Source organism: Callorhinchus milii, unplaced genomic scaffold, assembly GCF_018977255.1.
Source record: "Callorhinchus milii isolate IMCB2004 unplaced genomic scaffold, IMCB_Cmil_1.0 Scaffold2, whole genome shotgun sequence".
NCBI classification, from domain to species: Eukaryota; Metazoa; Chordata; class Chondrichthyes; order Chimaeriformes; family Callorhinchidae; genus Callorhinchus; species Callorhinchus milii.
Window position 1 is genome coordinate 54,898,826 of NW_024704743.1, and position 121,896 is coordinate 55,020,721.

Below are 121,896 nucleotides of genomic sequence, written 5' to 3' on the forward strand. Positions count from 1 at the left end.
TGAAAAGTCATGTTGTTGCTTGTGTGAAATCATGTTTGTCCAATAATTCACTGCAGAAGTCTGAAGCCCATGTAAAAGCAATGGCTACTTGAAGTACAGCAAGACCTGCAGGTTGGCGCCACATTTTGAGTTTCTGGAACTAGAAAAGAAGTCACGTCAGAGAACAATTCAAACAGGTTCACAAGATTATTGTGGTAAAAGAAGGCCCTTCGGCCCATTCAATCCCGTCCTACCAGAACACCCACCTCACCCTGCCCCCAACACAGCATCGAGCTGCTTTTTAATGAGTCCAGTGTCCTGGCCTCTACCACCCTTCCTGGCAACCTGTTCCAGTTGGCGATAAGCAAAGAAAAACTCCCTGAGATTGTCCTTTACAACCTGAAACCTATGTCATCTTGTTCTGCTGCCTTGGTGTATCCTAAAGTATTAATCTGGGTTTACCTTTTCAATACCATATAAGATGTTATACACCTCTATGAGGCCCCTTCTGAGTTGTCTTCTCTCAAAACTGAAGAGTCCTAGCTTGTCTAATTGCAGCTTAGTTAGGTTGATATATCTCCGATTAACTAAAAGATTTCTCTTTTGTGTCTTGGAGTTGTGAATCAATAACAACACATTGTATTTATATAGTGCCTTTCATGGAGGTAGGTCTTGAGGTGGACCCTAAATGGCGTGAGGGAAGGAGCGAGTGAGAGGGACTCCAGGATGGAGTTCCAGAGAGTGAGGGCAGAAAGACTGAAAGTTGATCCGTCGATGGTGGGGTGGGTGATGCGGGGGACATGAAGCAGGCCAGTGCTCACTGAACAAAGAGTAAAGCTGACCCAATAGGGTTTGAGGCGGTGTTAGAGGTAGGGTGTGGCAAGTCTGTGAGGGTAATTAAAGCTGAGAACAAAGTATTTGAACTTGACCCACTGGGCGATGGGGTGGGATAGGTGGAAGCCATTGGAGCCAGACGACGATGGGAAACATAAGCTCTTGGAAACAATTTATGTGGATCATGTGACTATTCAAACCAAAGAGCAGCAATATGGAGAAGTGAATTTTTAAATATTTTGTGGGAGCAATTTTTTTTAAAAAATTCAAATTTTATATTAAATGTTAGAACATTTTGAGTTGTCTAATCTCACCTCTGGATCAGAGGTTTGTGGGGTCAAGCCCCATGTTGCAACTTACAGTCTAGGCTGACTGTAGTGCTGGGGGAGCACTAGATTGTCAGAGGTGTCATCCTTCAGATACATGTTAACTGAGGTGACATCTGCCTGTTCAGGTGGATGTTAAAGATCCAATTGCACTCTTCAAAAAGAGAAGGCAGTTTCTCTGTCCTAGCCAGATTTTTAAAAATCACGTCATGCCCCATTGTTGGACATTATTGTATACAAATTGGCTGCTATGTTCACCTACAAATAGACAATCATATTACTTTATAATAAAAACTCCATGAGATGCCTTGAGGCCTGTGATAGAGCACTATATAAAAGATGAAGCATTCTGAAGGGATTCTTGGTTGAGAACTGATTTGATATGTGATAATATTCCAGTCCATTCACCATAGACCAACACCCTGCTGATTCTGCAAGACTACCTTTATAAATGGCATTAACAATGTCTATCCCAATCTATCCTCTGTAGATTCCAGTAACTTTTTTTTCCCGAAGTAGTGTTGTGGCTCATCAGACGGAATGGCCTGAATGACACCTGTTTTGCCCATCAGAGCTTGTTTTCTTCCCACAGCATTTTACACCTCTTAATTTAATTTGTGGCTGTTCCCTGTGCTCCTCCCAGCTGTCCATGGAGAGTGAACATTCCAGCTGGTGTTATCAGCAGCTTAAGAGGGCTCAAGAGATAGAGCCAAGAGAATTACCAGTTTTATACAGAACACCAAACACTCTGCATACTCACTGTTATCTGCCTACACTTCGATTACTTGATTCTTGACATAAATAAATAATTTACTTTTAAAATCCTTCTATAAACCTTGCAAATTCAGAAATTGTTGCCCTTGTATTAACCCTTAGAAGACCAGATAAATAACTCTATACCTAAAATTACCCTTATGATCTCTCTTTTATGCAGGAAATCTTGTACATTAGAAATATAGTTAGATATTTTTCTAATTCTGCTTTATGTCTGTACAATATTAACTGGTAAAATAGAAGTTATATTTTTTATGCATTTGATGTCACAGCGAATCTGTGCTGAAGTTTCCTCCAAATTTCTGATAGAAATCAAACACGTCAGTACTATCTCTCACAGCGTGCCAAGTGGATTTATTTGCACTCACTGCTGAAGATGTTTTTATTTGTGTGCGTCACTAAGAGAGCCAATGAACCCATGCCCCTAGGACAGTGTGAGTCATGGCCTTACAAAGAACAGGGGAGTAAAAAATGTTTTACTCCAGAGAACAGAGGGAAAAAAGTATTTAGCACCCACAAACATTAAAAATAAATTGATTATATAAATACAACAAATGCAAATTTACAATTATATAGCACTTTTCATGTCGGGAGGACGTCCCAAGGTACTGAACAGTCCTGACTTGACACCCGTCAAGATATCTTGTATATCACAAATTGGCTAGATATTTGCAACATAACATGCCAGAGGGATAAATAGATCAAATGGTATGATATTAAGCTTCTATTTCCATTTTTCAACACTGACGAAATCTCAAGCATACAAATAACACTCATAATAAATTAGTAGTCATAGGGAATCTCCATATTACGAAAAATACTTTTCCAGCTATTTTGTGATAAAACAAGGTTGATATTGAATGCTGAAAATACTGCAACATTCGGTGCCAAGCTAAGGAAACTTCTTTATTTCCTTTGCCTTTTATTATTACTTTAACTCTATGAATATTTGCATTGAGTTTCAAGCTTAACGTTTCAAGATATTCTTTTACTGCTTTGTGTTGCCTAAAAAGCCTTTTTTAATTTTAAAACAATTTGTTAACTGCCAATATAAATATTGGGAGCCATCCTTACTTACTGACTGTACAAACATACAGCTCTTAAAAAGCTTTCTAAATCCTACTTAGCTGACCTTGTCGACAGGGTTAGGTTACACTACATCAAGTCTTGGTGCGCTTCTGCAAAATAATCTCAAAATATACAGAAATTTTGATTGACGTTTGCTGCTATTTTAGTCAAGTGTGTTTAGTTAATAATCATTAGCATCACAACTCAGGACTACATATCTATAATAAAAGTTAAGTGTATTCTTCAAAAGAAGGTTAATTTTTTACTTCCAACAAATAACATACTATATTGCTATCGCAGCACAATACTGTATTATCTAGTGTTGCATTCCAATTGGAATATTCTTTTTCCTTTAGAATGACACAGTGGTGTCTGGTGCTATTCATCTATTATTTTCTCATCAGAGGGACACAGTTTCCAGGGGCGTATTTGATTAATCTACATTTTATGTGGTTCATGAAAGAGAAATGGTTCCCGTAAAGCAGGTAGAAAGAAAATCTCATTCATTGCTGTCTGACTGCTGACTCATATATCATTCCATGTCAGGGAAACTTAAAAGGCAAGAAATTTAGAGGGAAGTGTTGTATTGCTTTAAATAATACATGAAAGGAACATTTAGGAATGCCCAAAAGATGGTCAATTTCTCTCAACACTATTTATTTGCAATTTTTAAGCACAATTTGGCACTGTTAAGTGCTTCGAGACACTACCCCCATGAAGGATGCTATATCAATGTAAGTTGTTGTTGTTGAAGTTGTTTAATGCGTTAAGTCCCAATCCAAAATAAATTGGGCACTATTCATATTCAAAGCAGGGAGTATAATACTCCTGTACTAGCAAATACAGTCAAACTTGTTAAAGCAACCAAATCTATTCAGCAACCAACTGCTGTCAACAATCTCACTGGAACAGTCCTGACCCGTTTTCCAAAATAAAGCATCTCTATTCAGCAACTATCTGTCTAACACAACCAGTGGCATTTAACTTTTAGCCCTGTCAGAGTACAGACAATTGCTGTTTTGGAACATATCTTAGAATAATAGACATTTAAAGCACAGAAGCTACTTCAGCTCTCTACACTACTCTCTGAAAAAGCTATTGATTTAATCCATTCTCTGGCTTTTTCTCTTTTATATTTCTCCTTTCCAAATCTTTTCTAATTCCTCTTAAAAATAGCACTGGTAAGAACTTAGTGGCCAAAAAATTTATTCGATATCTGATATCTACAAAGGAATATTTTAATTAAATAAGGCATCTTTCATAGCTCCAGATAATTACTTTACCAATCGATTGAGTGGCTTTCAGAACCAGGGACTTACGAGTAAAACTCCCAATGTCTTCCCATCATTGTAGACACTTTGTAATGCCTTCTCTCATCTTTACTCGCATCCAAGACATTGATTCGCCACCTTGGAAATTCCTCCTGCTTCCTCAGTGCTGTAACTGCTATCCAGTTCGGGTACAAATCCCTGACTGTTCAGCACTTTGGGATGTCTTCCTGACATGAAAAGCGCCTTACAAATGTAATGTTGTTGCTGTTGTAGTCTGCACTGGCCCAGTGTCCCAGGTCTGTCCACCCTGTTGCGAAGTTAGTATTTTCAGTAAATTCTGTAATTCTTTCTGAGATCCTCATCAATGCATTAAAGAAACAATGGACCATTTTGGCACTTAGAATATAGTCTTGCAAAACAATTTGCTCTATTTGTGAATGAAGATGCTATTGTGGAAGCATTTAATATTATATTGTAATGCCATATCCATTTTATAGCCACTTTGAAAATAGTGTTTGAGGCGATGCTTTAGCGGATAATCCAAACATAAAATTAACCGTTGGATTTTCACAAAGCAGCAAAAAAACGCACTTCACATTCCTATTCAGCTGAAGCTTCTGGTTGCCTTCAATAAGAAGGCTTCAGACGAACTATATGCAATTCATAGAAACATAGGAACATAGGAACAGGAGTAGGCCATTCAGCCCTTCTGCCATTTAATTAGATTATGGCTGATCTGTACCTCAACTAATCCTGTCAATTCCAATTTCCCACTTTCTGCCTATATTCCTTAATACCCTGACCTACCAAAAATCTATCAACCTCACTCTTGAAGGTGTGGATGGATTCAGCATCAACTGCCTTTTGGGGGGAGAATTCTAGATTTTTACCACGCTTTGAGTGAAAAAATGTTTCCTGATTTCACTCTTAAATGACCTGGTTCCAATTTTAAGACTATGTCTCTTTGTTTTGGATTTTTGGAGGAAATAGCAACATTTAAGCTCTGCCCCTGTGCCTTGTTAACTGACATGGCAAAGCACATTTGATCAGGGAATTGGAGCCTCTTGAACTTAAATGGGTAGTCACTTGGGAACAGTGGGATGCGAGGAATTAATACATCTTCCCCTTTGAACTGACCAGTCAGAATAGTTATATAACATGTGGTATCAACTGCTTTACCACCAACCTTGTGCCATTGTGTAGTTTTGATGCATTTAGATTCCTCAGCAGCATGATTATGCATCCAACCTTCAGTATGAGTTTGTGCGCTGGCATACTGGAAGGTTCTAAAGAGTTTAAAAATTCAGTTGGGTAGTTGACAAAATTTTCGATGTCAGGAACAGTATCCATGGACTTGTGCACAGTTTCTTGGCCAGGGATATCATTCAGTAGCTGGGAATTGATCTCACTGGCAGGCTCATTTTTTGGTGCAAGGATTGCTCATTGACACAACCACTTATAATTTGTGCAGTTATGGCTGAGGTTCGAGAAAACTTTGTTTTTAAGCTCTGCTTTAGCTTGTGCAATGGTCCCACAACCTTCGGGGATTGGAATTTGGCCATCTGTTGGATCCACTGGAATTTTCCATCCCCAATTTCCAGAAGGAAGTTGGCAAATGCCCAGCTGCAGAACTGCCACGAACATGAACTCGCATGTTTGACTTGAGGCTCATTTCTAAACGCATGCCCACAGCCTGGAAGCCTTAAGACTGGCATTCAGTTCATCAGCACGGATACCATGTTGTATAACAGATAGTATCTGGCGGAAGTCTCCCGACAAAATAAGTGTCGTCGTCTGGATGCTTTCCCTGATTCCCTGAATTGTCCTATCCAGAGCCTCAAAGGCATGCTTGTGTGACATGGTGCATTCATCCCAAACAATGCTGTTACAGTCCTTGATCAATGTGGCTGCACCTGTACCCTTCTTGATATTGCACATTGGATCCACTGTATGTGAGAGATTCAGTGGCAGCTTGAAAGCAGAATAGGCTGTTGTGCCACCCACAAGTAGAGTTGTTGCAATACCAGAGGACACAACAACAAGTGCAATTTGGCCCCTGGACCGAATCTTATAATAATAATAATCCTTGCATTTGAAACAGCACTTTTCACGTCTTCGAGACATCTCAAAGCGCTTCACAGAATATACCGCAACTTGAATTGGCTGCATATTTGTGGGTGAAAGGTGGCAGCCAATTGTGCACAGCAGTGTCCCATAAGCAGTTGTGGATTGAGTGACCAAATTATTATTGTTTTTTTGAAGGATTATTACCCCTGGAAAAGCGATCTGCCAATCAACTAACAACTGGGTTCCTACTTACTGCTAGGAAAACAGAGGCATGTGGAGTAGAAACCTGCCCAACAATTTCACCCTGCCAGGAATAGAACCCAGGTCTCCCGCTTGCGAGGCAAGTGCTCTAACCACTGAGCTACAGAACTCTGCAATTCTTGGCTGAGTTGAGATTGATGAGGTATGTTTTTTCCTGTACCACCAGGTGCATCAAGAAAGATAATGCCTCCTTCGTCATGGTCAACTTTGTGAAGGATACTCTGATACGCTGCAGCTTGATCTTCTGTCATGGTCGATTCTCTCTCCTGGGCAAAGTGCTGCATTTCATCTTGGTTATAGTTAATTTCCTGCACAATTTCTCTGACCAAGGTGACATCTTCTGTTCTGTGAGTACAGGGCAGACCATACTGTAGCAATGTCTTTCCACCAATGCCATTAGCTTGTGTTCTAAGTATATGAGGCCTGGTTGGAGATGCATCACTGTAGCCCAACTCAGTTTGTGGATTTGCACTACGTAGCTGATGGAAAACGTCTTCTGACATGTTTTCTTTGTGGTTATTCCACAGCTGTCTTGGATTAGACAGACCACAGGTGTGCAGTGTGATGGCAAAGAAATCCCTCAGTCTGATAGTAGACCGTGCCATGGCTGCTTCTTCTCATGTCTGGTTCCAGTGGGCATCATCTTCTAGGAGACCCCTCAGTGGCATGCTTCTGGGAATGTATCGCAAACCATCAATAGTTTTAAGATTCTTATAGCTTGTTGGGCCTCTCACATTGTCTAGCAAAAGCCTTAGGAAGAAGCATTCAAAGTTGTTTGGATGCACTGCGTACACTCTGCCGAGCACGTCAATGGACTTGACACATGGTTAGCCTTCAACAGGAGTAACTCAAGCTCTTCACTTCCACTTCTTGGTCTGGGATTTCCATGTGAAATACTCTGGGACCTCACAGTGGAGAAGGATTCTTGCAAACTCGTCCTGTTGGCGTAGTTCGAAGAATGCAATTAGCGTAGTTTTGGGAGGTTCAAGTGAACATTCCCGAACATTGGCCTTTGTAAAAAACATCCTTTGGCCGTTTTCAAGGTGAACCGGAAGGTATTGGATTACTGGATGTCGATCAGAAAATGCTGAACCCAGAAAATCAAATGGTAAGCACCTCCTGGGTGCACGAGTTGAGGATCTGGCGTCCCCGGTTGACAAAATGCACGAGTGAGCCAGTGGACGAACCAATTATGGTTGTCTATGTTGGAAGAAATAACATAGATAGAAGTAGACCAGAAGTCCTAATAAATAAAAAAAGCAGGAATCAGAGGAAGTATCTTGCTGGCTGACGATAGAACCCAGAAGCTGGTTATACAGGGAATGTCGTCAGGCTGGGAAGATTTTACCAGTGGAGCTCCACCGGGGTCTGTTTTGGGACCTCTTTTATTTAACAACTTCATAAGTGACCTGGAATTAGGAGTCACAAACACAGTGACTAAATTTGCAGATGACACAAAGCTAATCAAGATGGTAAACTGCAAAGATGAATAGGATAGGTTGCAGGAGGATTTGAGCATTCTTGGGAATTGGGCAGATCGATGGCAGATGAAATTTAATGTAGAAAAATGCAAAGTGCTCACATGGGAACAAAAAATCCAGAAAGGGACTATTATTTAAGTGATAAGAAAATAATCTGTAAGGAAAATGAAGAGGACCTGGGGATCCTGATTGATAATAAATTGAAGTTATCGCAATAGTGATCGGTAGCAGTAAGGCAAACCAGATGCTGAACTGTATTTAAAGAGCAATATTGAGCCGAAATAGTGGGGTAATCCTGCCAGTTTATAAATCACTGGTGCGACTGCACTAGGAATACTTTGTGCAGTTCTGGTCATTACAATATAAAAAGGATATTGTAGCGATTGAGAGGACACAGAGGAGGGCAACCCAAATGATTCAGGGAATGGAGGGACTGGACTACGAAGAGCAATTAGATAATCTGGGCATGTTCACACTGGAGAAGAGGTTGAGAGGCGATATGATTACAGTCTTTAAGATTCTGAAGGGAGTAGATAATGTAGATCAGCGTGGTCCAACAGATGGCACTTGGCCACTAGTGGCCCGGCGGGTGATTGTATGCGGCTCGCTCAGTCAGGATCTGCTCTATTCTTGCCTCATGTAATCTGGAAATCAAGGCCCAGCAGGATATAAGTCTCAGTAGGAAATGGAAGGTAGAAGTGGGGAAATTGATTACTTGTTCATTGAAAATGATAATAATAATCCTTGCATTTGATATGGTGCCTTATCATATCGTCGAGACATCTCAAAGCGCTTTATAGAATATATCGTAATATGGATTGACTGTAGATTTTGTGGGTAAAACAAGGCAGCCAATTGCACACAGCAGTGTTCCACAAAAGTCGTGGATTGAATGACCAAATTATTATTTTTTAAGGGATGTTTACCCCTGGAAAGCCAACCATGTGGGGAGGGAGAAGGTGGGGGAGGGGAGGATGGGGGAGAAACAGCAAAAGCTATGTGGGTGAATTCACATTGGGTAACTTTCAATCTCTCCAATGGAAAATCTCAGTGTTTTGTTTGCTTGCAAGTAATATCTGTGTTGAAGGAGTTCAACGTCAAAAGGCATCAACACACAAGGCAAAAATGTACTGGAAAAGCCTGCTGCAAAAGTACATTTTCACCAACACACAAACAGAAGTCGCTGGGAACACTCAGCAGGTCAGGCAGCATCTATGGAGAAGGAAAGTGAGTCAACATTTCGGGTCCACAACCTTTCGTCAGAATGTTCTGATAAAAGGTCATAGACACGAAACGTTGACTCACTTGTCTTTTCCATAGATACTGCCTGACCTGCTGAGTGATCCCAGTGACTTCTGTTTTTGTTTCAGATTTCCAACATTTGCAGTATTTTTCTTTTGTTTACATTTTCACCAAAGCAGCACCAGTCCAACTGCAAGTCTGACTTCATCTTATGAGGTTTGCCCTCAGCTAGCGAAGTTTAAGCAGTCATTTTGAGATGGTGAAATGGTAAAAAAATTGTGCAGCCAAAATGGCTCTTGCATTTGGTGACGTAAAATTCGGCAAAAAATTTGAAAGTGTAGCACTGTCTCACCACAATTTGATAAGGAAAATAAGTAACATGAATTTGCTACACTTTAAAACATCTTGGCCAATTTTACATCACCAAATGCACAAACCATTTCGGCTGCACTATTTTTCGGTCGGTGCTGAGGGCTGTCCCCACAGCTGTAGTGTGCACCTGCCTGTCTGGCCGGCTGCACAGCAAGCAAGGCTGTAAAGTTTATTTTATATAACAATTTCCTGGGTGTGTTTACAAATAGTTTAAGCAGAGTAAATCAACCAAATACAATCCTATGTAAATCAGAAAGCATTTTCCTTAAATTCGAGGGCAAGAGTCCCTTTATATGGTACTTTTTTCTCTCCTTTCGTTTCTTCTTGCTCTAATTTCCCCTCTTCTCCTGAAGGCTCTATATCTTGATAAGGTTTGGTTCCTCAGACACTGAGCACTTTCACTGATGACCATTCTTTATGCGTGAACCTGGCCAGTGGTGTTAACAGGCTATTTGACTATGGAGAACATCACAGCTAAGCATGATACCCACACCCTTGCATCCTCCAGCAGGAGTTACTGGAGAGCGATTAGCAGGAACCTTGGCTGTTTTCTCTCTCCCTAACCTGAGGTCAGAGGCTAATTGGCTATTTGTGGATTCCTGTAGCATAGTGATTGGGAAGCGAGAGGATCCTGGTTCGATTCTTGGGTGGGGAGAAACAGTAGGCAAGTTTTCTTACTTCACATGCCTCTATTTACCTAGCAGTAAGTAGGAACCCAGTCGTTAGTTAGTTGTTGGATCGCTTTCCAGGGGTAATAATCCCTCAATCGGTCATTCAATCCACGACTGTGAAACACTGCTGCGCACAATTGGCTGCTGCTCTTTGTCCACAGTCAATCCACTTTGCAATATATTCTGTGAAGTGGTTTGCAATGTCTCAATGACGAGATAAAGTGCTATATCAAATGCAAGGATTGTTATTATTATGCCCCCAAAACTGCCACAGCTGAGGAAAGTAAACTCAGCACAGCTGGAGATGAAATCTGAAGCATTCCCTTCTTGCCAGGATTGGCCTTGGTTCTTTAGCTCTTCAAGGTAGAAAAGCATGCCATGCATCTTCTGGGATCACATGTGAAGAATGACCGCTCAAGTGATGTGCAAGCCTGAGCTGATGCCTTCAGCGCCTTGGGACGTCCTCCTGACGTGAAAGGCGCTTTATAAATGGAATCTTGTTGTTGTTGTTGTTGTTCAGGAGAAGAGGAGGGCATAAAATTGCCCAATAAAAGTTAATAACAGCACATGGCATTGGCTGTACCATGTATAGTGGATCATGGTACTGACCATTGAATGTCTATCTATGAAGGGATGATAATATGGGTGATGTTTACCTCTCGTGAGCAGCCATCACAGTAATAATAATAATCCTTGCATTTGATATAGCGCTTTTCACATCTTCTAGATGTCTCAAAGCGCTTCACAGAATATGCTGTAAAGTGACAGTAAACATGAATATCATATGTTTCTCCAAAAACAATCGCATTGAACCATTCGGGTAAACTAACAACAATGACCCTGGAAAAATATGCAAATGCACATGAAACCTCATATTTGTGGTCTGTATTCACAACCGGCCCATTTAATAAAAACAGCAGGTTTAATCGCTCTCGTAAAGTTACTATTGTTTTTGTTCCTGTCTGTTTGTGATCTAGAATCAGATATTTCAAGACATGACTCTGCCAGGAGTGAGCCCAGTGGAACATGCTGCTCTGTACGTTGCCATGATCGAGATGCTTGCCAGACTGGAGAGCCTTGGGCCTGCAGGGTTATGGGAAGATCGTGGTTACTGCAACAGACAGGTTCAGTTTTCAGTGGAGATTGTTGTTTGGCTGTTAAATGTCCATCACTCTGAAGAGCTGCCCTTATACACTTTTGTTGATTTTGTAGCTCAGATTGTCTTCTGTAAAAGACTCCACAGGCCCATCAGCCCATCCTCACCAGGCTCCACTGGTTCCCTGCTCCCGAGTGTTCTAACCTTCAAATGCCCCCTTGGCCTTGCCCCATCTTAACTCTGTGATCTTCTGCAGTCTTTCATCCTAGCCATCCCCTCTCTCTTACGCCACACCACCGGGGAGGAGGGGTGCAAATGTTGCCCGCACTTCCTGTACCTCTCTCTCCATGTATCTCTCCATCTTGACTCATGCCCTCTCTGTTTTAAAAACATTTCTACAAACCTCTGACCAGCCCTCATCTGCTTGTCTCCCCACTACATCTTTAAATGGTTTTGAGACATTCCACTATGTGAAAGCTTGCTACATAAGTGCAAGTCATTGCTGTTGCAAAGGGGGAAGGAGATATTTCTTAATAATCAGTGAGTACTGATTTGGTGAACTGCCTGAGGGGTTGCTGGTACTGACAGTGTGATGAAGCTGCCCTGAGCGACTATGAAGAAACTTGAGATGAGGATTGCATTTCTGCTGCCTTTCATTCAACTTTCTTGCACCCTTGGTTGAAAGCTCTCTCTATTGAAGCCCCATTTGCCACTCAGCTGATCAGCGTTGCCTGCAACCTGTGTTAGGGTCAAGCCACTGGATGAGCGGTGCTGCAAACACAGGATTATCCCTCAAGTGACAGTTTCAAAACTTGTTTTGTTAAAAGGAAGAATACTGTAAAAGTGAGAACCCTTTGTAACGCTATATCACATTGAAATATATCAAAGCGCTTCATTAGTAATTATTGTCTCGTTGTGGCTTTTTTTGCACACAGATGTGGTGCCCATCTTGCATGCAGGAGGAAGTCATGAGTAGAATTACCCACAAAAATAAAATAATTAGTTCAGTGCAATTATTAATAATGTGAGTGCTCTTTCGGTCTTAGCTTGGACTGTTTTATCACAAAAACAAAACATATTTTGCAATCCCTATGCTCAGGTTCTGGCTGTCCTGGAGTGGGACCTCTCAACCATTGGACACCTCATGACAAATTTGGCCTACATCTGCTTGCCTTTCTATTGGCCCAAGGTAGTCCCCTTTATTGGACAGAACAGCAATTCAAATATTCAGGGGGTTGAGTTGTTAATGTTGTGGTTCTCCTGGCACTGGCTTGCCGAATGCTGGCTGAGTGATGAAAGAATATTATTATTATCTCAAATCGCTTCACAGATGTTTCTGTAAGGTGCAGTGATTGTTTATTTGTAGCTGAATTCAGCAGAAGATTTAAGCACAGCAATATCCCACAAACACCATGAAGTGAATGACCAATTGTTTTAAAAATCTGAGGTCTTGATAGCCAGGGTATTGGGAGAGACTCCCTTCTCTTTCTCCAATAGTGCCATAGAATCTTTAACATCCTCTTCAACAGGCAGACGGGACCTCGGTTTAACATCTCTTCTGAAGCATGTCACCTCGGATAGTGCAGTGCTCCCTTAGCACTGTACTGGAGTGTCCTAGATTGTGAGTTCACAATCTTGACATAAGGCTTGACACCACATGGGGTTTAAGTTACGGTCTCGAGGTCTAGAATGACTTATGCTGAATCTTCAATATGGGCTGGGCTAGGGGTGCTCGCAAACTGTCAGCCATAGTGAAAAACGATGTTAGCCGATCTGTCTGCACCCCTCCTGGAACTGAGAATTCATTATGTAGAGAATAACACGCTCGGCTGGTATGAAACAGTTGGAGACTATCCTGACTCTACTGTCCTGTCTTTGATGAAGATGACCATGTGCTACTTCTTTCAATCCAAATAAATGAGCTCTCTGATGACTCAGAAAGGTTATCCAGAGAGTGATTTTTTTGTTCTGCCGTGTGTGTGACACATGGAAATCCATCGCTATGCTTAAGAATGACAGAGGAAACATAGAAAATGGAAGCAGAAGGAGAAGATTCGGCTCATCGCGTCTGTTCCACAAGATCTGGGGAGATTTTTTAATCTCAATGCAATGTTTCATAACAGACAAGGTAGCAGATTCCTTAGTAATAAAATATGCTATAAAACATTGCATATGTAACCCAATTGACCAACAAAGTGATTTGGGAAAAAAGTCTTCTAGTATAACTTTCTGCAGAGCACTTGTGTGGCTCTAAAGGAACATTTACTAATGTTTCCCACCATCAACACCCCCTTGTCTTTATTTTCTAGGAATTCAATCTTGTGAAGAATTGCTCTCTATTTACTGCCGCTATAGAAGGTCTTCTTATCTTACTACCTAACTGGAAATTCTACCTGGGCTTGTCCTCCTTTAAGTTGGCCTCCATAATTCAGGTAATGTTTCATTTGTACAGTACAGCATTGCTGTGAGTCCACACTGAAGTATTCTTTACTGAATTTACTGCAAATGCGTTGGCAACAATGGAAAACCCTTTCAATTACAGTTACCCTACTGATGTGATTGTGAGTTGTATTACAACCAGCTGTTACCTGGTCTGTGCTTTGGAGATGGCAGTAAATTTGCTGTGCGAACATTTTGTCATAAGGTATTTTCTTCCCCTCCTCTCTGCTGCATTTCTGCTTAAGGGAATAGACAGCAAAGTGGGAGGACATTCGGCCCAGCTCATTGCGTGCTCCTCCAGTTTAATCCCTGCCTCTTTCCCATACACTTTTATGTTGTTTCTCTTTGAGGAATCTCAAGGGATCCAATTGGGAGTCTCTTCCTGGTAACAAATGATGTAACACTGCCCTGTGGGAATGCAGATTCTGAAGGTGGGCGAGACGTAAATCCTCAGTGAAGCAATACTGTAAAACAGCTGCATTAGGCCCCATTGCTTCATCAGGGCTTGTGGCCTGTTGGGAGATTGCTCTTGCATGAGGTAGTATTCTGTTTGGAGGAATATTGATACTTTAAGGTCCTCCATGGAGTGTATGCTTGATCCATACTTGGAAATGCCAGTGCTGACAATGCACACAAGTACAAGAACAGTGTGAAGCCTCTGGCACGGACTGGATTGCTGCTATCCAAAGGGTAAAAGTGTTACCCCTCTCTCCCTTTCACATTAAGAGAATCTTTATCCTACCAGATTATGCTCAAAAATTCATAGAACCCAGGAGGTAAGGGAAAAATTCTCGTGCACAAAAGGAAGTTTCCAGTTCTCCTATTTTATTTTTATTAGAAAATTATTTTTCTCTCCTTCCCCGTGTTGTGGACCATTCCTTGGCTGGATGACACCTATTGATGATCCTGAGGCTTTACCAATGCTATTCAAAACCTGGCCACAAGGGGGCCTGTGAGACAGCTGTTTCGGTGACAGAGTCCCATAATTCTTTTCCTCCTCCTTGCAGAGGAAGCTCCTGTTCTCCCCATAATCGCTCTGCCCAGTGATGCCAGGTAGTAATCCAATGCAATCTCAACGAGTGATCAGCCTGTCAGCTTGTCCTGGCTAACTAGTCCTATAAATAAAATTGGTCGCTCACTTCAATGTGTTGCTGTGTTCGTCTACAAATACACAGTGACTACACTTTACAGTAATTCCTGTGAATTGCTTTGAGACGCTTCGACAATGAATAAGGACAATACCATGTAAAATCCAATGGTTATTTATTATTATGATTATGATTATTATTATGTGAACAACCTGACTGGATTGCCATCTGATCACTCAGTGCTGTTACTCCACACATAAAGCTTGTTGAGCAGTGTAGGGACTGAGCCTGCAATGTTCAAAGCAAGTAATGTTCTGTGATGTGTTCACTATTGATTGCACAGTTACCAGAAAGTACTATGAATACCAAGAATCAAGCTTGAGCTGCATTAGCTGACATTACGTGACTCAGTTGGGAGTACTTTCATCTTTGGGCAGAAGTTTGTGCTTTGAATAAAACCCACGTCAGGACTTGAGTATATACAAAACGCAAAATACTGCAAATGCTGGAGATCTGAAACAAAAACAGAAGTTGCAGGGAACGCTCAGCAGCTCAGGCAGCATCTATTTAGAAAAGAAAGGGAGTCAACATTTCGGGTTCACGACCCAATTCTGATGAAGAGTCATGAACCTGAAACGTTGATTCACTTTCCTTTCTCCATAGATGCTGCCTGACCTGCTGAGTGTTCTCAGCGACTTCCGTTTTTGCTTGAGTTTATAGTCTGGGCTGATTCCCCAGTGTGGTCCTAGAGGAGCATTGTTATCTCAGTCTCCTGGCCCAAAAATATGTAATTGCTAATTCACCTCATGGCTATTTGTGTTTGCCTACGCAAACAGTCACTGCACTCAATAGTAATGTGATACACTTTGAGATGCTGTGAGGAAATCAATGGAACAGTCTCCCAATCTTTTTGATTAAAGGAAAGGGGAAAATCTAAAAAGGCACAAAATATTGGAAACATATCAATAAAATAATGTAAACATTATGCTTATAAGCTGCAGAACCCATCTATTGGAAGTATCTGGGATCTTTCAAAGGGTTTTGCAGCATTGAGAAAATCCTTTTAATTTGTTTCTTCTAATTTATTTCATGGGACACAGGTTTAACACAGTTTTAACACAGACTGTTGATTTATTTTAATAGTTTGTATTGAAGGCCAATCAACGGAAGTAAACTATCACAGCTTTGTTGTAGTAGCGTAACCACAGGCTCAAAGGAATGGAAATAATTCATGGTGTGCTTTAGCGTGAAGAAGCAGCATAATAGATTAGACAGTGTGAGGCAAACCTCAAGCCAACAGATTTGAAGCTTGCTGTCTAGGTGCTTAGCTGAGATTCTGCTGAAAGGTTGTTTGATCCATCACAGTTAACTACAAGGTTATACCATGCTCCTGATCTGCGTGACAGTGGCCATACGACCCTCCTGGGACTCTGTTCTCTGGTTCACACATTGATATGGTAACAGCAGTTTGAGAAAGAACAGATTGCAATGACCTCTGTCTCCTGACCTCCTTTGATCAGTCAGGCAATAATCTGAGAGTTGGTCACTTTGGCAAGTGTAGCGGACCACATTCCTGCAGTCAGCTAGTCCAGAGCCCTATCTATCCACACCTGTTCATTTTCAGATGTTTTCTTAAATTAACTAAAAAGCAAAGTCCTAATTGAAATAATATCCAGCCTCAGTGGACCTTGAATTGCTGAAAGCATTTCAATCCAGTTAATTTCTGTTCGTTAAATCTAATATTCAAATGTTTACATCTTTTAATATGCAAGCGTACTGAAATCTAATCAACTCTCCAAAATGTTTTATTTACTTGTTAAATAGGAATGGGTATTATTACATTGTAATGATGTCATCTTAGCTCAGTTGCTCTCACCTCTGAGTTAGAAGATGCGGGTTCAAGCCCCACATCAGGACTTGAAATCACAAAGTCTAAAATGCATTTCAATTCAGTGCTGGGTGTGTTGCACTATCGGAGGTGCCGTCCTTCAGATGAAATGTTAAACCAAGGTGGTGTCTGTCCATTCAGGTGGACATGACACTGCATGAAAAGAGAAGGGAATTGCTCCTGGTGTCCTGGCCAACAATCCCCAAAATAAAATTGGTCACTCACTTCATGACTGTGTGTAATCAAACTACTATGTTCACCTTTAAAACATACAGTCAATTGAATTCACAGTAAATCATGTGAAGCACTATCCTGCTCCATTCTCTGGAACTCCATCCCTGAATCCCTCCAACTTACTCCCTTTCTCCCCTCTTTCAAAGTCTGCCTAAAATATACCTGTTTGACAATGTTTTCAGTCATCTTTCTCCTCCGCAAACGCTTTAGTTCCCACCCCCCAGCTTTGACATGACATCTCAACATGAAAGGCTCAATAGAAAGGTAAATTGTATTGTATTTACGCTGCTATTTTCCTAACAAGTGTATGTTTTACCTCACCATTTAGCTCCCAAGATAGCACAAGCTATGATTTTCATTGAACGTTTTTATCTCCATATATGGGCAGCAAAAATACAGATGCTAAAGAATTTGCATGTTACAGAAAGCCACATGCTACAGAGCAAATGTTGCCTTGACAACCCAGTGAACATTATGCAGAAAAAACATGTAGCTCATGCAATGACATAATTGCATTCAAAATTACATCAATCTGGTAAGTCCACAATTTATTTAAACTTTAGGCTTATTTGCATTAAAGACCTCAAATCATAATGCCCCAGTACTGATGTCGTCTGGATTATTTTATTGGATAGAGTCAGTGAATAAATTGTCTACTCTCTATATGTACAATCAATAATTTGTATTTTCCTGTGCCACAACCCATCTGCAACTTTAGCGTCCTGTCAACACGCTGTTCTGTGTGGTATGTAAATTATCCCCAAGTAATCAGTATATCCCAGTAATTACTCTTTCTTAGATACCTTTCTCATTCCCCGTTGAAAGCTAATATCTGTGTAACTAAACATTTTCACCATTTGGACCATTCCTAGACGAAAAGACTTGTTTGTTTGGTGACTCTTTGCTCATCCATAATCGTCAACTTTTCTCTCTCCATTGCAACCTTTCTCAACTTTCTCTATTTTATTAATAACATGCACTATTCTTCAAAATGTTGCTCCCAAGCTTAAAATACACTCTCATTCTCCTCCTCCACTTTTGGAGTTTTCTCAGTCAACCTGCAACCAACAGGATTTTAATACCCCAAATTTGTGTTACCTAAAAATAGCTTCTTGGTAACAAGGTCACTTAGGTTTTTCAGTTTGAAACTAAGAGACCATTGTGCAAAGAAAGAACTGAGAGGAATGATTTCTAAAGGTCTTGAGATCTTCCTTCAGTTTATGACTACATTGATCTTCCTTTTAATAGTAAATTGGTCATTTCAATCACGACTCTTTGTGGGACACTGCTGTGCACAACTGGCTGCCGCATTTCGCCCACAAGTATACGATCAATTCACTTCACAGTCTATCCTCCCAACGTGAAAGGCGCTATACAAATGTTGTTGTTGTTGTGGCTGTTGTATTCTGTGAAGCTCTTTGAGACATCTAGAAGACATGAAAAGCACTATATTAAATGGATTATTATTACTATTATTTTCACTGGTGTGTCTGACTGATTGCAGCTATCCATCTAGTTACCTTTCATTGTCTCTCCTCTAATGTCAAGATGAATTTACTGTAATACAGCGACCAGAATTTCACTGATTACTCATAGCGGGTTGCACCAGTACAAGTTCATAATGATTTTACATCATGAACCCTAATCTATTTATTCTATATAATCTATCGAAACCCAAGGTGTGCATATCCACTGCTGTGGCGGTGGTGTGACTCTCATCTCCTGGTCCCTCCTTGGCCTTTCCCCTTACTCCTCCGGAACCTTCCCCTCTTTTGAACACCTTACCCTCTGCCACCCCTCCAGGCTTTCCCTCAAAATCCTCCTTGTTTACCATCCCCCCAAGCCTTCCCCCACCTTCCTCTCGGACATCTCCACCCTCCTATCTTCCCTCTCCCTCTACTCTGAACGCTTCCTAATCTTAGGCGATTTCAACCTCCACTTCATCCCCTCCTGCTCCACCTTTGCCGACTTCACCTCCCTCCTCTCTTCCCTTAACCTCTCCCTCCTCATCCACTCCCCCACCCACGACCGTGGCCATCCCCTTGACCTGGTGATCACCTGGGGCCTGACCGTCTCGGACATCACTATCATCAATAAAGCCATCTCGGACCACCACTTCATCTCCCTCAATACCTCCGTACCCCTTCCCCTTTCCTAACCCTCCACCAACACATACCATCCGTGGAAAAAAAATTCCTCCTTCTCCCTCTCCCTCTCCACTGCCCTGGAATCATCTGAACCCCTACATCTCTAGCCCTCATTGACCGACCTCCCCTCACCCTCTTTTCTCCACAACTCCCTCTCCTTCATTCTGGACTCCCTTGCCCCCCTCACCTCCCAAACTGCCTCATACTCCCGTAAATCCCCCTGGTACACCAGCCATCTCCGTTCTCTCAAGGCATAAGTGCGAGCTGCCGAACCCGCCTGGACCAAATCCAAACTAACATCGGCAAATTTGGCTTCACCACAACAAGACCTACTGCTGCGCTCTTGCCTCTGCCAAATCCTCCTTCTACTCCAAGATTATCTTGGAGGCAAAGGACAACCCCAGGCTTCTCTTTTCCACCACAAACCATCTCCTCCGTCCACCTTCCCATGCGTCGACCATCCTCTCCTCAAACTCCAACTGTGAGGAGATGCTGGACTTCCTCGAATCTAAAATCGAGGGAATACATCCAGCCACCTCAGCCCCATCTGCAGCCACCCCAAAGCACCTCTCCCTCATGACCCACCATCCACCCATCCCCCCCTATACTCCTTCGACCCTATCTTTCCCTCCTCCCTCACCACGACTGTGCGCAAACTCAAACCCACCACCTGCTCCCTCGATCCCATCCCCACCTCTCTCCTCATATCCCAACTCCACCTTCTGACCCCTTTCCTGCCGACGTCATCAACCTCTCATTGTCCACCGGTTCAATTCCCACCCCAACAATCGTCATCACCCCCATCTTGAAAAAATCTTCTCTGGACCCAGCTACCGACCCATCTCTAACCTTCCATTCCTCGCCAAGGTCCTGGAACAAGTCGTTGCGAAACAGCCCTGGTCAAAGTCACTGCCTCTCCTCTTTACTTAATCTTCGCGGACCTGCCCTTGCCTGGTTCGATTCCTATCTCTCTCACCATCTCCACTTTGTTGGCTCTAACGATTTCTCCTCTAGCCCCCGCACTGCCACGTCTGGCGTCCCCCAGGGCTCTGTCCTTGGCCCTCTCCTCTTTAATATCTACATGCTCCCCCTTGGTGACATCATCCGCAGACATGAGGTCAACTTCCATATGTATGCGGATGACACCCAACTCTATCTTTCTGCCTCCACCCTCAACTCCAGGACCACTGCTGTCCTCACAGACTGCCTGTCGGACATCAAGTCCTGGATGAAGGCAAATTTCCTACAGTTGAATGTGAACAGGACTGAGGCCCTCCTGATTGGCTCCCGCCAGCGCCTCAACACCTCAGGCTCTGGCAGCATCAACCTCCATGGTTGCACACTTCAACTCACCAAACCAGTCAGGAACCTAAGTGTCTTGTTCGACCCTCAACTATCTTTTCTTCCCCACATCCAAGCCATGACCCGCTCTGCCTTCGCTCACCTCCGTAACATCGCCCGACTCCACCACTACCTCACCCCTCAGGCCGCTGAAACTCTTGTTCATGCCTCTGGAATTCCATCCCCCAGTCCATCCACCTCACCCCCTCCTTAGCCTCCTTCAAGTCCCGCCTCAAGACCCTCCTCTTCAACCATGCCATCGGCCACTCCCCTTCTCCCCCCCTGACCCCAGCTCGGGTCTGAAATACTGTACATTATCCAGCACCTTGGGATGTCCTCCTGACGTGAAAGGCGCTATATAATTGTAATCTTGTTGTTTGAGGCAACAATGTAATTGCAGGTGCGATAGTGCAAATATCTGAATGCTACCTATAGATAATGGGGGCATTCTATCAAATGTTCCTATTAGATTTAGTTGTAAAGAATATGCCACTGGAAAAGCATGACAATAATAATCGTTGCATTTGATTTAGTGCCTTATTATGTCATCGAAAGGCTTAAAGCACTTCGCAGAAATTATTCTTGAATGCAGAAACTGTATATTTTTCAGGCTAACACAGCAGCCAATTTGCATACAGAAATACCCCAACATTCAGTCATGTAATGAATGACCAACTTTATCTGTGAGATTCTTGGCCAGACTCCAGGATAAACTATCAGCTGAGTCAGACGTATGATGAGCACTGGTGGGTGTCTCAACAACCTTGGTATTGGATATTTAGTGTACGGAGCTGGAAGTACAGTGGGCGAGTTCATGAATTGCAAATGGAGATGACGGATGACCAGAGATTGAAAGCTTAATTTCACGTGGCAGGTCAGCAGGCTTTCATGGGTGGCACTATGTCTTACAAGAAAGATCTGTTTGGGGCTCTGGATTCATTGTACCAGCCTGTAGGAAATCCTTCTGACGTCAAAGGCGCTATTCCAAATGTAAAGATATTATTATTATTAAAAATACACAGTGACTATACATTGAATTACATCCTGTGAAGTGCTATGAGACTTCCTCCCAAGGTGAAAGGCGCCATGTCAAATGTAAGGATTGTTATTCCAAGTATTCAAGTAACAAAAGGGGTGTAAATGATTATGGAAATCATCATCTCCTGACTAGAAGGTTAGTCAAGGAGGTAAGGAGAAGGTCACATGATATCAAGAGGATATCAAGAAGTTATATGATCAAAATTATAATATAAATTACAGTGAGTGTTTCAGGCCTCAAATTGTGGCATATATGCTGCTGATTAATCGTTCATTGGCAAACATTTCTACATCTTTTATGGTCTGTGAAGGTGATAAGGAAATGCTGGCAGTGTTTGGCCATATTATCGTTACAATTTTACAATTTCCCCCCATCTCATCCTGTTCAACCTGCTTATCAATGGCTGTGTTGATGCCTTTACGTGCCTTCACCTCCCCTCTCGACTCTCTACCCCCTCCTCGCTCCCTCCCTTCCCTCCCCCTGACCATTTCCCCCCTGCTCGAGTCCCAACCCAACTGTCCAGCGCCTTGGGACGTCCTCCTGACGTGAAAGGCGCTCTATAAATGCAATCTTGTTGTTGTTGTTGTAGCAATGTGCTATACGTGAGGATGAATGTATTGAATTTGGGATAATGCTATAAGGACTTACTGAGCATATCCTGCTGCTAACATAAGCTAAAACCATTTGTTTTGCGTGGGTTCTATACAATATATTGCTATGTGTGCTTACATTCTATACCAGCGACTCTGTAAAGGGGACAGTCTTCCTGTTTTTATTGCTGCCATTCAGATCTGAACAAGAACAACACAAGCCCCACTTAAGACCAAACCCCAAGGGGCAGTATGACTGAGTGTGACCAATATTCTGTCCTCTTTATCAGCAGTGAAATCTCTAAAGGGATTTGACAGATAATATGCCAGCTGTCAGCATTTATCATCTGCAGTAGCCTGTGTGCATTTTGTGTTGAAAAGCAACACGTCAGTTGTCAGCTTCTTCTGAGATCCTTCTTGTCTGTGAACAGTAAAAGTAAGCCTTTCCAATATGGAATTAGATACCAGATCTGTGGTAAGACTTTAGTGATAGATTTTAATACTGTTGTTATACTGTTCAATTTGTGTTGACATCAAGGCAATCTTTAGCATTGCTAAAGCATTGCTGGTGGGGGGAGGGAGGCTAAAGGCCAGCCTGCCAATGGTGGGGCGGGCGAGGTGGGGAATGTGAAGCAGGCCAGAGCCCGCTGAGCAGAGGGAGCGGACGGGTTGGTAGGGGGCTAGGAGGTCACAGAGGTAGGGAGGAGCAAGGCCATGGAGGGTTTTGAAGATGAGGATCAGGATCTTGAACTGTATCATCTGAGTGATGGGGAGCCAGTAGTCCTAGAGTTGAGTATGGAGGCGGAAAGGTAGAGTTGGGTGTCATCCGCAACAGTATTTTATCATTTGATTGTTGGTCTGTGACTGATGAACTGAGATTTGGGTATATATTTAGGCACTTGACTCCTCCCCCATCCTAGTTTGCTTTCCTCAAGTGAGAGACCTGGGTTCAATTCCGGGCAGGGCGAAACGTTGGGCAAGTTTCCTTACTCCACACGCCTCTTGTTCACCTAGCAGTAAGTAGCAACCCATTTGTTATCCGATTGGCAGATCACTTTTCCGGGGGTAATAATTCCATTAAAAAAATACATAATAATAATTTGGTCACTCAATCCACGACTGTTTTTGGGACATTGCTGTGCACCCACTGGCTGCCGTGATTCGCCCACAAAATATACACTTTACAGTGTAATTCTGTGAAGCGCTTTGAGATGCCTTGAAGACATGATAAGGCACTGTATCAAATGCAAGGATTATTATTATGATTATTATTTGAGACCAGTCCAGGCAACCAATACATCACCTGTAGCCCTATTCATATTACACCATCAGGGTTGACTTTCTATGCAATTTGGCCTTTTAAGTTAAAATAGTCTTACAATCTAAAACTAGATGGAATTTTCATCTTCTGAAGTCCTGTGTGCAATTCTGATCACCTAATCAATGGAGGGATAGTTTCTCCTTGAAAGAATATTCTTATTAAGCAGGATGATTTGGGGCAGCAGGAGTTGAACCAACTAAGAAACAGCATTTCGTGTCAGGTAATATCTCAGAGTGCTTCGAGAGATGGCTTAGATGGTGAGCAAGGGAGAGTGGCAGTGAGAGGTGACCATAGGCATCTTCGAAGAGGTAGGATTTGAGTAGGGCGGAAAGAAAAGGTGCAGGATGGAATGGTAGAAGGAGGGAGTTGCAGAGGATAGCGGAGTAGAAACTGAAGTTTTGGTCACCGATCATGACGCAGAGCAGGCGAGCAACCCAAAGCAAGGGAAATTGACTTTTTTCTTTGGTTAAAAAGGAGAGTTTCAGGTGAATTTATTGAAGATTGTGGGAATATGAGGGCATCAACTCACCTGGTGAGCCAGGCAAATTGTTCTCTCCAGAAAACCAAGGAACAGAATCAATATTTAAAAAAGTTAGGGAAGTTGAGCAGAATTTTGTTATGTCAAGACAAAGACATAGATATAGAAATGGCAGCAGGGAAGAAGGCTATGGTGAGTAGGTGGATATCTAATCAGAACAGGACAGATTTGTTAATGCTTAATGGCTTTTTCTTGTTGCTGAAAATTCTTCTGCTTCCTTGACTTGAGAGGAGTATGTGTTGACTTTGAGTGAAAAATGTGCAAATGTCATGCTTTTCTCAAGACTGACACATCAATTTTATGATCACAACTATTAACTAAAACAACACGTTTAAAAGAAAAAGAAAACTGTGTGACTCTTATTTACTGGTTTTATAAACCAACAATATATCCTGTATAGCAAAGCAAAATAATTATAAGTGTGTATTTTGTTATAAAAACTGTCTAATATCTTGTACCCCCTTACCTCTCTTATCCCCTTCTACCCCACTTCTCTGCATGCCCCTCTATGTAGCTGCATGCACCTGGTGCTCCTCTGTGCCACCAGTGGGACTGAGCCTTCATTTTCTTTGGCTCAAATCTCTAGAACTTCCTTCCTCTACCACTCTATCTCATCCTCGCTCTTCTGTCTTTATGTCCCGCAACAAATCTTAGCTTTTGAAGGGTTTTGATAGGGTAGACATAGGGAAGATGTTTCCTCTTGTGGGGAAGACCAAAACCAGGGGCCATCAATATAAGATAGTCACAAGTAGAACAAATAGGGAAGTTAGAAGAATTTTTTTCAAACAGAGAGTAGTGCAAATGCGGAACATGCTACCACAAGGAGTTATCGAAGCAAATAGCATAGACGTATTTAAGGGGAAGCTACATACGTACATGAGAAAGAAAGGAATAGAAGGTTATGCTTGAAGGCTTAATTGAGGAAGGGCAGGAGGAGGCTCATGTGGAGCTTAAACACCGGCATAGACCAGTTGGACCGAATGGCCTGTTTCTGTGCTATATATTCTAATGTAATGTATTCTAATGTATTTTTGGACATGCTTGTGGCCACCTCTCCCCTCCCCTCCCCCGTCCTTCGATAGTAGTCTGAAACTTTACCCTATATGAAGGGCCCAAAGAAATGGAAATTCATTTCCATTTCTTTGGGGTGTTATTCATTAAAAGGGATTTTCTAGGTCTTCAATGTTGCAGGTTGAATTGGTTGTAGTTAAGAAGATTTAGAAAAGGCCCTGTTCACTTGTGCGCACTCCAATAGTACATGATGGCAGCTTTCTAATTTGATATTACATTGGATCCAATCTTATTTACGTATGTATGCATTGGGATTAATAATAATAGATAACACTAATCCTTTCATTTGATATAGCGCCTGATCACATTGTCAAGAAGTCTAAAAGAGCTTCACAGTAAAGTTATAGGATTGTGTGTATTTTGTACACAAACACAGGAAGCTGTGCACAGCAATGTCCCACAAACAGCCATGGAGTGAGTGTCCAATTTTATTTGGGGGAATGTTGGCAAGAACACCAAGAGAAACCTCCATCTCTTATCAAATAGTGCCATGGGATCTTTAACATCCACCTGAATAGGGAGATGGGACCTCAGCTTAATGTCTCATACAACTGATATCTGATTGCTGTGACAACTTGTAACATATTTAAGAATCAGTCATATTATCCTTGAATATAATCAAGGATCTCAAATTACTCTTTCTTCTTCTTGTACATGGTACTACACAAATACTGTATGTGAGTCGTACAAACTTGTACCATAGTCTAAACCCACTCTCTGTACAGAGCCACAATCCAAAAAGCATTCCAACTCTCTCGTACCATAGACTGAGCCAAAGATCTGTTTAAGACGATAATGGTAACAAATACATTCACAGGCACTTCCCAATGACAGGGATAGAGTTTAACACAAAATCAACACATTAAATTCCCAAGGCTCTGAGATCTGCTGATTTGTAGAGCAACACTGCCCCCTGTTGAGGACTGGAATGGGACGATTCTTTTGCAGCAAGCAAAAGTTTTTATTACATTACATAGCTTGATAGCATTACACAGCAACACTCGACGGGTGTCGTGACCGACTGCCCGCTGCTCCGCACTCAGTCTTGCTGTCTACAATTGAACGTCAGCAAGAGCAAGGATCTCCTGATTGCCTCACACCAGCGCCTCCGCACCTCAGGCACTGGCAGCATCAGCATCTACACAGGCACATTCTACCCCACCAAGCCAGTCAGGAGCCTAGGCATCTTGTCTGACCCTCACCTGTCTTTTCTCCAACACATCCGTGTCATGACCCGCTCTGCCTTCCCCCACCTCCACAACATTGCCCGACTCCGCCACTGCCTCACACCTCAGGCCGCTGAAACATTCATACATGCCTTCATTACATCTAGGCTCGACTATGCCAACTCCCTGCTTGTCAGCCTTCTTAGCTCTTCTCTCCGAGCCTTCAAGGTGTAGCGGGAATGTGGAATTTGCTACCACAAGGAGTTGTTGAGGCAAATAGCATAGATGTATTTAAGGAAAAGCTAGATAGGTACATGAAGGAGAAAGGAATAGAAGGTTATGCTTGAAGACTTAATTGAGGAAGAGCAGGAGGAGGCTCATGTGGAGCATAAACACCGGCATAGACCAGTTGGGCCGAATGGCCTGTTTCTGTGCTGTATATTCTAATGTAATGTATTCTAATGTATTTTTGGACATGCTTGTGGCCACCTCTCCCCTCCCTCCCCCGTCCTTCGATAGTAGTCTGAAACTTTACCCTATATGAAGGGCCCAAAGAAATGGAAATTGTTGGTGTTATTCATTAAAAGGGATTTTCTAGGTCTTCAATGTTATAGGTTGAATTGGTTGTAGTTAAGAAGATTTAGAAAAGGCCCTGTTCACTTGTCGCACTCCAATAGTACATGATGGCAGCTTTCTAATTTGATGCTACATTGGATCCAATCTTATTTACGTGTGTATGCATTGGGATTAATAATAATAGATAACAATAATCCTTGCATTTGATATGGCGCCTGATCACATTGTCAAGAAGTCTAAAAGTGCTTCACAGTAAAGTTATAGGATTGTGTGTATTTTGTACACAAACACAGAAAGCTGTGCACAGCAATGTCCCACAAACAGCCATGGAGTGAGTGTCCAATTTTATTTGGGGGAATGTTGGCAAGAATACTAAGAGAAACGTCCGTCTCTTGTCGAATAGTGCAATGGGATCTTTAACAATCACCTGAATAGGGAGATGGGACCTCAGTTTAATGTCTCATACAACTGATATCTGATTGCTGTGACAACTTGTAACATATTTAAGAATCAGCCATATCATCCTTGAATATAATCAAGGATCTCAAATCATTCTTTCTTCTTGTTGTACATGGTACTACACAAATACTGTATGTGAGTCGTACATACTTGTACCATAGTCTAAACCCACTCTCTGTACAGAGCCACAATCCAAAAAGCACTCCAACCCTCATAGACCGAGCCAAAGATCTGTTTAAGACTATAATGGTAACAAATACATTCACAGGCACTTCCCAATGACAGGGATAGAGTTTAACACAAAATCAACACATTAAGTTCCCAAGGCTCTGAGATCTGCTGATTTGTAGAGCAACACTGCCCTCTGTTGAGGACTTGAATGGGAAGATGCTTTAACAGCAGGCAAAAGTTTTTATTACATTACATAGCTTGATAGCATTACACAGCAACACTCGCCGGGTGCCGCGACCGACTGCCTGCAGCTCCGCACTTGGTCTTGCTGTCTACAATTGAACTGGTACCAGACTGGGTCAGTGAGGTGGAGTGTGCATCCTTGTTATTATACGCTAAGAATAAGTGGAATTTCAGGCCTTCAGATTCGACACATTTCACATTGAACATCTCTTGTAAAAGCGATTGGCGCAATGAACCTTAAACCATCTTGCCATATATATGGGGGAGGCCCACATCATCCCTTGGGATTAATGGCCTCTTTATAATGCTGCAAGCAAAGTGCTATTGCTTCCAGAGACAGAGCACTGTGGAAAGGTGAGGCCTGATTTATGCACTCTGCCTCTCATAAAGTCAGCCCGGGGCTGACGAGACAATCAATAAAAGAATAGCACCCGATCGCAGAGTTCTGCGTACGCACAAGTTTAATAACATTAAAAAATGGTCACTTGAAAGCAGACCACACAAAAACTTTTAAGGGACTATTTGGAAGCAGAGCCAGATTCACAGCCTTGTGTTTACAGTGCTCGTGTGCCAATCAAAGTGCTACTAAAACCGCCTCCTCTGGATGGACTTGGCTCAGGGATCGGGATGATTCACTTGTGAACAGTGCTGCCCAACCCTACTTTATACTGCATGTTTTGTGAATTCATGCTGATTCATCGTGAAACTATAAACACACCATAAAACATTCAAACTATGGGTATCTCTGAAGGCAATAAATAAAACATCCGAAAGACGAAGCCAAATTCTCAGTGTGAATGGCTGTACTGACAACTGAAAATTGTGAGCTAATGTGGAAACTTCTAATTTTCCTAGCAGAAACTTTCTTCCTGCACATGCAATTGGTGATGGATGGTTAATAATCTACTGTAGGGTTACCTCAGGGTCAGGCCAGGGGCACACAGGAAGAAAGCTTCATCTACAGTGCGCTTGAACTCAAGGGAACCTAGACAGGGATGGAGAATGGAGTGGGAAAGGAACTGGATGGGGGAAGAGGAGAGGATATGAAGAAATTAGTGGGAGCCATCACTGATTGAGTGGGGAGAGATTTAATGGGGTTCAACATTCAAATGAAGGGAGAGAGAGAAAGAGAGAGGGAAAAGAATGAGGGACTAAGAGAGAGAGTGAGAACAACAATAAGAGAATGAGACATACAGAAAGAGAGCAAAGGAGCAAGAGTAGGAAAAAATGAAACAATGAGAGAGTGATTGAAAAAGTAAAAGACTAAAACGAAAGAGATATTGAGCTTTATGATTCCAATCATTGACAGACAGATTCCAATACATTGTATTCCCCATTATTCTCCTTCACTGTTACTTGCACATAAATGTTCCTCAGTGCAAGCTGAACAGTAAATAACTTATTTATTCCTCATTAGTACTTTCATCTGGCAAGTCAGGAATCAATATGAGGCATATTATTAGCCGCAGGACATTCTTATGGACCATCAGTCTCCCAATTTCTGGTTAATTATCCAAAGATAAATCAGCCTCTTGGCGTCCAATATGAGAAGTTACCTGGGTTACCACCAGTTTCTCTTCTCTTTCCCTCATTGCTCTGGTTACCAACTGAGCTACAGCACAGATATTTGTTTCCTTCAGCACAGGGTGACCATGCACTGGAAGAGAGAATAAAAAATAAAAATAAAGACAATGCAAATTTCTAATTCAACAACGGTAACAGGTTACATTTACATTTATTTATAAAATATGGCCAGTGTGTACTATACACTGTGGCCATAGTGTGTCCTATATGGAGTCCTGTAGCTCAGTGGTTAGAGCACTCGCTTTGCAAGTGAGAGACCTGAGTTCAATTCCAGGCAGGGCGAAACCTTGGGCAAGTTTCCTTACTCCACACGCCTAATAATAATCCCTCCAAAAAACAAAACAATAATAAATTGGTCATTTTCAATTTACGACTGTTTGTGGGACACTGCTGTGCGCAATTGGCTGCCGAGTTCGCCCACAAATATAGTCAATTCACTTTACAGTGTGTTCTGTGAAGCACTTTGGGACGTTCTCCCGACGTGAAAAGTGCTATATCAAATGCAAGGATTATTATTATTATTATTATTATATAGTGTGTTCCACCTGGGTACCGACAAACAGGATTTTGTTTTAACATCTCACATAATAATAATAATTTGGTCACTCAATCCACCACTGTTTGTGGGACACTGCTGTGTGCAATTGACTGCATTTTGCCTACAAAATATTCAGTTAATTCACTTTACAGTATATTCTGTGAAGCGCTTTGAGATATCTCGAAGATGTGATGAGGCGCTATATCAAATGCAATCATTATTATTATTATACGAAGGACAGCACAATGGAAATGCCAGTTAATCATAGCAGTGCCTCAGCTAACTCAGAACAAACTAGGCATCAAACAATGAATGTTCCTAAGTATATGGATAAACTATTCAATGAACAAGTCACCTTTGAGTCAGAAGGTTGAGGATTCAAGTCCACTGTTTGGACTTTGAACACAGATGTCTAGGCTGACACTCCAATGCAGTACAGGGGGTGTGCTACATTCATTCAAATGGGATGGTAAATGTAGGTTCTGTCTGCCTGTTTAGGTAAATGTTAAAGATCCCATAGCACTATTCAAAAAGAGAAGAGAGATTCTCCTGGTGAATTTTCCAAATATCCCTAAATGAAATTGTTCATTAGCTTGGCTGTTTGAGGAATATTACCATCTGCAAATTGGCTGCCACATTCACTGTCAAAATACAAACAGTCTACTGCTTTACAGTATTTGCATGAAGCACTCTAAGACATCTCAACAAAGTGATAAGGCACTATATCAAATGCAAGGCTAATTACGATTATGAACTAAGTGTTTGCAGAAATGTGATGATTTAATCATTAAGAAATCTGTTGAGAAATATTGGGATGATACTTGCAATTCATTATCAAATCTGCTAAAATACTGAAGACAACCCACCACTCCCCTCCCAATTTTGATATAGTAGTTTGATCTGAAGATTTTAGCATTATCATTGCAGCCTGTAGTGTTTCACAAGTTGCTGATTTAAGTTGTGTTGAGTGAAGTCAGTGTTCTGAGAAACTACAATGAAACTTACTCTACATCATAGAATTAATGGTAGCAGTTGTGGCAATAACATTGCCAGACTGCCTTCACACACTGCCATACAATTCAAGTCAGATGGGGCTGGATGATTCAGCCAGTCTAACATTGAGCTGGAAATTGCTGATTTTAAACAGATGATTTGAGAATGCTATTTAAAACTGTTAAAACTATTTTTATCCCAATGCAAATGAGAATATATATGATGAGTTAATTACTTGTCTTCAAAGCTCACCTTAAGATCAATCTTTTCCATCATGTTTTCAGTCACCTTCCTTGCCCTCCAGTTCCCCCCTTCTCCTTCAAACTTGGCTACCATTTAAGCAACAAAAGAAGACATGTGAGGTGTTACATAAATGTGAATTGTTGTCTGAAACAAAAAATCATTAAAAAATTTGTGAACCCTTAGTTCCCTTTCCCAGACTTCACTAACGTTTTCTGGTTCAAGCTAAGTTTTGTAATCATGCAGAATTCATTTTCACTGAAACAAGCACTAAAAAAAANCTTAGATTAAATAGGGAAGTTAGAAGAAATTTCTTCACACAGAGTAGTGGGAATGTGGAGCATGCTACCGCAAGGAGTTGTTGAGGCAAATAGCATAGACGTTATGTCCATTAAATGTATGAAATTGCATTGGAACACTTATTTTAAAACTGCATAATAGTAAAGTACCATTTGTTGAATTAAACTCATACCTCTAACAAGGTGATAATGACTCTTTTAAAATCCCCTAAAGCAATATCCTTTACCAAGTCATCTTTATACTATATAGAAAATATTTACAAAGAAAATGTGACTATTACTCCCAGTTAACAGGATTTTTTCAAAAAAATCACTTTGAAATTGTTAAAAATAGGAATTAAAGCTAAAAGAGAAGAGATCTTCAAAGGAAACACTGAAGTATTGGAAGAGGCGGGAAAAGGGAAAGAGGGCTTGGAATATTTCCTCCTTCAGTGCTGAAATTCATTTGGATCTATGTGAGATTGAAAATGTTTTTGACAGTACAGAAATAGACTATTCTAATCCTACTACCTACCCATAGTAACATCAAGCAATTTCTCAAATCAGTGACAGGATTCTGGCCTCAATCACTCTTCCTGGTAACCAATTCCAGTCATTAGGTAGCCTCTATATAAATAAATACTTGCTTGAATCCATTCTGAAATTGCATTTCACAAACTTGGGCCCTCAACTTATCAAATGTGTTGCAGTTTATCACAGTTGAGTTTCAAAACAAATGGAACTTGTTTTGGGTGAGGTCTGAAAGAGCATTGAAAGCAATATAAAAAGGTAAATATTCAAGAGGTATTGCTTGGTCTAATTTACCCAACAAGTGAATAAACCCATCTGAAGAAACAAAGCATTTTGAACACAAATAGAAGTTCTAAATGAATTTTCAAGTCCGAATGTCTTATATAGCTGTAGAAAAGTAGAACGGACTCGAACATTATATCTGGAGTATGACCCTCTGTAGAACAATGCACAGTACCTGCTTGGTAAGCTTCCTTTATTTCTCTTATTTGTTGGTTGTTTCTTGAAACAAGAATTCCAGTCAGCATATCTTCAACTGTACCAGGTCCATAAGAAGAAGAAAAAAATCGCTTTGGATTATTTTATCATTGAAATCTTTACCAGAAGTAAAGTTTAGTTTCAGCATCCTGGAGCAGGCAGAGGAGGAGAGAAAAGGCTGGGATGGATACTATCCCCCAAAGCGGCACAACTTCCAACATTATCTGTCAAAGTTCAAATATGAATAGTAGTCATTGGCAGTATAATCAAATGTATAGCACGTAACCTGTGCCTATTGAACTCTAGCCCTGGAGAAGGGGAGAGAAGGAAAAAAAACAAAAAAAACTTTTTATATTACAGGCCTCAAAGCAAATTCACTCCTGTTTTCAGTAACTAACCATTAAAAAAATACTAATCTACCTTGAGGTGCCTGCAATTGAACCTCTTCAGCCACTGGATACTTCATTGGCCACTGGTAGTCGCTGTTGCCATTCTCAGGTGATGCAAGCATAATTACATACATTCATAAAACCCCTGGGATTAAGTTTTTCTGAAAAGGAAAAGAATGCAAGCAAAGTTAGCTGAATTCAGATGCAGCCCTCAGCTTTCTCTAGCACCATTATAGAATAAGATAATGGGTGATCAGAATTTTTTCATAAGATTTCACCTATACATGTATGAAACAACCCCTGGATATCCCAGGGGTTTTGAATATAAAAATTACAGCTGGACTATGAGCAATGCTTAGTGTAACCAGTATATCCTGTGAAGCGCTTTGAAATGTCTCGACAACATGATAAGGCGTTATATCAAATACAAGCATTATTATTATTATCTATTTTGATGCTGGTTACACTAAGCATTGCTCCTAGTCCAGCTGCAATTTTTGTGTATTTTTGTAGGCAAAACGCAGCAGCCAATTGCAATTGCACACAGCAATGTTCCACAAACAGCCGTGGAGTGAGTGACCAATTTTATTTGGGGGAATTGTTGGCCAGGACATTCTTGCTAGGGGATGTCAGCACTCAGTAGTTTAAGGGTGCTTCAAGCCCCATGTCAGGACATTGTGTAAGTCTGCCGCAGAGGTTCTGTCCTTTAGATGATACAGAAGCTTTGGATTTGAAGCGCTAATACATGATCTTCAATTATAATAGGCTAACTTCATGAAAACTTTTACTTAACGGATGCATCACTTAACCAATGAGCCTTACATTTGACCTCTTTAGAAAACAAAATCCTCTTATAATTTTTTTAAAACTGTCAACATGAACAGGTTTTATTTTCCATAATTATTGCGCCTTGTCACTTAAGAAGTTTAAATATGCTCTTGTTTTTGCACAAATGTACTGTTTCTCCCCTCACAGCTAGTACAGGCTTATGTTTGTCATGAGATCTGTGTAATTGAATAGTAACACTACATACACCCAAGAAGATGAGAACTACATCATTTACTGGTTTTGAAAATAAATAATAATGACCATTATTCTATGCATGAATCCTATTGTAAGCACAAATAACCAAATCCTCATACATTTTCTAACAAGTATATTATCATCCTAGTGTGTCAGCAGGTTACTTTAGACTGGGTGGGGTAGGAGCGTTATTTTATTTTCAGGGGGTTCCCTAGTATGGGATCATTAAGGTCAATTATAGCACAACTGTTGCTGTTGGCCCAAATGAGATTAATTAACTTTGCAGTAACCTAGCATCAAATACTTTCAATATTCGAGTGAATGTAAAAGCCATAGCACATTGGACCTCAAACCATTACTGTGCATATTAGTATCAGTGACAGTGCAGAGGTTTGGAAGAAGGTCATATTCATAGAGAACAAAGGGAAATATTTTGACAAAGTTAGTGTATTGATTCATATACAACAGCGTGGTCCAACAGGTGGCCCGCGGGCAGCATGTGGCCCAGCGGATGATTTTATCTGGCCCCCAATTATTTTCAACATTCCAACTTCCATTCCCTCCCTCCCTCTCTCCCTCCCTCCCTGGTGAATGTCCTACCAGGGCAGTGGCAGGAGCTGGCAGTTTGGGAGACACAGCACGGAGGTGACAATAATACCAGCCGTTGCTGCAGTGCGTACCGGAGCCGAGAGGAAAACAAGCGTGTGTCCTTATCCAACCACTTTCTTAGTGAACCTCATGGCTGATTGGGAGAGAAAGAGAGATTGAGAGATGGGAAGAGGGAGTGAGGGGGGACAGAGAGTGAGAGGGACAGAGAGGGAGGAGAGATGGGGACTAAGTAGTAAAACATGTTTTCAATATGCTGTAATTTTTCTTTTGAATCCTGAGTAATATGGAGGTATCTGGACAGTACAGATAACTAAAATCATACTACCAAGTGACACAGCCTCCTACTCACTTGAATTGGGAGGTTGGGAGGCCGGGGTGAAGTGGGGGTTGGTTGGAAGGGAGGTCTGTCAGCTCTTGACAGGGCTACTAGGTAAAACGTTATGCCAGAAACAGGAGATGTCTCAGGGACATAATGAGGAAATAAAAATCCTTGCATTTGATTTCCAAGAGACATCTCAAGACGCTTCACAGGATACACTGTAAAGTGTGTATTTTGTGGGTGACATGACAGCTAATGAGTGTCACCACACTTTACAATACAATCCTGCACAATGCTTTGAGTTATAAATCTTTTCAACTTCAGGATAATGATTGGATGTATATCCACCTGGCTGGCTGTAGGAACTCTTCTCTTCATTCCACGGTTGTTTCAAATGTTTGCACTTAGGTAATTTGATCAAAGTATACATACTAGACTTAAGAGTTTGTCAAAACAGAGAATTCCTGGAAAACCTGTTGCCTTGTTTGGTGTGATCGTCACTTGCAGTATTGAGCATTCACCAAGTGAAACCCATCTACTTTTAAGAAGTGTAAATTACTACTTGGATGAGAAATTAATACAACTAACGGTTGAACATTTGTCTTTTAAACACAATTTTAGTTCCTGCTCTGAAAACAGAGGAAATTACTTTGACTCCTATCTGCACTGTTATGTGTAGACTACTTATTACTTACTGTTTAAACATATAACTTGTGAATAACAGAGCAGTACAAGATTAAGCAAATGACAAAAATGAATGAAGTTCAGCCCAATAAAATTGCTTACATGACAATTTATCAAAAATAAATATAATGTAAATCAAAAGTTGCAGTTTCCCCATATATATATGTGTATGCACTGAATGTTACTGAGATTTGCAAACTATCCTCCAAGTTAAATTCATCATTTAAATTCATCATTGTGGAGTCCTGTAGCTCAGTGGCTAGAGCACTCGCTTTGCAAGCGAGAGACCTGAGTTCAATTCCAGGCAGGGCGAAACCTTGGGCAAGTTTCCTCACTCCACACACCTAATAATAATCCCTCCAAAACCAAAAACAATAATAAATTGGTCATTTTCAATCTACGACTGTTTGTGGGACACTGCTGTGCGCAATTGGCTGCCGTGTTCGCCCACAAATATACAGTCAATTCACTTTACAGTGTGTTCTGTGAAACGCTTTGGGACGTCCTCCCGACGTGAAAAGCGCTATATCAAATGCAAGAATTATTATTATTATTATTATTATCATTTAATACACAGATGTTTGCAGGAGATTTCCCTCACTGTCCAGCGCCTTGGAATGTCCTCCTGATGTGAAAGGTATTATACAGATGTAATGTTGTTGTGCTCAAATTGGCTGCCCCGTTTGGCTACAAACACAGTCATTAAACTTTACAGTAAAATCACGTGAAGAGCTTTCAGATGTTTTGACCACACGAGAAGGCACAATATCACATGAAGGATTATTATTATTATTATTAATATTATTATTATTATTATTATGACAGTCAATTGTGGGACTACACAGCTATAAATGGGACCACAAAAACACTTTGTTACAATAAGTTTGTAATAGATTCTACTTCTCAGAAGCTTGCTTTCATTTCAAACAATTTTTTAAAAAAAGCTAAGGATATCTTGGTTTCGGAGGGATCCATCATAAAAACTTTGTTGTTATTACAAAGATGAAACTCTGTGTTGAGAGAAGAAACCACCGGAACGGGGCGATTAATCTGTTGGAATACTATGGAATGCAATGGGAACAAGGAACCTTGACAGAAAGAGAAAGATAATTTAAATTTACATTTCACAGAACTTTCAAAAGCATTTCTTTCTGCAGATTTGGAGGTTATAAATAAATGCAGCAATAAGAGATAAAACAACAAATGCTTTTGAAACTACAAATCTTTCTAAAATAACACTTTGCATCTGGCTATTCCACTGGTACAATACAGTACTGTTACATTTAGAATATAAAACATATTGAAACTACCAGTTTTTGAATTTGGTCTACTTCTCCCTATATTTACTCTTTGGTTAGGGCTTAATGTATAGTTTGGGGTCCAGAGCTATGGGATTTATTTGTGTATAGTATGAGCACACAAAGAGTCGATCATACTGTTTTGCTCTCTCTTCCGCTTTCCAATCTTTGTATGGACTGTTTTAAGAGGTCCGAAACACTATATAAATCATAGAATCATGGAATTATACAGCACAGAAAGAGGCCATTCGGTCCATTGTGTCTGTGCCAGCTTTTTGATAAGACCTATCCAAATCAATCCCACTCCCCTATTCTTTTCGCATAGCCCTGCAAACTTGTCCTCCCCAAATGCAAATTTATTTTAATGCTATTACTTCAAAATGTTTATTTTCTCCAGCTACAATATTGAAGCCATTTCTTCCTTGTTTTCAAGATGATGCTTGACAAAGAAGATTCAATGTAATGGAGAGTGGAGAGTTGGATTAGTATATGTGACTGCTGTGGAGAAAAACTTCAATGGAGACTTGATGAGCTAAACAACCTGAGCTGTGTGATTCTATAGCCTTAAATGAGGACTGTACATCTTAAAATTGACACTTTATTGCTATTTGTAATGTGTATTTGTCTACAAATACATAAGATCCTTGCTTTGAGAAATCTTGGCAGCATGATAAGGTGCTGTATCAAATGCAAGGATTATTGTTACGTGATGCTAGAATGAAGCAGCTTTGGTCCCGTAGTATAACCACAGAATGAAAGTGATTTTTGAAGGGTAAAAAGATAAGTGTGGCACGAGCAATTGAGTCTATGTAAAAATTAATATTATGACCAATATTTCTTTGACTAATATAATTTTATTAGTCTGGATTAGGCTGAATGATCTTATACATTAGAATACATCAGAATATTCAGCACAGAAACAGGCCATTCGACCCAACTGGTCTATGCCGGTGTTTATGCTCCACATGAGCCTCCTCCTGCCCTTCCTCACTAAGCCTTCAAGCATATCCTTGTATTCCTTTCTCCCTCATGTACCTATCTAGCTTCCCCTTAAATACATTATGCTATTTGCCTCAACAACTCCTTGTGTAGCATGTTCTACATTCCCACTACTCTCTGTGTGAAAAATTTCTTCTAACTTCCCTATTTGATCTATTTGTGACATATTGATGTCCCTGGTTTTGGTCTCCCCCACATAGGGAAGAAAACATCTTCCCTATGTCTATCCTATCAAAATCTTTCATCATTTTAAAGACCTCTATCAGGTCACTTTTAAGAGAAAAGAGCATGTTCAGCCTTTCCTCATACGTATAACTTCTCAGTTCTGGGATCATCCTTGTGAATCTCCTTTGCACCCTCTCCAATGCCTTTACATCCCTTCTTTAATTTGGGGACCAGAACTGCACACAGTATTCTAAGTGTAGTCTAACCACGGTTCTATAGCAGTTTACCATAACTTCCCTGCTTTTCATTTTTATCCCTCTAGAAAGGAACCCCACTGCCTGGTTTGCTTCTTTTTATGGCCTTATTAACCTGCGTTGCTACTTTCAGTGAATTGTGGATGTGTACCCCTAGATCCCTTTGCTCCTCTACCCCATTTAGGTTTTTATTTTCCAGAATGTATGTGACTTCCTTATTCCTTCTACCAAAATGTACTATCTCACACTTTTCTACATTGAAATGTATTTGCCATTTAAATGCTCACTCAGCAAGTTTATTAATGTCTTGCTTTAATTTGTTGCAGTCTTCCTCTGTATTAATTACTCTCCCCAATTTGGTGTCGTCCGCAAATTTTGAAATTGTACTGCTGATTCCCAAATCCAAATCATTAATGTATATTGTAAACAACTGTGGTCCCAATACCGATCCTTGTAGAATACCACTGCACACCCCTTGCCAGTCTGAGTAGTTACCCTTTACCCCTACTCTCTGTTTTCTGTTTTGTAGCCAGCTTACTATCCATTCTGCTATTTTTCCCCTGACTCCACATCCTCTGACCTTATTCATTAGTCTATTATGTGGTGCCTTATCGATCGCCTTTTGGAAATCCAAATATATTACATATATTACATATATTACATCTACCGCATTACCCTTGTCTCCTCTTTCTGTTAACCCTTCAAAGAATTCAATGAGGTTGGTCAAGCATGACCTTCCTTTTTGAAATTCATGCTGACTATTCTTTATGTTTTCCGTTTCCAGATATTTTTCTATTACCTCCTTCAGTAAGGATTCCATTATCTTTCCTACCACCGATGTTAAGCTGACAGGTCTTTAGTTCCCTGGGCTTGTTCTATCTCCCTTTTTAAATATAGGTATAACATTCGCTCTCCTCCAGTCCTCTGGCATTACTCCCTTTTCTAATGAGTTATTATACATGTGTAATAGTGCCTCTGCTATCTCTTCCCTCGATTTTTTAATATACACCGATGCAATCCATCTGGACCAGGGGTTTTATCCTCTCTGAGTTTCATTAGTATTTCGATTACATCTCCCCTTTGTATCTTAAATGTATTTATATTATTTTTGATCTCTTCTTCTACTGTCATGTCCACCTGATCCGTCTCCCTGGTGAATACTGAGGCTAAGTAATTATTTAATATTTCTACCATTTTGATCTCGCGGCCTGTGAGCTTATTTTGTCCATCCCTCAGTGGCCCTATTCCTATTTTGATTTTTCTTTTGTTATTTATACGTCTGTAGAATATTTTACTATTTCTTTTTATATTCCTTGATAATTTAATTTCATAATTCCTCTTTGCCTTCCTAATTTGTTTTGACTATTTTCCTGACTTCTTCGTTTTCTTTTTTGTCATGCTCTCCCTTGTTGTTTACGTACTTAGTGAGAGTGATCTTCAATCGATCCTTCTTATACATCCTACTTATTAAACTTAGGTCTAAAGTGGAGTCCTGTAGCTCAGTAGTTAGAGCACTTGCATTGCAAATGAGATACCTGAGTTTGATTCCCGGCAGGGCGAAACCATGGGCAGGTTTCCTTACTCCACACGCCTAATAATAATCCCTCAAGAAAAAAAATTATAATAATTTGGTCACTTCAATCCACAACTGCTTATGGAACACTGCTGTGCGCAATTGGATGCCGCATTTCGCTCACAAATATACAGTCAATTCACTTTACAGTCTATTCTGTGAAGCGCTTTGAGACGTCTAGAAGATGTGAAAAGCGGTATATCAAACCAAGGATTATTATTATTATTATATCATTATTATTACATTGCCTGGAGCATGTGCGTGTGGTGGGGGTGGGGGGTGGGGGGAGTTGTCATGGGACCATAAGAGTTCCAGAAGTTCTTTGATGATGTGATTCTTTTCTAAAGCTTTACACTGGGATATGCTTCCTTTTAAGACGTCCTCATCTAAGCCTGTAATATATTTTAAGAAAAACAAAATGCTTAACAGAAGCATAATCTGATAAGAAATATAATAAGTCTGATAAGAAAAGAAGGCAAATTCAACCTTATCCTATTTATATGTATTCAAATTAGCTGTACTGTATTTACTTTCATATTGTAATTATGCATAGCAGCTTCTACTGAGACTGCATCTTCCTTGATCTTAGCAAAAACATTTAGCATTACATCCAACATTTCACCCACATAACGCAGAGTCAACACTTGACAGTGTGAAGCCTCGGTGAGGTGATAAGGTGCTGCATCAAATGCAAGGAATATTATTATGATTGTTAACACATTTTAAAAGGAAATTAATACCGACAACGTATAAAGTATAATATTTTCTCGCATAGATTACCTCATCAACCTATTTATTTTCAAAGAATATGACTTGATGGATTCATAGTCTATGAGTTTGTATGGTAAAACTTTTGGACTTGGAACATGCCAGCATTATAATAATAATAATAATAATCCTTGCATTTTGATATAGCGTTTTTCACGTCGGGAGGACATCCCAAAGCCCTTCACAGAACACACTGTAAAGTGAATTGACTGTATATTTGTGGGTGAACGCGGCAGCCAATTGCGCACAGCAATGTCCCACAAACAGTCGTAGATTGAAAATGACCAATTTATTATTGTTTTTGGTTTTTGGAGGGATTATTATTAGGTGTGTGGAGTATGGAAACTTGCCCAAGGTTTCGCCCTGCCTGGAATTGAACTCAGGTCTCTCGCTTGCAAAGCGAGTGCTCTAACCACTGAGCTACAGGACTCCACATTGGATTTATACCTGAAAAGGCTTTGTCTAAATACTCCAGTAAAAGTTCAGTCAAGGACCAGAATATAACTCCTTGAAAGGATGGTCAAAAGTATGGCCAACTCGGAAGGTTGAGGTGGACCTTAAAGGAGGCGAGGGAAGAGATGAGTTCAAGGGGCTGCAGGATTGAGTTCCAGAGATACAATGAAAGCCCAAACACAGATGGTGGGACAAGTATAGCGGGAAATGTGAATTAGGCTGGTTCATGCTGAGCAGAGGCAGAAGTTAAGTTGGTAGGGTTTGAGGAAGTCGCTGAGATAGGGTAAATCCATGGAGGGTTGAAAGGTGAGGACAAGGATCTTGAACTCCATCCACTGGGGATGAGGAGTTAGTAGAGCCGAGTAAAGATGGGGATTAGAGGCTTGCCTAATGTGGGATAGGACATGAACTCCAGAAGTTTCGATAGCCTGTAGTGTGAGGAGGGAAGTGTTGGATAGTCTGGCAAACAGAGTTTGTGTAATCTAGCTGGGATGTAATGAATGTGTGGATTAGGCCCAAAGGGAGAGGCGGTTGTGGAGACGCGCAATGTTACAGAGGTTGGGAATGATGAGTGGGTCAGAGCATGAATGTAAGGTTTAAAGGACAGTTGAAAGTCAAAAAAGAGAGTAAGGTTCTTCACAGACTCTGCAAGGTGTAGTTTGATGCTGCCAATGACTGAGATGAGAAGGTGTTAATGGGAGTTAAGCAAGAGAGCCTCTGCCTTATTCAGCTAAAGAAATGCCCTCTTCACTGGTCTCTCCAGCTCCACCATACCCAGGATCCAGCTGATCCAAAACTCTGCCACCCACATACTCACCCATACTAAACTCCGTACCCCCATCACACCAGTTCTAGCCAGGCTTCACTGGCTCCCTATAGTCGAATGGATCGATTTCAAAATCCTCACATTCATTTTCAGAACCTTCATGCCCTGGCACCTCCCTACCTCTCCGACCTGGTTAACCCCCAACCCACAATTTGCTGCCTCCGTTCAACTGGCTCCGGCCTTCTTCATGACCCTCATGCCCTCCATGCCATCATTGGTGGCCGCTCTTTCAGCCACTATGCCACAAAACTCTGGAACACTATCCCTCCGCCTTGCCGCTTCCTTCCCCATCTTCAAGTCACACCTGAAGACCTTCTTCTTCGACTGTGCCTATGCTCACCTCCCCCTCCCCCCGGCTCAATGTCATGTTCCGCAATGTCATCCAGAACTCTGCAGCCCATGTCATCGACCGCACCAGGCTCCATGACCCTATCACCCTGATCCTCGTCTGACTCCACTGGCTTCCCATCACACAGAGGATACTGTTCAAGATCCCAGTCCCCACCTTCAAAGCCCTCCATGGCCTCACTCCCCTCCACCTCTCTGACCTCATAACCCTTTACCATCCTGCTCACTCCCTCCACTCAGCAGGCTCCGGCCTACTTCATGTCCCCCTCCTCGCCCGTCCCACCTTTGGAGGGCAGGTCTTCTGCCACAGTGCCCTCACCCTCTGGAACTTTATCCCGCAGTCCCTCTGCCTCGCCCCCTCCCTGGCCTCTTTCAAGACCCATCTCAAGACTATTCTCTTCGACCGTGCTTTCGATCACCCTGCTTGCCCCCCTGCCTTCCAAACTCCCCAATCCCGACGCCCAGCTCGGGTCCAAAACGCTGACTTCCAGTGCCTTGGGATGTTCTCCTAGCGTGAAAGGAGCTATACAAATGGAATTTTGTTGTTGTTGTTGGCCACGTGTTTCTGTCATTAATTACCCTCTGTGTAAAGAAAAACAAAGTTTCCTTGTATCTGTCCTGAAATATAGTGTCCTTCACACATCTGAGAGCGTACCAAAAGGTATCAACTTGCAAATTTCAATCTAAAAAACTGTGTGAACTTACAAACTAGCTCTCCACTACAATTGGGCATGTTTCATTCATTGCCCATGGAACAGCTGAAAAAGGAAAGACAGCAGCAGAAGGCTGTAATGGGGCATTCAAGAACAAAATAACATTGAAACTTCTCTGAAGTCAAAACAAACAACTGCACTCCTCTTTACGTTCTCAGAAATTTTTTTATTCACAGTTTGGTTAACATTTTGACAGTTGCTATTATATGTAATACCCTTTCAGTTGCTGTTTTTTTTTCAAGTTAACCTGTTTTTGGTTTGTGTAAATGCCAAGCCAACTATCTGTAGACAGTGTTATTGAATTCCTAGTCTATGAGTTGGTTGGGTAATACATTTGGATTTAGAAATATTAACTGTGTATGGGTAAAGTTTGCAAATGAATTTTATTATGTACATTTGAAGTCCACATCAGGCTCCAAATCAGGGATTGGATATTTCTTTTCCAGTGTTCATCTGACGAGGAGGAACCTCCAAAGAGGTTAAGGGAATTTTAATACCATCCAAAAGAGAGGCAAGCATCTGCTTCTTAAACTCCACACCTCCAATTAGTGGAACTATCGCTCAATAGGAAGGTCTGTGTGCCTTAGCTGGGGACAGGAAGACAGTGGCAATGCTCTCATGCATTTCATACTGAGCTGTGCTGCCCACCAGGAAACTTGCAGGGAATTCCTGGTACCTGCCATCCATCTAGTAAGGGCTCAAACCCACACTTGTTGGATGTCAAACAACCAACTAGTGACTATTCTCTTTGTAGGCGAGGTATGAAGGGTCTCCTTGGAGCTGAACTGGCTCCAAGGTGGCATATTTGGCAGAATGTCGGAATCAAGCCAGCCCTCTGTGGCGGTCTCAGTAGTCCAGTTCCTGAGCCAGGCAGGTCTGCAGTACTCCCGGGCAGTCCTGATGACAGCTCAGCCAGCCTCACTTATCGGCAGGACCTGGAAGAGCAGACCAATAATTGGGGATAGGGAGTCATCCCCCACTCATCTCAAGCATGCCAGACAGTACTAATAATGGCAAGCTATGTGATTTTAGCTGGTTAGACTCCAGCAGTACCCAACACACACTCTAGGTCCCCGAGCCTTGGCTCCTGCCAACCTGCAACTAATACTTTCAGAATTCGCTGACAACATACTCAGAATCTCAATGTAGGGCTTGAATCCAGACCTTCTGACATACAACAATAACTTTTATCTAGTGCCTTCATGTAAGATAATGTTTCACAGTGGCAGGTCAGTCATCAGGTAGGTGATAGTAATACTAACTGAGCCAGGCTGATGCCTTAAATTTTATGTTACATTATGTTATTGATGTCTGAAAAGAATTCCAGTTAGGCAACGCACCCTATTTCTTGTGCCATTATATCATTTACAATTATAAGATTCACTAAAGATAAATTCAAGTCAAACAATAAATCGTTAATATAACTGAACAAGGTTGTTTATTTATTGCAGGTTTAGAAACTCAGTTTCCAAGAACTCCAGTGCTCCAACCTCATGGTTTACAGTTTTTAGATTTTATGAGCTAGTTTTACCCTGCTGGCAGGTTGCCATCAGTTTGAGACGAGCTTGCGATCTAAGGTTAAGATAATTGCTTCCAAATGTGAGAGAAGCATTCACTTCTTCCAAAACTGTCAGCCTTTTTCATGCAGGTATTATCATTCTGAACAAAGAAAGTTTTTTTAAGCTTTTGTGTGAAAGTATGTTGTTCTTTTCTGTGTTAATCCTCAATGCTCCTGCAAAAGAAAGCGGGTTGTGCTGAGTTACAAGCAAACAATGAACGCGAGTAATCTCCTTATTCTGTCAGGCTAATTTGCAGGTTAACTAATTCAGAGCTCACCATTAACTTTATTGAGAACATTCTCTTCAAAATCAGACCAAACTGTGGCCTGACTTATGGGGCACCACAATGTTTTATTTTTAAATGCTCACAATTAAATAAATCTCAGGTTTCACACTAGTCTCCGATTACAATACCGAGAATAGGGATATTTACTAAGCATTAGCTTTGTAGTTTGGGATTTGGTACATTTACAGCACTGAATACCAATGAGTATGTGTGTGCGTGAGTGAGGGGTGGGGTGGTGTTGGGGTAGGGAAAGCAGGAGAGAGTGGCATTGCACTAGGTTGCTTGTGCCGCACAGAAACACAAATGCAGAGTTGGTGGGCCAAAAGGCCTGTTTCTGTGCTCCAGCATTGGAGATGTTATGATTATCATTTTAGAAACTTCTGTAAGTCCTCTATTAGCCAGCCCTTTGTGGTATTCTCGGTAGTCTGGTTCCTGAGCCAGGCAGGTCTGCAGTATTCCAGGGCATTATAATGAGTACTCCTAAAAATAACATTATTGGAAAAGAGAGTTATCTTCTTGTCCCTCTAAAAGTCATTGCATCTGGCCCCTTGACAAATTGTGTCTTGTAAGTTCTGTGAATTCCTCTTTCCACTCTCTTCCAACCCAATGGCTCAGTTTTTAGCCGATGTATTTTTCTTGCTTTTCTCCAGTTTCTCGAATCTTCACAATCATGCCAAAATAATCCTCTCCATTGTTCTCTTCAATTCTACCATTTTGACTGACATCATCATTTATCTCTGTCAATGTTTTTCAGATCCTCAATTCACTGAACTCAAATAAAGCCTCTGGACCTGATGGCATTCCTCCTATTATTAGTTTCAACAGATGCCTTTATGTCTTCCATCCTCAACTTACTTTTTTCTTGAATATTTACTGCTTGGACACATTGATTCTATTCCCAAGATCTTTCTACCAGCTGCCCTATTGCTCTTAGATCTGTACCGCCAAACATTATAAAACTGCTCTTCATCTTTTCCTTCAAGTTCAAGCATACTCTATGATCCTCAGCATGGTGTCAGCATTGCTATTCCACTTGTTCCTTATGTTATGCTCTCTGGATAACTGCTCCTGAACACTTTGTTCGTGCATTTATCATTACCTTTGACAAATCCAAAGAAATTAAGAGCATCTGCGAGTATATACTTCAAAACAAGATACCATCTTCCACCAAAGTCATAAGCATTTAGTTTCCTCTCAAAGGGTGCTTTGTTTGTACGATACCCAATGGCTCATCCTCCGACTCTTTATCCATCAACTCAGGGATTACTCTGCCTATTGTTCAGCTTGATACCATTCTAGACTAATGTCTCCATTCTAACGTCATCCACCTTCTTCAGATCTCATGCCTTCAGCCACAACCTTTATTCCTTTGATAGTACAATTGATAAATCACTAAACCTTGATCTTACTTACATTATTTGAAAGGTAAACTAAAATCAGTTCCTCAGATTTGATCGGAGAAAAATAATCCCTGGGTTGAGAAAGATCAAATTTCCTGTTCGTTATAAATCAACTCTAGAAAATCAGTATTCAACAAATAAAATAGGTTTGAAATCCTTCCAGAGGCTAGAATCTACAATAATAATTACCTCACCTCAGGGAGGAATAAAAGAATGTGGTGATTCAGGTCGGAAAGCAATATTCCAATTCCTGGGAGGTGGGTCCTGCCACCTAGTAGCCATTTCCTTCAACATAAATTAACATAAGGAAAGCTTTAAAACTTTACCACACATTTTCTCCCTCCCTTTCTATCTTTAGCGTAATGTATTACAAGTATTCTTGAATGCAAAAATGTTTTTCTTCCTCTCCCATTATGTATTCTTTCAAAATAATAGAAAATCTTTATGTAATACTTTCTCTACATTCAATTTATAATAATAAATAATCCTTGCATTTGATGTAGTACCTTATTGTCATTGAAAGCACTTCATAAGATTTTTTCGAAAGTGCAATGGCTGCATATTTTTAGAGAAATGAATATACTTCAGTTTAATTTATAAATGTTGCCTTATTTTATAAATAGGAAATTAATAAATGTTCTTACAATAGGAAATAGATCTTCTAATTTTGATAGGCATCTTTGTTGATTTTCTTTGGACACTCTCCATTGCTTCAATGTCCTTTGAAGTAGGTTGTCTGCTTACTTTGGCAATACTGTGATACAGTCACTTTTATTGAAACAAAGTTAATGGACAAAATAAAATATGCCTTTAAAGATTATAGCCCACCCTGCAAAAAGAACAAAGTCTAAAAGTTAATGTAGAAGTATGTTTGGCACATATAACAATGATGAGGCATGTCTGGATCTAGAACAATTCCTTTTATTGTTACATTTTCTGGACCAAATGTTCTAGTCTTACTTAGAGACAGAATTCCACCAGGGACATAAGTAGGATAAGTAATATTACCTCCACATATATTTTCTGTGCTCTTCTAAAATATTTGTTTTGATAATCACTGAAAATTACTGTAATGCTACCTGCTTGACCTAGAGTTGTTGTCTGTAAGGTGAGTAATATAGAAAATGGAAGGTGATCATGTGTTGGTGACGTTTACATGGAATCCTAGAAAAGTGATTTTAATATTCCAAGACAGAACTGGTGACTCGTTGATGTCATCACATCACTGATTGTGTCTGCCACTAAAAGTTAGAAGGCAATGCTGCAGTATAATTCTTTGTAAACAGTCAATATTCTGAGGTGGCAACATGGGGTGAAAAATTGTGTATGTGATAGGATAACATTGACTAAAATTGGGATGAAAACAGTTGATCATAATTGACTGGTTATAGAGCTGACCACTCCTTCCACCCCCCCCCCCCCCCCCCCCCCCCCCCGCTCCGTGCCCCAACACACACAACATTTCTGCAGTGATTTGGATCTGAAGCTGGTGAGAAGGTTTCAGTTGCAAAAGCGCCAGCAGCTGCCATTAATGCAACCGACACAGAATCTTTTGTTGCACTAAAATGCCATTTATGTTGACATAGAGTTCAGAGGGTTGAAGTTGAGGGCTGAAGAAAAATAGGTTGATTTAAGTGGGTGTTCTGGTGCACATGTACTTTGACATAGCTATGGCATCTCTAAATAAATAAATAATAATGAATAATTATTGCATTTGATACAGTGCCTCAACACAGCATTGAGAAATCTCGAAGTGCTTTACAGCATATATTGCAAAGTGGATTGGCTGCATATTGTGTGGGCAAAATGTGACAGTTTGGGCATAGCAGTGTCCCACTAAACAGCCATGGAGTGAGCGAACAAGTGTATTTGGGAAATGTTGGCCAGGATACTGGAAAAACTCCCTTCTCTTTTCGAATAGTGCCATGGCATCTTTAACATCCACCTGAACAAGCAGGTGGGACCTTGGTTTAACATGTCATCCGAAGATCAGTACCTCCAACAATGCAACCCACCCCAGAATTGCCTTGGAGCATCAGCTTAAAAACTATGTGATTCCAAGTCCCAATGTGTAGCTTGAATCCACAACCTTCTGATTCAGAGATGAGAGTGCTATCAACTGCACCAAGCTGACACATTTGTAAATACGTGCAGTTGAAAGGAATGAATGTTACAAGTTTCTCCTTGAATTCTTTAGACTATTAATAACGAATGAGAAATAATTATTTTATTGGAGGTTTGAGCACAGCAGCATCTATTTAGTCAAGGTGATAACTGTGTCCCAAATGCGTAAGAAGTTCTGGTATGCTTTGTTAAATGAAAATAGATGAATCTGAGATTAAATCTGATACAATACTCTTGTGGGCTTTACCATATTCCTTGGTTCATGTTTTCCATAACCTGAGTCCCAAAATTCCACCTAGTCTTAGCCTTCAAAAATATTTTGTCCTGAAATTTAATTGTAGATTCAGTCTTAATTTGGAAATTAGTTTCTTTTCAAGAACTACATAAAAACAACTTCTGCCTATTACTCCAGGATCATCCAGGATCATTTTGGATACTAAAGACTATCCCAGGCCCATAACAGTAATTGTTGCCTCCTCTCAGCAAACAGAGATCAAACAAAATATTGGCTTCCCAATCATAGGGTGAGCTTTCAGCCATTCTGCTTGTGTTTCTGGAAATCCAACCCACAGCACCTTTCATCTTACCCTGTCCCTCTCTGCCTTAAGACCTATCTCTTTAATCACACTTTCAGCCACCTTTCCCTGCCCCCTTGCTTCTCCCTGTCCCGCAAGATAGATCTTTCAGTCAGCTTTAAGCAATCCTCCCAATGTGAATTGTAAATAGAAAATGTTACTCCAAATTGAGACTACATTTAAGAATGTTCCACAATCCTGCATAATGTTAACAGTGTAAGACAAAACCATCCAATAGGCTAACACAGGCTAACCTTTATAGTCGGCCAACAAAATAAAATTGAATTTATTAAAAAACTGAAAGCAAACTACCAATCAAACACGGACTTACTTAGAATGGTGTGAATGTTCAGAGGGGTGCTTTTTGACGGTCCCATAGGCCACTTCTGGCCCGCGGGCCACAGGTTGGCCACTACTGGGCTAAGAGAAGACAGATTTTCAGGCCTCCACCTGCCTTTTATTCAGGATGATTGTTTCAGATACAACTCTCCAGGGGGCACTGCAGCACAACAGTCCATGAATTCAATGTACTGACATCATAGAAATGTCAAGACCTTCGCCTAAAAACACTTCCAAATAGATATTTTCTGTAAAAATGAGAAACTATGCAGAAGAGACAGGCTCAAGGACACAAATTACATATTTACAGACCATGGAGGTTCTTTACTTTTTAATGGATGCATACACATATCATCGGCTACCACCATTGAAATAATCAGAGAAAAGTGTGAAAGATACCTCTGCTCTGTTAGTTAGGATGTCCTGCTGTGGAAAATCCTTCAATGCAGTCTTAATTTGGAACATCAATTCTGCTACACAAAAGTTTACAAATTGTAAAGGATCCTCACCCAAGGATAATGAGAGCTGCTCCTGCCAAAGCTGAAATCAACTATTCGTTTAAAAATCACGTGTGTTGAAAGTGTAAAATTGTAAACTTTGCAACTACTTCTCTATCCTTCCGCCTTGCCCCCTCTCTCCCCTTTTTCAAGTCCCACCTGAAAACCTTCCTCTTCGACCGTGCTTACGGCCACCTCTCTCCCCCGCCCCCCCTCCAGCTCAAAGTCAGGCTCCGAGGTTAGAAGGTCCTTTCGCTTGGTAGACTATCAGTCTCCGAGGTTAGAGGGTCCTTTTGCTTGGTAGACTGAGGTAGACTCCATTCCAAAGAAGGACAGCCTTAAAATCAAAGCCAAGACAACAACTTATGTTGAAGTAGGTTGTGAGTCACACCAAGTAATGCTTGGGATTCAACAACACTTTGGTACCTCGCCCAAGAACCATTCCTTGTATGTGAACCCAGTCAGTAGGCTCAAAATCCATTCTTGACCTGTAGGCCAATTTATCCTCAAATTGAAGATCACACAAAATTGAAGAAAACTCTTCAAATTAGCCTTAATTTGGAAACAGTCCTTTAAGAATGGCAGAAAACTGGTTTCCAAATTCAACATGAATTTAAGATGCTTTGACACTTCTGCCCCACCTTCAATTTTAAGAAATGTGTTCTTAGAGATTAAGGCAAGATCAAATTTGTATATTTTGTCTGGCATTGACCATGAGCAGCATCACAGCTGAGTTTGATACTTTCCTCAGCCAAGCGCCATGAATATTGCTAACAGGGTGAATCAGGAAGCAGAACGTTAGCCGAATTTCATCCTCACCCAAGGATAATGAGAGCTGCTCCTGCCAAAGCTGAAATCAACTATTCGTTTAAAAATCACGTGTGTTGAAAGTGAAAGAAACAGAGTGGTGGTCTGAAACCTATTGCGTACTTACATTTGCGTTGCTTTCATCCCATGCTTATACAGTATTGGGAAATCTCATTATAAGCACAGAACAGAAGCCTGTGCATGCTAAAGAGAGCAAAGTGTGCTATACCTCGCAGCAAACATTTCATCTAGGAATCAGAAGACTTCAGCTCAGTCAAATTTTCTATTAGTTTTTTAGAAAAGTAATACCACCAGATTGAGCTCAAGCCCATATCTGTAACTTTATGGCCACAACTAGTATTGATTGCAAGCAGTAAATGCTGCTGCATAGCATGAAAAAAATGAGAACTGAGTTGATTTATAGCCTTACATAGTCCAGTCGTATTGGCCAAATTCACTTAAATACAGATCTTGGCCCCATTTCGGCACTCACTCTTAATTATGGCTGTATTCTGGGAAGAACTGGCTTGATTTCAGTTTGTGGATTTAATCACGCGATTCATTCGGGTGCTGTACTCAAAGCATCTTCGAAAATTGATCAAATGCACCATCCCAGTAGCTGAAAACAGATGGATTTTTCTCAGAGAACAGAGTTAACACGTTACAGACCAATTAATAAAATGTACTCAAGTTAATAGTTAATTATCGGTTCAATATGCAAATGTTACTTCAACCCTTTCTGTGTATCTGTGTGTTCAAAACCCTACACAGGCTGCAATGAAAGATAGCTCCCAGAATGTGCTTTTTCTCTCTAATATCCTGTGTTATATAGCTATAAAATGTGTTTCAAATTGAACATGCTGTGGATGAGATAACCTGTGTCATTCTTCCTTGGGCAGGTAATACTTTCCTGTTTAACTGCAAAATAGTTTGAACTTTTGCACCATGTCAATACTTCTAATAATAATCTATGAAATAGCGCCTTTCACATTGGGCAGATATCTCAAATCTCTTCACAGATAAAGTGTTGTAAAGTGTTGACTATTTTGTATGTGAATGATGCAGCCAATTTGCACACAACAATGTCCCACAGACAGCCATGAAGTGAATGACCAATTTTATTTTGAGGATTGTTGGCTAGGACACCGGGAGAAACTGGTTTCTCTTTTCGAATAGTGCTCTTTCATGTCCACCTGAACGGATAGACAAGATCTTAGTTTAACAGCTCATCTGAAGGACAGCACAACAATAACAACAACAACTTGCATTTATGTGGCGCCCTCACACAGGATAGGGTCACAAAGCACAAGTATCTCCAATGATGAGGCTCACCCCCAACATTGCATTGGAGCATCAGCCTAGACTTCATTAGTTCAAAGTCTCGACATGGGGCTTGAATCCACAATCTTCTGACAGAGGTGGTAGTGCTAGTAACTCTACAGCTCATGTCCTCTCCTGTACCAAGCTCACCCCCAACCTCACCTGGTTCAACTGGCTCCCCATCCCTCAGAGGATCGAGTTTAAATACTCACCCTCACTTTTAATGCTTTCCACAGCCTTGCTCCTCCTACCTCTGTGACCTATTAATGCCATAACAACTTGTCCACTCCCTCCACTCAGCAGATACTGGCCTGATTCATGTCCACAATAAGGATTAGAGGCATTTCATTTACATTTCCTTAAAATGTAGATAAAATCAATTATTACTGTTCATTTAGCTGATTTAGATGGGGCTGAGCTTCCCCCATCTTGGTGTCATCTGTAGATGTATCTATCCTACACTGGAGCTGTGAATCCAGGTCATCAATATATATATAACCAAAGGTTAGAACATTTACAGACCAGCTAGCGATCGAAATGCAGAAATTTCTAAAGGGATTCCTTAATAACAAGAACAGAAGTGCATCTCTTCAACTCGCAAGGACTCCCACTCCAGTGTGATCTCTCCTCGGAGTAAAATTCCCACCAGTTGTGGTGACTTGTGTGATGTGCTTCCAATTGGAGTCCTGGAGCTCAGTGGTTAGAGCACTCGCTTTGCAAGTGAGAGACCTGAGTTCAATTCCAGGCAGGGCGAAACCTTGGGCAAGTTTCCTTACTCCACACGCCTAATAATAATCCCTCCAAAAAAAAAAAACAATAATTAAATTGGTCATTTTCAATCTACGACTGTTTGTGGGACATTGCTGTGCGCAATTGGCTGCCGCGTTCGCCCACAAATATACAGTCAATTCACTTTACAGTGTGTTCTGTGAAGCGCTTTGGGACGTCCTCCCGACGTGAAAAGCGCTATATCAAATGCAAGGATTATTATTATCTCTTCAACTCGCAAGGACTCCCACTCCAGTGTGATCTCTCCTCGGAGTAAAATTCCCACCAGTTGTGGTGACTTGTGTGATGTGCTTCCAATTGGAGTCCTGGAGCTCAGTGGTTAGAGCACTCGCTTTGCAAGCGAGAGACCTGGGTTCGATTCCCGGCAGGATGAAACCTTGAGCAAGTTTTCTTACTCCACATGCCTGATAATAATCTCTCAAAAAAACAATAATAAATTGGTCATTTCAATCCAGGACTGTTTGTGGGACACTGCTGTGTGCAATTGGCTGCTGCGTTTCGCCCACAAATATACAGTCGATTCACTTTACAGTCTTTTCTGTGAAGCACTTTGAGACTGCTAGAAGATATGAAAAGCGCTATATCAAATGCAAGGATTATTATTATTATTAATATTGTTAATTACTAGAAAAGAATCCTCACTCAATTCCTTAGTAAAGAATTTCATTAGATATTGACACATATTAGATCCGATGTGAATAACACCCACCACATGCCCCCAATCTGCCCATCTCTAAAAGTAGGTAAAAAAAACTCTACTGAATAAAGTAAATATTCAACCAAGCTCACTGAAAAAAATTAGGACCTTTATCTTTAGTACTGCAACCCAACTCAGAGCCATCTGTAATTGAATTTTCCAGGCTATGATCGCCTTGAAGTCCAAAACAAATCTGTTCTGGACGCAGCAGGCCCACGGGGTAGTTGTTGTCAACTAAGCGTTCCCTGGCACCTCTGTGCTCTGAAATGATGGGTTTCTACTGGAAACTGCGAACAACATCTAAAATTAAATTTCTACTTCAAGGTAAATGACATTCAAAACAAGACTTGAAAGTATTTTTCTTTTCCTTTAATAGTCTTGGAAGAATATCTAACGTACACACCATCATGAAAATGATTTTAAAGCTTCCAGCAGAACAAACAGTACTTTTCTCAAAATGATTGTGGACATATTAAATGGGAGAAAAAAAACATGTAACAGCAGATTGTACTCCACATATTTACAATTAAAACAACTCTACGCCCATAATCTTAAGAAAAATACTGCTTGCTGTAAGCTTGAAGTAATTAACATGGTGATATAAGCACATCATCGCCCAACACCACTGGCTTCCCATCACACAGAGGATACAGTTTAAGATCCTGATCTTCACTTCAAAGCCTTCCATGGTCTTGCTTCCCCCTTACCTCTGCAACCTCCATATTCCCTACCATCCTGCTCGCTCCCTCCATTCAGTGGGCTCCAGCCTGCTTCACGTGCCCCACCTCGCTCGACCCACTATTGGCGGGCAGGCCTTCTGCCACTCTGCCCCCACCCTCTGGAATTCCATCCTGCAGTCCTTCTGCCTCGCCCCCTCCCTTGCTACCTTCAAGACCCATCTTAAGACCCTCTTCTTCAACTGTGTTTTCAATCTTCCTGCTTCACCCTCTGCCCTTCTTTATACTCTCCCCAATCCCAACCCCCAGCTCGGGTCCGTAACTCCGCCTGTCCAGCACCTTAGGACGTCCTTCCGACATGAAATTCGTTATACAAACGTAATTTTGTTGTTGTTGTATGCTCAGTGACCCAACCTTGTGTGATGGGTGTGATATAAATGCAAGTGGTTGTTTTTCTTGTTGTTCTTTCAAGGCTATTAAAAGACAAGTTTAGTTTCAAATTACATGGTCACCGCAATTCAGAATGAATCATGTGAAATGCTTAGAAATGTCATCCTGATCTAAAAGGCAGTATATCAAATGCAAGGAACATTTTTTTAAATAAACTCTAAGTAATCTTTAGAAAGAAAAATTTTATTTTAATGATTGAATTGCCATTTTTGACAGCCTATTTTATTTTTGTATGCTTTTATCTATAATATAGTAATAATCCTTGGATTTGATATCAGTACCTCATCATGTCAAAACATCTCAAAGCACCTCACATAATTTTTCTGTAAACAGCAGTGACTGAGGATTTGTAGTGGGAACTCAGAAGCCAATTAGCTCACAAATCTGTGCAAATTACTAAAGTGATTGACTGATTTTTTTATTTGAGAGATTGTTGACCTAGACAACAGGAGAAACTCTCTTTGAATGTTTCCATGGGAACTTTAACATCCACTTGAACAGGTAGTCAGGGCCTCAGGTTTAATGACTCATCTGAATGATGGCACTTGCAGCAATGTAGCGCAACCCCAGCATAATATTTAATTATTAGCCTAGACTATGAACTCAAAGTCCCAATGTAGTGCTTAAACTCACCACCTTGTGACTTCAAAACATGAGTGCTACCAGCTGAGCCAGGCTGAGAATCTATACTGTATCTATAATTTCTGTGAAACAAAATATCACTTGAGAACTTGAGATGTAACCATTAATTCTTTGGGATATTTCTTAAAGTGATTGCATAATAAGGAATCCTGTTAGATTCTCATTCAGTAAGGAAATGCCACCCTTATTAGCGAATTGCCCTTTAGATCCCTACATTTCTCCTTACATCAGGGAGTATGTTTTCTCTTTTTAAATGTAAAGTTTGGATGATCCATTATTTAGTATATAAGACATTTCTATGTCTTCATGTACATAGTGTCCTTCATGTAAGATAACATCTCAGAGAGCTTTAGAAAGAGGGAGTAGGATACTTTTACAGAACATAAATAAGCTAGCAAGATATTTGGTGAGTAATTTTCTTGTTTCACTGTTCCAAACTTCTATTAAGTGGGTAGTAATTAACTGGGCTCCAACTTTCTTTGCATACTAATGTTATGTTGCAGAGAATGTCAAAAACGGAACAATATAATACAAAATTTGTATAGTGCCTTTCACATCCAGAAGACGTCTCAAGGCGATGGACAGTCAGGAATTTGGACCCAAGCAGAGGGTCGGGATCGGGGAGGGTGGAGGGCAGGGAGGGTAGGACGGTGACCAAAGGCTCGGTCGAAGAGGAGGGTTTTGAGACGCGCCTTTAAGGAGGCAAGGGGGGGTGTCAGGTGAAGGGAATATGGAATGGAGTTCCATATGGTTTGGGCAGAAAGGCTGAAGGCTTGGCCACTGATGGTGGGGCAGGCCAGGCAGGGGACGTGGAGCAGGCTGCAGTCTGCTGAGCGGAGAGAGCGGACAGGTTGATACGGCATCAGCGGGTCACAGAGGTAGGGAGGAGCAAGGCCGTGGAGAGCTTTGAAGGCAAGGATGAAAATCTTGAACTCTATCCTCTGGGGGATGAGGAGCCAGTGGAGCCGGGCGAGAGTGGGGCTGATGGGGTCACGGAGCCTGGTGCGGGAGAGGACATGAGCTGCAGAGTTCCCGGAACATGTGGCGAATGTTGCATACACAACATTTTGCATTAATTACTGTAAAGCGCTTGGAGATGTAGCCCTACGTGGGTACCATAAATAAATGCATTGTATAAATACCCTATATAAATGAACTCTGTTGATATTCTACAGTATTTTGAGACATTTCAACATGATAAAGTGCTATAAAAAATGTAAGTTCTTCCTTCTTTGCTTATTTATTTTATACAATAATTTCATTACAATTCTTAAACCTGAATAGTGATAAATTACTTCAAAGTGAAGCTGTAGAGAAAAGATGGCCAACTTGTGGCCTGCATTACGCATGTGTAAAATAGTCACAGGGTAAATTGGCCATCCCTGGTGTAGATTATACATTGTCTAAAATAGGTGTCAGATTGGCTCTCTACATTCACATCTGTGTCAGAGTCTTACACTCCATTGGCAGAGGTGATGTCTTTCAGATGAGACTCTAAACCAAGGCCCCATCTGTTGGTTCAAGTGAATGCTAAAGATCCCACAGCGCTATTCAAAAAGAGAAGGTCGTTTCAATTGGTGTCGTGGCCAACAATCCCACGAATAAAATTAGCCATACATTTCATGTCTGTTTGTGGGACATTGCTGTATGCAAATGAGCTGACGTATTAGTCTACGAATACACATTCATTACACTATACAGAAATCCTATGAAACCCTTTGAGACATTTAAATGACATGGTAAGGTGGTATACCAAATGTAAGGAATATTAAAGAATGAGTGAGTTAAATGGTAGAAATGGTCTTTTCTTGTTCCAAACTTTCCTGCATTCTTAAAATGGAAATTATAATGTAAAACAAAACATTTTCTACTTTTGTGAGATTGCGTAGAACTGATATCAAACTCTTCCAAGAGCACTTAATATGAAAAAATTATGTGTTTTTATAATGCTGCAAATTAGTTTTCGTAAAATATCAATGAGGGAAAAGTTTCCACAAGGTCAGATTACTTTGTAATGGCTTTGCACCAGTTACTTGCGGTACTTAATTTGTGCACAGCAAATGAAAGTGGGGCCCATGCCTAGACAGAATATCACCAAGGAGGAGCAAAGGAGATGGTGAAAAGGAGAGGCCTTCTTTTCATTGCCTTCCTTCACCATCCTATAAGCATATTTGTCATCTGATTTTCATCAACAATAAGCATCAGTACATTATAAGCAGGGAGAGCTGGATTTTCCTGGCATTGGGATTACATGAAGGACTGTGGGAAAATCTTCCTGGCAACACAGTAAAGGAGGACATGGAAAATGTTCTGGCACCAAAGCAATCAGATGAAAAGTACAAAAAGGAATGAGTTAATAAGTGTGTCAGGCTAGCAAGGTAAAACTACCTTACCACAACTATAGATCCACAACAAAAGATGATAGCTTGCAGAACTGTCTAGTTTAATAAGATCTTAAATTAAATGCATTTAAGGAATTAAATGAATTACAAACTGCAGATTTACTTAAAATTCTGACATGCAATGGATCCCTTACAAAAAAACCTGCTTTGTTTCAGAAGGTTGTGGGTTTCAGCCTCATGTCAAGATGTAAACTCATATCCTCAGCTTATCTTCCAGTGCAATACAGGACAACAGTGTACTGCTGTCTTTCAGATGATATGTTAAACTGAGGTTCCATTTTCCTAGTGAAATGGATGTTAAAAATCTCTTGCTATTAACCAAAAAGAGAAAGGAGTTTATCCTGATATCATGGACAATCGTCCTTTGCGCATAAGGATTTCCTCCTGAAAGATGCTATATAAATGTAAATTTGTATCGTTGTAAGAAATTGATTATTCACCTCATGAACTTCTCTAGGAACGTGCTAGGGCAAATGGCTGCCATATTTGCTCCCTCTGCTCAGCAGGCTCCTGTCTGCTCCACGTTCCCCACCCAGCCCCACAATTGGCTGTCGGAACTTCAACCTCCCCATCCTCATCCTTTGGAACTCCAACCCAAAGTCCCTCCACTTGTTCCCTCCCTTGCATCCTTCACAGCACGTCTGAAGACACTCTTCTATGACCACACCTTTGGCCACTCTCCTAACCCTATCCTCCCTGCCCTCGACCCCTCTTAATCCCAAACCCCCTGCTCGGGTTCAAATCCCTGACTGTTCAGGGATGTCCTCCCGACGTGAAAAGCGCTATATACATGAACAAAGTCACTAAACTTCACAGTGTTTACTTGTGAAACGTTGAAATGTTTTGCCATGATAAGCCACTATAAAAAGGAACTTTTTAACATCTCAGTGTGTTACACGGATGCAACAGATGCTGGAGGATTCCAGCTCAGTTGTAGGTATTTGGGCAGAGCTACCTCACAAATGGATGAAGTTGTCCTTCATTGCACCCAAAAAATATGAAAGGATATCCGCCAATTGACTAACAACCAACTGGGTTATTACTTACTGCTAGGTAAACAGAGACATATGGAGTAAAGAAACTTGCCCAGAGTTTTGCCATGCCAGGAATCTGATCTCTCACTTGCAAAGCGTGCGCTCTAACCACTGAGCTACAGGACTCCACAATGTATGGATTCACCTACAAAATACAGTAACCCTCCCTTCATCACACCCAGGCTCGACTATGCAAACTCCCTGCTTGTTCGCCTCCCCAACTCCTACCTCTACAGATTGCAGATCTTCCAGAACTCTGCAGCCCATGCCCTCTTCTGCACTAGGCTCCACGACCCTATCAACCCCATTTTCGCTTGACTCCACTGGCTTCCCATCTCTCAGAGGATACATTTCAAGATCCTGGTCCTCACCTTCAAAGCCCTCCATGGTATTTCTCCTCCCTACCTCTGCAACCTTCTAACTCCCTACCAACCTGTCTACTTCCTCTGCACAGCAGGTTCCAGCCTGCTCCACATCCTCTACCCGGCCAGCCCCACCATCAGCGGTCGGGCCTTCAGCCTCTCTGCCTCCACCCTCTGAAACTCCATCCCACAGTCCTTCCACCTCGCCCCCTCCTTTGCCTCCTTCAAGACCCGTCTCAAGACCCTCCTCCTCGACTGTGCCTTCAGTCACCCTCCTACCCCTACCCTTCCTCCACCCTTCCTGAACCCAATCACCAGCTCACGTGCAGATCCCTAACTGGCCAGCGCCTTGGGACATCCTCCTACCTGAAAGGCACTATACAAATGTAATTTGTTGTTGTTGTTGTGTTTCTCCCATAAAAATATATACAGTCAATTGACTTTGCAGTGTATTCTGTGAAGCGCTTTGAGATGTCTTGAAGATGTGATAAGGCACTATATCAAATGCAAGGATTATTATTAAATTGTGCAGAATTGTGGAAAAATGTTTAATTCAGACTTGAATTGGTATCGGTTTCTTTTTAAGAAGTGTTGAAAACTGGCTTTAAGAATTTTCCACAATTCTACACCAACGTAAACAATTAAGGCAAAATTATTTTACAGTCAGATATTAGGTGGGATTTTGGGCCTCAAATCCATTCTGAAATGACATAAATATCACCTTAATAGTTTGGAAAACGAGAGTTTGTTTTCCCTCAGTTACAGATTCCCATCCCGTCATAAATTTGCCCATCTACCAGCACTTGTATCAGGGATTTTAGGCATCCTATATTCAACTTCTAAGACAATAGCCTCCTGATTCTAAAACTATTGAAAATACTCTTATAAAATCTGTGTGAATGAATTGTAATTGATTTCAATCCGAGCAAGAAAGAAGTGGTGCACAGAAGCAAAAAGCTTCATACAATGCATTCTCCAGTTCAAAGAATATATTATAACCTTGCTGATTGTTTTTATTTTGGTACCAAGGGCCTTAAAACAAATACCATCTGCATGTCGTGCTTACACTTACACAATTCTTTATTGGAGATTTTTTTGATGGAAAACACATGTTTATGTGCTGCAGGCAAAAGATTAGAACACAATGATCTTCAATTTTATCATAAGCCTTTGTTTTAAAAAAAAGAAAACAATTAAGTGTACATTAAGTTAGCAGTAAGAGCACATAAAACATCACAAGTTATTTAGGGATAGAATCTCTGGACAATGGATACTAAATGTCGAGAGAACATTGTACCACTGTGGACAGCTGTTTCACGCATTGTTTATGCCTTAGTACATTTAGCATGAAACTTATGCAATGTCTGTTCTGAATTAATCTATTTGGAGGTAACAGTATTTTCTTCGAATCACTTGGCATTTAAAAATCTAAGAGAGAATGGAGCAAGAGAAGACCATCTGCCTCACAGTCACATGAAAATTGTTTTGCCAACAAAACAGAGTCAGTACACTTAACAACAAATCCTGCAAAGCGCTTTGAGACATCCTCCCAATGTGAAAGGCACTATATCAAATGTGAGGATTATTATTATTTTTTATATAACTTACTATATTGTTCTAACTTCTATAACTTGCTATATCGTGACTTTTAACCTTATCTTCACAATGCCGTCCACTGGGTTGAAGGCCCTAACCCTCGATTTTACTTTTTGATTCTATTTTTTAGTTACAGAGAACACATTTTCACACTCTTCTAAAGATCCTGTATCAAAATAAACTAGAGAAGTACTTATCCAAGCTCTCTAAGGGACAAGAAACAAACCAATCATGCCTGTCATCATGCTCCTCCATTGTTAAGCATTCTGAGGCTCTACTCCATATGAAGGGCACTATATAACTGCAAGTTATTGTTGCATGAAGAATGGAAAACTGAAATGACGATGGTCAAGTTTGAAATTGAATCCTGGGGACGGGGGTAGAGGAGAGAGGAGTAGAGAGAGGGAAGAGGAGGGGAAGCGAGCTTTGGATCGGTGTCACCTCGTGCCATTCCTTGTACTACATTAGTTCCATTATGAAACCAGTGTTGTATGTAAATATTAAATATCACCAATGCACCAATAATTAATGCCACAAAAAGTATAGAACACCACAAATATTATCCCAACAGGGGTTAATGTCCATTAACTACCAGCAAAATCATCAGAAAATGTGGATATTCAAAACTTAGATGTGGGTCAACCCAACCTTTGCACTGAGTTGCGACTCTGTTATTTAAATGCCAATAACTATTGTTTTGCAGCGTGTTATGAAGTTGCAGTGAACGGATCCCTACCTTTAGTGATCAGAGTAAAATAGATTGTAATGAAGTTTAGCATTCCATGATAGGAAGAAAATCCTGAGGCCAGCTACCCTACTCATACTTTTATTGGGCTATATTTGTTTATGGCTCGTTTGTAACATCCTGCCCAGCTGCTTATTTCATTAGACTTCACTTTACATGCAACAAATCATTGTTAAGGATACTGAGAACTTTTTGTACCAATTTTATTTACCGCTCACTTTCAATAGAATAATCGAATCATAGAATATTACAGCACAAAAGGAGGCCATTCAGCCCCTCGTGCCTGTGCCGGCTCTTTGGAAGAGCCATTCAATCAGTCCCACTCACCCGCTCTTTCCCCATATCCTTCCAAATCTTTCCACTTCAAGTATCTATCCAATTCCCTTTTGTAAGTTGTTATTGAATCTGTTTCCACCACCCTCTCAGGCAATGCATTCCAGACCGTAACAACGCTCTGTGTAAAATAATGTGTCCTCATCTCCCCTCTGGTTCTTTTGCCAATTATCTTGAATCTATTCCCTCTGGTTACCCACCACCTGCCAGTGGAAACAGTTTCTCCCTATCTACTCTATCAAAACCCTTCATAATTTTGAACACCTTATTAAATCTCCCTTTACCCTTCTCTGCTCTAAAGAGAATAATCCCAGCTTCTCTTATCTCTCCACATGACTAAAGTCCCTCATCCCTGGTACCATTCTGGTAAATCTCCTCTGCACCCTCTCCAGTGCCTTGATATCCTTCCTAAAGTGTGGTGCCCAGAATTGGATACAATACTCCAGCTGAGGACTAACCAGTGACTTATTCTTTGCTTTTGTACTCTATGCCTCTATTTTTCATTCTGTTTTGCACCATTTGACAGTTCTAAAGCTTTCCATGAATAAATTGCCTCTTACAGTAGCATGATAAAAGATAAAGGTAAATGTATGCTATGTCTCTTCATTCATTTATACCATTGTTGTTTTAGTGTACTGTAGCACTATAATGACACTTGAACACTCTCTATATTATCATGACCATTTTTCTCACAAGTGTCACAGACTGTTCACAGAGGAGTAAGGTTGACAACATTTCAATTTCAATCCAATTGCTCATAGTGAGTATATGAGCCATTACAGTATTAATGTCATACAATATGTTGTATAGGAATCAGAGCTTTACAGCACAGAAGAAGGACATTCAGCCACTTTCACTCAGCTGGCACATGCCTGTCGCATGTCCCTGACCCCTCCACACCACCATTGGCACTCCTGCCTTCAGCCGCTACACCCCTAACCTCTGGAATACCATGCCTCAATCCCTCTGCCTTGTCCCTCTTTATCTATCTTTAAATCTCATTTTAATACATACCTCTCCTCTCTTGCACTAAGCACTCTGAGATGCTATGCTGCATGAAGGGTGCAATATAAGTGCAAATTCATATTGTTGTCTGTGCTGCCGATAATCTGAGTTGCGTTAACAACAACAATAAGATTACATTTGTTAGCGCCTTTCACAGACGTCCCAGGGCACTGGACAGTGTACATCATTTCAGACCCGAGCTGGGGTTGGGGGGGAAGGAAGGGGAGGGGAAGGGGGGTGGCCGATGGCATGGTCAAAGAGGAGGATCTTGAGGCGGGACTTGAAGGAGGCTAAGGAGGGGGCGAGGCAGAGTGACTGGGGAATGGAATTCCAGAGATTGGGAGCAGAGTGGCTGAAGGCCCTCCCACCAATGGTGAGGCAGGTGGGTCGGGTTACGTGGAGCAGCCCAGAGCCCGCTGAGCGGAGGGAACGGGTGGGTTGGTAAGGGGTTAGGAGGTCACAGAGGTAGGGTGGGGCGAGGCCATAGAGGGCTTTGTATGTGAGGACCAAGATCTTGAACTGGATCCTCTGAAGGATAGGGAGCCAGTGGAGTCACAGAGTTTGGTGGGGAGAGGACACAGGCTGCAGAGTTATAGGATCAAATGTGCAATATTCCCAGATATGATTCGGTCATTGATAGCCACTTCTGAGTTCCAACTTCTGCTTTATGATTTCCCTGCAAGATTCCTAAAACAGGTTTTGCTCGCAGGTCTTATTTCCTAATTTGCTAGTCGAATTTGGATTATCGCAATTTGATATTTATGCAACATGTAATGAGTGTATATCTGTTTTGCCAATACAGCGCTGCATTTTTTGATCCCTACAGCTGTTTTTTCCATTCTTAGCAAGTGCTCTCCAACTGATTAAGGGCCCAAAATTCTGTTGTGTGTTAAAAAGAGAATTAGAATGATTTCACAAACTGTTCAAATTCTTATTGATAAACTCATAGTAACAACCAAAGTTCATCAGTGCTACGTGTGTGACTAGAGTGCTTGTTGCCATCAATATTAACAGCAACAATTAGAAGGCATGTTAAACAAAGAGAATTTCACATTGCTACAAATTCCAATTTTAGCTTTCAAAGCGGACCTAGCCTATAAATGCAGCTGTAGAGCAGAGGAATTTCAGTCAACAATGACTCAATTCAAAGATCAAGTTTTGGATATGGCCTTCAATTCCTTATGGACACATAGCAGATTGCTTGTGGAGAAAGCCAGCTCCCACATTGGAATCAAGCCAGGAATAGTGGCTTTACATCATGATCCGTGTGGAGACATAGTGGATACAAGTCCTCTCTCCGCTACATGGGGATTCCAGTTTCTGTTCCTCCATTCACAAAAGGACTACAATTACTGCTATGACCATTAATTTAATTTAAAACGTGCTGCTGTTTCATTGTTTGCATATTTCACCTTGAACCCAAACACCAACTCCTAGCTGGTTCAGTCTCAATAACTCCAAGTCAACAAGTGACTATCTTCCTACTGGATCCTCCTACTGGGTCTGCAGTAATCCAGGGAACTGCTGATGACAGATCAGCCAACCTGGATCAACAGCAGGGCTAGAATGGACAGACCAGTCACTGGGAGCAGTGATAATTAAGGAACTCATGGGCAGAAATTCCACCTAGGTCCAGATTTACTCTATTTATGTAGAGTTTTAGTCTCCATAAATTGACAAATTGTTCAATGTAGTGTTATCTCTGAAGTCAGTTTTCTGTAGTTTTTTTTAAAAAAATTATAGGAAAACAACAAACCAACTTCATGTCCTGCCCCTAATCCACCATTTGAAAAGGGACAGGAGTTTCTCCCATAGTCAACTACAGTAAACCTTACATAATTTGTATCAGTTGAGACCAATCATTTAATATGACATGCCAAACAATATAATGACGTATATGAGTTATGTCAAACTTGCATAAGTCGTATCATATATGACTTATGTAAAGTTATCTGTAAATTGGATTTTATATGACTAACAAATAACAAAAACAGGACACAAGTACTCAATTGGCTGGTGACATTAAGGCAAGGTTTATGTATCATGTTTAACCCATGCCTATTAAAGGTATGATAGCCTATTCTTTCCATATAGAGTGCTGCACAGTACTGTACCTCATGTACAGAAAACATGTACTGACAATAAATGGCACAACCAAACTGGTTTCAAAATAGAACTGTTTTATTAGAATATATCTTACAAAGATTGATTCACATGAGCAGGGGTGGTCCAATATCTTGGCTGCTGAGGGTCAGATGCCCTGTTTGAGAATCACAAATGCGGTCCTCACTTACCCTCTCTCTCTCTCTCTCTCTCTCTCTGTGCTCTCTCTCAATTGCCGATTCTCTCTCTCTCACCCTCTCTCTCAATTCACTCTCTCCTCATCACCCCTGGGATAGAGAGCGCGGAGAGCATTAGGTGCACATGTTTCTACGAGAATTTTTTCCACACAGCGAGTTGTTCAGATCTGAAACGCATTGCCTGAAAGGATGGTGGAAGCAGAATCGATAACAATTTTCAAGAGAGAAGTGGATAGATATTTAGGCAGGACAAATTTGCAAGGCTATGGGAAGAGAGCATGGGAATGGGTTTAATTTGGACAGCTCTTTCAAAGAGTAAGCACTATGCGTGCTGTACCGGTAAATTTGGTAGTGACAAGTGAGATAGTGGTGTTAGAAGATACCTGGTTGTTAACACGATTAGTGCATTTAAATTTGAGTGGATTTAATAGGAAATTGAATGGGACTTGGGCAGATATACGACTTGGGTGAGTTTACAAGTTATACAGACCAGACTTATACGAGTTTTATGTTTTGTCAACGGTTCCCTAGCCAACAATCCTAACAATCCTCCTAATTAATTGATCACTCACTTTATGGGTGTTTGCTGATGTAAATAGTTACCATGTTTGCCTATGAAAAACTGTCACTGCATTTGTCACTGAATACGTACTTATGAGGTGCTTTGAGACTTTTTGACTTGATAAGGTGCCATACAGAATGAAAGTTCTTCCTTTTTAAATTATTTCAGGAACACTGTGTGCTCTGGAGTATTAATATTATTCAGATGTTTGAATAGTCCAGCAGTCAGTGAAATTTGTTGGTCATACCTTTCTTTCACTGACACCAGTAATATTTAGGAGAACTTATTAACAAATGTATATCCAGAATACATGAGCTAGCTGTTTATGAATAGATTGCAATGGGCACTTTATTCTCAAACACAATGATTGTTTTACTGTGAGATCAGAGGTAATTAATCACTCTTTAGAATATTTTTGCAGGTGATGTGTATTGTATAACTTCACTTCTTATACCCATAGATGTAAGTTTAGTTAATCGATTCAAAATTATTATCCAAAGTTACATAGTTGGATAACAAACTATGAAAAACATTAAGGTTCCTCAAGGAAGGCAGGAAGGAAGGAAGGAAGGAAGGAAGGAAGGAAGGAAGGAGCATGTGTGTATGAGTGTGCATATAAGTTTATGTGTACAAGTATATGTATGTACATATGTTCGTATGATTATGTTTGCATATAGACCTGTGTATTTCACTTCAGTTGTAGGAAAGCTATTGGAAACTATCATAAGGGGTAAAATAAATGATCACTTGGACAGGTATAAGCTGATTAAGAAAAGTCAGCATGGATTTGTTAGGGGAGGTTCTGCTTGACAAACTTGGTGGAATGTTTTGAAGAGGTCACTAAAGTGATGGATGTGGGAGGGTCAATAGATGTTGTTCTAATGGATTTAATGGATAAGGCATTTGATAAAGTTCCACATAAGAGTCTGTTAACTAAAATTAAGGCACATGGGATTGGAGGGATCCCGTTGACATGGATGGGAAAGGCTAATGCAATTTTGGTATTTATAACAAGTGGGCTGCAGTCAGGAAGCGATGCTACAGTTGTACAAAATGCTGGCCACGCCCCATTTGGAGTATTCTGTGCAGTTTTGGGAACCAAACCTTAGGAGGGATATGTGGGACCTGGAGAGTTTACTAGAAATGATGCTCCCAGTGTCAGGAGCCTAAATTATGACGAAAGGATGGAAAACTTGGATTGTTTTCTCTTGAGCTCAGGAGATTGAGGATGATCTGATCAAGGTATACAAAATTATAAAGGGATTTGACAGGCTACATGATGAGCAACTGATTCCTCTGGCGAGAGAACTAAGGACTAGAGGCCATAATCTTAAACTTGAGGTTAAAATGTTTAAAAGTGAAATAAGGAAACATTTTTTCACATAGCAGATGGTGGAATTCATTCCCCCACAGAGAATTTGGAGACAGAGTCAATTGAAGAATTTAAAAATTTATATTTGATAGACAGGGGTACAACAATAATAATCCTTGCATTTGATGTAGTGCCACTTCACGTCTTTGAGATGCCTCAAAGCATTTCATAGAATATACTGTAAAGTGAATTGACTGTGTATTTTGTGGGCAATGTGTGCAAGGCAGTGTCCAACAAACAATAGTGGATTGAGTGACCATAATTTTTTTAACAAAAGACGGATTATTACCCCAGGATAAGCAATCTGCCAATTGACTAACAATCAGGTTTCTACTTATTGTTAGGTCAACAGAGGCATGTGGAGTACGGAAACTTGTCCAACATTTCGCCCTGCCCAGAATCAAAACCAGGTCCTCTTGCTTGCAAGGCGAGTGCTCTAAATACAAAGCTACAGGACTCTATTTATTGGATTTAATATAAATTTTAAAAATGGAAAAAATAAAGGGACTAAAATCTCCAGGACCTAATGATTTCAACCCCAGGATATTAAAATAAATAGGGGATGAAATTGCAGATACATTAGTGATGATTTTCCAAAGCTCTCTATTTTGGGGAATTGTGCCCTTGAAAAATAGCAAATGTCACTCCATTATTTAAGAAGGGAGGGAAACAACAGACCTGTCAGCTTAACACCAGTTGTGGAGAAGTTACTGGAATCTATCATCAAGACAGTGTGACTGAGCACATGGACAAGTATGAGCTGGAACAAAAAGGTGAGGAAATGATGCTTCAGTTGTACAGAGCCTTGATCAGATCCCATCTGGGGAACTGTGTACAGGTTTGGGTACCTCTCCTCTGGAAAGATAGATTGGCTCTGGAGTGGATGCAGGGCAGATACACCAGAATGATACTAGGGCTTAAAGGGTTAAATTATGAGGACAGGTTGCACAAACTTATTCTTTATTCTCTTGAGTTTGGAAGGTTGAGGGGTGATCTAATTAAATTATATAGGGATTCAATAGGGTAGCTACAGAGAAACTATTTCCTCTGGTGGGGAAATCCGATAGAAGAAGGCATAATCTTAAAATTAGAGCTTGGCCATTTATTTAGGAGTGAAATCAGGAAGCATTTTTCCACACAATGGATAGAGGAAATCTGGAATCTCCCCAAAAGGCTGTGGATGTTGGATCCATTGAAATTTTCAAGACTGAGGTGGATAGATTTTTGTTAGGTAAGGATATCAAAGGCTAAGGGGCAATGGCAGGTTTTGAGGCACCGATCAGCCATGATCTAATAGAATGACAGAACAGGTTTGAGGGGCTAAATGGCCTAATCCTCATATCAAGGGAGATGAGAAAGGCCGGAGAGGTGGGATTGAGTTGCGGATTGAAAAGTGGTGCAACAGGCTCGATGGGCTGAATGGCTTACTTCTGTTGCTATGTTCCTATGTATACATGTGAAGAGTGAGCTATGACCTCAATAAAATATATAAATATATAAACAGCATGTCTCACTTAGAATAGGTGCACACATACGTACGTGCTATCTTTCTCTAATTGGATCTTTGTTGGTTTCTCTCTCTTTCTAATCCATGCAGTCAAAATGTTGTACAAAACATTTCGCTCCCATGTCTTGGTTACTTTAATTCACCTGAATTGCTTTGGCTTTCGGTGAGTAGTATGCACTGAAAGGGTCACAGAAAACAGGAAAGAACCCAATCTAAACTCCGTTACTTTGGTCTTATTCGGTTCGAAACAAGCGCCAGTTTCAAAGGCTGGGTTCTGGCCAATTTCAATGGCAGGAAGCAACAAAGAGTTCCTGCCAAAACAGAGTTATTAATATTTCCATGAACTCACAGGGTTGAAAAAAATATTTTACTGAAAAGTTTCACATTGGTAGTATAAGTTAACAATGAACTTTGACATAGATCTGGGGATGGGGGAGGGGATCACCAGCACAGCTCAACTTCATGGAGTGAAGACTGATGTGTATGATGTGATTTTATCATGTCACTGAAAATTGCAGTCAGATTGTTCCAATACTTTTACCTGACTTGGTGAATATGAGAGGCCCTCTCTCTGATTTTGATTCATTCTTTTGATTGAGCTAAGTGACATTCCTGTAAAGTGGCAGAGAAATATTTCCATAGCAACAACCAATGTTTAGGGCCAGCTCCAGGTCAAACCGTTCTTCAATGATAATAGTAATAATAATAATAATAATGGGGAGAGAGTTATTGCCCAATGATACGGTCACAATTTTTGGCAAAGTAATAATGTACTGAAGATAATTAAGACATTGCCACAGTCACATCTCTCGTGACTCTTGATCTTTCATTCTCGTATCATTAGTTTGATTGATTGACAGTGCAATATACAAGCACTGTAGAAGCTCTTTGAGACATCCTCCCAATGTGAAAGGCACTATTTAAATGTAAATTGCATTCTATACTCTTCCTTGTCTTATTTAATATGGGAATTCAGGTACGCTATATTGTCAATGTTGATCTGTAGTAATCAGTGTCATACTGCTTAGCATTACTAACAACATATTGCATGTAACCTCAAAGAATGCTTCACACAGATAGTGTCTCAGAGAGCTTTAGAGTGGCACAGCTTGATGCCTGGTTGGGGAGGTGATTGTAGGCACGGTTGAAGAGGAAGGTCTTCAGATATGATCTGAAGAATTCTTGTAAAGAGTGATAACGTGAGCCAGATATCAATAAAATATGTAAATAGCATGTCTCACTTAGAAACATTAGAGATTGACAGCACAGAATATGATTTTCCATTTAGTTTGCCCAGGACATAACCAGACAATGTTCCAGAGAAGGAAAAAAATTGTGTAACTATCCTTGAAGCACAACTGGCAGTCATGCAGAATAATAAAATTGCACAGTGTGGATTAAACTCCTTCGGATAAGATGTTAAACCGAGATCCAGTCTGCCTGTTCAGGTGGTCGTTAAAGATCCCATGGCACCATTCAAAAAGAGAAGGGAATTTCTCCCAGGTTTCTGGCCAATAATCCCCCAAATAAATTGGTCACTTACTCCATGGCTGTTTGTGAGATATTGCTGAGCGCAAACTGGCTGACGCATTTGCCTACAAAATACACAGACACACCATTTTAAAGTATAACCTGTGAAGTGTTTTGAGATGATAAGGCACTGTACCAGATGCAAAGATTTTCATTATTATTACACTATAAATGGTAATATGGGGGGGAAAATGGTGATATGACAATTATCATTGGTGCTGATTATCACATCCCACCTCACATTTTTCATCCCTGATTTTTCTCAAATCCTAATGATATCCAGGAATTGCTACATTCACTCAGTTTGTGGTTTTCAAGATTGAATTTAGCCCTTATTCGTTTTTCTTTAAAATGAGCTAAAGGTTAGAGGCAATAACTCAGCACATTAAACATTCTGACCATATAAAGTAATCATCATTATTAAAATGTTAACTTGTTACTGTACAATCATGCGAATTCCATTCCTAAAGGACACAAACCTTTGTGATCCTGGATAGGGGATCTAGCTAGCCACTAATAAGATTACTTTTTGAACACTTGTCTGGCATTAGTTGGGCTTTTTAAACTTGCCAGATGTCTGTCTTGTGGTCATTTATAAATTCAGTAAACATACAAACTGACAGTATTCATGTAGCTTTATTAGTTTAACATTTTAAATCTATTACTGGGAAGTCACCAAGCCTGATAGTAATTGAATTAAGGAGCAACAGAGTTAATGGGGTATGTGCATAAGAAGAAGGTGAATTTTAGAGGAATAGAACTGAAGAGAAACAATACACCGTGAAAGGGCATGGGAAATTGAGATTGAAGTAGTTCTGGTAAAGGATAGCACCGTGAGTATAGGCGTGATAGGCTGAATGGCCTCCTTCTATATTGTTATTTCTCTATGACCATACTCTAAGCACATGAGCAATGATTAGACAAACTGGGCTCTTCATTCTAGAAAAGACACATCTCTCAGGGGATCTTCCAGTAAATCACAATCACAATTACATTTCTCAATCACATTTAGAATCTTATATACCGCTGGAAAGTCCCCTCTGAAATTATGTTTTCAAGCATGAAGAGCCCCAGCTTGTCTCATCATTGCTCATATCTCATTCCTCTAACACTGGGGATCAAACTGACTGTTGTGTTCGCCTACAAATTCACACTCACTGCGCTTTACAATAAAATCCCATGAAGAGCTTTGAAATGTTTTGATCACCCCCATCCTTGCACAGCTTCATTGGCTCCCCATCCCCCAGAGAATTGAGTTTAAAATCCTGTTCTCACCTTTAAAGCCCTCCACGGTTTTGCCCTGCCCTATCTCTGTCATCTCTGTCATTTGTGGAGACCTGTGGCTCAGTGGTTAGAGCACTCGCTTTGCAAGTGAGAGACCTGAGTTCATTTCCAGGCAGAGGGCGAAACCTTGGGCAAGTTTCCTTACTCCACACAGAGCCTAATAATAATCCCTCCAAAACTAAAAACAATAATAAATTGGTCATTTTCAATCTACGACTGTTTGTGGGACATTGCTGTGCGCAATTGGCTGCCGCGTTCGCCCACAAATATAGTCAATTCACTTTACAGTGTACTCTGTGAAGCGCTTTGGGACGTCCTCCCGACGTGAAAAGCGCTATATCAAATGCAAGGATTATTATTATTATTATTATTATCTCCTAAAACCCTACCAACCGTCCACTCCTTCCACTCGGTGGGTACTGGGCTGCTCCACATCCCCTGCCCGCTCCTCCATTGGAGTTAGTTAAACAGTATCAAGTACAGAACCCATTTTGTATTCTGGCACACATTTTGTTTGTTCCAGAAAGCTCTTGTTTAAACAATGGTTCTTCAGAGTTTTGTGCCTTGCTGAGACTATGATCAAAGAGTTACTGTTATGAAATGAAGAAAAGAAGCCTTTGCTTGTGAGAAGCACAAGCTGTGACTTAGCGATCTGATCACCTGATAATACCCTGTGTTTGGTTGTTAGGAAAGTGAGTTCAGTTGATTGCACTGCAGAGTGAAGCTTCTTCATACTTAGTAATAGTCAATTACCAGTGAAGTCACTGACTTGAGGCTGCTATCCAATATTGCATAGGACACTGGTAATAGATCCGAAAGCAACTTATGTGAGTCAGAGTCTGACAACATCCAGACTAACAGTGTTCCAGCACGTCTGTGAACCCTGTAATGTTGTTGTTTTTTTCAGGGTATTGAAAATAAGACTTTTAAAAAAGAATAAGATTCCCATTTATATTTTTAAACAATCATTATAAGGCGGAAGCTAAAAGAGTTTATATTAATTGATAGGTGTATAAAATGAATGCGTGACATTGCTATAAACAATTTGTCTGCATAATTGACTACATATATACAGCAGTAACAACAACTTGCATTTACGTAGCACCCTTCACTTCATGCAGGGTAACACTCAGAGCACTTAATTGCAGTCATTACTCCTTACAGTAAATCCTGTGAATCCCATTGAGATATATTGTCCATTTAATAACATGCCATCAAATGCAAGGGTATTATTCTATTAGTAGTAGTGGAGTCAGTTATCCAGTAGTACCATTTATACTGATGAATTTAAATTTGCAGCATAGAAAAGGCAAAGTTGTTTCTCAACAGGTATCATTTGTTTTGCAAAAAAGCTAAGGCTTTGCTCGTGCAAGGTAGCAGCATGTTGCAGTACAGAGGAGTAGGATGGAAACTAATACCTGAAAATTTTCTTCATGTCAACTTTTCAATCTGATCCAATTTGTCAGTAGCAGGTAAAGGCTGTGTGTTTTCATTGATGGAGGGACAGGCATTATCACCAGGCCAGTTATGTCTGCCTCCTAGTGGCTGACTATATAGAGATACAATACTTTGAAGGCTGCTTTGTGTTCAGAATACAGGTAGTTATTGTAATGCAGTAACTAGCTGAGTTCCAGTCACAGTTGGTGGCAGCCTGGCTCAGTTGGCCTCTAAGTCAGAAGGTTGTGAGTTCAAGCCCCTCGTAGGGACTTAAAACCCATAAAGTCTATGGAGATACTCCAATGCAGTGCTGCATTTTCAGAGGTGATGTCCTTTGGATGAGATGTTAAACCAAGGTCCCATCTCCTTGTTCAGGTAGACACTAAAGATCCCATGTCACTATTTGAAAAGAGAAGGGAATTTCTCCCAGTGCCTTGGCCAACAATCCCTCAAATACAATTGGAAACATGGTGGGACACTGTGCAAATTGGCTGTCGTGTTTGCCCACAAAACAGTCACATCACTTTACAGTGTATTCTGTAAAGCACTTTCAGACATCTCGATGACATCATGATAAGTCGCTAAATAAGTCACTTTGGAGTCCTGTAGCTCAGTGGTTAGAGCACTCGCTTTGCAAGCGAGAGACCTGAGTTCAATTCCAGGCAGGGCGAAACCTTGGGCAAGTTTCCTTACTCCACACGCCTAATAATAATCCCTCCAAAACCAAAAACAATAATAAATTGGTTATTTTCAATCTACGACTGTTTGTGGGACATTGCTGTGCGCAATTGGCTGCCGCATTCGCCACAAATATACAGTCAATTCACTTTACAGTGTGTTCTGTGAAGCGCTTTGGGACGTCCTCCCGATGTGAAAAACGCTATATCAAATGCAAGGATTATTATTATTATCATTATTATTATTAAATCAAATGCAAGGATTATTATTATAATAAAGCAGGCTTGCAATCTCCACAAGTGTCAGTGTCTATCCTACTACTGCACACTGTAACCAAGCCAGTACATTAACATAGGCAAAGCCTTAGCTTCTTTCATGAAATACATAACTGGTGATGATGAACAACTTTGCCTTTTTCTACAACACAATATTAAATCTACTATTAGTAATATTTTCACCTCCAGTTAACTGGTTCCACAAATAATCTCCACTTCCTCCAAATTGAATCATCATTTCTACTTGGAGACCATAGCAACCGCTTTCAAGTTCAGATGGGATGTTCTGAACAAACAGCAATTTCCACTTCTCCCACAAACACCATCACCAATTTCCCAATTCATTTGGTGTACATTGAGCGATTAAATTACCCGTTAGACATATTTGTGGATTTACAAATGAAATCTGCATGAGATTTTATCAGGTGATTATAACAGATTGATGGAAATCTCCTGCCTCACAAAGCCTCTGACACAAGCAGCAGGAAGGGGGTGAGCATTTTTACTCTGGTATCTGACCTGAATGAAGAATGCCCCCTCCATCAATCAGTACAAGCATTGCACTCTAAGTTCACATCACAATCTGAATGGAGTATAAATCTCCTCTGGGCAATGTTGAATAACTCAGGCTAGCAGCTGTAATACCTCACCTTAGAATGAAAGCTTCTGTTTCATGAAATCCCAACATCCTGGAAGGTTCACATAGTCCTAGATTGAACAATTAAACACCAGCAATTCAGCATTGATATAAAGATTGCATAAAGCAAATAAAAGTTTTCCAGCAGAATGCCAATAAGGGTTTTATAGAATCTACATTTGGAACTGGTAGACGAAGAGATACTTACATTAAAAATGCTGTAACATTTGTTTCAACAAACAGGAGATTTCACCATTACTTTTTTTCTCCACGCAACCCATCAAGTGGGTTCACTTGACTTTAAAAAGTCATTTTTGGATCAGAGCAGAAACTTAAACGAACAGAAAAGAATCAATCCGAAACTATAAATTAGAAACGTTGTTTAGGAGCAAGAGCTCTGATTGTCAGTGATTCTGTTGATTCTGTTTAAAAGAAAGATTTTGCTTTATAATACTGGATAGTTACTTTGCTGCATGATGGATATAATGTGGCTCTTTACTTTGTGCATTCTTTTTTTTAAGATGCTGCTGCTCACTATGTGTCCCAGCTGCTCAAGTTAAAACAACACCTCTTAGGTTCAGCACAAAGTTAAACAGGATACTCAGGAGCCCTTATGGGATTAGAAAAACTTCCATTCTGCTTCTCAATTGAAGCCTTCCTCCCAAGCCTGTTAATTATAATTAATGAAACCTGGAAATGTTTAGCGCCTTAGTTCTTTTAACCTCAATTTGAAGTCTAAATTACAGGGAATGTTAAATGTCTAATTAAAAATAAGCAGCAAAGACACCAAAAGGCAGATGGTGTTTAAGGAACAAAGTAAAGTTAAGGCAGGAACACTCCACAGCTGGACTAATGCTTCATTTCCGAGGTTACACAACAGAACAGAAATGTTTAACAAGTTCTTTGTAAAGCTTTCTAAACCAATCCGTGAAATGACAAGAAACAGAATTAGGAGGAATGATTCATTGGAGGTAGAACATCCGAAGTTTCAACATTATGACAGCTGTGATAGTTTTGCTTCCTCAGTTTTTAAGCTGAATGAAGGCAAATTAGTTTCTAATCCAAAATTGCTGGTAATTTTGTGTCTGAATGCACATCACTGCAACTTCTCTCCTGTAAAGTGGATGCTTGAAGACCATCAAACCAAATACCCCAGTAATAGCCACCACTTCCAAATAACCTGAATAAAATCAACCCTTATACCACCTTCTGAGGCCATTCTCTTCTTTTTTCATTGAATAGCTGAGTTCCAGGGCAATTTTAAGATGGCCAAAGAGGGGGCAAGGCAGAGGCATTTCTCAAAGGGGATATCTATCTTTACTTAATACTGAATTAGACTTTGAACTCTATTTGCTTTTAAACCTTTCCTGAATGAGAATTCCAGAGGCAACAGGTAGCAGAGATATTACAATAGTCAATTATGATATGATTATCAAATATCATCAATTATTTACGTAAAGTGATATTATTTGTTGTCTTTATCCAAGGGCTGAAATTCTGTTGGGCATTCAATGTAGTGACTTTGATGATGTGTGATATAATGGCCAACGTCACCACAAGCATACAGCGAATGAGTTTCAGCCCTTGGGTTGCATTATGTTATGGTACATATACCTGCATAGGTTGAGGCGTGAAATGTGATGTAAGATATTATATTTGTCACCAGCGATAATTATTACATCTTCCAAATTGCTGTCTGTAACAGTCTTAAATCATTGGCTAGTGTTGGGTTTGAACACCAGGTTCTAGTGCCCTAGAATCTTTAACATCCACTTGCCTAGAATAGTCCAGGCCAGTGACTGTCAATTGTTGTTACCACACACAGAGTGTGGCCATGAGTGTCACTTCAAGGGGTACTGTCCTAACCCAAACGCTGATTGATGCCCAATATATTTCAAACAGTTTCTTTGAAAAACAGTCATTTGGAATATTATGGCCCATCTCTTTATAATTCTAGTCACTCTAACAGTGGACATGTGCTTGTGTTCTATTCAAGGGCACTCAAACAAAGCGTGGTTGAGGCCAGTGCACTGAACCCATTTAGAAAACGTGGTACTGTGATGGGAGGATGGTAGAGTGGGGTTCCTGGAGAGATGAAATTCTGATCTTGTGATCTATTTTGCCCTTGAGCTCTTTCAACCCTCTTTAAATTTTCTCCAGGAAGCTGTATAGTTTCTACCGTCATCTTGGCAGATATAATGATCATTTTCATGGTTATTTTCAAGATGTGAATTATTGCTCAACTCTTAGTCTGATGGTTGTGAGTTCAAAGTCCCACATTGGGACTTTGAACTCACAGTCTAGGCTGACACTAATGAGGTTCTAGAAACACACTGCATTTTTGTCATAATAATAATAATCCTTACTCTAGTGGGTCATCCCATTGCACTTCACAGAATATACTGTAAAATGTAATGACTGTATGTTTTGTGGGTAAGACAGCAGCCAATTTGCATGCAGCAATGTACCACAAACAGCCATGGAGTGAGTGACCACTTTTTTGTTTGGGGGATTGTTGGCCAGGACGCTGGGAGAATCTCCCTTCTCTTTTCAAATAGTGCCCTAGAATCTTTAACATCCACTTGAATATGCAGACGGCGCCTCGGTTTAATGTCTCATCCAAAGGACAACACCTCTGACAATGGAGCACTCACTCAGCACTACCTTATAATGTCAGGTTAGACTATGTGAGTCCAAGTCCCGACATGGGGCTTGAACCCACAAACTTCTGACTCAGAGGAGAGAGTGCAACCAACTGAGCCAGATGAATTGTTGTCCTTTGGATGAAATGGAAAACCAAAGTCCCATCTGTCTGTTCAGGTGGATGTTAAAGATCCCATGGCATTACAGTTAATTCCTGATATATAATCACTCCAAGGGAAAAGCCCGGATATTGACAGTGATAAGCCAGAAGATGATATAAACTAATGTTTTATTATCAGGAATTCAATGTATTTGAAAAGAGAAGGGAGTTTCTCCTGGTGTCCTGGCCAACAATCCCCCATATAATAATTGGCTATTCACTTACTTCTTGGCTGTTTGTGAGACATTGCTGTCTGCAAATTGGCTGCCACATTCTCCTACAAAATACAGTCTTGACAGTAAATCTTGCAAAACATTTTGATGATGTGATAAGGCACTATATTATTTGCAAAAATTATTTGCAGCCAGAGGAAAAGCTCTACAGCCATTTTGCTGGGAAGATCCCACAAACAGTCATGAGGTGAATAATCAATTAATCTAGAGGTGTCTGACACATGGGGGAACCTATCACCATACTTAAGAATATCCAAACCAAATTGAGAATTTTAGAGGATTGTTAACCAGAACACCAGGAAAAGCTCCTTTACCTTTTCTAATATTACAGGCAGATAGGAACTTGGTTTAAAAGTTCACATGAAAGACCGCACATCTGATAGTGCAGCACTTTGCCTATACTGCACTGAAGACTGAAAACAGAAGATTAAATCCCAACATAGGGCTTGAACCCACACCTATCTGACACAGAAGGAAAACATGCTACCAGCTGAGCTAAGCTCAGTGCTTCAGAAATGGTCCTTTTTGAACTGTTCTCATGTATCCTACATATTAATGCCACTTTAGTACCATAAACACAAAGCATATTGGAATCAAAGATCCATAATACGGGTATCCTTAACACAGGAGAAAAACACATTGACCACAGAGAGAACCAATAGATTTACATGAAAACCACTTGAAAGAGAATCTGAATTCCAGATCAAACTTGCTCTATTCAGGCTGCACCTTTAATCAAATGCAAGCATTTACTGAGATTCAGATCATAATAAATGCTTAAGGACTGAAAAAAGTAGTTTTTTAATGAAATTCATTAAAGAGATAGCATCTTTTTTTTAGGTCGCAATGCCAGATTAAGAAACGTACCAGTTTTCTTCCAAGATAAATACAGTGCTTTCTAATACCAACTTTGGCACCCATTGGTCTAGTGTACCTAGTTTGTAAAAAGATACCACCTACTACCAACAACAAATTGCATTTATACAGCACCCCTCAAACAGGTGGTAGCGTCCCAGAGCACTTAAATGTCATGCTAACAAAGCGAAAGATACCCACAAAAGGTTAATGCTTTTTGTTTCATTTGAAACTATTGAAAGCAATTATTTTTCGCAATAATTTGTTCCTATTTTGCTACTTCAATTCTACTAAGAAACTGACTAGTGACATTTAAATCCAGGCCTAGTTATCCTTGGAAAGCCATACACACTGTGGTCAGCAAACTGGCAGATTTTGTTCACCTAATAAATGTTTAATCAAGTCTAGATATTTCCGTGCCAAAAGCTATGAAAGGGACTATTGTTGACGCCTACCTAAGATCTTAATCTTAGGTAGGAGTCCTGTAGCTCAGTGGTTAGAGCACTCGCTTTGCAAGCGAGAGACCTGAGTTCAATTCCAGGCAGGGCAAAACCTTGGGCAAGTTTCCTTACTCCACACGCCTAATAGTAATCCCTCCAAAAACAATAATAAATTGGTCATTTTCAATCTACGACTGTTTGTGGGACATTGCTGTGCGCAATTGGCTGCCGCGTTCTCCCACAAATATACAGTCAATTCACTTTACAGTGTGTTCTGTGAAGCACATTGGGACGTCCTCCCGACGTGAAAAGCGCTATATCAAATGCAAGGATTATTATTATTGTTGTTATTAATGGGGATTGTTCTAAACCATTGCAACTGTTACCTAAACCAGAAATCATTACCACTTACTTTGCATGATGGAGATGGAAAACAATTCTGACCCTGCTAACCAGGGGTACATATCTGGCCCCATTGTCAGCGCTTGCCAAAGCACTGGGGGCTAAATGTAAACAGTGAGGCTGTCTGAGCTTAGGGAGTGTAGCATTCCAGAAGTTGGCTTAACTGCAAAAAAAAATCTGAAATTCTTTCATGTTTAAGTGTAAAACTGTGTTATGGTATTGAGATCCATAAGAATTTCCTGTTGTGCTGCTTGATGGTTATTCTTGTGATAAACTATCCAGCCAATTGTTTTGGGAAATTTCCATAGTTAATATGACTGGATTGTGAAAAGCAAACAGAATCTTCAACATTATCTATTCCACTGAACTACAATTTTAAATATCACAATTCTCTATTTTGAGGACTTCAGCGTCACTGAAACACAATCAATTAGTTTTCAGTGACATTGTCCTTCCTCCCTATTCCCCAGAAGATTGAACTTAAGAAAATTATCCTCACTTTTAAGGCCCACCATGGTCTTTCCCTCCATACCTCTGCGACCTTACCAACCTGCCCACTCTCTCTGTAAAGCGGGCACTGGCCTGTTCCATGTCCACAACATTTAAATGCTCAAAAGGTGGTGCTTGGGTGTCTCATTATATTATGTGGTTAAATTGGATCTTAGCCACTTGGGCAACAATTATTGGTAACTGTGATCAACTTGCAAGGGAAAATAAAAATGTGCTGTAATTTGCTTCAAGTCAAATTACCTCACAAAATACATTGCACAAAATACATTTACATTGCAAATTCCAACCCAGTAGGTTTAAGCTTAGATGGAGTTCTCAGGACAAATAATTAGCTGAAATAATAGTCTGAAACTTAAGTTAATTACAGCATTAAATCGAGCCACAAACAGAATAATCTGCTGATTCAAATAATTGGATGGCAAATAATCAGACATGTAGTGCCCCGAGAAATTAAATGGTACCTTATGTTAGAAAGCCTTTGAGACTATTTTTGAGTTATGAAGTCGTTAATTATAAGGCAGTATCTGAAAAGGAGAGATATAAAAGGGTATGGGAAAAGCCAGGAGACTGGGACTAAACAGGAGAATGGGACCTAATGGTACTCTTTCAGACAGCAGCCAGGTATCATTGCTGAATGATTTCCTTCTGTGCTGTAAATTTCTATGCTTCTTTGTTGGTGCTGTATTACTGCCTACTAGGGTGCAAAGTGAAGACCTTCCTCTTCAACTCTGCCTACAGTCACTATCTCAATGTCAAGCTCTGCCACTGTTAAGTGCTTTGAGATGCTACCCCCACCACCACCGCACCCTTGCCCCCTTCCCTGCTCCCCTGCCGCCCGTCCCCGCCCCATGTAAAGTGTGCTACATAAATGCAAGCTCTTATTGTTGAGTGAACTTATTGTTGAGCTAACTTTTTTGTACCTTCCAATTTTCCAGGATTAGCAGGAGCTGAGCAAGAAGACTCCTGCCCCCAATGCCTGGTCTGCTCCTCCAAGCCCTACCAGCAAACTGTGTGCTGTGATCAGCAGTGTCTGTAGCTCAGTGGTTAGAGCACTCGCTTTGCAAGTGAGAGACCTGAGTTCAATTCCAAGCAGTGCGAAATCTTGGGCAAGTTTCCTTACTCCACACGCCTAATAATAATCCCTCCAAAAAAACAAAACAATAATAAATTGGTCATTTTCAATCCACGACTGTTTGTGGGACATTGCTGTGCGCAATTGGATGCCGCGTTCGCCCACAAATATACAGTCAATGCACTTTACAGTATATTCTGTGAAGAGCTTTGGGAAGTGAAGATGTGAAAAGCGCTATATCAAATGCAAGGATTATTATTATTATTGCAGTCTGCCTGGTTCAGGAACAGGATTATTGAGACCTCTGGGGTAATGTCTCAGAGACCTTTACAAGGATGAGGGAGGAGAAGAAAAAGAGCCCTCCATGCTCCTTGAGAGGTAGGTTTTGAGGTGGCATTTAAAAACAGAAAGAGAGGGTGAGAGAAGGAATTGTAGCGAGAGAGAGTTCCAGAGATTAAGGCATAGAAACTGAAAGCTCAGCCAACGATGGCAGCATGGAGAGGGCAGTGGGTGCTCATAAGCCCATGTTAGCTGAGTAGGGGAGTGGGGTAGGGGGCTGAAAGAGCAGTAGGAAGAAGAAAAATGGAGAGTGAAGGGATGCCAAAGAGTTGACAGATTTGTAGGTAACTTTCAGTATTTGGCTCCTTTAATTTCTGGCCCATAAAGCATGTAATGCACCCACATTTACTTTGCCACCAAATGTATTATTTTGTTTGTGAGATGCAGCCACAGTAGTTGGCTCAACATTGTTTGTATTGGATGAATCGAGTACCACATGTTAACTGGTGTCAATGGAGGCCAAAGCTGCCATTCTTTTGTATTGCAAAACGAATGACTGAAAACATGCCACGGAGTTCAAAGCCCTCCCATTCTATCTATTTCTGAAATAATCTGAAAATAATTAACGATGAAGTGGCTCCTGTCCAATATTTCTTAAAAAAAGTCATTCTGTGGTTTTGTGTTGGAACTCAGCCACCTGTATTTTGAGAAGGCTGTTTTTTGCTGTTCCGCCTGAACTGTTAGTCCTGCTGTTACCTCTCCTCAGGATGCACCTGCTCTTGCATTCTCTGAATTCAGTTAAAATCAAAACCACCTGTGAGTCAGCAGAAAGGAAAGACTATCTCTAATTCTCCTCGGTCCATTTTCACCATTTTTACCCTGGCTCATACAAAAGGACTCCCATTGCCAGCACAGTTCAATGGATTGTCAATGTATCCTCTTTGAGGATCTTAGGCCCCTTGACAGGTTCCAAAGCAAAAAAAAACATGTTTTTGAAATGTTGAACATAATTTACAATAAACCCTGATGATGAACTGACAGTACCCTGAGAGCTCTTTTTTCATGTTGCAAAAGAAGCAAAAATAGAGGGAGATGAAGAATTTGTTTGGGCAAAGGCATGAAATGCAGATAATGCATTGAATCAGGCTGGCCATGATGACAGTATGGAATCAGATCCATGTGAGGAATGTGAACTGGAGAAGGTGGCACTATTATTAGTGGCAGTTGAATCAGTGGACAATTACAATAACATTTTAGAGTTCTTGATGATGATGAATGAGTCCATCCCAAAAGCTGGTTGTCACATATAATGGTTTTAAGATGCTGTAAGCTCTGTTGGAAGGTGATTATGAGCATGAACATAAGCTCCATCTTCTTAAACACTTATGTACAGTAGACTGGAGAAACAAAAAACAGTGGCAAAAACTAGGTCTGCTGGACTGCAACAAACTGCTAAATGAATTGCTAATTCCTCATTACACTTCACAGCAACCCATGGCACTGCAAGTTAGGCAGCTCAAACTTTTACTCCTCCTCCTTCATAAACTAAATCTGAAATCCTAATGGAAAAATCAATAAGGGACACATGCTTTCAATCACTTTGTTTTATTTGGCAACTCATAATCATCCCATTCCCCTCTTATTGAGATTAACAATTGTCAACGAGCATACTCATACAAGCCTAGAGTTAAAAACAGGAATACAGTTACGAATAATTTTGCTTATAAATTGGTTAATAAAATAAGATTTCTTAGTTTTGTCAGATATCAGTGTTCTTCTTTATCACCAAGAGACAATCAAACTCATAAATAACGGATACGGCTCTCATAAGCCAAGAGGCCTTTTTGTTTCAAAACAACAGCCAACCTACAGTATTTCGATTGAGTAGTTTGAATGTTGTCATTTTATTTTAATGCTACAATCCAATCTTTTGGATAAATTCCCAAGAAAAGTCAATGGAAGCAAATGAAAAATGTTAAGCAGTGGTATTTATTAAAATGTTTTTGTTTCACGATTGCAAAATATAGTTGTGAAACTGAGGTTACCTTTTTGCACTCAATATTGTTTAAGAGAAATTGTTTTATCACAGATGTTGCATCCCTATTAGAAAGATGATTTATTTCTATTCCTATCCAAAAGTTTTCCATGGGTTACATAAGTGAAAGAGGAAAACTCCAGTCTAAGAGGACAGATATTGCCCCTTCTGTCCTTCAAACCAATTCATGCTGGAGGAGGTCAGTTACTTGTTGTGCATGTCAGATGTTTAATGACAAACTAGTGACTATTCTCCGCAGGATGGGGGTGAGCTGGGATGGAGCAGCTGTGTATGGGGTGGGCTTTCAAAAATATAGGTCTAGAGAGTAGGTTTTGAAGGTGGAGGGGGGAGGAGGGAACAAGATGGAGAGACTCTGGGTTGAGTTTGCAGTAAGGATGTCAGCTCACCCACCAATGAGGGAGGTGGATTGGATGGGGGAGACTTTTACTAAAGTGAAAGACCTTTTTGATTCTGTTTTCCATGTTCACATAACATGCTTAGAATATGACAACGATGTGCAATGTGGTTAATTGGATTCATTATTCAGTTGCAATGAAATTAATATACAAAACTATATTTATTATAGACTAAACAATCTTTTCGTCTTATATGTTGCTTGATTTATTTCAAATTTTCTTTATTTGAAAAATGCCAAATGGCTGAATGATAGTTGTTAAAATTTGAAGTAAATCTGTAATATTCTTCCACTTTTGGTGCCCTTCTTTTCGAGGAAGTCCGTGAATATATCCATGTGGTAGATTAATAATGCAATGCTGCAATAAATTTATGATCTGTATAATGCAAAATGCTGAAGTTTATTTCTATTATTTGTACTTCAGGCATGAATCCAAAAAAGATCTTTAGACAAATGTATTATTACTGAAATGTCTTGTACATTTTGATGATGCACTATAGCACATCCGGACAATATAAACAGTGTTACATTGCACAGCTATATAGTGCAAACAGTGATACCATAGAACATCTGTATCAGACAACAGTAATACCACAACACATCTGTATAGTATAAACAGTGATACTAAACCACATCTGAGTAGTGCAAACAGTATTACTGCAGCAGCACATTTGTTCATGGTTCAAGTCCTACGTTACAAACTGCCAGCACTATATTTTCGCAAATGGTTTGTCTTCTCGCACCGCCCGGTCACTTGCAGAGGTACCCCACGGCTCCATCCTTGGCCCCCTTCTCTTCTCCATCTACATGCTCCCTCTTGGTGATGTCATCCGCAAACACAGGGTTAACTTCCACATGTACGCGGAAGACACTCAACTCTACTTCTCCACCAGCTGCGACCCTTAGTCCTCTGATGTATTGTCAGCTTGTCTGATAGACATCAAGGCCTGGATGAGTGCAAACTTCTTGCAGTTAAATGTCAACAAGATGGAAGCCATACTCTTTGACTCCCGTCCACATCTTCTGTCCTGCGGTTCAGACCTCCTCAACCTATCCGATCTGTTCTTAAAACTCTCTGAACCTGTACGCAACTTAAGCGTCAGGTTCAATCCCCAGTTATCCTTCCTTCCGCACATCCAGTCCCTGACCAGCATCGCTTTCCTCCACCTCCTCCACAGTGCCTGTCTCCGACAATACATCAGTTACATCACTCCACAAGCTGCCGAAACGCTTGTCCATGCCTTTGTCACCTCTTAGCTGGACTACTCTAATGCCCTCCTCGATGGTCTCCCCTCCTCCACTATTCAGAAAATTCAACTCATCAAAAGTCCACTGCCCGCATTCTCACCTGCACTAAACTTCGCACTTCGATTACTCCAGTCCTTGACAAACTCCATTGGCTCCCTGTCACAGAACGGATTGACTTCAAGATCCTCACTCTAGTATTTAAATCCCTCCATGCCTTGGCACCCCTCTATCTCTCCAACCTCCTCTTCCCCCACAGCACTACCTGCTGCCTCCACTTTACTGGCTCTGGCTTCCTCCCTTGTCCCTCGAATCTTCCGGTCCACCATCAGCTGCCGTGCCTTCAGCCACTACGTCCCTTCACTTTTCCCCTTCTTTCCCCATTTTTAGGTTGCGCCTGAAGACCTTCCCCTTCGACCGTGCCTTTGGTCACCTTTCCCTTTCCCATGGCTCGGCATCGGGCTTTGTCATTGTTAAGCGTTCCCGGACGCAGCCTGGCATGGAGGGCACTATATAAATGCAAGCTGCTGCTATTGTTGTTGTTGTTCTATACAAACAATTATCCCATAATGCTGCTGTATAGTAAAAACAGTGATCAAATAGCATAAAATAGATTGGCTCAGTTGGTAGCAATCTCACCTCTGAGTCAAAAGGTTGTGGGTTCAAGTCCCACGTGTGGACTTGGAACTCATCATTGGAGGTGTCTTTCTTTGGATGAGATGTTAAACTGAGCCCCCATCTGCCTGTTCAGGAGGATGTTAAAGATCCCATGGCACTATTCAAAAAACAAAGAGTTTTCCCCGGTGTTCTAGCCAACAATTCCTTCTTCTCGCTCCCTCCTTTGCATCCTTCAAGACATGTCTCAAGACCTTCCTCATTGACTGTGCCTTCGGCCACTCTCCTACCCTTCCTGCCCGCCACCCTCCCTTACCCCAATCCCCACCCCCAGCTCAGGTCCAAATCCCTGATTGTCCAGCGCCTTGGGATATCCTCTCGACATGAAAGGCACTATACAAATGCAATTTTGTACTGCATTGTGTTTCGTCCAGGATGATATATGGCTATTCATTTTAGAAGCAGGTGGGTCAAGCCATAAATGGGATTTTACTCTGCTTTCAAAATACCTCCTCTCCCATTTATTGCACTCTCTGTTCTCAGTAAGAAACTCTTATGGTCCTTCTTTCTTATTAGTTACATTAACACCAATTCAGGTTGAAAGAGCTTTTGTGACACAGGTTCTGACAAGGCATTGGAATTGTGTCCTCATTAACAAAATTTATGAACACACCAGCTGGTTACTGATCCCTACGGTTCTGTTAACCTTTTGAAGTGCCTTGGCCACTATTGAAGTAATAATACCATAAAAAGTTACTGTTCAAACAGCATTTTTCACACCTTTATGATAGAAATAATCTTCAGCACCTGTTGTTACCCTTTCCAGACCATCCTTACATATAGCTGTTTCCATTTGTGCATTCATTCCAGTGCTTAAAACATCAACCTTTTAAGTTGTTAAGTTTGGAGTTGGGAGTTTTAGATCCCCAAATCAAGATGTGTTGGTCAAACGTTCTGTGAACCATACTCTATCCCTTTTGATGTACACCTCCAGATTCCTATTTCTTTTCTTTGCTGCTTTCCACTTTAATAAAAATCCTTACATATGGTATAACACCTTTCATGTCAGGAGGACATCTTAAAACGCTTCACAGGATATACTGTAAATTGGAGTGACTGTGTGTTTTGTGAGAGAACGCAGCCAATTCTGCACACAGAAATGTCTTGCAAACAGCTATGAAATGAATGACTAATTTTATTTGGGATATTGGTGGCCAAGACACTGCAAGAAACTCCCTTCCTTTTTTGAATAGTGGGTGAAATAGTGAATAAATAGGGATCTTTAACATCCACTTGAATAGGACATCACAAGGCCCACAACCTTCTGACTCAGAGGCAAAAGTGCTATCAACTGAGCCTAACTCACAAATTTGATCTATTATATGGTTAAAACATTAGGAAATAAACTGCAAATAATAATCCTTTCATTTGAATATTGCTTGTTGCACATCAGAGGATGTCTCAAAGTGTATTGAAGGATATACTGTTAAGTATAGTGACTGCATATTTTGTAAGCGAATGCAGCAACCAATGTCCACACAGTACAAACAGCCATGCAGTGAATTTTATTTGGGGATTGTTGCCAGGTCACTGGGAGAAATTCACTTTTCTTTTCGAATCGTCGGATTTTTAACATACCCTGTACAGGCAGATGGGACATTAATTATTGTTCTATCTGAAGCATGGAACATCCCACAAATCACCATACCTCTACCACTACATTGAAGTGTCAGCCTACGTAAGTTCAAAGTCCTGATCCACTGCCTCCAGACTCATGAGAATGCTATCAATTGAGCCAGGCTGACACTGTAAATGTGGATGTGGCCTACGTTTTATTTAATTTATTTTTAAAAACAAATTATAACATAGATGTAATCATATATCATAGATTTCAGCCTTAAACAATGTTAAAATGGAAACAAACTTCAGGAAGTTACAATAACATTTATAAGTAAGCATTAATAGCACAAAATTTAGAGATTGTGAGGAGTTCAATATTATTCATCCTCTGGCTTTTTCCATTAACTCAGGAATTCCCTAAGTCACTCCCGCTTTGTCTCAACTTCATCTGAATGATTTTCACAAATAAACACACTGTTACTGTGATGGTCATCAACCTTCCAATGCACACCTTCAAGTGCTTGCATAGTCCATTTCTCTTGGAGTGCAGTTGCTGAATGAATGAACTCTGATGTCCTCTATATCCTTTATTGAGGCAACAAAAAAAGTTATTTTCAATTTCTTCAAAACAATAATAATAATAATAATCCTTGCATTTGATATAGCGCTTTTCACGTCGGGAGGACGTCCCAAAGCGCTTCACAGAACACACTGTAAAGTGAATTGACTGTATATTTGTGGGCGAACGCGGCAGCCAATTGCGCATAGCAATGTCCCACAACCAGTCGTAGATTGAAAATGACCAATTTATTGTTGTTTTTGTTTTTTAGAGGGATTATTATTGGGCGTGTGGAGTAAGGAAACTTGCCCAAGGTTTCGCCCTGCCTGGAATTGAACTCAGTTCAGGGCGAAATTCCTGCACATACTAGCATTAAGTCTGGATTTTTTGAGATTTTAACCTGTTTTATGTTGATTTCCTGCCATAGCATTCCATTTTCGTGCACTCGTTTTATTTAGCAACACGTGGCTTTCATCGTCTAAAATCTGAAGACATTTTTTTCACAAGTCCATATGACAGCTGAAGCTGGCCAGCATTTAGAATTGAATTTGCTGCCCTGTCCTATAATGGAGATGCAATATTGATAGCATTAAAAGGACAGTTACCAGGATACAGACATAACTCACAAGTAATAATCATTACATCACATATCACATTTTCCAACCCATAGCTCTTATCCTTTTCCAGAAACGTGGTCTGTCTCAACCTAAAATAGTGGGTCACAGAATCAATATTAGTATTACTAATCCCCACCTTGGGTGCAAATCCTTGTCTGCGCGTGGTCTTAGTATGTCCTCCTGATTTGTTGTTGTTGCATTAATATAATTTGGTTGTTATGTGGTGACATAACTACCACTGAATATATAAATCATTTCTATTAACCGTTGCTCTTAATTTCTAAATCATATATAAAACATCATAACAGCAGTAATACTCCAGTAGAGTGCTTACAAGTAATTGGAGCAGAAATAATTTAATGGTCCACTAAAGTGCACTTGGGAGACAAGCACAGATTTTTATTTCCCTGCTGTGGTTGCTGCTGTATCAGATTATATTTGATGCCGAGACATCCCATGAGATGAATAGTTTATTTAGGGAATAAAGGTTAGAAGCAGCTCGCATAGCTGAATGGGAAGCATTAGTAGGCCCTGTGCATTAATAACAATGACAAACTACATTCCACAAACAAAAGAGTATTGAGTAGAAAACTAAATCCTTCCCATGCACATAAATAAGAGAACACAATGGCCTTCTGTAAATTGGTGAGAAGCAGAGGTGATGATAATACAAGATTAGTTTGTTTGGAATTTGGGCATGGAACTATGGTCTTAGATTTCAAATGATCAACAAGCATCAAGTAAAACTGGACTTTGTAGGTCCTTATGATAAACCTTTAATAATAATAATAATCCTTGCATTTGATATAGTGCCTTATCACGTCTTTGAGACATTTCAAAGTGCTTCACAGAATATACTGTAAAGTGTAATGACTGTATGTTTTGTGGGCGAACATATTCTCCAGAGAGAAGTAGAAAATAATATGATTATAGTGACATAGTGTCTTATCATGTCGTTGAGATCTCTCAAACGCCTCACTGGATTTTATTATGGAGTGTAGTGATTCTGTATTTGTAGGCCAACAAAGCAGCCAATTTGCGTGCAGTATTTTCGCACTAACAGCCATGAAGTCAGTAATCAGTTTTATTGGGAGAGTGGCTAGGGCACCTGAAGAAACTCCCTTCTCTTTTCAAATAGTGCCATGGGATCTTTAATATACAACTGGACAGGCAGATGGGACCTCAGTTTAGCATCTCATCCGAAGGACGGCATCTGTGACAATGCAGCGCTGTACTGCAGTAGATATGTGGAAGAGAATCCCAACACAACGTTGATTAATCTCCTTCAAAGAGGAGCAGGAAGAATGTAGAGAGAATAGGTCTTTAAATGCTTTACTGGATATAATAGTTCCTGCAATGAAGGGGATCGGGGTTAATGTTTGTGGACGGAAGCAGACCAGAGTTAAGTTGTATAATGGAGATGTGGTAATGTTGAATATTTTGAAAATGTGGTTTGATAACTTAGGGAAGGAATGGCGTCTGGGGGCATTTCTGTAGAAACTTCCCACCAATGATTATATGGGTGAGTTGGAATCCATTGTTAAATTGTGTAAAGTCTAGGAAAAGAATAGGCTTGATGGGATAATTATCTTTTCTCCCTTCCATGTTTTCTGTGTCCGTATTTTGAGCTTGACTTGATCTCAACTGTCACCTACATGCTCAATATTCTATCATATCATAGCAAGTGGGACGTTTGAATAAAACACACAGCTCCTTGAGTCCTATATCTGCAATCACATGCTTGAGTGGGAATGTCCCATTCCTTCGCTGTTCCAACGAAGCAACAACAACAACAACAAAATTACAGTTGTAAAGCACCTTTCACATCGGGAGGACATGCCAAGGTGCTGAACAGTCAGAGATTAGGACCCGAGCACGGGGGTCAGGGTTGGAATCAGGGAGGGCAGAGGCATAGGAGGGTGGCTGAAGGCATGGTCGAAAAGGAGGGTCTTGAGTCATGCCTTAAAGGAGGCAAGGGAGGGAGCAAGGCAAAGGGACTGTGGGATGGAGTTCCAAATGGTGGGGGCAAAGAGGCTGAAATCCTAACCGCCGATGGTAGGGCAGGTCGGCCAGGGGACATGGAGCAGGCTGGAGACTGCTGAACGGAGGGATCGGACAGGTTGATAGGGAGTCAGCAGGTCAGAGAGGTAGGAGAGGGCAAGGCCGTGGAGGGTCTTGAAAGTGAGGACGAGGATTTTGAATTTATTATTGGTTTTTTTGAGAGATTATTATCAGGCATGTGGAGTAAGGAAACTTGGTCAAGGTTTCGGATGATCTGCAGCTTGTGGAGGGAAAAGTTAGGGAGGCCGAGAAGGAGGGAGCTTCAGTAGCACAACGGAAGCTCATCTATCTCCTCGGCACCTTACAGCCCTCTGGCTGATTTTAACCACTTTAAACCTTAAACACAGATTCCATCTTCTTTCAGCCTTGTCTCCTCCCTCCCTCTTTTCTATAACCATTAACACATCCTCTGCATCTCAGACACATAATTTCTCTTTATTTTCTCCCACTATTGCCTTCTTTTGTCATCACTATTGCCATCAACGCCTCTGATCTCACATTTACAGTCCTCGGCCTAATTTCTTGCTTTGTTTTTCTTTGCCCGATCCCTTCTGTTTGTCCTTATAAACGTCCCCCAGTTCTGACGAAAGGTCATCATCCTGAAACGTTAGACTCACTTTCCTCTCTCCATAGATGGTGCCTGACCTGTTGTGTTCCCAGTGACTTCTGCTTTATGTTCCATTCATGTGTTTTTTTTATCACAAAGCACTTCTGTAATCTCCTAGTTTGCCATCTCAATGGTTCACTTATCTGGCTCTGAAGTTTGGTATAAATACACTGTGTTTACAAAACGTTCAAAAATCTGCTTTTAAATACAACTGAAATTTATGAGAGGCAAGTTAGCTTATTAATGATCAAAACCCTGATTGGAAACTTTTAACGGTACAATTTAAGTACTGGATAACAGTTCAGAGAGCGATCAAAGAGCACTTTCTAAGGGACTTTTGTTGAAGGATGTCCCGTGATTATCAGTGTTTGTGTTTGTGTCTTATTTATTTCTAATCTTGCATTTTTTGATCCTTATTTTAATAAATATTTAATTTGCAAAACATACGCCCATAAAGTAATATTGCGCTCCTGTCTGTAGAATTGAGACTTGGTGACCACAACAGTCATGAGGATGGAGTTGCAAGATCTTGTTAAAAGCTTCACCTACACACCTATGTGTTACCCGGAAAGGGTGCAGTTAGAGTTCATAAGACATGCAACAGTCTGCTTATGTCAATTATAGACACCCATTATTCCAGAATAGCTTCTGAAAGACCTTTCGAATGTTACAGTCCTATTTTGAAGTTGTTTTTCAGAGCTTGACTCACTTCAGCTAGAAGTGTAGCAGTCAGTACATCTCCTCTCTTGCATGAAGTGAGTTCTGTCAGCTACACAGTAGGAAATTTCTAAACCTACCCAAGAAGCAAACAAAGTAATCTAGCAGAATTAAATTGCTTTTAAAATGCTAATTAAATGTGTAGTGCAAACAAAGTATTGAATAAATGACTTTATGATATGTTAAATGGTTTTGCTTAAGAGCTGATGACTGTTACTGTTTACTTCATGGCTCTTACGTTATTTAATAGAAATATTTATCAAATTACTTCATCAATCAAACAGCTTTTATTATATGTGTTTCAGACCAAGTTACATGTATAAATCTCTCAGCATCATGTCGCGTCTTTACCAGCTGATTTATGTTTATGCGCTGTTCTCAATTCCTTCAGTGATTTTTAGTGCCTGTGGACTTGATTATTGTCATGTTCATTGTGACAAGCAGATGAAAGGTTATTTACCAGATAGACATTGGAACCCTGAATGTACTCAGCCACGAGCCCAAGGCATTAACACAGCTTGCTTTGTGTCGAATGCACTTAGAGAATGCAACGTATATGGCTATTATATATTACTTCAGAAAAGCGGTTGCAGTCTAGGATTTCAGCAATCCTTTGACAAATGTATTGATAATCATTATTTAAAATATGGCAATTTTAGGGGAGTGATATGCAAGTCTTGTACTTAGTGCAAATAATATTGGTGAGTTTGTCCAATATTGTGTCTATTACTATAAAGTTATTGTTATGAAAGTATCAGTCCGCTTATCATGAATCAACTTTTTCTGAAGGTATTTGGTTTTAGATTGATAATTGATGAAATTCCACACAGTGTTTCTTGGGTTCCAAATTAAGACTGAGCTTAAGAATTTTTCACAATTCTGCATAATTTTAATTTTAAGACAAAATGGTTTTATAGGCAAAGACTAGGTAGAAATTCAGGCCTTAAAGTGTATAGGTTAAATGCTGTTTGCAATGGTCTGTTGTTAATTGGAATGCAATTTTCAGACAATAGAAAGATCACTATAAAATATTTTAGTCATTCAATATTTTAATCACTCAATTTCTGCCAAATAAAATGACTTGGCAGAACTTGAGTGATTAAAATATTGTTCATGATGTTACATTCTGTTTATATAATAAATTATTGCTATTGTTTATTATTTATCAATTCTACTTAAGTCAAACTACTCCATTAATTAGACTGAATAAATACTTTTCATTTAACCTGCTGAATGACAGATACAATAATCCTTGCATTTGAAAAAGCGCCTTATATTCAAGACATCTCAAAGCGCTTCACTGAATTTATTGTAAAGTGAATTGACTGTATATTTATGAACATAAAGGCAGTCAGTCAGTTGTATAAGTGCTTCAAAAAATGCCCTGCATCAAAGGCGCTATATCAATCCAAGTTGTTGTTGTTCTTAATGTCACAAATGGTCACAATTTCCTCAGCATTCAGACAGATGAGAACATTTAAGAACAGTATACAGTGTGCACCAGAACTAAAGTAAGGCACAAAAAATGAAAATAACTGGGAATAACAACTAATATTCCTTAGTCCTTAAAATGCAGGCCTTTCGTGGGATGCCAAAAATTCGGCAAATATATTTCCATTTCCAGACTTGGAATTATGAATCTGTCCATAGAAATATCATGTCCTAATTTTAAAAATCTCCGGGCAGAAATATACATGCATGAATGCAAAACTGCTGGATGTAGTGGCCCTGTATGATCTTTTTTTTACCCCTGTGGTGATATTCCATATAAATTCCAGATTATTAAACCAAACAAAAACATTGGCTGGAACTGGGTTTTAACTTTATCCTTTGAACTGAGAAACACAAAGAGCATGTCAATACAGTGCTGGCTTTTTCTACAAAACTGCGTTTGATATTGGTGAAGAATGTTTCAAGGAAACCGCACAACTTACCACAGCAGAAGCTTTGTGTGTCAAGCCCAGACAGATCTCCTCAACCATCCAGTTTGTGAGACTCAGCTTTCGCCTCACACAATGTGCCGACTGTGCTTTCTGTGGAGTCTGGCACAGAGTGACTGGTAGTAATTGGAATTCAGGCTAAGACATCTGGTCTCCAGTTTCACACCAAATGCATGCTTTTTCTCCCTTTTCCTTTATTCACACAGCCAACTACATAAGCGCAGGAAGGTAGCAGTAGCAAGAAAAAAATAAGATCCTAAGAATAAGAAATGCAAATAAAACTCAGTACAATCACTTTAATAAGACAGTAACATGAAGACTCCCTTAATTTTCATCTGTGCAATGACTGTTGATGATTAATAATGACTGTGCTTAAATACCATACAGCATTTGAAACTCTCATTGAAACAGATTCAAATATTGCAGTATAGTTATTCCATTTATGTAACGCAGTGAATATTCTGAGTTTGTAACTTACATTATTTAGTTTTCTATTCTTTCAGTTTCTGTATTGAGTGTATTCACATTACAGGATTACAATATCACCAACACCCTCTATTTACCTCATAAATTACATTTATCTACAATTGAACTTTTACTGGGTATCAAGGATCACAGCTTCAAAACAAGGACAGCAATAGTGAATTGTCAGTGCATTCTGGCGGAATGTACTTCTGGATTTTTGTTCCCACAAGTTGAGAGGAATTCTAATTACTTAACAAAGAATCTTGTAAATAAATAAAGTTAATTAGTTCCATTAATATATAATCATGTTGTATCCAGATACACTAATACAGTATTAGTAGAGAATTATTGTGATCCGACAAGGGTTGATAATAATTATAATACTTGCATTTGATATGGTGGGAACGGAAGGATAATTCACATCTTAATATTACATTTGTTGAAAAATGTTTTTTTTCCATACACTTATTGAATTAAACCAAAATAATGTCATGAACAGACAGAACAATTGAAGAAAACAAACTAGAACCCAAGCACAAATAAGAACAAATTCTATGAACTAGCAGGATTAAAGACAGATTTTTCAATAAATTTTATGACAGGCTAAATGAGAAAGGAAGTGTTTTGTAGGAAATAGAAAGTCTTGGTGAGGTCAAGATGACCTTGATATGGTAAACAATAAAATAATATCACAATAAATGAATCTAATTTCTTATGAACCAAATCTGCAATAGCTTGAACGCATACTTTCTCATGTAATGTGTCTTTTACAGCCATTACCAAGTCATCCTTGATATTTAATGCAGTCTAATTTGCATGACTTTAAGAACATAAGAACATAAGAATTAGGAGCAGGAGTAGGCCATTCGGCCCCTCGAGCCTGCCCCGCCATACGATAAGATCATGGCTGATCTTCTGACCTAACTCTGATTACCTGCCCTATTTCCAGATCCCCTAATCCCTCTATTTTTAAAAAATCTATCAGTCTCAGCCTTGTAGATGTTCAAGGACTGAGCATCTGCAGCCTTCTGGGGTAGTGAATTCCATTAATTCACTACCCTCTGAGTGAAGAAATGTTTCCTCAACTCTGTTCCAAAAGGCTGACCCTTAATTTTAAGACTGTGACCCCTGGTTATAGATTCTCCTACCAGGGGAAACAGACCCTCAGTGTCTACTTTATCAGCCCTTTAAGAATCTTACATGTTTCAATAAGGTCTCCCCTAATTCTCCTGTACTCTAGAGAATATAGCCCTAGTTTATTCAGCCTATCCTCATAGGTCAGTTCCCTCATCCCAGGAACTAACCGAGTGAATCTACACTGCACCCCCTCTAGGGCAAGTATGTCCTTTTTTAAATAAGGAGACCAAAACTGCACACAATACTCTAGATGCGGTCTCACCATACAGTTGCACCAAGACTTCCCTACTCTTGTACTCTAAACCTTTTGCAATGAACACTAACATGCCGTTCGCCTTCTTAGTTGCTTGCTGCACCTGCAAACTAACTTTTTGAGACTGGTGTACAAGGACACCCAAATCCCTCTGAACACTAACACTATCTAATCTCTCCCCCTCTAGAAAATAATCTGTTTTTCTATTTTTTCTACCTAGGTGAATAACTTCACACTTCCCCACATTAAATTCCATCTGCTACCTACTCACCCACTCCCCTAGCCTATCTATATCCCGTTGCAATCTTTTTGCATCATCCTCAGAGCTTACACTCCCACCTAGTTTAGTGTCATCTGCGAATTTAGATACGTAACATTCAATGTCCTCGTCTAGATCATTGATGTAAATTGTAAATAGCTGAGGCCCACGCACTGATCCTTGTGGCACTCCAATAGACACATCCTGCCAATTCGAGAATAACCCGTTTATCCCTACTCTCTGTTTTCTACCCATTAGCCACTCTTCAATCCATGCTAATATGTTCCCATTAATCCCATGGGCCTTAATCTTGTGCAATAGCCTTTTGTGTGGCACTTTGTCAAATGCCTTTTTAAAATCTAAATATACTACATCTACTAGTTCCCCCCTATCTACAACAACAACAACAAGATTCCATTTATAGAGCGCCTTTCACATCGGGAGGATGTCCCAAGGCGCTGTACAGTTGGGTCAGACCCGAGCAGGGGGGAAATGGTCAGGGTGAGGGGAGGGAAGGGAGGGAGCGAGGAGGGGGTAGAGAGTCGAGAGGGGAGCTGAAGGCACGGTCAAAGAGAAAGGTCTTGAGACCGGTCTTGAAGGAGGAAAGGGAGGAGGCGGCGAAGGCACTGGGGATAGAGTTCCAGAGCCTCGGGGCTGAGAGGCTGAAGGCCCGGCCACCGATTGTAGGGCGGTTGGGGCGGGGGATGTGGAGCAGACCGGAGCCAGAGGAATGGAGGGTACAGGCAGGTAGGTAGGGGGATAGTAGGTCAGAGAGGTAGGAGGGAGCAAGGCCGTGAATGGCCTTGTAGGTTAGGATGAGGATCTTGAATTCGAACCTGCTAGATACATCTTCAAAAAACTCTAAAAGATTAGCTAAGCATGACTTCCCTTTTGTAAAGCCATGTTGACTCTGCCTAATCTTGTTATGGTCTTCCAGGAATCCCATAACGACATCTTTAATTAAGGGCTCAAGAATTTTCCCTACCACTGATGTCAGACTAACCGGTCTATAGTTCCCAATCTTTTCTCTCCCACCCTTCTTAAATAGTGGTGTTACGTTTGCAATCTTCCAATCAATGGGAACCGTTCCAGAATCCAGAGAATTTTGGAAGATCAAAGACAAGTCATCCACTACCTCAGTAGCCACCTCTTTTAAAACCCTAGGATGTAGGCCATCAGGTCCAGGAGATTTATCAGTTTTAAGACCTGACGATTTACCTAAAACCATTTCTTTACTAATATTAATTCCTCCAAGTTGCTCACTAACATTGTCTACTCGGTTCCCCTCTATTTTTGGTAGGTATTCAGTGTCTTCTAAGGTGAAGACAGTAGCAAAGTACTTGTTTAAAGACTGCCATGTCTTTGTCCCCTACTATAATTCCCCCTGTCTCTGCCTGTAACGGACCCACATTTACCTTTGACAGCCTCTTCCTCTTTATATATTTATAAAAACTCTTGCAGTCTGTCTTTATGTTCTGCGCTAGTTTTCTCCCTCTTAATCACTTTTTTGGTTCTTTCTTAACAAGGAATCTGATGTTCACAAATAGGATACCGGCAGGGTGGATGTCGAGCAGGCATGGGAAGAGGAGAAGAGGGAAGGACGTGTCCATAGGTACGGTCAAAGAGTACAGTTTTAAGTTGGTAACTTGAAGACAGATAATAATAATAATCCTTGCATTTGATATTATGTCTTCGAGATGTCTCAAAACGCTTCACAGAATATACTGTAAAGTAAATTGACTATTTTGTGGGCAAAATGCAGCAACCAATTGTGCACAGCAGTGTCCCACAAACAGTCGTGGATTGAAGTAACCGATTTATTATTTTTTTTAAAAAGAATTATTACTCCCAGAAAAGCGATCTCCCAATTGACTAACAACCAGGTTGCTACTTACTGCTAGGAAAACAGAGCCATGTGGAGTAAGGAAACTTGCACAACGTTTCACCCTGCCGGGAATCAAACCCAGGTCCCTCGCTTGCTTTATAAATGGAATCTTGTTGTTGTTGTTGTTGTTGCGAGGCAAGTGCTCTAACTATGAGCTACAGGATTCCACCAGATGGGGGGGAGATAGAGATGGGGGAAGCAAGATGGAGGGATCCAGTGAGGAAGCTCCTGTGGTTGGAAATATAGAATTGGAAAGCTCAAGCGTGGAATGAGGAGCTGCTGGCTGATGTGGGCAGGGTTGTGGAGGGGAATGGGAGGTGCAGCAGGCAAGTGGCATAGGAGAACAACAAAGACCTAGGGAGGTGCTAAGGTGTAAATACTTTTATAGGTGAGGGTGAGGACCTTGAAATGTTCTTGACCTTGAAATTCTGCCTCAACAGTTTCATGAAAGAGAATGTGGCATCCCAACTAATCTTTCCCCTCACAAACAGCTGTGTGAAGCTCTTTGAGACATTTCTCTTCAACCCCCCCCCCACCCCAACATGAAATGCACTATAGAAATATCAATTATTGTTTTGAAAAAAGAGATGGGACTCATATAATGGTCTGGATCTGTTATTCCTAGTTTGGTTGTGAATTGGGAGAACATGCTGAGATGTTACATTCATTGAAGTCTGATCAATAACGTTCCTCTTCATCGATCTCTCTCTTTTGCAAACATATGAACCACTCTTAAAAATAGGTGCAAAATTGATTTCATAATCCCCCAGTGTTCCCTGTTCAGGTGTGTGATAGATGGTAAAAATGTAAGCAGTCAAATAACCTCAGGATACCCAAATAATGGGGCTATTATTTAAAATCCCTTCATACCCTCGCACCTCCTAACCTATCCAATCTGGTTACCCCCCACTCCACCACCTGCTGCCTCTGCTCAGCAGGCTCTGGCCTCCTATTTCTCCCTCGTCCCCTCCGCCCCACCATCAGTGGCTGTGCCTTCAGCCACTATGCCCCGAAACTGTCAATCCCACCACCTTGCCGCCTCCCTCCCCACTTTTAAATCCCGCCTAAAGATCTTCCTTTTTGATCGTGCTTTTGGTCATCTGCCCCCTCTGTCTCCCTCCTTATCAGACTCCACCAATGTTAAGCGCTCCGGGATGGTACTAATTTCCACAGACGATTGAGAAATGTTCGTTTAAATGCTGAAAGCTGCCAAAGTGTGGGAAGTAAAACTCAGACACTAAACTATGCCAGTTTTTCAGAAATCATTAAGCCTATTCGGACCAATGTAGTCCCAAGTGAGTACAAACTCCAATGAGTATTTTCCACCCCTCTTGGAAATATCAGAAATTGCAATTAGATACCTCATGCTATGTACATTTCCAAGGGGCTTGCAATTACCTTACTCAAGTGACTTCTTCATGTCTCAGCTCAGATAGTGACTGTGGCAATCTGTTGACCATAGGGGTCATCATAACAAGCAGTGGATCCTGTCCTCACCATAGGCCTGATGTTCTTCCGGTCTTAGCTTATAAAACTATTTTGTCTTAAAAGTTAAAACTGAGCACAATTGTGGAAATTTGTTAAATCCAATCAATTTAGAAGCTATTTATTTTTTAAGCAACAGTTTGCAATCTTATATTTTCAGACAGTATGGACTTATAGGTTAACATGAGTTTGGGAATTTGGGATCTCCAATGTACACACAACTGCATTCCCCAGAAAGGTGAGTGGGGTCGCTGAACAGTATTCAGTAGCAGGAACCCTGGCTGAGCTTCTACACCTCAACAGCCTAATGGTAGTGAAGTGAGGTCCAGTTATAAAAGTAAGGTTACATTTGCATCAATGGAAATGTTTCATATGAAGCAGAGACTTTATCAATTGTTCTGTGTGGACTGCATTTGCTAACTTTTGAAATCCAACTCCTTTTTAACTACTGTTTCAAAATGTATACTGGTACATGTGATGGCAAGCTAGAATTATTGCATGCTTCTCAGTTTGGAAACTTGGCAAAGTACCTTGGACTCAAAGCAATGCCTATTTATTTTGTTGTTTTGGAATGAGCGCATTTGAAACTGGATCCTGTTTAGTTTGAACAACAGTAGCATGAAAATGGTCAGTTACACTTACCAGTTTCTTTGATCTAAAGAAGTACATGCTCTTGCCAACCATTAGAAACAACATCTAAAGGCTGCTTCAAAAACATAGAAGAAATTAGATGGGGAAGGGAAATGCGGGAAAGCCTGGACAAGATTTCCATTGATGTAATGGTGGCCATTACATCTGTATAACAGTTTAATTTTCAGTTACTTCCCAATGTAGGTAAACAATGCACTTACAATCCAATACAATTTATATTTATGTAGTGCCTTTCAAGATGAGAGGATGTCTCAGAGAGCTTAACGCTGTTGATGGGTACCTGAACTGGGGTAGAAACCTAAGGGCATGGTGAGGGAGGGAGCGAAGGAACAAGGGAGGGAGGGAGCTAGGGAGGGAGGGAGTGAGCGAGCGAGGGAGCAAGTGAGAGAGCAAGCGAGGGAGGGAGGGAGGGAGGGAGGGAAATTCCAGGATATAGTTCCAGAGAATGAACAGATGTATTGCAAATCAAACCAGAAAGAGAGCATTACGATTTGCAAGAGAGGTTTGGGTGATGAAAGTCTCTTGATCCCTGTGATCTTATCATTTCAGAATATCAATATTAAGTCAAAGCCTTAATAAGTGGGGTAGGCCTAGCTGAACAAGGAGTGGGAAGCTAGCCAGATAATGCTGTCAACAGCAAACTATGTGGTTTTAGTTGGTTAAACCCCAGAAATATCCGAACCCATACTCTGGGATTCCCAAACTTGGCTTCTCACCAATCCACATCTAATACTCTCTTGAAATGGATAAGCAAGGTGCGGCCCTCCAGGGATGGGGTGTGCAGTGCGTTCCAGACACAAGGAAATTTGTTTATGTGGCGTATATTATATGGAAGCCTCAATATGGTTTGAATACTCTTAGGCATGTTGACTGGGTTTCCACATGTGTCAGACAACAACTGAACAAAAACAAATCATCAAGTATTTCCCAAGGCAAAAATTATGAAAGTTTCAGAAAAAAGATTCGGGCTCTGCATTGTGCTCTGAGATGCTACCCCACATACAGGGTGCTAAAGAATTGCAGGTTGTTGTTTTTGGAGGTGGTCAGGTTATTCATTTTAGTGAAATGTATTTTGAAGAAATTGCATCAATTAATGCAATATCTTCAAAATACACAAGATGTAACTTGAAGCAGTTACATTAACTGATGAGTTGTCATTATCTGCTTAGAATATCTACTTCTTCAAAATGGACATAAAAAACAGCATAAAAATGTGAAAACAACAATTTGTCTGGTTTCTCTTAACAAAGACAATTCAGAATTCTGTGGTTCCAGTGATTTGTTGTTAAAATGGCAAATATACTATTCTAGATACATGGAAAAAATGAGTGGAAGATGAATTTAAAAATGTTTTGGTCAGCTGGATGTCTGACACATTGGGAAACCCATCACCATGATTCAGAGTATCCAATCCAAACTGAGAATTCCATGTATCTCATCTACACATGGAAATTCCAGAGATGTTTATTGGAATGGAATGCGCGCTCTCTCCCTGGACGGAAGCATCCTGCTTACCTAATTCCGGAAAGTATTAGGTGTAGAGTGGCAAGAGCCAAGGCTTGGGGACTCCAGAGTGTGCGTTGGGTACTGCTGCAGTCTAACCAGCTAAAATTGCGTGACTTGCCATTGAGCGCACTGTCTGGCAAGATTTCTCGCTGCTTGTCCAGCTGGAACCACCCTACTTATTTGGGCTTTGGCATGCAGGGTTAGTGGGAGCTGAGTAGGAGGAGTCTGTGCCCCAGTGACTGGTCTGCTCCCTCCCTCCACCTCCCTCCACAAGCTGCAGGTCATTCAGAACTCTGCAGCTCGTGTACTGTCCCGCACCAGGCTTCGGGACCACATCACTCCCACCCTCGCTCTCCTCCACTAGCTCCCCATCCCCCAGAGGATTGATTTCAAGATCCTCATCCTCACCTACAAGGCCATCCACGGCCTTGCTCCCTCCTACCTCTCCGACCTACTATCCCCCTACCTACCTGCCCGTACCCTCCGTTCCTCCGGCTCCAGTCTGCTCCACGTCCCCCGCCCCAATCGCTCTACCATCGGTGGTCGGGCCTTCAGCCTCTCAGCCCCCAGGCTCTGGAACTCCATCCCCCAGTGCCTTCGCCTTGCTTCCTCCCTCTCCTCTTTCAAGGCCGGACTCAAGACCTTTCTCTTTGACTGTGCCTTCAGCTCCCCTCTCGACTCTCTTCCCCCTCCTTGCTCCCTCCTTTCCCTCCCCTCACCCTGACCATTTCCCCCCTCCTCGCTCCCTCCCCTCCCCTCACCCTGACCATTTCCCCCCTCCTCGCTCCCTCCCTTCCCTCCCCTCACCCTGACCATTTCCCCCTCCTCGCTCCCTCCCTTCCCTCCCCTCACCCTGACCATTTCCCCCCTCCTCGCTCCCTCCCTTCCCTCCCCTCACCCTGACCATTTCCCCCTGCTCGGGTCCTGACCCAACTGTGCAGCGCCTTGGGACGTCCTCCTGACGTGAAAGGCGCTTTATAAATGGAATCTTGTTGTTGTTGTTGTTGCTCCTCCAAGTCCTGACGATGAGGCAGCCTGGCTGTGCTGTCATTAGCAATGTCCTGGAATACTGCAGAGCCGCCTGGCTCAGGAACTGTACTACTGAGACCCCCGTAGAGGGCTGGCTCAATTCTGACATTCCGTTGCTAAACATGTCTCCTTGGAGTCAGTTCAGCTCCAAGGAGACACAGCTTGTGCCAAAGTCTGACTTAATTTCAAATATATTCTCCTAATTAAAATCTATATCTTTTTAGCATTTTAAAAAGTAGCAATTAACATCACAATATTTATCAAACAGTTAAACAGTCACAGTGCAGCATTAACAAGAAGCTTTAATGCGACATTTGATAAAACGTGTGCAGTATTCATAGAGACAGTGTCAAGTGGTGCCTGGAGGATCTGCCAGGGGAAAACGTCAGCACTGAACAGTGACTTGTAGATAAACCTGTCATTATATATATGGAGTTTGGGTTTGTATTTGGAAATTCAAAGGCTTATTCAAGCTTGGAGCAAGTGTTAGAGGGAACAGATGCTGTGAAACAAGTTGTTCTGGCATTATAAATAGATCTGTATAAGGATTGTGCTGGGGGTTTGGCCCTTATCTTCGTAGCATTCAAAGTTCAAGCTCAAATCATAGATACGAGAGGAACACAGTGTATCATGATCCAGTAATTATTCCAGGCAATTGCCTTCTGTAACACGGTACTGGCATTTATTAACAATCAATACAGTACCAGTTTATGAGATGTTGAATGAGATGTACAATTAAAAAAGCCAAAGCATTTATTTATAGCTGCTTTGAACTAAAGGAAACACATTGCTGTATTTATTTCAAATATGAGTCTTCCTCCCACAAAAATGGAATTTGCACATCTTAATAAGTACCTCCACAACACTTGCAAGGCCTCTCTGCAATGTTGAGGTTGATCCAGTACAATTCTGCATTCCTTGGCTGACGAACATTTAAATTTCCTCCCATAACTGTATCATAAAGTGATTTGGCAAGTGCAAAAATGTGACCATTGTAGGTACCTCTCCATTAGCCCCAACCATTTGTTTTAACCCTATTTTCAGTTGTAATTCTATTAAATTATAATCAGTATCCTTGTATTTCATATAGTGTCTATAATATTGAAACACCTGAAAACACTTTTCAGGAAATTACTGATCTGTGTAAGTGATTATGCATTTCTAGATAAATATGGCAGCTGTTTTTTTTACACTGCTTGTTCCCACAAATAGCCATGAAGTGAATGAATAATTAAGCTGGAGGATATATCCAGCCAGGATGTTGGGAGAAACTCATTTCTCTTTCAATAGTGTCATGAGATCTTTAACATTCACCTAAACAGTCAGACTTGAACTCACCTTCTGACTCAAAGGCTAGCTACTAACTAAGACAAGGTGATATCTAATTTTATATTGAAAATGTTTGCAAAAAATACATCATGTTTAGCCATCCCTAAATCTTCACAAACATGTTATCCCAGCAGTATAAAAAAACAGTGTGCCCTATTAACCATTCATTCATCTCAGTCTGCACCTAGCACTATATCCTCCCAATCTCTTCTCAAAAAAATGCATCCAATTATTTTTAAGAGAGTTTCAGATTGTAGAGCTGTGACAAGATGTATGAATGATTTGTACATTGGCACAGGGGATATGGGGGCAGGAATATCAAAATAAACTATGCTATTAGGGTTTGGTTTAAACCGTGAAGAAAAATGATGATGAATATGAGAAGAAATATTGAAGTAAAATGTGTTGTTGGGAAAATGGCAGCAAAAATGGTATCTCACACTGGAAATAGTCCTTGGCTACAAGAAGTGCACCTGAAGCCAGTTCTATGATCACCATTGTGCCCAACATTGGAGCCACTGTTTCCCTGCAGCTTACTATACCATTTGAGCTGAGGCAGTATCCCATGAAGTGGCATTGAGTTGCTGCCAATTGGCATGAGCACTGTTGTGTTCAAATCTTCAGCTCTCAGCCATTGCACCAAAGTCAAACTTAAATTTCATCCATCCCACCTATAATTCCCATGTCTTAAAATGGAATACATCCTCTTTCCTTGAAGGATACTGGAAGATCCCCAGCGCTCATGGTGACGTACCCGTACAGTGGTAGAAAACTTTGGGAAAAATTCCACAGGGATCCAGAATTACTCTATTTATGTAACAAATCAGAGCCTGCAGAATTTGACAAATTCTTAGAATAAACAAATCCAATTTTGATGCCAGGTTTCTTATAAGTTCTTGTAAGAACTACAAAAAAAGATTCCAAAGTTAAGATTGAATTCAACCATTTGCTAAGTATTGGATGCTGGAAGATGTTATATAAAGTCCAGACCAATTTCCCCCATAAATGCCTTCAGTAGAGAAATGGGAGATATTGGATTTGAGAGAATAAATTTAAAATTCGATATAACATTCCAAGATAACTCTCTGTAAGTTGTTCAATGGATTTAGACACAATAATATTGTTGTTTCCTTTGGCACTTGGTTCCAACTGATGTAATGGTGGTATATTAAAAATAATAATAATCCTTGCAATTATATAATAATAATACTCCCTGCATTTGATATAGCACCTTATCACATCTTCAAAAACACTTCACAGAATATATTGTAAAATAAATTGACTGTATGTATTGTGGGCGAAACGTGTCAGCCAATTGCGCACAGCACTGTCCCACAAGCAGTCATGGATTGAGTGATTTTTTTTAAAGTTTATTTCTGTAGTTATAGTGATACTATCTATGGTTCAGGATTATGGTACGTAAACAGGCAATGGTACTGAGAAGGCCTGCACTGCCAGACAGTAGATATTATATTGGTTTCCTACCGACTTCAAACTAAATTTGTGTAGGTTACCAACAAAGAGAGAGCGAAGGAAGGCAGGAAAGCCTACAGAAATAAAATAAAAATAAAAAAATATATAAAAATTGCAACAGGCAACATTGTACGAATATTCACTACTTAGAAAGGTTTGAACACTTATGAATTTTACAAAGTCAAAGGCTGAACCTATTATATTATGTGTTGAATATCATTTCTGCAGCACCAATGCCAGAATTACATCACTTTACCAATTGTGACAGAAAGGTATAGTCAGCTTCGTATATGAATACAGTCACTTACCTGCATTTCAACAACAAATTTAGTATTCAGTAGGAATACCTGGGCAACTACTCATCGTGTTGTGAAAAGTCAAACGTTAGTTAGGCTATCTCCTAACTTTAACTCCACCATCACTTTCTGAAGACTACAGTGCTTTTCTAAAGAGTTAGCAAGTATAATCTAATAGCAGTAATAATAATAATAATCTTTGCATTTGTATAGCACCCTTCAAATAATAGGGAGGATGCCTTAAAGTGCTTCATAAGATAAAATGGAGTGACTGTATGTTGTAGGTGAACATGGCAGTCAATTTGCTCAGTATTGTTCCACATACAACTGTGAACTTAGTGAGCAATTTTATCTGTAGGATTCGTGGCCAAGACACCTGGAGAAACTCCCTCCTCTGTTTGCATATTGCCATACAATCTTTACTATCCACCTGAACAGGCAGACGAGACCCCAGTTTAACATTTCATCTGAAGAACTCCACCGCCAACAGTGCAGCATACCCCCAGCACTGCAATGGAGTGTCATCTTAGACAATATGAGTTCCTGACATGTTAGTATGTTAGTGCAGTAGAGTTTGTGATACAGTGAATTATATATGTCAATGCAGGGAGCAGCCTGATGGATCAAATGGCCTTTTCTAAAACCATGTTTTCTTATGTTTTTTCTGGCAATGATGCCCAGCGGTGCTGATACCCAAACCTATTTTACAATGTAAGTTGGATGAGTTTCAGCAGTCCTTTTGCAGGGCCACTAGATGGGGTGTTTTGCATAAAAACTTGATATGTCATCTGCTTTGTGACACAAAATTGTGTTTTCCTGGCAACAAATGCACAGAGGAGCTCTGCCTTCAGATGTGGGGATGGGATGGTGCAAAAGAGAATTTGTGAGGCAAACGAACAAATAGAAGAGAACATAATAAAAATATACAATAAAAGCTCATTCTCTTGGGAACAGTTTTAAAAAGCCGAAGTCTTGACATGTTTAATTTTCCTTTCAACTATTCATTTTAATTTAATGTTTGAATAGTCTTTCAACTATTAAAGCTTACAATTAATAGTTTCACAAGAAGTTTCTCCCATTCCTGGACAAACAAAGTAAAGCAGCTATTCATTTTTTTAGTTGACTCAGTTTCCTGAATTATTAATACTTGATATCATGCCTTTCAAGTCAGGAGAACATCTCAAAGCACTTCACAGATGTACTGAACAGTACATTGATTGTGTATATTGCAGGCAAATGCCCCAGCAGATTCATGCACAACAATGTCCCACAAATAATCATGAAATGAACGACCAATTTATTTGGGGAATTCTTGGCCAGGACACTGGGAAAGACTCCCTTCTCCTTTTGAATAGTGCTATAGGATCTTTAATGTCCATTTGAACACACAAATAGGATTTTGGTTTAACGTCTCATCCAAAGAATGGTACTTCCAATAATAGCCCCAGCTCTGCATTGGGCTATCAGCCTGGATCATAGCAGTTCAAATTCCCAATGTGTGGCTTGACCCACAACTTTCTGACTCAAAGGCGAAAGTGCTAGCACCTAAGCCAGACTTAGTTGATGATTGTCCTGATATGCTGGGATCCACTTGGTGTCAAATTCAAAGGCACCAGTGGGTGGCTTAGTGGTTGCAACAGGAGGTTTCAAGTGCAACCCATTGAACAAAGTTGGGGACAGGGGGGAGGAAGGAGGTCAGCAACTGGGACATCTCCAGCAGTCAATGCCCAGGATATGATAATCACCACTGGTTGATAACTATCACATCGTAAACCACAATTTTACCTCCATTATTTTCTACTCAACTGTGCCTCAGTGGAGAAAAATCAACACATGATCAGCAGTGAAAGATGTAATGTATCAGTGGCATGGGATATTCATGTGTTAAGAAAATAGATTTTTCAACTTTTAATACAAAGGCCAGTTGACGGTTTCCAAACACCAATTAAAGCATTTAACTAGTGCAGGATGCCAGGATAGAAATAATTTTCCATTATGTTTGTGGTTTTCCATGAGGGTATTAATCACAGTCTGGGGTAAATGGAAACTCTTAACTCTGTTTTGCATGCGCGCTGAAATTTCGGCAATGTGAATCATTAATTGTTTGAGATGGTTTTCGCATCTAGAATTACATTCATTGTTTTATCAAAGGAGGAGGACACAAGAATCCAGTGATAGGGGGATCTCTGCATGACACCATCTCTGTGGCAGAGGGTCAATAGGCCCAAATTCTAGAAAGTGAAACCCACTGTCAGCAATGGATGAGGCTTTCCCTGTCAGGCAGTTAGAGAACCGCACTATAACATTGCAGGATTCAAGTTTGTCTTCCATGGTCCAATCTATTCTGAAAGAAGCCTGTGGCAAAGAAGTTTGAAGCAGCCTTTTCAGTAGTTACATGCAGCTAAGATCAATATAATTACTGGCAACATTGATCATCCTGTGCTAGTGTTTTTCTGGCTGCTCATATCTGAACTAACCTCTTAAAATAGTATTATAGTAACATAACCATAGATAGATCCAAGCAGTGGCATTTTATACTGATGCTCTCTTTATACCCTTATGTTTAGCATACCACATGATTAGAATCCCCCCAAAGTGAGCTAAATAACTATGGGATGGAACAAGATTGAAGGAGGACAAAATGAAACATCAGTCTTACTGATCCTTTCTTCCCTTGGAATACATAATAGATCAGATGAATGAAATTCCACTTGCTTTTAGCTTGCAGACCATTTGCCTTAACATTTAATATAGTAAAGAATTTTAGAATGTTCTTAATTCAGTCTTAACTTGGAAAGTAGATTCTTTATATGAGCTGTGGAAAAACGGCTTCCAAATTAGTACTGAACTTAACACTTTTTGATCCAATTCTGTGGGATCTTGATTTGTAAGCCAAAAAAGGTTCTTATAAGCTAAGGCTAGATGGAAGTTGGGCCTCTTAGCCCTTTTGAGGGTTGAAGCCAAAAAGATAAAACATCAGTACTAGAATGTTTGCCAGATGAAATTATTACTGTTCTCAATTAGCCCTATCAAGTGCAGACATGTAGAATGCTAGCCTCCGGATGTGGCCTGTAGTTTTTGCAATATGACAAATAACTTTCCCCGTTTCTTTTTTCTTTCTCATTCTGTGCATGCTGTTGCACCCCTTGCCAAGGAACCCAACCTTACAATTACACTTTACTTTGGTTAAAATAACCTAAGTAGAATTAGTTGTAACGATTTAATTGAGGGCCAACCATTGGCAATTTATGTTTATGTCAACTTTAACTTCAACTTTCAAATAAATAATAAAAAGAACATGAACAGTTTATGAGTCACTCTTTGTACTTCCACAATGACCAACATTTTTGAAGTGGTTACCCAAGTTGTGGAAGCTGTGGATTTTTTAAATAAAAAGCAACTGTCTTTGCAATTCTCAATTTAGCCATCTTGTAATTTCTGATCACTGTCTCTCTGACTCACTGTAACCTTTAACAGTCCCAGATTTACAACCCAATAGATTCAGGCTGAATGGGTCGAGAAATACTACAAATTATACCCCCAATGTTTCTTGCTCCTGCAAAGTGTCAAATTGTTAAATGCCCTAAGAAAATTATCATTGAAATCTGTTTGATAAAACTTAAGAGTTTCCAAGGTTTAGCTTTCCACCCTGATTTTTGTCAACTGTAAGGTTCAGTTGCAGTATTTGTATTACTGGAAATTTGAAGGGAAATAGGTGCTATGTTTAGAACATTTTTCAGTGCAAGAGGGCATTTTTTCAATATTAAAAAAGGTTTTATTATTTTATAACAAGTGTGGATACTTACAAATTGGAACTGAATGGGAAACACATCCCTACAGGCAGGATACAGTGACAAATTACCATTGCCTTCTGATCAATTAAAAACAAGGACAACAAACAAGCATCTGGTATTTGTTACGTCCAATCTTTTGTTTTGAAGCCAGATTTCTACATTTTTCTTTTACAGAAATGGGCTTCAAAATTATAACTGAATTCAACAAAGTTGCCAAATTCTTCACACTCTAAAATGCTGCGTTAATGGAGTAGATCTAGACCGAGGTGGAATTTAACCATAAGTGCAAATTGAATTAGCGGGCAGGTTTTAAATGGATTGTTTGGATTTGTATTGCAGTACCTAGTGAGAGAAGCCAGTGCCATCAGTTGCCTGTAACCATCAGTGGAGGCCTGGTTGTTTGTTACGAGGAGGCTGACACTACTATAATTAACTGATTTTTGAAGAAGCTAATTTGCCCCATGCGAATTGGATGTTCGATTCTAGTTCACAGCAAATAATAATTTGGTCGCTTAATCCATGGGTGTTCGTAGGACACTTACACAATTGGCTGCTGTGTTTCGCCCACAAAATGCACAGTCAACCCATTTTACAGTATATTCTGTGAAGCGCTTACCACTCAATGAGTGGTAAGGCACTTTATCAAATGCAAGGATTATTATTATTATTACAAAAAGTAATTCTGAGGAAGAAGTAAACCTCCGGTGACAACCCCATTTGTGTGGTGCAAACCAAGCTAGACAGTGGTTACTGACATAACGTTATAGTCTGATGCAGAATGGTAAAACTCTAAATTACTGCATATTTTTTGGCAACCTGAATGAGGAAGATAAATACCCAAACTCGTGGTTTGTGGCTTATTATGTCATGTCTTGACTTTATCAGTATTGCCCAGTTTTAGTAAAAATATTTTAATATTCCATTAATATACATTGGATAAATATTTAACTTCTGTTGGCTTTCCTGGTGTCATTAAATCTTAGTAAAGATTTTTATAATGATGAACTATTTAAATTGCTTATTATAAATCATTGCAGCATCTCTGGCCAGCGCCTTGGGACATCCTCCCAACATGAAAGGCGCTATATAAATGCAATTTGTTGATTTGGTTGTTGATGACCAAATGTAGATATCATCCCTTGGTCTACAATACAATCCAATAACAACAAAAACAAAATTACATTTGTATAGTGCCTTTCACATTGGGAGGACGTCCCAAGGTACTGGACAATCAGTGTTTTGGACTTGAGCTGGGGGTCAGGATCGGGGAGGGTGGAGGACAAGGTGGGAAAGGAGGGTGATCAAAGGCACGGTCAAAGGAGAGGGTCTTGAGACAAGTCTTGAAGGAGGCAAGGGAGGGGGCAAGGTGGAGGGACTGCGGGATGGAGTTCCAGAAGGTGGGGGCAGAGTGGCTGAAGGCCTGCCCACCAAAGGTGGGACGGGCGAAGTGGAGGACATGAAGCAGGCTGAAGCCCACTGAGTGGAGGGAGTGAGCACGTTGGTAGGGGGTTAGAAAGTCACAGAGGTAGGGGGGGAGCAAGGCCATTGAAGGTGAGGACCAGGATCTTCTGTATCCTCTGTGTGATGGGAAGCCAGTGGAGTCGGATGAGGATGGAGGAGACAGGGTCACGGATAGGGTCCAGAACACCAAAGAGGCTAAAGATTTATCCAGGCCCAGTAAATCTGCTCATCCTGCTCATCTAGAAATGATCTTGTCGTAGTTTATTTCGATCCCCTCTGCTCCACTGTCTCTCTTTCACTCAACTTTCTTATTCTCCATAGTCTTTCCCTATTTTCTATCATGGATCTCACATTTTGTCTTCTCACTTCTGTGTATAGTTGGGCAGAGGGAGATAGAATGACATAGCGCACTTTAGTAAACTAGGTCATCTAATCCTGGAAAGTAGAAGCCACAGGCTGGCAAGAGGCAAGTATTAAAGACCCCAGAATATGTGCTAAAGTACTACTGGAGTTTAAACAGAGAAAAAATTGCCGTTTTGATCATTTCAGCAAACTAGGACTACCCTGCCCTTTGGCTTTTGGTTTGCAGCATTAACAGTAGCCAAGTGGAAAGAATTCATGCCCGTTCCCATCCTACCCCTCAACTGGGGTCCAGCCAAGCTGCTGGTGTATCATCAGCAGTGCCTATGACACCAAACTACCAAAACTACCTTAGAGGAGTGATTCAATTCCAATTGCATTTGCCAACTCAACTCCAAAGAGATGCTACTTAGTCCTCTAACATTGAAGATCTCAAAGTACTTCTCGCAACACTGCAATGTCCCACAGTCACAAAGCAAATGTCCGACTGACCCTTAAGCCATAATAACAGAATGCAGATAATACTGTTAGGAACTTGAAAAAATTGTCGATATGAATGTGCCAAAGTTTATGTTGACTTTGACATACATGGTAAGTTTTGTGTGTTGATATTGGGAGGAGTACCCGTGACTTCACTTTTGTGTCGACATAAACGGGTTTACATAAGTGTCATGCTTATGTGCAGTTGATTTGGTGTTGCATTTGATCTTTTTATTCAGAAAGAATTTGCCTGCAGTAAACTCTGTCTAAACTATTGAGTCACAACTGTTCAGCAGACTGAAAAAGTTACTTGTATTCTTATCATACACCACATGCCGGGGGTGTGTTGTTTAAAACTTCATACAGGAAGAGTGAAATCAGTTCAGATCTTGGGTTTGCAGCAAGGCCCACATTTTTATTGCAGTGTGTCTTTTGTTTCACTTGGAATCTGTTACAGGAGAGGTTGAAATTTTCGATTTTTTGTCACAAACTGCATTTGAAGCAGAGTTCATAATTTCTCTTAAAAGGGAATTTACTAGGTGCTTTTAGAAAAGGACTGAGGAGAGTGGGATTAAGTGGTCAGGTAACATCGTATCTGAAGCTAGGTAGGCTTCTTTCTATCATTAAAATTTAACGATTCTGTGAGGTAAAGTTTGTGACGGCTTATCAAACATGGTAGTGACAGTCTGCATTAATTTGCACTCACTCTTCCAACCTTTGCAGTATGGCTCGTCTCAGATCAATCATAGCCACATCTTTGGCAAGAGGGCATCTATTTGATTGATCCTTATGGAACATGTGGTCTTTAGATGAGCAAGGCAACCATCCCCAATAGGTTCTGGACTCTCTTCCCTTTTTAAAAATTGCCATGGGATATTTAATGTCCACCTGAACAGGCAGATGCCTTGGTTTATATTGCCAATATAAACCATTTTCATTCAGATTGCCATTATAAAGTTCTTTGGAAACTATTGCTAAGCAGCCAAGTTGCCAAGGAAAATGAGTGCTATATTTTTAGCAAGCTGCCAATTCTGTGTGCTGTTGCTAAATATTTCTGCCGTGATGTAACCGCATTTTCCAGAATCTATTGAACAAAGGTATCTGTAGAACCATGTAATTAAATCTAGTGAATCAGTTCCTCATGAAATTATATAAACAAAGCTTTAAAATTGCATGGTTGAATTGCATTGGCAACTCACATTACTGATGGCGACTGTAATTATGGTACTAAATTCTGCAGGACAATGAGGAGCAAAATGCAAGATATGATTTGTTCTATTTTCACACTGATAGCAATAAAACTAATGCTGTCATAAAATTAATATTCCTTGCATTTGACATAGCACCTTATCACATTGTCAAAATATCTCTAAGTGCTTCACTGTGAAGTAAAGTTACTGTGTAACTCACCAACCCTCAGCTCATCACCAAGCCAGGACTATTAAGTGCCTTGTGACGTTCTCGCGATGTGAAAGGCACTATAAAAATGTTAATTTGTATTGTATTGTATATTTGTGAGCAAACATTGCTTTGCTGAGGATTGAGTGTTAAAGGAAAAACTGGGTTGTTGATATGCAAAATGTGTTCAATTTATTAGGACTGCCGTTCTCTTTTGTTTCTAGATTAATTTATAATTAATTTAATGACTGAAATTACACCATTTCATGTCTGTCACTGAATGTTGCATACCCCCACCATCACCCTCCCACAAAACAAACACACAAAGCTCTCTGTTACGTAGTGTTGCCTGTGAGAATATTTTGATCTAAAATTTTTAGGTTGTGTCGAATTGCATAAAATTCTTAGATCGAGCCCTAATTTAGAAGCCGGAACTTTTTAAGAACTTCAGAAAACAAGCTTCCAATTTAAGACAAAATTTAAGAATAGCACACAATTCTGTGTCATCTTAAATTGAAAGGCAAAACGATCTTACAGACTAAATGGAATAACTTGAGCCTATAGTATTTTTAAAAAATTTTACTTAAAGTATTCTGAAATGGGATCTTTTCAGAATAGACAGAATAACAGGAATATGCAAGTAATAATGATTTGGAGTCCTGTAGCTCAGTGGTTAGAGCACTCGCTTTGCAAGTGAGAGACCTGAGTTCAATTCCAGGCACAGGGCGAAACCTTGGGCAAGTTTCCCTACTCCACACGCCTAATAATAATCCCTCCAAAAAACCAAAAACAATAATAAATTGGGCATTTTCAATCTACGACTGTTTGTGGGACATTGCTGTGCGCAATTGGCTGCCGCGTTCACCCACAAATATACAGTCAATTCACTTTACAGTGTGTTCTGTGAAGTGCTTTGGGACGTCCTCTCGACGTGAAAAGCGCTATATCAAATGCAAGGATTATTATTATTATTATCATTATTATTGGGTTTTTATTCACGATCATGTATTTTGGGCGGTTACCGCAGGGGTGGAACTTTTATTATTTCACTATTCATTGTCATTGTGGTGTTCTATTGAACGTGAAGGATCATTATTCTTGCCTGCAATGTATGATACCCCTTCTCTTTCTCCTGAATATTTTGGGTTTGAGTAATTAGAAACTTTCCTTTCTGCCAAGTTTTTGATCTTTGAACGTGGGGAGTAGAGAGCAGGAACCATCATCAAATCTTATCATAGGACCTTACATATGCTTTGGGTTTCATTTGTCACATGTGTATTTTATGTATTAGCTTTTGAAGTCTGAAGACATTCATCAATTTCCATTACCGTACAAGTTACACATCACTGCTGCTCATGGGCTGAGCTCTCACTGATTAGTGTTCAGCCATTCAGATTATTACTATAAGTGTGTTATTCCAGCCATTCACATGGTAACTATGTCAATTGGCTGCCGCGTTCGCCCACAAATATACAGTCACTTCACTTTACAGTCTATTCTGTGAAGCGCTTTGGGACGTCCTCCCGACGTGAAAAGCGCTATATCAAATGCAAGGATTATTATTATTATTATTATTAACTAAATTAAGATGGCAGGATATTTCTCAAAAGCAATGGGAAAAAAAACAGGAAAAGGAAGCAGAAAATAAAAATAAAACAAATCAAACTAATTATCAAATTAGCAAAAGATTAAGGTTTGAGAGGAGATATAAAGCAATAGAGGACAGGAAGAAAATGGAAAATTAGATTATTCAAAAATATATTATAAAACAGAAAGAAAAGATCAGAAAAAGAAAACAGTTGTAATTGAATATAGAATAATGCTAGCACCTAGTCAAATGAATGAATGAATAAATGAAAGCACTTGAAAGAAACAATAGAAAATTAACTCCACTCTGATTAAGATTAGTTACCCATTTCCAGGTCCCTGCCTTGTTCTTCATTAGCCTTTTAATTCCCCAGCGCTCCCCTTGTGTTGTGCACGAAAACCAACTGAGAGAGTAATCAGGAATACCCATTTTCTATGACAACATCATCTGCAAATCATTACCACGTGGATTTTCAAACTGGGGGGCATGTCAAGGTTATTAGGTAAGCATTTTTTTTATTTTTCCGGCATTTTACCCAAGTTAATAGGAGGTGGTGGGAAAGAGAAGCCAAGAGTGAGGAGAGGCCAGGCCTCAGAAAAGGGAGAGAATAAAGAGGAAAAAAGAAAAAAAAACACTGGTTCATCCTGTTCGCTCCACTTCAAATGGTCACTTACCAGCCCGAGACTAAGGGATAGTCAATCCCATACGTCCTGCAAGCGCACAGGCGTGGCATGTTCTGGAAGGATTGTGGCATACATTAATGTCCAAACAGGAGCACTGCGCCAAAATGTTTGGGAACCACTGCACTACCAAATCGATTCTCTCACAATATTTGGATTTCCAGGCTCTAAATAGCCTGTGATATTCTCATCTATGTGAGATCACAGATTTTCTCCCAGCTGCTCGAAGGCTATTTAAAAATAATAAACATGGCTGCAGGCCCAAGGTTTGGATTTGAGTAAACTTGAATTGAAAAATGAAAGTCCTTGAATTTCATGTAGCACTTTACCATATTGAAATATCTCAAAGCACTTCACAGAAGTTACTGAGTAACTGTGTATTTGTAGGAAACAGGTAGCTAATTTGTATGCAACAATGTCCCACACATAATCAGTAACTGAACCATCAATTTAACCAGAAGATTGATGACCAGGACACCAGGAGAAACTCCCTTCCACTTTTCAAATAAGGTTTTTCATTTCCACCTAATCGAGCATACAAGAGTTGGTTCAATGTCTCATCTGAAGGCGGCACCTCCAAAAATGAAGTGCTTCCCATCATGGAATTGGAGTGTCAACCTGGATCTTGAACTCAAAGTCCGCAACAAAGGACCTGAACCCACAATCATGTGACCTAGAAAACCTGACACCTGTCAGTGATAAGGAGTGAAAATAATATGCAGAGAAATAAAGAGAGAACAAACCACCTCCAGAAAAAAGTAAAAGCAAAGTGGCTTCAAAGTAATTACATTAACGTATTGAAGAGAGTGAGAATTAGAGAGGTGACGATAATTCGCTGACACAGCTAAACCTATTTCATAGATAAACAGATAAAGGAATGAGACTTGATCCACCAGATCTTTAAAATGCTGGGAGGAAGAAAGAGTACAGTTGTAAGTAGCCTATTCTTAGATCATACGTAGAGTCCAGGTTTAACGTTATGCTCCATGTTTTTTAAATTTTAAGATACAATACAAAGTTACATTTGTGTAGCGCCTTTCACACCAGGAGGATGTCCCAAGGCGCTCAACAATCAAGGATTCAGACCCGATCTGGGGGTTGAGATCGGGGAGGGCAGGGAGGCTAGTAGGTTGGCCAAAGGCTCAGTCAAAGAGTAGGGTTTTGAGTCACACTTTGAAGGAGGCAAGGGACAGAGCGAGGCGAAGGAAATGTGGGATGGAGTTCCAGAGATGGGGCAGAGAGGCTGAAGGCCCGACTGTAGATGGTGGGGCAAGCAGGGAGCAGGCCTAGGCCTGCTGAGCGGAGGGAGCGGACAGGTTGATATGGGGTCATCAAGTCACAGAGGTAGGGGAGAGCAAGGCCGTGGAGGGCCTTCAAGGCGAAGGCGAGGACGAAGAAGAGGATTTTGATTTCCATCCTCTGGGGGATGGGGAGCCAGTGGAACTGGGCGAGGGTGGGGGTGATGGGATCACGGAGCCTGGTGCGGGAGATGACGCAAGCTGGAGAGTTCTGGATGATCTGCAACTTGTGGAGGGAAGAGTTAGGAAGATAATGGTCTTATATCAGGATTCAAAGGTTCAATTTAAAGCAGAATCACTGGATAACATTCAAGAGTGGGAACCATTGCTAATTTCCCCCCAATTAACCTAGACTCAAAAAACAGATGACTGAAACTACCTCAGAGGATTGACTTGATTCCAATCTTTCATTACCAGGCAAATGCAAGGATTATTATTAGTAGTAGTATTATTATCAGTAATATTATTATACTAAGTGACCCCACTTCCCTCTGCCCTTAGAGGACAATATCCATTTATTTGAACTGCATTTTGTGTTATAATAAACAAAGCAACTTATTTTGATGACAGTTCCAGTTCGATAAATGCAACTGCAGAGGGAATGCAATTTTGTGGCAAACAATTTCCTTATTAAATCCTTTCATCACCATTAACTAACACAGGGAGTTTGTATATCAACCATATCAGCATGACGTGTCTCCCATAGCAAGAGCAGCAGCTACTAATCATTGTGATAACAATGAATGAGTTAAAAGAAACACGTGAGTATAACTAAAACTAGAACGGATTAGACGCAAATGAACATATCAGAATGCGTAACAAGTTCTTCATAGTGACATACTCAATGTTCAGACTGCTCAGAACAGGCAGGATATGACTCACCTCAACAACTACTGCATTTCCTTTACTGAGCCCACATTGTGGTGACATAAATGCTGAAGTGAGTGAAACATATTCAAGATTCCAGGAAATGATAACAGAGTATTTTAAGGAGTACTAAAATGTCAAACCCAAATCTTAGTAAGAGGTAGAACTCTGAAAGAACTTTTTAAAGTTTTAAGCGTATGTCAGAAATGAGATCAGATAAATACAGCGTGCAGCATTGAATACTGAAGTACAGCCTAACTTTCCAGCAATGTACTTCCTGTTTCAGGTTATTTTCTTATTTTCAATGTAATACAATTGACTGCTTATTTGGTTGATTTAAAGCAGGGTCATCCCCATTCAACCCGTATATAAAAGCTTAAACCAATCACGTCAGAAGCCTTATGATAAAATCATGCGAGGCTCCTCTTTTGCATTAAGCTCTTTGAAGCCGAACTAGTTCCAAAGTGACGTGACTGGCAGCAGAATGTCAGAATTGATGGGGTTCATAGGTTCATGGAGGCAGACAATATTACGGAGCATGGTGTTCAGTTTCTTCACATGTTACACCCTCGGCTGATCAAGAAAAAAAATCACATCTACATACCTGTTCAATGTATTTGTTCCGAGAAAGAAAAGTGAAGCAAGTCACGCTCAGAATGTTTCTCAGTGGCTCCACCAGTCTAAGTCTAAAGATACTGGAAAGATTCTAGTTGATTTATAAAAATTTAAATAAAACCATGGTGGGAATTTTGACACTGTATCATATGAAGGTGATGATTGAAGGCTGATATTTGCTGGAGGGAAAGGAAGACACAAGTCTGATAGAACATCATCAATGTGGCAATCTCATACAATCTAGAGACAATCTAGTGGCTGACTAGAATAACACTGTGAGAGATTCTCAGTTATCCTTCTCCCACCCTCTCGCCCAACCCTCATTGGTTACAGTTCATCTGTAGCCCTTGGAGGACAGGACAAACAAAAAAAACAATTTTGGATTATTCAACTCCTGGTAATGTTGGGCAAACCCCCATCACCCAATATTAATTGTGTCAATCTGTTTGTGTCAGCCATTAATCTCATTGTGACACCTTTGAACCTTCCAGCATGTTGATCCCAATATTTCAGTGACGGTTCAGAGAATTTCAATGCAATTCAACTTTTGAACAATCATTTGAACAATGTTGGGAAATGGGATGTTCAGCCTCGACCAGTAAGCCATCAAGACGTCATTAGGCATCGAATGTCTCGCAATATGATTATCACCAAGGAGATCAGAAGTACAAATTCCCACCAGTGATAATTATCACATTAAATACCACAATTTTTTTTAACCCCCATATTTTCTATTTTCCATCTTTCTTCTTCAGGGAATCTTTCCTGTTGAGAAACTTGCCAATACATAAAATCTATCTGTTTTGAATATTTTACAAGCCTTAACAGCTCTGTGAAAATGTAGATAGATACAGGACAATAGGTACTCTCCTCCATGGACCTTATAAAGATTACTATCAGTTCCTCTTTACTCCACTCAGACTATATTTCGTCTCACTACTGTACCTTACTCAGATAAGCATGACCCAACAGGATCATGAATTACAAACCTAAAACAATGAGTCCTTGTTGAAATTTGAACAGTTGAAGTTTGTGAAGAAGTGTAGAAAGTTCATTGATAACACCAGATAGCATAGCTAGTTTTTCCAGTCTATTGCAACTTTTTGTCTTAAATTCGACCTGACATTTCGAAATTAAGTTTAGATAAACCTAAGCCAGAAATAGTCACGGAGAATTTATTGGCTATTTTATTTAGTGAAGTGATTAAGGGTGCAAAAGTGCAAACAATTCACATTAAGCCAGTTGAGAAGATCATTAAAATGGCAATCATGATTCAGTGTTTTATATATAGAGCCGTTAAATTCAAAAGTGAGGGAGTAGTGATGTATATGAATCTGTAATACATACTTATATAGCACTTTTCACATCGAGCAGACGTTCCAAGGTGCTTAACAGTACTGATCAATATTGAAAGATATGTTTTGGTCAGGCAGGTGTCTGACACATGCCAGGGTGGCTGTTAGAGCAAACAGAGTTGATTGGGGAATTTGAAAAATAATTGGACGAGCACATGCGATGGAAGAATACTGGAGTATTTTTGAATAACTTCATGGCAAGTATAGAGCTATTGGCAGTCAATGGCATTTACAGTGACAACATTGAACCAAGCAGGATGTCACTGTAAACTTTCTGTCAACTTTTTACTTCAGCAAATCTCAATCAAGCCTATAATTTAATTTGATTCTTTCCTCTCTGATTCACAGAGTCAGATTCCCAAGTTTATCGAGCATCATATTTTTAAAATAAACTCTGTTATTAATCAGTTATTGATTGGTACAATCTCTACTAAATTGTACACATTGTAGTTCCTAAGACCAAGAGTGCTGAGGTTATGAAAGGTGTACCAAATTATCCTTTGAAGTCAAGATCATGCACTTCAAGGAAGGTCAAGAAATACAAATTGAAACGTTACAAGAAGCAGAATGAAATTACGTTTTTTCAGAAATATGTCATTATAACTCAATGTACTGTTGGGAATATCTTGAAAAGTTCACTGTATGAAAGATAAACAATTAACAGGAAATAACATCATTGAGTGGAATAGCTCAAGGCAAGCACAACCATTAAGATGCTACAACCAACATATAATAATAATAATAATCCTTGTGTTTGATACAATGACTTATCACATCTTTGAGTCATCTCAAAGCGCTTCACAGAATATACTGTAAAGTGAATTGACTGTATATTTTGTAGGCAAACAATCTACAATCAGACTTTATAAATATCTGATTGTAGATGTTATAATATTTAGGTTCTTGGGCACAACTTTCTGCTTGCTGGTAAAGTTAGTGACCTTATGAAAGTTGGAATGTGGAATGCGCCTTGCCAAGTAAGCTGGTAGAGCAAAGTCCGTTGTGGGTTTCAAGAGGGAATTTGAATGGCATTTACAGTGATATGAAAGTTAGAGGCTTAAAAGGGTATGGGGATATGGTAAGGCAGTGGGATTTAAATTAAGCTTTGCTCTGAGGGCCGGTACCAACACGATGGGTCAAATGGTCTCCTTCTGCTCTGAAAATGTCTGAGATTCTATGAATTGGATATGTAATGGATTTTCACATTGCAATCATAAAACCAAACTCCAGGACACAACTTTAGACTGGCAAACTTTTAAGGATTGAGTTTAGTGGCTTAATGGGTGGATACCAACTCAACAAGAAATCGCACAACAATAAATAGATATTGATCTAAAAATAATATTATGCAGAGCATGCAGTAAAAATACATACCAAAATATAGCAGTAATAAAACTGCTCCAAAATGGATCATCAAAGAAAATGAAAGGGAAACTAAGAAGAAGAGACAGGGTGTGCAGTGGGCCGTGTGCAAGACTCGGACAAGGAAATTTAAAAAAGAGATTAACAAAGTCAATAGGGATCTGGAAACAGTGGATGCAAACGATAACACAAAAAAAGCTTAAAATATTATAAAAATTGAGATGTTAAAACCCAAAAGGATCCAAAGTAAGATGGAAAATAAGACTAACCAGGAAATAGTATTTATAATAAATAACTGCTTCCTGGAGGATTTTACTAGGGAAGATATTAAAATACATCACTAAAAAATCAACAATTCTCTCAGGATGGATGAACAATACTGAGGTTATGGAGAGAGACAAGACAGGAAGCTTATGAGTTACCCAATGAATACTGGGTAGGTTGCAATAGACTGGAAAGAAAGAAATATGTTTATCATAATGAAGACAATTATATCTGGCAACTACAGGACTATGAGCCCATTCTCAATATTTGGAATACTAATGAAGCAATCATCAGAAGCAAAATAGACCTTATGAGAATAACGTAACAAATGAAAAGCAGCAGCATGTAAACGGGATGATCTTTTCAGAAAAGATCCCAAAGACTCCGAGAACCCATCTGCTTGTTCAGGTCGACATTAAACAACAACTTCCACTTATGTAGTGCCCTACACGCGGAGTAGCTTCCCAGAGCGCTTGACGGTGGTGGAGTCTGACACCGAGCCAGGGGGAGAGGGAGGGGGGAGGTGTCATAAGCTCAATTAAAAGGGAAGGTCTTTAGGTGGGATCTGAAAGTGGGGAGGATGGGGGCAAAGCAGGGGGATTGAGGGAGAGAGTTACAGAGTTTTGGGGTACGGTGGCTGAAGGCACGGCCACCAATGGTAGAGCACTGGGGACAAGGGACAAACAAGAGGCCAGAGCCAGTCAAGTGGAAGCAGGGGCGGTGGAATGGGAGGTAAGCCGATCAGATAGTTAGGAAAGTGCGAGGGCATAAAGGGATTTGAAAACGAGTGAGAGGATCTTGAGATCGATCCATTCAGTAATTGGGAGCCAGGGAAGCCTGGCAAGGACTGGTGTGATGGGGGTATGGAGTTCTGGGTGGGTGAGTATCTGGGCGGCGGAGTTTAGAATTAGTTGAGTTTTGTATATGGTAGAGCTGGGGAGGCATCGGAATAGTTCAGCCGGATATTGAAGAAGGTGTGGACCAGGGTTTCGCCTGCTTTGGTTAGGTACGGAAGGAGGCGGGCAATGTGATGGAGGTGGAAAAAAGCAGTTGTGTTCAGGGAATTGATGTGGGTTAGAAAGGAGAGATGGGGGTCGAACCTGATGCCTAATTTGCGCAAGGGTTCAGTGAGTCTGAGGGAGAGCCCAGGCAGGTTGAGGAGTTCAGACCTGCAGGAGAGAAGACTATGATGGGAGCCAAACAGTATGGCTTTTGTCTTGCTGACATTCAGCTGCAGGAAATTTACGCTCATCCAGGCCTTGATGTCCATTTAACAAGGTCACAGGACATCAGCAAACTGGGAATTGAGGCTCGAGGAGGAGAAGTAGATTTGGGTGCCATCCGCATAGATGTGGAAGTTGACCCCATTTCTGCGGATGACATCGCCGAGAGGGAGCACGTAGGTGAGGAAAATAGGGAGGCCAAGGATGGAACCTTGGGGTATCCCACAGGTAACTGGGCAAGAATGGGAGGAAAAAACATTTGCCACAATGTATTGTTGGCAGTTTTTTAAGTAGGACTCGAACCATGAGAGTGCGGGTCTCG

General features: G+C 40.4%; 1 long non-coding RNA gene across 1 annotated transcript; it reads right to left on the minus strand.

Moving 5' to 3' along the window:
* Positions 1-27,734: 27,734 nt before the first annotated feature.
* On the minus strand, positions 27,735-120,153 carry LOC103182629. Its single transcript, XR_488336.2, has 6 exons — positions 120,100-120,153; positions 93,056-93,271; positions 32,815-32,944; positions 32,375-32,452; positions 31,121-31,197; positions 27,735-29,410 (listed from the first exon to the last, which is right to left on the minus strand). It is a non-coding gene; the product is annotated as an uncharacterized LOC103182629 (long non-coding RNA).
* Positions 120,154-121,896: the final 1,743 nt, after the last annotated feature.